The 128,752-nt window shown below is 38.9% G+C and overlaps 3 protein-coding genes across 4 annotated transcripts; 2 read left to right on the top strand and 1 right to left on the bottom strand.

The window, feature by feature from the left end:
• The first annotated feature begins 16,438 nt into the window (after positions 1 to 16,438).
• Positions 16,439 to 25,397, top strand: TMEM33 (transmembrane protein 33). Its single transcript, XM_082051112.1, has 8 exons — positions 16,439 to 16,517; positions 16,601 to 16,665; positions 17,820 to 17,914; positions 18,352 to 18,539; positions 19,490 to 19,557; positions 20,336 to 20,469; positions 22,162 to 22,245; positions 23,605 to 25,397. Exons 2-8 carry the CDS (start codon positions 16,609 to 16,611, stop codon positions 23,732 to 23,734), a joined length of 756 nt encoding a protein of 251 aa, XP_081907238.1. The 5' UTR covers positions 16,439 to 16,517; positions 16,601 to 16,608; the 3' UTR covers positions 23,735 to 25,397.
• Positions 25,398 to 34,830: 9,433 nt separating this feature from the next.
• Positions 34,831 to 70,847, top strand: SLC30A9 (solute carrier family 30 member 9). Its single transcript, XM_082052129.1, has 18 exons — positions 34,831 to 35,209; positions 37,103 to 37,279; positions 40,692 to 40,754; positions 43,413 to 43,512; positions 44,885 to 44,977; positions 45,351 to 45,433; positions 46,475 to 46,533; positions 47,333 to 47,400; positions 52,045 to 52,147; positions 55,757 to 55,812; positions 57,166 to 57,301; positions 57,706 to 57,745; positions 58,189 to 58,260; positions 58,721 to 58,828; positions 60,103 to 60,268; positions 65,613 to 65,742; positions 68,214 to 68,327; positions 69,834 to 70,847. The coding sequence occupies exons 1-18, from the start codon at positions 35,113 to 35,115 to the stop codon at positions 69,876 to 69,878; spliced, it is 1,710 nt and encodes a 569-aa protein (XP_081908255.1). The 5' UTR covers positions 34,831 to 35,112; the 3' UTR covers positions 69,879 to 70,847.
• A 541-nt stretch (positions 70,848 to 71,388) lies between these two features.
• On the bottom strand, positions 71,389 to 113,730 carry BEND4 (BEN domain containing 4). Of its 2 annotated transcripts, none has more exons than XM_082052127.1 (5): positions 113,314 to 113,730; positions 104,452 to 105,018; positions 91,615 to 91,706; positions 87,450 to 87,690; positions 71,389 to 84,214 (listed from the first exon to the last, which is right to left on the bottom strand). In XM_082052127.1, exons 1-5 carry the CDS (start codon positions 113,666 to 113,668, stop codon positions 83,997 to 83,999), a joined length of 1,473 nt encoding a protein of 490 aa, XP_081908253.1. In that variant the 5' UTR covers positions 113,669 to 113,730; the 3' UTR covers positions 71,389 to 83,996. The 2 variants fall into 2 exon arrangements, with proteins under 2 accessions (XP_081908253.1, XP_081908254.1); XM_082052128.1 differs by having other exon boundaries at positions 84,074 to 84,214; positions 87,521 to 87,690.
• Positions 113,731 to 128,752: the final 15,022 nt, after the last annotated feature.

The raw sequence follows: 128,752 nt of genomic DNA, 5'->3' as shown, positions 1-128,752 counted from the left end.
CTTAACCATCCAGGGAAGAAACAAACCCTTCTGTATTCAATCTGTGTATCAACAATAAATGGAAAAGGCAAATCATGCATACTTTTTTATTAAAATCCAGGCCTATCATACCTTTGCCACACACAGCATTTATCTCAGCCGTGTTCAGTAACATGTTCAGACAGACATTTTGAATGGAAGTATGCAAATATTTTTAATATAAGACTGAAATATCCAACCTTTCTTTAAAAATTTGCTGTATTATGTTAAGTCTGCTGCTGCCAGAACAGACTATATCGAGCTTAACAACTTTCTCTAAGGATCCTAAATCTTGGTATATAATGCAGGTTTTTTATTGCAAACAAACAACTGAAATGGCCCATTAGGACTGTTAGCCCAGAACACTGCCTTGCCAGGTTCATTGCTTACAGTCAGGACCAGTAGTATAATGCAATTACGTGGCTGCGTACTGTGCTGCATCTTAGGAAAATATATCTGATCATATGTCTGTTTTCCTCTGGTAAAAAGAGCTTGTGGACAGCTTGATGGCAGGATATGGCCGGTCTTTGTGTGCGGTGATAGCCAGACTGATGGTAAGGATTGAAGACTAAACACTGTAATTGCCTGTGATTTTAGTTGCTTTTGCGTAACATTTTGAATAATTTTTATGTCTAAGTGGCTTGTATTAGCCCATACCTATTTGATTGTTACTGTGCTCATTGACAGGGTTTTGGCCTATTTGGGAATAATTTTTGGGGAAAATATGTAGCTGGGACTGTTCCAAATAAGTAGTTCTGGCAGACTGGTAGGGGTTGTATATTTTATCCGTACACCCAGAGAACACATCCTGACCCATTTTATTTATTTATGTTGACGGTCATTTTCTCATACAGTCTTTTATAAATACCTGAAAGAAGGAGTGAGTTCTTTTTATCCTGTTTGTCTCGCACTATTAGGTAAAAAACCTTGGACCAAATAATTTCCTACCATGCAGTCAAACATCCAGGAGAAACCAAATCCATTCTGATGGAATCAGAGTTTAGAATATGAGTAAGATTTCATTTGGTTACAGCTTATGTAACAACAACAAAAAAATCTTGCCACAGAAACATCTTTAATTAGTACAGCAATTATTAAGATATCAAGAGCAATTTGGATCTTAGGCAGGAAATTTCTCTTACGCTGGGACATTTCTTTAAAAACCAACAGGAACTGAATAGAGTTGTCAGAATTTATTTCCCCGGTTAAAAGGTCCCATCGACAAAGACACTCCGAGCCTAGTGCATGATATGAGCATGGAGAAAAAGGACCAGAATACAGAGTTTGCATTACCTCTACAGTTTCTTTGTTGCAGTAAGGGGCAAGAACTATGTTTGCCCAGGGTAAGTCAGAAGGTGCCTGTGTATCAGAATCTCAGCGATAACTCACAGGTTAGTTAGTCTATACTGCTAAATCAAAAAGGACTAAGCAGTATGACCGAGTCCAAATGACCAAACAACTTGTGTTTAGACTGCTTTCTGGCTCCTTTACAGATTTGCTTTGGAGAAAACTAATGGAAGCAACCTAGAGCAGAAACAAGGAGCAAAGTAGGAGCTGGCAGTGTGGATGATCTACCACAATGGCTCAAATTCATTTTTCTGAATCTTTTTTATTAAATAGTTTAAATGAGCCAGTGTCAATCTGACTACCCTGGATTTCCAGTGCAATGGGAAATGATGGTGTAGAATTAACACATTAATCTATATCATTTATATTTATACTTTCTATCCTGGTTCCAAGTGAACATGATATCTTCAAAATGATGTTATCTCAGGACTACTAGATGACTATGTGGGATTGTAGAGAGTGGCCAAGAGTCATGACTTCCCTAAACAGGCAGGAAAAGGATCTTTACAGACAGGTCTTCGAATTAAGATTGTCATTTCATTTTGTAAGGATGTGTTTCAGCAGCCTTGTTAATGGTTATGATCCTAAGGCACAGGGGTGCTGATATTTATGCCCATCTATTTCACTTAAGTCAGTAGCACAAAAGGAGTGAAACTGAGCCTCCTCATCCATGGGTTTTTGCTGTAGTTTAAAATGTAACTCAAACTCTATTTCATCTAGAAAAATATTTTTCTTTTCTAGTTGCTTTTACTTTTAGACTGATAAACACACTGAATTGTGTGGTGATTTTGTTACCTAGACAGATACCTACAAGGAACAAGTATGAAACCACTAAACTGATTTTCACTTATGATTTTAAAACAAGATTTCACAGTAGGTCTCTAGAGGCGAGATCTAACCAAAGATTAATCTCAAGTCACCTAACTGTTTGATATTAGCCTTAGGAGTTTATTCTTCATAAAATAAAGCTCTATTTTGATACCAGATCTTAATGCCTTTACTCAAACTGATCTCAGCTGATAGCACTACTGAAAAAGCTTTTAGCAACTGACAGAAATTGAAGCACTATCTCTATTTGTGTATAACTAATACATATGGTAGACATCTTTTAAAGTATTTCTCAAACTAGATGGCTTGATACTCAATACTCAAATAGGGAAGAAAAACTATTCACACTGATCTCCAGAGCAGAATGAAATCAGATGACTAGTGACTGAACAAGCTAGGTTCATGAAAACAATCTTTGAATATTATGGGTTGAATATAAAGAATGCACAGAACAGATCAAATCCAAAATGCGATACTGTATTTCTATTCACTGGGTATCAATGTGCTCCTTTTAACAGTCTTTCAGAATCTGAGGAAGTCGTGATTAGATGGCATGAGTGTTCCATTTCCAAAAGAATAGATAAATGGCATGAAAGTCCCCTTAAGAGCTTAAGAAGAAATCCCCCCCCCCGTACTATTTCTGGTTCCTAGTAAACTTCGCTGTTCTTTGAGAAATACCATTCCTGCAAGATATCATGCAATTCTATATCTGCAAATGCCAGAAAGACTCAGATGCCAACACCACTGAAAAAGTCCTTCAATATGTTAAATACTTTTCCTAACTACCCTTCTTGTCACAAATATTATTCACTATTCATTTCTAATGACCTTTTTTGCACTCTTAGATTGGCTTCTACTTTAAACAAGAAGAATCTTAGTGTGAGGGTCTCCAATGAAATTTTATGAGATAATTATGTAATAAATGATGAACAGAACTTACCACTACTGTTTTGCCATCATCATCATTCTGTGCTTTACTGCTTTTGTTATCGCCACCTCTAAAGACCTTAAATGAGGCTATTGAGGCTTTGCTGAATGCTGCACTTGCTCAGAGGAAAAGACATTTTTTTCTTGGTGGGCTTTTGCAGTCTGAGGCCCTGGCTGAAGTAAGTGGGGTCATTTCAACCAAGTTAAGCACACCTGTGTGTTCAGTTTTCACGAACAAGTAGACACAATCCCGTTTCTGGATAATTAGATATCCGGATTGTCACGAACAAACTTACTTGAAAGGTGTGGTAGGAAGTTAATATTCCACTACACATGGAATACAAATCATCAGATCATAGTGCTCTAAATCTCCATTAAATTGAATCCCAAGAAAACTGAAGAAACAGGAAATTTAGCCAAGTTTCTTCACCCATTTACTATGTAAGAAGTCTTAAGAACTGCAGAATTCCAAAATATGTTTCAGAAATAAGTTTACTAATGATCTGCTATGTTATTGATGTCGGGCTTCCCAGCTTGTTCATTCACTGGGGTTTAGTGAGAGGAAGGCTTGCACTGTACCTGGTGTGATGTCCTTATCACAACAGAATCAATTGTGAGGTTTTCCAGCACTGACAGGGACATAATGAAAACAGATCTGTCTTCTGACCTCTTGTAGAGCAAGAGATGGCATCTTCAGAAGACATGAGAAACCACAGCTCATTCTTTTGGCATAATGTAATATATTTGATTATTAACCCTGTCTTAGCCTTTAGCTACTATTTGGCCCTCCATTCAAATTTTTATCAGTTTTGAAGTGTTTAGTCTCATCTCTGGGTTGTTCACTGAACACAAAGTACCATACTGGTAAGAGGATTAATATAAGAGGCATTTGTGTCCTTATGGTGAGCATGTATTTGATCAAGTAAAGAGGACAAAAAGATGTTTATTGTCCTACACTAAATATTTTTTTTCATGTATCAAATGCCTATTTTAGTTTATACTCTAATTAGAAGTAAAAATACTTTAGGAACAGAAATGCATTAATTTAATGGTTCACTTGGAAATTTATCATCAATCAAAAGTTACAGTTAGAAGACAGATCTACATGTTCTTATTTATATGCTTTTTTAAGTCATGCGTGTTTGAATTTTGAATGATTATTTTCCAGTTTGATTGCTAAGTGATAAATCCCCCGATAAGCACTATGCAAAGCCAAGACAAAAAAATATTTGATTGACATGAGTTTTATTCAATTGCACAAGCTGATGCACACAGGCGAAGATAATTAAATTTTACGGTTTACGCCTGAGGCATCTCTGACTTAAAACTGTTGTAAAATAGCGTGGTCATATGTAACAGTTAGAAGTGTATACTGTCACTGTAGGATAGTAAGGTCGTTAGAGTAGCAAATGTTACCAATATTAGTATTTGTTCTGGGGGACAAAAAAAAAAAGCTTCTTTTAAATAGAGGTCTTCATAAAAGCAAAGGCACTAGAAAATATTCTTGAGGAAGCGGGTTTTATGTAGGACTGTAGTTAATTTGGGCAGTCAGACTTACCAAGGTTACCATACTTTCAACCATACAATTCTGACAGCAACCTTATATTGGCCATGGACAACTACTGAAAGTTGTTACCATCTTAACTGGGTGAATAATTGGTGTCCTGACCAAAAACAGAACCTCAGAGATGCTTTTTTCCAGCCATCTTGCAAAACCGTTTCCCCTCAGAAATCGCAGAGTACTTTTTTGATTTGAGATTAGAGATTATTAAAAATAAATACAAAATATTTTAATTTCCATACATTGGAAAAAAAAAAACCTCATGATGGAAAAAAACATTTCTGCTCTGAAAAAATATATTTTTTAAAGAATTTTAATATATCAACACTATCAGCATTTTTTTTCAGGTAACAAACGAATATAGCAGCAGATCTCAGAGGATGCACTAACTCCTTTCTTAACTTTGTGGATATGCTCATAGTGTCCTTTAAACTAATACGGTAAAAACAATCATGTCTGATGCTGTTTCATGCCTCTCAATGAATGGATATAATTAACTGAAAGTCTTTAATGATGACTCACACAGAGTTTCTCCTTAACATCTCAGGAGGAAACACCTGGGTTGCCAAGGTGCATGAACTTACTAAACTCCCTTTTAGGAGTATTTAGATGTTTCAGTTTCACTGTTCTCACTGGAAGGCTGGTACATATTCTGCTTGTTTGGTTAGGAGGCTGCTTCTTGTTTCTACTCTAAATACATTAATAACAATTAATACCCATTAATTTTTGTATCAGCTTCAACTAACTAATTGCATGCCTGTCTTGTTGTTACCTAATCTAACACAGAGCAATTATCTTCTACTGTCCTCTCATAAAGCCAGCTCTTCCCCTGAAGAATACAACTCTCTATACTTCTGTGTCAGTTCCTTATTCTTGAACTTATGTCACCAGAACTGTGCAGTGTGTTCTGGATGAGGTTTCATCTGTGCCACATACAATGACAATAATATTTCCCCATTTTTTCTTATTGCCTAGAGGATCATGCTTATCCCTCACATTGCCTATCATTTTGGCAGCTCATATTTGTGCTGTGGTAGCCTGGTACCTTCAGCTCCACTGAAGTCTCTTCGAGATGATGCCTCTTTCCCCTACCAGTTTTCCTGAGACCACGTGGTTATGATTTTGCATTTAATCCTACTGAATTCAATCTTGTTTCTGTTATTCAGGCTCTTGAAGCCACTCAGATTTTTTTGCATTCTTTTTGTCTTGAAGATTCTGCCTGTCTTTGCAACACTGCAGATAATGTTATCTCCATACTAATAGCTATGCCATTATGCAATTATGAGCATAATGAACAAGAACAGTCTTGCAATTTATCTTTAAGGAGCTACATTAGTAAGTACCCATCAGTCTTCCACTTCTAATCTTTGCCATCTTTGCCAGAGCCGGTTCCTTACTTACCTGTAGTTCTTCTAATACCCTTCTCATTATCCCCCAGCAGAGCCATGCAGCATCACAGCAATTTTTTTAATTGATGAGATAGCAGAAATCTCCTACATTTAATTTTTATAGAGAAACAAGTCTATTTGACACCTGTCATAAACTTATATTGACTTCTAGCTGAACTACAATGTAATTATTTTTTAATTGTTTGTTACATTAATGAATCTCATCCATTGTGTTTATTTCCAATATATTTTCTCAAGTACATTTTAATTCAGATCATGTGAGGGTGGTGGCATCAGTAGCAACCTCCCTGTCGTTCCTCCAGCAGCCTACACTACCTAAAATTGAGGGGTTTGCCTCTTGCCATTTCCAGAGACTGGGGAAGAAATTACAGACATCCTGCTACAGCATATATAATTTTTATTTTCTTATTTCACCTTTACTTGAATTCCTCTGTATAGATGACCCCACTAACCATTTACTTAATTTATTGATTAATATTCTTACAAAATATAAAAAGTTTACATAAATATATTTTGTTTATTCTTCAATTTATTTAAAACCATTATTTTCAATAGATGGTTATCTTACAATATTTGTATTATTTCCAAAACCAAGATCGATGTAGCAGCTCAGCTTGTTGATGCAGTACTGATAAGGAAGTTTGTGATCTGTAACACTTCAGAATAGCTGCACTGTATGGTTACAAATAATCTGTATTCGTTCATCTGTATCTTAGAAATCAACATTTTTCATAATAATGGAATTCCTGAGAACATTTATTCTGTTATTAGCCTTCTCTGTTATTTATCACTCTAATTTCTATGAATCTTTAAGAGTCATTAGCCTTCAGTACTCCTTAACAACCATGCCTGCTATTCCATCTTGTATTTGTTATCCTGACAATGGTGGATGTCACACCCATCACTAGTTATTCCAGTTCCTTCATTTTTGCTGCTTAAGACCCTCACTTTTCACAGAATCATATAAATGTTGACTGGAAGGGATCCCAGGGGCCAGGTGGTCCAACCTCCCCCTTGAAGCAGGAGCATTACCAACATGACATTCAGTCACCTGTGGCTTTTTCTAGACAAGTCTTGAAAATCTCCAAGGATACAGATTCCAGTACCTCTGGGAAATATACCACTGCATGGAAATTATTCTCTCATTTTGTATTATTCATCTCTCACTTCTCAAGCACATTCCTGTCACTAAGCACAGTACCTGCTACAGCTTCTTGCACTTCAACCTTCTCCTGATTGAAGTTTCTTTATCTATTTTAATAACTCTATTTCTCTGATTTTTTTTTTCTACTTGTACTAAAATTAGTATGTGAATTACAGCTTTCCCTTTTCTTTTTTCTTTTTCTTTTTATTTTTTTTTCCTTTTTATCCATTGTGCCAGTCTGAATCCTAGAATGCTGCTTAAAACCCTTGGCATGAGTGACTCATGGTCCAACATCTTCATGTCTTTCCTATATCACCCATCATGAACTTACCTGTTGAGGACATCTTCTCATAGCTTCTGCCTCCCCAGTGGGATATCACGGGAACCATACTGAGCACTGGCTGTGTTCCTTTTCCTTTAAGCATCTTCCCAGGATATTAATCACTCACGCAGTCATCGCAGTGTGAATTTTGTCATGTCAGGTGATCTTCCAGAACTTTTTCCTCTTCCTGTCAGAATTATTTTAAACTTTACTCTGAAGGAATCACATGACAAGCTAGCCAGACTTTGTAATATACCAGGGCTTTTAATAAAGGCCCTTTACCTAATGTCATCCATGAAGATTAAAACAAAGGTACCAGACATCTTATCTTACCAAAGAACTATTGTAGTGGTCTTGGACAAACTGTAATGTAAGACAATCTTATCTATGACAAAGAAAATTTTTTTAAAATCCTCTTTTATCTTTTGATTAGGAAAATGAGATCAAGGACATTTGCATACTTTTCGGACGTGTGCATCTCATCAAAATTCATATCAAAAAGAACAATATCTCCCAAATCATATCCCCAAAAGCCCTCCTAAACCGCAGTGAATCTAACAGTGAGTATAGGCAATTTTCTACAGACATTCCCTGAATTCCCTGTGCATCTTTTCCTGTGCCACTGACTGATACATCATTGACCATTATATGCTCTGTGTTTAACTCTCCATTTTACTTGTGACCTTCTCTAGATTGCCTACAGTTTCCTCTTCCTAATGCCAGATAGCTCCCTTGAACCCTAACCTCCCTGTATTTTAATTTTCTAATAAAGTGGCTCTGTACAAGCAACCAAAATTGTCAAAGAAGAAATGTAAGACAGTTCTTTTCTGCAAAAGTCAGAACATGGAAGAATAAGTGTCCATTACTAGCCACCATGGTCAGTATATAAATCAGAAACATTATGACTGAGTGAGAAACTTACCCTTGACTTATCAGTAGAATATCTGACTACCTGGTATCCTTGAAGATTTTTACATCTCACTAAGAATGTTTTCTGGAATATGGACAGCTTGATTTCATTCGATTTCACGCCACTTCAGCACACGATTAGATCAGATTTAGATGGATGGATTTTACCTGTTACTGTCTGGAAGGACAAATTTAATTAACCTGATTGTCTTTCCATGTATTCTTTATCTTTTCTAAGTTTGAAACTCCTATTGATTATGACTAGCCACAAGAAAGAGTTGGATAAAATATGCATTTACTTTCTTTTTTGGCAATGATTATAAACGTAGATTAATCTAATTAAATTATATAGAATAAAATTAAAAAATAGAGGTATTAACTATATAAACTGGAACTCTTGGATCATTTGCCTCCTAGGTTTGGATTGGTATGCTGTGAATGAATAAACCCCAATGAATAAAAATACCCACCTCAAAAAAAAACCCCACAATAAAATGTCTGCAGAACATGTCAGTCCACTGTTTTTAAACAATTTAATATCAAATACAGAACATTACAAGTATTTCTACATATCCCTATCATGTAATTATCCAACCAGTTTTCTGTAAGTGAATTTCTGAATGGGATCTCACAAAGAATGCAGAAAGTTTTCAGAGTTTATGTACTGCAAAGTGCTTTTGAAAACTCAGCACCTGCAGTATGTGGTAAAAGATCCAAGAAGAATTTATGCAATAAATAAGACCACTGGAACATACCCTGTTTAGGAAGACGTGCTGGATTGTGTAAAAACTGTCCAAAATCAAAAGCTTCTCTTCAAAGCTTCCTCTAATTTTACTAAGGATTTATATATACACTCGTAAAACATTTACTGCCTAGGTACGCTTGTAATTATCTTGAGAGTACAGATGATACTGGCAGACATGAACAAACATCTAAAGATGCTTGTGGATGAAACTGGAGGCAGCTTTGTGGGTGCAGAGAACAAAAAATACAGCCCTCATATTTGCTGTAGTTGTGAGAAAAGTTTTGTGTGTGAATGGGGTGGGATTCCCCACATTCTGACTGGCGCACTTATGTCAAGGGAAGTCTTTGGCTTGTGCCACCTTCAGAGAAAAGCAACAAATTTCTTGGTGGTTCATTTTCATTCAGTTTACACAGCTTGCAATCCTAATTATTTCTCTGCAAACATCTGCTTATACCAAATGACTGGCAGAAGTGTAACCCCTCTCATTAATATCTCTGCTGAAAAAGACTAGACCACAGATGTAGTGTCATTAGTCTTTAGTTATTAGTGCAGTGCTGTGTCAGATGTTACTGACACCAACATTTGTGGAGTTTTTGCTCAGTTCATAGGATAGTATTACAGAAAGGGAATATTTCTTTGCACGTTTCTATGCATACGTACAGGTAACATTCCTTGCATCATGAACTGAGCTCGTCCTCGGGAAATCTCACAGCTTCGGGTTTTTTTCCCTTGTCCTCTTTTTATTCCCTCATTGTAGCCTGTGATTAGCAGGAGAAAAGGAGCCTTTTACCAACAACTCAGAACTGAGTTCAGCATTGATCAATACACCTCCAGATACTTCTTCGAGATTGCAAGAAAATGCTTATCGATCTTTCCTGCTGTGGTATTTCTAATCAGGCAGTACAGGTAGTCAAAAGTTCACATCTATAATTCACTCTGGCCCTCCATTTGTTGATATGGTCTCTTGCTGCAGAATTCTAAAATCTTCCTAACCTTCCTTGCATTTATTAAAAGAACACTTGCCCATCTTTCTCTCCATTCTTCAGTTTCTAATATTTTTCATGTCCTTACTGGGCTGGACATTGCAAATAAAATACACTGGTAAGGCTGCTCACTGATTCAATCACATGCTAAGCCTTCAATCTTTAAATATATATAGACTAATCATAGTTCTTTGTACCATCTTAAGCCTACACTTACAGCTTCTGTGTTACTCCTCTTAATAACACATGGATATATCAAAATGTTGAAAGTTACAAAACTACTGTCACAGAAAGCAACTGGAAGAAATATCCTCCTATTTTGCACATCTTCAGAAAGGTTGTGGTTTCTCTTTTTCACTGCTTTGGCAGGCACTTAGTGATTAAAAGGGTCATCCTTCCAGGAAGGGTGAGTAAATGGAAACTTCAGCTGCGAGGGAAAAGAAAGAAGAGCATGTTTGATATTGCTACAGACCATCGAGAAAAAATCACAAAGCAATCTGGTAGAGAGAGACAGAAGACTTCTGTATCTTTTTCTGAAAAATGTAACAGGCGTTGACCCGATGTCCTTCATTGTTTCTTGAGATTTGGACAGCCAGCTTGAGATAACCACAAACAAGAACCAAATTGTTCATTACAACTTTGCATAAAAACTTGTTTTAGATTTGCGTTATCCACTACTGATACAAATAATGGAGCTAGTTTGGCTATGAGAAACTGCGATCCTATCGGCCTTGGAAGAATGTTCTTTTATTTGAAATAAATGAAAACTGTATGCAGATGTCAGCAACAGTATCTTCTTTCAAATCAAGAAGGACAAAATAGATAAATCATTATCTGAACCTCAAGTGCCCCATGCTGCAAGGTGGTGAGCAGCACATAAACAACACAACATCAGCTTCTGTTAAAACAATTGAGAATTGAGGCCACTGGAGACCATACAAGATTGCATGTGTCTGATGGTGATGCTTTTAAAAAGACAATTAAAAGTTCAAATTTAAAACAACCTGTAATGCAAAATACTGGTTCTATAAAATATTTATTGTAGCTGACAATATTTATTTAATAATAACTCGTTTATAAAATATTTCCATGGTGTCTGTAATGAGGTTCTCAGTAGTTAATCTGAAACACCCTAAAAGCCTGCTTCTTTGGATATTCAAAATGGCTTCAAATTATATATGGAGTTTTTCATCTGAAAACACACAGTGACTAAGAAAGAAAGTGATAATGGGGACTCAGGAGTTGTGGATTCCATTGGGTTGGATTAGATGATCTACATGGGTTCCTTCCAACCCTAACCATTCTGTGATTTCCAGCACACCTATGCTACTGCTCGTGTGCCTACAAGAAAATTGCTAACCTTTTTGACCCAAAGTCCTCACTGAACATCTAACTAATAGTGATGTTGTGAGCATTAGTAAACTTGCAGTGTCTGGATAGTCTCAGCCAGAGCTAAGCAAATGCAAAGCATTGCTTATTTTCTTTCATATATTTCTAAAATATGCATATTGTTTTAAAGACATACTAAGGTGTTTTATTTTTTTAATCTGAGACTTCAAAGTGTGTTAGTGGAAGTAGGTGTATACATTTGTGCCCCAAAAGGTCAAAATATATCTCTTCGCAACCATAATTTTTTAAATTGAGATCTGATCCCAAGTATCGTTACTGCCAATAATTCTCTGATAGGCTTTTCAATTTGCTGGGGGGAAGTAGAGAGCTGTATTAGTTACAACTTCATATATGTCTGTGCTGATTGTGATGGGCTGCCACAGAGGAGAAATAGGACTGTATTGTTAATGAGGTAGATAAGTTCTTGGCAATTACAATTACTCTTCTAAATATCTGAAGTATTCATCACCAATGAAAGCAAACTGGTGCCAGAAGAATCCCCTTACAGCTGTTGGAAACCAGATCATTAATAAAACAGGAATAAATTTCTGCTCCTCCTCTCTGCTCAATCTGCAGTATTATAGCAGAGGAGAATCAGGCAAGGGATAAGCTGACACTAGATTTCTTAAGATATAATTTAATGTCTTCTCTCAAGTTAAAGTAAACAGTAGCATGGTCCAAATTGCTCAACAGGAGAAACCATATCAAAAAAGATGCAACAATAAATGCAGAAAAAAAGTGAAGAGGAAAGCTGGGAAAAGAAAAACAGATATAAACCAAAGGAGACTTCTTGACTTCAAAGGAACAAGTGTGATATTCCTTATTAAGTTTGCCAAAGCATGGTACTTCTTAAGCCATTAGCTTTTGGGAATAAACAGTGGTTTAACATTCTATTTACTGTGAAAGATAACTTTTTCTAAAAGAAAACATAAAATTTAATGTTATGACTGACAGACAGCAAACCAGACCTTAGAAATTAATGATTTGCTTGTGTGTGTATTCAGTCCTTCCTGAATTACAAATGCTAAGAATCACAGAATCACAGAATGTTAGGGATTGGAAGGGACCTCAAAAGATCATCTAGTCCAGTCCCCCTGCTGGAGCAGGAACACCTAGATGAGGTTACACAGGAATGTGTCCAGGTGGGTTTTGAATGTCTCCAGAAAAGGAGACTCCACAACCTCCCTGGGCAGCCTGTTCCAGTGCTCTGTCACCCTCACTGAGAAGAAGTTTCTTCTCAAATTTAAGTGGAACCTCTTGTGTTCCAGCTTGAATCCATTACGCCATGTCTTACCATTGGTTGTCACCGAGAAGAGCCTGGCTCCATCCTTGTGACACTTACGCTTTATATATTTGTAAACGTTAATAAGGTCATCCCTCAGTCTCCTCCAAGCTAAAGAGGCCCAGCTCCCTCAGCCTTTCCTCATAAGGGAGATGCTCCACTCCCTTCATCATCTTCGTTGCCCTACGCTGGACTCTCTCCAGCAGTTCCCCGTCCTTCTTGAACTGAGGGGCCCAGAACTGGACACAATATTCCAGATGTGGTCTCACCAGGGCAGAGTAGAGGGGAAGGAGAACCTCTCTTGACCTACTAACCACCCCCTTTCTAATACGCCCCAGGATGCCATTGGCCTTCCTGGCCACAAGGGCACAGTGCTGGCTCATGGTCATCCTGCTGTCCACCAGGACCCCCAGGTCCCTTTCCCCTACACTGCTCTCTAATAGGTCATTCCCCAACTTACACTGGAACATGGGGTTGTTTCTGCCCAGATGTAAGACTCTACGCTTGCCCTTGTTATATTTCATTAATTTTTTCCCTGCCCAACTCTCCAGCCTGTCCAGGTCCCGCTGGATGGCAGCACAGCCTTCTGGTGTGTCAGCCACTCCTCCCAGCTTGGTGTCATCAGCAAACTTGCTGATAGTGCACTCTATTCCCTCATACAAGTCATTGATGAATATATTGAATAGTACTGGCCCCAGTATTGACCCTTAAGGCACTCCACTAGATACAGGCCTCCAACTAGACTCCGCCCCATTGAACACGACTCTCTGGCCTCTTCCCTTCAGCCAGTTCACAGTCCACCTCACTGCCTGATCGTCCAGACTGCACTTCCTCAGTTCAGCTGTAAGGATGCTGTGGGACACTGTGTCAAATGCTTTACTGAAGTTAAGGTAGACCACATTCACCACTCTGCCATCATCTATCCACCTCGTTATGTCTTCATAAAAGGCTATGAGGTTGGTCAAGCACTACTTCCCCTTGGTGAAGCCATGCTGACTGCCCCTAATGACCCTCTTATCCTTGATATGCCTTGAGATGGCACCACGGATAACTTGTTCCATCACTTTCCCAGGGATGGAGGTGAAGTTGACTGGTCTATAGTTACCCAGGTCCTCCTTCTTGCCCTTTTTGAAGACTGGAGTGACATTTGCTTTTCTCCAGTCCTCAGGCACCCCTCCTGTTTCCCAAGACTTGGCAAAGATGATGGAGAGTGGTCCAGCAATGACCTCAGCCAGCTCCTCAGCACCCACGGGTGCATCCCATATGGACCCATGGATTTATGGTTGTCCAGATTGCTTAATTGCTCCTTAACCCAGTCCTCATCAACTAAGGCAAACTCCTCCATTGTCCTGACTTCCTTTGGGGCCTTGGAGGTATGGGGCTCCTCCGGACAGCCTCCAGCAGAGTAGACAGAGACAAAGAAGGCATTCAGTAACTCTGCCTTCTCCATATCTTCTGTCGCCAGGGCACCCACCTCATTCATCAGTGGGCCTGCATTGCCTCTGGTGTTAGTTTTATCTGCCATGTATCTGAAAAAGCTCCTTCTGTTGTCCTCGACCCCTCTCACCAGGTTTAATTCTAAAGAGCCCTTAGCTTTCCTAGTTGCCTCTCTACACCCTCTGACAGCAGCCTTATATTCTCCCCAAGTGGCCAGCCCCTCCTTCTGTGATCTGTAAACTCACCTCTTCCACTTGAGCTTACCCAGCAGTTCCATGTTTAACTACGTAGGTCTCCTGGCTAAGAAATAAATAAGCATATAGGTATAGGTATGGATTTGTAATCCTAGATCCGTTTAAGAAATACCTAATCTTGTAGACTGGTCAAAAGGTTTTTTCACTTGTGACATTTCAGTTTGGCAACATTAAACATCTGGTTGTCTTCAATGTGTTTTTCAGTTGCATCTAAAGAAATCTAGATACACCAACATTTTATTTTGTAATAAAGAAAACAATTTGGTAATAGTTAAACTAAATTTATTGTGGCAATATTCAAAGCCTTAATTTTGGTTTAGCATAATATTATGCATTTGAGAACATCCAGCAGACACACTGAGAGCCCTCATTCTCTAGTGCTGTTTATACACAGTGTTCTCCACCCATACAAAAATGGTCCCAAAACAGCAGGTAAGTCTTGTGCCTACTTTGCAGCCACTTTAGTAAGAGATGAGTGGCTGGGAAAAGAAGTGGAAAATCAGGTTCTGCATCTTCAATTTTAAAAGTGTTAATTAGCCTCAAGCCTTAGTTTACTTGTAATTGTTATGTTATTAGAATCCCTATCAGCTGACTCTCATTTTGCTCCTTCCCCATCACCATACTTCATTACACATTCTCCTGATGCCTTCCCAAGTCTCTTCCCATCAATCTTCAAGTTCAATCATCATAAACCAGAGATGAGGCTTATTGTGGATGTTGATGCTAACATCCTTGGTCACAAAAATATGTCTTTTTTGCTGCTAAAGAGTAATTGAAAGCACCTGGGAATGATTAGAAACTGGAGCAGATTGTTTGCTGTCCTGGAACTCATGCTGCCAGAAGGGGGAACCTGCTGCACATCCTTGAGAGAAACTTGGGCGTACAAACCACACGAGGCTACAGGAGCTAAAAGGCAAAGGTGTCTATCTTGAGGCCCTCAGTTTATTTTATTTTACTTTGATATCACTTCAGCCAAGTTAGACTAGATTTACAAATGTCCAGCTGAGAACAGAAACATGTTCACACAGCTATCTAGCACCAGTCATTAAAAAAAAAAAAAAAAAAAAAAAAATCACACCCCCAAAAAAAACAAACCAAAAGACCAATATTAAGACAAGGGTCAGATTAATGGAGGATAAACCTTTCCCAAAACCTTGCACATCTCATATGTGACATGTTGCAGAGTGAGCAGGAGACTTCCACTTTGTGCTATCTGGCTTGGTCCTCCTGTCAACATTGCTGGTATACCAGTACTTGATTAAAGCTCCTTTGCTTTAGCGTTAAATGATTATAGACCAAAGACTCCAGAAACTTACTTCAAAGCTTCTGCATTTTAATTTAATACTGCTTGCAGGATGTTTGGGCACATGAAGCTTCAAAAAAGCTTGCTTTTTTTTTTTTTTTTTGTTCCTCCCTTTCACATTATAGGGAACCAGTAACACCCAAAACACCACCTGAGGCACGATTATATTTAATTTTTATTTGGATCATTTTTGTGTGACACCACCATGACACTACAGCACTGGGGAACTGGAGAGCACCGTCTGAGACCTGGGACCTTACGATTCCTAAGTCTGTGTTTCGGTAAGTGGCTCTGCAAAGCCTGCCTGGCCCTCGGTGAGCAAACGCTCTCCAGACAGGTGCCCAAGTGAGCACTGGTACCGTCGCTGTCACAATACAGAACCTCTTTGTAGACCCCACATAGCCAGCTGAGGAGCAGTGGCCGGGCCCGCTGTTGATAGCAGAGCCCCGGGGGCCGGAGCGAACCTCCGCCCCACTCGTGTCCCCTGCCAGCGGCAGCCCCACGCCACCCGCGACAACGCCTTGTGACGCCGCCTGGGGCGGTCGCTTGCGTCACGTCGCCTACATTGCCCGGCAGGCCCTGCGGCCGCTGGAAGTGACGCCCGGCCGGATCCGGGGAGTGCGGCGGTGTGTGGTGCTTGGCCATTTGTGGCGCTTGCGGTGGGTCGCGGGCGGCCGGGCCGGGAGTTCGGGCTCGGGAGGCGGTCGCCCCTATCCCTGCTGAGGCGCTTCTCTCCCCGCAGGTGCAGCCATGGCAGACTCCACACAGAACGGGCCCATGCAAGGCGGGGCCGGCGGCGGAGCGGTGGTAAGCAGCGGTCTGGCCCGGCCCGGCCCGGCTCGGCCGTGCGGGGGGCAGCAGGCCGCGGCGCCGGCCCGGCTCTTGCGGGGAGAGCGGGAGCATCCTGTGCTGGCCACGATGCTTCCCCGGCAGCGCGGGCGCCCCGTGTGCTGTTCGCCCGGGCAGGGGGAAGCGGACTTTCCACTTGCTGGATGAAAACGTGTTGCTGCTGCGCCGCCGTTCTGGGAAATGCCTCAATCAGAATTAATTCTGTGCGGCAGCAACCATGTGTCTGTGGTTATATTACGTAAGTTAGGAGATGACGACATGAAGGCGCTTTCAGGTTAGGTTAATTTCTGGTCACTTTCATAAAAAGAGTCTACGAACGTGGAGGAAAAGAGCAGTGTTCAAAAGCTGGTTCAAATTTGGAAAAACATCTTGAGGTCTTTCAGGTGAAAGGGAGCTGATATTTTGTCTCTTAGGCACCTAATGTCTCAAAGCATGTGATGTTAGAGCCATTCAGGTACCGAGACTGCATCAGGTGTGAAGAGGACTGTGATTAAGGAGAGCTGCTAGATTACTGTTAAAAGTTTGGTTGTGTTGGGTTTTGTGTGTGTGTTTGTGGTTTTTTTTGTTCTTGTTATTTTGGTTTTTTGTGTTGTTGTTTTTTGCAGCCAAGAATATGTAAACCAAAATGATGCTACTTTCCTTATGATGTAGCTATGCTAAATCTCCCAGATCCCTTCTGTTTTCCTCCTTCATAAGAAATGTGATTTAGCCCTAGGTGTGTGAAGTGTATTTTAAAAGGAACCTTAAAGGAATAGATACGAAAGTCAGACCTTGCATGATGCATTTTGGAAGCTGGCTGTCTTGTGAGGTTTGTTTGTTCAGAAAAGCTGCCTCCACACAAGATCTTACTACTGTGTTTTATTGCAATGTACAAAGGAGCCTCTTGATTCTGAGACAGCCAAGCTGTTTTTGATATGGTTAGTAACATTGTATGAGTCAAGTTTTATACAGATGAAAAAGATGCTCTTTGCTTCAAGATATGATTTGATTCTGTTCGAGGTTGGAGAAAGACTTACAATTTAATATAGAACAGAAGAATGTTCATTGTATGCAAATATTAAGATATCAACATCTGTGGGGGTTGTTTTTTTTCTTTTCTTCCTCTGATATAGCAATTTCTGATGGCTAACAAGTTGGATACAGCAATGTGGATTTCCCGCTTGTTCACAGTTTACTGCTCAGCTTTATTTGTCCTGCCTCTTCTAGGGTATGTATTGTAATTTTGTAAAATAGCATTAAATATTTGCAAAGTAGATACACTCCCTTTTCAAAGAGTTGTTTTCCATGTTAGGGTAAATTTTATTATTCAGCCTACTCGGGTGATTTCTGTAAGAACAGTTTATCCATTTTAGGTTGGTTTGAAACACTTGTAGACACGTTTGGAAAATGTGTTGAACAACTGTAAAGTACTGGCAAATGTGTGGTTTTATCTGTGGTTATGGAGTCATATATTGAGTTGGTTTACCTTTGGCAGCTGCAGTAAGTCGCTGTTACAAGTTTTTGAGTTGTATTTTGATAATAGTGCTTGTGTATGATAATAGAAATACTTCAGGTGTTGTGCAATTGTGATGCAATTCTCAAGGGTGGAAGACTTCTGAGCAGGGGCTTGGTTCATATGGTAACGCCTCCTCTGATGATTTGCAGGTTGCATGAAGCAGCGAGCTTTTATCAGCGTGCCTTGCTGGCTAACGCTCTTACTAGTGCCCTCCGACTACACCAAAGGCTTCCGCACTTCCAGCTTAGCAGGGCGTTTCTGGCCCAGGCCTTGCTGGAGGACAGCTGCCACTACCTGTTGTACTCACTTATTTTTGTGAATTCCTACCCTGTTACAAGTATCCTTTGCTTTGGTCACCCTGGTGATGTTTTTAAATATCTTAAAAACTTGATTCTTCTCACCACCTGTGCCGTGGGTTGAAAAACTAGTTTAAACTAGAATATGTTTGCTATTCATAGAGAATATTCTGTGTAAAATAGGAGAGGTTTATGTTGATTGATCCATACTCAGGTTAATTACCTCTATAGTGGACTGCAGTCTCTGCGTACTTAGGCTTTCTTTACCTGAGACTTCAGTGGGTTTTATGACCAGCCTCAAGTGATACTTTGAGAAGTTGGTAGCTTTCATTTATTACCAGTACTGAGTTTATATATGACTCCTCACTGTGAGTAGGACACGTATCATGTAGAGAGATAATTATACAGTAGTAGCTTTTTGAGATAAGTTATTAAACAGATGAAGTCTGCAAAAAAAGACTTAGTCCTGTGGCTTGTCAAAGGTGATATGTAAGAACCAACTTTTCTTTTGTGCCACTTTGTATATATGCTTAGTATCCTACTCTTAAAATGTTTCTGACAGAGGCATGTCTATGTTCTTGCTCTCTCAAATCTGAATGGCTGGCAACTGCATGTTCTTTGGTAAAGAAATGCATTTTGTAGCATCTCTTAATTAAAAGTATTGTTACTACATGTATTTGATAGATCTTAGGTAGTAAACTCACACACGCCTTCCACGCAGGAAGAATGCACTCCAGCAGAAATGCACTGATGTGTAATGGTGTATGTTGTACTTTTGCGTACCTACATATGTGCGCATTTTGAAGTTAATAAAAGTGTATAGTGAAGAGGTGGAAGAAGCAAAGAGCTATAAATACAGATGTTAGACGTATACATGTTTTAATACAGCACAGATAATTTCAGCCAACCATCAAGCTGTTACTTGTGTGTTAACATCACGGAGAAATGAAGCACTTGTGCAGCCTAAAATTTTCCTTATCGCTTGCTTCAGTGAGTATTTTTCCAGTTCTGCTGTTCTCTTTGCTTCATGCTGCCACGTATACGAAGAAGGTTCTTGATGTAAGTATTACATGCTTTTTGATACAATTAATACTGCTGGTATTCTTGGGGTTTATAAACAGGTTTGAGTTGCAGCTATGGTTTCCTTTAGCTACGCTAGAGGAGTTAAAGTGACGTTGTAGTATGGAATCTCAGCTCAGGGAACATGAGAAGTCTTTTTTTAGGTTGGTGGTTTGTTTTTTTCCCCCTTCTGTTATGACTTAACCATGTTGGAGTTGACACTAGTTCTTTTTCTTCAAATGTTGTTCTTTGAAGGAAGCAAAAGCTGTGTAGCAGTTACGTTGAAACTTAAGACATGCTTTCAAGCTAAACCATAGTCTGTGAAACTGAATGTTCTGTTTCAGTAGTAAAATAATAAAATGCAGGGTGAGGCTAGCAAGGAAAATACTTGCCATTGGATTTGATGCTCAGTGAACTGCCTTGTGCAGCTTCATACAAGTCCAACCTTTGGTCTTCCTAACTGGGCTGTCTTGCTGCCATAGGTGCTTCCTCCTAGTGGGCAGCATAAGGCTCATGGCCTTCTCCGTGCTGTTGAACCAAAAAGGGTGTGGGAGGGAACTGCAGCACCTCATGATTTTAATTGAACTCTATGTAATTACGGAGTTCCAAGCTTCCAGTAGTTTTCCTTGAGATACTGATCTGCATACCTTTAAATGACTTAGTCTTAAAATACTTAAATGAGTTATAAATGATAATTGTTAGTATTTTGATTTCTTTGTGCTGGAGAAGGTAGGTGTAACTTGTATGTTTTCTCGCAATCTTTTTTTCTTCTTCAAAGGCACGGAGTTCAAATAGTTTGCCCTTTCTGAGAAATCTTTTAGAGAAACTGAATGCTAATCAACAGAATATTCTAAAATTCATTGCTTGCAATGAGATTTTCCTGATGCCAGCTACAGTTTTTATGCTCTTCAGGTAAGAATTACCATAAATATTTTCAGAATTAGAAACTTGCTATGTGGGATTACTTTCTGTAATTGAGTTCTCTGTGGGTCATAGATCTCCATTTGTATGGTTCTGGCTGACCAAGGCTTGAACTTGGAGCTACATTTATTTGAATACTAGATTTCTCAAGTTGGTGCATCATTAAATAAAAAAACCCATTAATTCTGATATAACTAAGCACCAAAAACGCTTCCCTGTCATAGCATGGGCGACATTGTTGGGTCAAATCAAAGTTTTTCAGGCCTGTAACTCGTGTTCTCCTACATTGTTCATTTAGGTTGATGTAATATAATTGAAAGTGAACTCTTATTTTTTACTATTAGATTCCATAAATTAAGATGGCATGATATTTCATTCTGCTAAAAGTGTGCAAGCAGAAGTAGGTTATGCCCTTTTTTCTATACAAGTTGTAGCACAGTGAGAACATTTGTCTTGAGTGGTCTCACAGGCAGCAGAAGGGAGGCTTCACCTTTGTGGAAGCTGACAGAATACATAATTTGTCTCTAATATGTCAGCTGAACACTTAAATGCTTCAGTCCTGAAGGATTCCATTTCACTTAAGGCCACTTACCAACTGAGAGATGGATGGATACTCTCTGTATCCAATATCTGAAACTTTGAAGTACTTAAAACTTCTCTTTAGGGTAACTTCTTTTTCTTTTTTTCCTATCTCTATGGAGACTTTAGTATGAGAAGTGTTGCTACTTTGGATACATCATGTAGTAGATCATGAAGCTTATAAAAGATCATATGCCAAATTTTAAAATTGTGTAATGGTTAAGTGCAGCGATTGTGAGAATTTGTTATTCAAACTGTCCTAGCATATTAAATGCTTGTAAATACTGTACAGATGCAAGATTTTCTCCTGTAGTTCACTTTTATTTTCACTTTATATTTTTTCTTCTGGGTAAAGATATTGCTTATGCTTGAATGTGTTCTAGTTACTGGGACTGTCATGTTAAACTTCAAATAGAGCTTTTTAATATTGTGTTATATAAAGAGGCTTCAGTCATTGAAATTACTGATGGTATTTCTGTGCTTTGCTATGTATGGTTTCTATGCTACCCTTTCACTATTTTACAGCACTTTCATGTGAAACAGCAGTTTTGTAAAGTATTAAAACCTAATTTCATTGTAACTGAAATAGTCAGATATTGGCTTGGCAGTAATGTCTCAATACATCTATAGTAGTGTCCAGCGTGTACTGGGAAGTTTTGCAAAAGATACTAGAAATGCAGCCCATATATTCAAAGTGCTACGATGAGCTGAAAGCGCTTGCTGTAACTGGACTATTTATGTCAGCCAATTTCTGTGCTTGGCCTGCAAGCTTTTCCTTAATACTGAACAGGCATCCACCACTTCTGTGATTCTTTGTCCACCACCAGAAATGAGATATATAAAAACCTTAATGTGCTGTTCTTGTATTGATTTTATATTAATTAAAAACTGCTTCATTGAACACTTCTATTCTGTAATGTAAGTTTCTGCTTTCCTAAGTGTAAGTTTGTGTACTTTTTCTTGTCACATGTAGATTATCTGAACCAATGTGATCCCAATGTAGCCTTTTTGATCCCAAGGAGTATGATTGCTTTTATTAGGAAAAGTCCTGATTTTTTTTTTCTTTTTGTTAGTATTAAGTTCTACTTCTCTATTCTCTTTCAGTGGGCAAGGTAGTCTGCTCCAGCCATTCATTTACTATAGATTTCTCACATTACGCTACTCCTCTCGGCGAAATCCATACTGTCGGTAAGCATGAAGTTGATTTTGGAAGTTAACATTAAACTGCGTAGTCTTAGGCATTCAGAAATTTTTCATTCTAAAATGAATGCATAACTTATAATACTAAATGTGCAAATGGTAATTATAGAATGTGGAATACACCTGGATGCTAAAAAAAATACCCAACTAGCTGGTTTAAGGTTACATTTATTTCATGTAACTGAACTTCTCTAAAATGTACCACCTTGAGTGGGAGGTTTCAGAACATGCCTTTGTAATTAAAACTATGCTTTGGGAGAGGAAAGTCTTTTAATTGTTCTGTGACCATTTACGAGAAAGATATTCTTATTTTAGATTCCAGGCCTGTCTGAGGCTAAGTCTATACATGAACAGGCACTTACAAACTTGTGTAATGTTGAGAGAAAAAAATACCTGTGGGTGATCTTAAGCATGTTCATTACTTCCTTTAGTTAAATTCTTAAGTCAGGTTAATTATAACTGAAATAGAGCTTTCTTGATTTTATTTGAAAGTTGGTCAAATCAATGCTATGGCTTTGAAACCATAAATATTTCTATGAGGATTTGCTCAGATTAGTGCTTTCTCAGAACTTTTCTTATTACAAGCATTGCATAGGGTAAGATTTTGTGAACTTTCCATTATGATCACTACTTGATTAGAAAATGTTTTGCTAAAGTACCAAGTAAGTGACTTTGGCTGTCATTGTATGCAAAGACAGGTCTGAGAATCATAAACTTGATTGCCTCGTATTCCTTACCATTTTGTAAGAGATCAATTGCTCCATCTTAGTACATGGATTTTTTTTTTTTTTTAACAACAAATATCTACAAAGGTGCTTTACTACTTTGGTATCTAAAATAACTTAAGTTTTGCAATATTAAAACTAGTTTATCCAAGATGTTCTGGCATTTATGTGCTTTTGAAGGAAACTGGTGTTGTGGGTTTTATTTCTCATGTCTGTCTTCTAGTTGTCGCTTCTAGAGTGCGGGGTTCTTGCATTCTGTCAAGAAGCAGTGCAAACACACAATTACCTCCCAACTCCTTACACTATTTCTGATGGAGCATTACTTTTTTTTAGTGCTTGGGGTTTGTTTGTTTGTTTTTCTTGAAGGTAGAATTCTGCTGGTTTTATATCTGTCCTTACCTTGTAAGCTGCTGAACTAAAGTTAATTAAAATGTTAATGTTTAAAGGATAAGAATTCTGAAGCTCTTGCAAGATACTGCAACGCTGAGTTGATCTAAAGAACTTGCTAGCTAGAGTTTGTGGGGGGGTGTTGAGAAAAGTAGTGAATGAAAAAGATAGATTGAGATTTTACTTCTGCTAAATGCTGTAGGATTTTAAAACTCTCTTTAAATCTGATTTTCAGGACTCTCTTCACCGAGCTGAGGATTGTTGTTGAACACTTAATAATGAAGCCCTCATGCCCTGTTTTTGTAAGAAGACTATGCCTCAGCAGCATTTCCTTTATAAGCAGATTGGCACCAACTGTTGCATAGCCAGATTTCCGGCCCCTGTGTTTTGTGAACATTATGAGCAGCTGGTACTTCTGCTGATGTTATAAAATCCTGGTTTTACACCAGTCTCACTCCAGGCTATATAAAAATGTGTATATGCTTTTCTTGGAGATAATATGAAGTTTAGCATATCAAAAGCAAGTCATGGAAACTTAAAATTACTGTGCTGTATTGGTAATTGGTGAAAAAGAGTAGCTGTGTACTATCCAAAACATGCCCGGTCATACAGAATTGATTTTTAGGAATCAAGGATTGTTTGAGGTTGATTAAAACTTTTAGAAGCCTGTGCTCAGTAGGCTTCTGTTAGTTTGATCTATAGATACTGTAGGATGTCTCCAGTGGATAGCAGCTGGTATGCATACCTATGCAATATGCTTTGGACAGTGTTCTGCTTATTAGATATATCTGTAGAGTCATTTTTTCTAAATTACTATATTCAATGCAAAAAATATGGCCCACTTTGAATTTCACAAAAGAGATTAAAATCTATCAAGCTGACATAGTTAACACCTTTTCTGAAGGAGACGCTATTTCTGTTTGCAGTACTTATAAAGAACTCTTCCAAGTTTCTACCTTGTGAAATAGTCTTCATGTTGTTGGAAGAAATATCAACACTCTGATCGCAGGAAACTCTGTGCAGTTATCTTGCCATAACAAGATGTTTTACCAAGCTGCATTGCTGACCTGTGGGCTTTTCAGACAAAACTGCAATGCTTAAACTTTTAACCATCTCTTAAGTGAACTAATCAATGTAAACTAAGTAACTTTTGCAGAATCGTTGCAAATTTGTTCTTGTTTCTACACAAATGTGAAACTGCAATAATCCAAGCATGTCAGCTTTTTAGAAAATTAATCTGTAGCTAGCTCTATATAAATTGTTCTTACAGTTTCTGAGACTCATTGTGATGGGAAATTTGCATAAGGGATTGTACCTGTTTAGGCAGCTCCTGAAACAAATGGGTGTAGGATTTTTTAGCATAAATCCATCTGACTGATCTGAAGCCAGTGTCATTCCTACAGAAATGAATATTAAATTGATTATGTATTCACCCAGCAGCTGGAAGGTAGGTAATGGAAAAAGAATATTATCTGTCTGGACACAACTGCTTTCTGTAAATTCAAGGCAAAGTATTTGCCTAGTTTTCTGTAGTTAATGTTAGTATTCTAATTGCATAAAGTAAATGGGTTTCATTGGCCTTTTGTAAATTTCTATAGCACTGTACTTAACTATTCTTCCTTGGTCGGAGAAATCTTAATGTGAAACACTTTTGAAAACAGTTTTGAAGCAAAGTATTTTCCTGTAACTATTGAGTTATCTTGTTTGTGATGTGGATATCATTCATACTTCCCAGTTGTATTAGTTTGTTAGATCACAGCCTGTATTTATAACCTTATTTTTTGCTCAACCTCTTGGTACTGATGAACTAGTTGGTAATTGAATATGATATTCTTTGACTACTTGTCTTGCTCTCTGAACATGATTAGCTATTTATAGAACACTTGCACACTGCAGAAGCAACTGCATGCAGTAATGCTCTACAGCTGCTAAAGACTTGCAATGAGATTCACTATATGTATATCCTGTAATTTGAGGATTTTATAAAAACTAAAATTTCTACTGCAATAAAAGGAGTGTTAAATGTAATTTGCTAGGCTCTTCAAGCTTATTTTCTCACTAACAGAACATACTGACGCTTGCACCTGGAAGTTGAGCAGAATGCTGTCCCGTGCGTATGTGTGCATGTTCTTATATTCCCAGTGCTGCTTCTGAATTGGGACATAAGGTTCTGTGCATTTCCCAATTATTTTATAAAGAATTTTTGCCTTCTAAAGTGCAAATATTTATGACTCTCTCCTTCAAAATTTACCCCAAGAATGAGCACTGCAACAAAGGTACCTAATCAGAGCAGAAATCTAGACCTACTTATCATCATTTCCGTTCTTCAGCACTGTTCTAGACCCTCTTTTTTGTTATGCCGTATATTTTTCTGAGTTGTGACATCAGACGCTGTTCAGCTCTTTGCACCACTGTGATTTAAAAATTCATTTTGTCATCTAAGTTTGTTCCCCATACTGAGAGTGGAAGGCAAAGAAATACTCTTGTAATTAATATAAGCAAAATAACATGTTACTTCTGAACAAATTTTTGTGGTCTAAAACTGCTGTTATGGTGCAGTCTACTGTTCCTGTAATTGTATGCTGCTATTAAATTAGAGAGGAGTCTAAATTGGATATGATGTATTGAAACTAACTGAAGGATGCTAAGTCTTGAGATCCAACTCTATGAATGGACAAAGAAGATTAAAGGAATAAATGAATGAGATTGCAGTAAGTAGAGAGTTGGAAGACAGTGCCATGAAGCAGAGCTTATGTGGATTTCTTGTTAACTCTTTCTAACTAGGAAAAGCCTTAAAGGATCAAGAGGAGGAACATCTTTCATAAATGGGATTTGATTTGGCTAGTAGTATATTCTTGGATTTGCAAGGAATTGCTTGACAAGCGAAACCTGGATTTTACTTGTGGCCTGGTAAAACTTACCTCTTTATTGTGCCAAGAAAACATGGAACAATGGCATAAGAATAACTTCCAAACAAATCTAGCAACTGACCTGCACTCTGCATCAACTATGCTTTTTACTGTAGCCTTTAGGCTGCCTAAGTGATAACGCTGTTAAGTTTACTCAATGCTGGCAAAACCACTCTGTCGTTGCGCCTGTTTCCTTCCCACAGTTTGTGACTGCTTGTATACTAATGGTACAATTAAATGCATGAAATGCTGGTTGCGTCGTGATAGGTTGAGATTTTTCTGGTGAAAAGAGCTGTACATTCATGCCACCATTCTGTGATGTGGGGGATGTAACAGAAGTCTGTGGTAGTAGAGAAATTTTGCAGCTGACCATAAAATGCCTGCCAACCTCAAACGTGAAGCAGAGGATTTTTTGTCTTGCTGAAAGGTTGTCTACCTAATATGGTTATCGCGTCTACTGGTGTAAATCACACCTGTGATTGCTTTTATCATCTTGGCTTTCATGAGCTAAAGTGCTGCTGCATAGGTTCTGTGGGTAGACCTACCCCTTCCTGTGCTCAAGCTTGCTGTGGATCCAGTGTGAGACTCTTCTATTTTCAGCTGTAGGTGAATGAAATATCAGGACACATTTGGTCTGTTGGAGTGGCTAATGCCAGCTGGGATTTCTTACATACAAAGTAGTTTACTAATGCATCCATCCTTTCTTTTATTGTCTTTTATTTAATTTTATATTTTATTGTCATTTTTGTGCTGTCAGTTTAATGTTGTGTTGGCTTCTTTGCTGGATGTTCAAGGGGAGCAATATCTGTTAATATCTTGTTACATGTTAAGGTTTGTTTTTTTTTTAAATGTAATCATGAGCCACTATTTGTTCCAACAGTTTCTGAGCTGCTAACTATATATGTGATAGTAATGTCCAAACAAACAAGATACTTGGTTGTTTTGTACAGTCTGTCCTGGAAGTCTTTATTGTTAGGCACCAGTATTGTGACATTTGCTGTACAGATCCTTCGTTAATTAAGGAAGTGCAGTTCTTGCCCATTTTACAGACAAAAATGGAAACCTGATTACAGACAGCATGGAAGACTGATTTGCCTGAGGTGATGTAAGAGCTTTGGCAGGGGAGGAAATTAAAAAAAAAAAAAAAAATAAATAAGCATCCGGGGGGAACTGTGATTTGTTTCTACACCATATAGGATCATGTGGTCCTGTTTCCAAAATGATACTATCTGCTGCTTAAACAATTTCAAAAATACTGTACCTCACGGTGCTCAAATTAAGGGTAGCAAAGACCATTGAGCTAGAACAGCACATTCTTTTAAAGCAGTGTCAAAAACTGATTCCTGTGTGCAAGAGCCTAGATATGGGCCCTGGCATTGTCATCTTTCTGGTTAAGATAAATAATGCAACAGAATAAGATTGCAAATGTTTACGTACTAGATGTTAGAAGGGTATGCTGATCTGTTGTAATTGTCTGTAATTTTTTAACTGTTGCAGTGCAAGTATTTATGGTTAAACTATACTGAAATTGGTTAGTGTATCTCTGTACTGTTACTTTTCTTATGGTATATTTTACTTAAAATCACAGGAAGAGTCAGGCCTTGCTGTTTTAAATCGCCTTCTAAGGACAGAACCTTAAGCCATCCTTTATTTCAAAAACGCATTATCAGTATGGATAATGTAATTTAATCTTAAATGTGGATTCAAAAATATCTTTTTCTAAAATGCCAACTTCACTTATTAACTTTTCTGCAGAAGCTTGCTCTGTGATAATAGCATATATTGTGCAGGTAAGGGAGTTTCATTGCTTAGTTTTGTGCCATCCAGATGGTACAAACTTCTAAAATGAATTGGAAAAATTCATCTTTTACTTGTATTCAAGGACTGAGGCACAAAATGCTAATGCAAGGGCTCAGAGGGGAAATACAGTTCTCCTGCATATTTGAGAAAATGTGAAGCCCTTTCAAGAAAATCTAATAAACATAATAATCACAGGCTGCTGACACTAAGGAAAAAGCACCTCATTCGCTCTTTCTTTTATGCAGCAATTTACTGGTCCCTACTGATTTTCAAATTGCATCACTGCAGTAAATTATCCCTGCCAGTACCTATGAAAGAAAGCACTGGGATCCATATTTGTTTAGTGCTGTGCTTAAATCAGCAAGAATGATAAATTTGTTGGTATGAAATTGGAAATACCAAGGGCTTTTCTCAGTGAACTAGCAGGTATCTCCATTTGTAATTTATCGTGACCCTTTTTCACTGTATGTGCTTTGTATGTCAAATATTTATTTCTAAACAAATTAAATTGTTTTCTGTATTGATATAGCTATGGTTTCGTTGATGTTCTTGAAATCAAATTGTATATTTTTTTCTGGATTTAAAATATTACCAATGTTGTGTTGTATAACAGCACTTGTTAAGTTCTAATCTCCAAGTTTTAGTGATGGACAGTTTTCATTGTTAAATGTTCTAGACGTGTGTTTGGTTTGTTACGTGTGTGTTGGGTATTTTGTGTGTTTGTAGCAGTGTAGGATGCAGTGAGCTACTGCAACTTCTCATTTGCTTTTTCCAGAGAAAAAGGAAGATTAAGCTGTATATCAAAGCCAAAGCAATCTGATCCCTGTCTTTAAGTCATTGGAGCCATTCTGTTTTACACATGGCACAGCTAACACTGAGTCCTGTGAAAAAATGTACCTACTTGTTCAGTTTACTGCTGTATTTTCAATGCAGGTATTAATAGAGAAAGTTGACTGTACGCTTGTATTTTGACAGGAGTCCTGTCCCTTTAACCTTAAAATAGGTTGCTTTCTATGATTACATCCTACTGCCTAAATAAGTGCCACTGCTGAACTGAAAATAAGTTGTAGCTGGTGCTTCATTACTTAACATTTATATCAGTATAATAGTAATAATTCAGTTTGTAGCTAGTATGCAAAATTGTAACCCAGTGTTAATAATGTGACCCAGTGTTACTCTCTTGTGGGCCAGGCCTAGTTCATTTGTGCTGGCACACTAAATAGCTGACTTCTGCTCAACCCCAGTGCCAACTAGGTGGGCTTTATTCTACTGCAGCGAGCTACCACCACACCGCAGTTTTGTAGAAGCAGTAGTGTGGACTGTATTCTGAGGAGCCATGAATGACTTTGCTCTTAAAAGAAAACAATGCTTAATTTCAGTTCATCTCTCTTTGTCCCAGTCTCCATGTGCCTGACCATGGTATCAGGCTTGTGAGGTGAATGAAGTGTTGTAGCGGTCCAGACTCCTGTCTGGGGTGAGGAATCTGGTTTCTTTGAGAACAAGTGCAGATCATGGTGTTTTCATTTGTGGTGTGTTTTCCTGTGTGTGTTCACTCATGCACCTTTGCTGGTGCGAAGAGCGAGAGTATGTTGGATGAAGATGGTGCATCAGTTGGTTGAGATATTTCACAGGAAAATTAAGCTGAAAATCAGAAATGATAAAGATGCAGGGCTAGGTTATCTGCAAAGGTTAAGACAATGTCAACGATGGTTTTCAAAAAGGTAGAAATGTAATAGAAGGAGATGGAAGAACAATGGGAAGAAGAACAAGAATGCACAAGAGTTCAGCTCTATGTGATAAAAAGATGTATGGTAATCCTATTGGGTGCTCTTGCATTTACAAACCCCAGTTCACCATTCATGGTTTTATGCCATCAGTATCCTCTGGATAGTACTTAAGTTTTCTAGCTGTAAATTATTTCCAACTTAGTCTCTATTAAAATACTCTTGGAATAGCATGTTCAGATGCTGACATGTTGTAGAAGAGCTGACAGCCTGATCTTGGTTCATTTAAAATGGAAAGCAGCCACAGTGCAATTATGTGTTCTTGTCTGTTGTGTTTGAAGCTCCTGTAGTGGAAATAAACACAATGGTCTATGTTGTTACTGGGCTTTTTTTTTTTTTTTGGCTACGTTTTTATATTGGCAATCTAAAAGAAGATACGTGAGGACAAACCCCCATGCATACAGGGTATGTTTGTTTCTGTGTGCAAAGACATATAAAACATGGTATTTGTAACTTAGCATTTTAACATTTTTTGAATTTCATTTTTTAATCTACAAAATCTGACCAAACTCTTTTCAGATGACAGATATTTGCGTATTGCAATCCCTTCCCAGCATACTTTCTGCTATAGCAACTTCACTTAGGTTCTTACTAAAGTACAATGAAAATTATTGTGATTCCTTTTAGTGATCAAGTTTAAATCAAAACCATTATTAGGAAGTGGTGGTGGTTTGTGGTTTGGGTTTTTTTGTGTGTTTTGGTTTTGTTTGTTTGTGGGTTTTTTGTTTGTTTGCTGCTTTTTTTTTTTTTGTGTAATGGCAGATGGAAATCTGAAGTTGACTTTCTAAATTCTCCTGTATCCACTGGTGTTTTATCTGTTGTGTAACTGTATAATACAGAGAAATATTGAAACCTTAGAAACTACAGTTGCAGCACGAGGCATTAGTTCATTGTGCATTTGTAGAGCATCCACTGGTTCTATTCACATTTTGAATTCTCACAAATTTTTTAACATCACCCTGGGGCAGAGGTAAGCAAGACATTTGGTTGCATCAATGTACGTGTGCTGTGGATCGATGGTGTGTATGTATACTTACAGCAGCAGATAAATGACAAAATGTAGTATTTTGAAGGGTTTTTTTTTTTGCTATTTGGATATATTAATGCACTTTTAATCATAAAGCCTCTTCCTGCCTTCTGCCAGCCTCCTCTCTTTTCAGAGTGTTACTCATTTGTAAGGAAAATAGTTTTTAGAAAAGAGTCTTGCAGTGCATTGATGCTTCTAATGTCCTACCTTTATACACTTGAAAAGTACTAGTCAAGTTTAGTTCATATTATTGTGTTTTGTGTTTGTTTTTTTTTTTTCTTACAAGCAAAAGAATTAAGCTGCTTTTAAGCTGATCCTTGATTTGTTCATGTAAGACAAGGAATGACAGGTGGAGTAACAGTAAACTAGACCTGGTGATGCAGAAAGCTTCCTCCAGTCCTGTGTTCCTATGCATGTCTGCATGTTACTGTAGAAATAAGAGCAGTTGTTTCAATATATTATGTACCTAATATTGTTTGTAAGAATTTTAAACTAGCTTTCTGTGTTAGGATAAAGACATGTGCTGCTAACCTTAAGAGTTCTTTTTCCTTATTCAAAGACTGGGAATTTGACTATATGATTTGATGAATTGATATGAAATTGGATTTTTCCAGGTGCTATTTTTGTTCCAAGCTACTGACCTCTAGTGTCTGGTTTGCAACTATGAAGCAAAACGTTTTAGTAATTTAATATGCTCCTCACATGTCTATTTGCTACGGGAGAGTCTTTTTCTCTTTAAATTTCTCATGAGAATAAAATGTCTTCATGATTTATTGTACTTGGGCTTTGCAAGTATCTATCTGCCTTATATATTTGAAAGGAGATCAAAAGAAAACCAGATTTATGGTTAAGGCTTCTTTAAAGAAGTAACTACTCACAAGCCCAAATGTTTGTTTGGAGTCTAAAAGACACTCTGATCTGTGAGAGCATCCCATAATAAAGGTATTAAAAAACTTATTGTCAGATCCTTGCAGTCATAAAGCATGGTAATTATATTTGCAGAATCCTGATTCCTTTTTGCTTAGGACATCACTGCTTTACAATTGAAGTTTTTCCTACATATGTGGGATTATTGGTCCAAGAACAGTAATATTTTCATATTTTTCCTACATAATCATCAAGCACGCATTCCTGGATACACACTGTATGAATATTTCCTTTTTCCCTAATTTGGTTTTAGCTAGATGTGTCTCAGTATAACTCCTACTGATTGATTGATTGTTGTTGTTGAGATAGGCAAGCAACTCTCCATTCCCCAGTGGGAGACCAAATTATATAAAAGTGTAACGCCTACTTTTAGGAAAACAGAGTACTGGGTACCTAAAAGGGGTGCCTGCAATGCCATGTTAAATCAGAGCCATACTGTGTGGTCGTAGTGTTGTGTTTTGAGATTTTGTTTGTTTTATTTGGTGGTGGTTATTTTTTTGTTTCAGTGAATGCCCTGGTTCTTCTCATTTACAATGAAAACAAACTGGAACATCTGCCCTAGGCTCGGTCCTAACAAGATTCAGTCTCTGGGATAGACAGCCTTTCTGGTGTGGGGGCTGCATTACCACTAGGTGCTCCAGTGTGTACCAAGTGCACATGGCAATGGTGGGAGACAACATGTGGTGTCTTGAGGTCTTCTGAGCACTAAATAAAGGGCCAAATGATAATTCTGCCTTCATGTCTGCTGTCAATCTCTGGCCCTCAAAGTTTATCCCATGTTTCTCCTATCTCCTGTTGTCTGCTCTTGTTGAAACCCTTTCTCTCTTCTGGGATTTCCTCCCACTGCTTTATTGTACTTTCACGCCCACCAATTCTGCAGAACTGATGTCATCTTAGTGTCCTGGAAGATGGGGCATGTGTCACCTGGGTTCCTGAGGAAAGGCTGTGGTTGCCAGCCATGCTGGGAGAGGCCTGCAGGCTGCTCCAGCAGCAGGAGCTCCTGCCCTGCCCGGCTGCTGCTGGGCTCCAGCGGGCAGTTCCAAAAACTGCAGGTGACTCTGTTGGTTTTCAGGTGAATGAACTGCATGCAAATAATTGAAAACACCCACATGCTGGAAATGAAAGATATTAACTTCTAGTGTATGTTGGTCTTTGGCCCAGTGACCGTGAAATAACTTTACAGATCTACGTGACTCAGAGTGGTGTTAGACTTGTGTAGATTAACCATTCTGTGCTTTGAGTCATTCTCCTCATGCACATGCCTGCTGTGAAATATTTTCTCTTTATCTGTTATTTTAAACATTTCACCTGAAAAACTTAAGGGCTGTTTGGGATTGCTAGACACTTCATGTATTCATTATTTTTTAAATTTTTAACTATCAGTATGTATTTGCTTTGTGTAAACACACATTTAGGATCATAAAAAGTACGAAATTAAAAGAGTCTTTCCCTTTTAAAAACCTTTCTATGCTGTATGAAAGATGCACAAGGCAGGATGTTTTGTTAATCCCGAAGAGTAATTTCAACTATATTAAGTCATTACCTCAGCTCTTGCTGCTGATCTGGGGACACTGCAAGTCTCCTCCACTGTATGAACTTGAAATCTTGAATGAACTTTAGATTCATAAATATTCAAATTGGTAATACAAAGTACATGAGGTTTTTTTTCATATAAGGAATGCTAAAATCCTTCACTGTGTATTAGCCTTCAGATATCACAGATTTCTTGCTAGGCAAGACATTGGGGAATTCCATCATGATCTACTGTTGTAGCTTGAGTAATCCAGTCAGATCCTAAAAGTCCCTCTTCTTCCCGAAGACCTGGTAAAGCAACTTAACCTTGTAAATTTTTACTGTCAAGGTAATATGCTTTATAGAACAAAGTTATAGAGTTTTTGCAAAAGCGTGTATGAGAAGATGACCCCAATAGAGAAGCCAGCCTCCTTCTTGTGAGCCAAAGATCAAGATCTTCATGCAGAGCCCTTGATTGTGAAAGTCCTGGTTGACAGCCACACCAGTAGCATCTATTAATCTGTGTATGGTATTCTAGCTTTTTAAATTTTCCTTCCTGTTTCATATTTACAACAACAAAACTAGACAAGGCAAGGTCGGTTATTCAGCTGGATAAAAGAATATAAAATAGTTTAGTAATTCCATTTGGTTTTTGATAGCAAAAGATAAACCTAAAGAAAAGTATTTTTAGAAGTAATGCGGCAGCACCTCTTCTAGAGTATAGCAGAGACTCTTGGGGAATTACAAATGTTTCAAGAATTTCTATATTATTTCAAACATCTTTATGTGGAGAAAAGAAAGTGAACTCTATTAACCTTATGTTTCTTCTTTTTTTTTACTGCTAGGCCCTTGCCAAAATAACAAGCAGCCAGCAAAACATACATCAGCTGCATGTTAGACCCAAGCTAAAATTGGTGAATTGACCTCACCTTTGCTACTTTACAACTTGTAGTGAATCTAATACTTCATTGCTGTACATCTGGTACTTAATGACACAGCATCTGTTGCAATGCTCCTGATTCACCTGGTGTGGCTGTGATCAGACTGCTGGGAAGATGGTTTACTTTAATCTGCCTGCGTTGGGCTTCCAGGAAAACTTGTATTGGTGATGTTAATCCCTAGCTGGCTGGTAAAGAATTTGTGTGCCAGCAAACCTTGTTCAAAATCTAATTGGCTATGTTAAGGACAGGCACTGTAATTATTCTCCTCGGTGAGCAAATGCTTTGTGGATTATCAGGTACATTAATTATACGAATTCCCTGCCAAGCTAACTTCTGGTGAGCTCCTGTGTTCTTCACAGTGTGCAAACAAAGACAAGGAAGCCAGAGTCATTTTGTTAGAGTCATGTGAACTGGTATCAAAGCTGTTCTGGAGAAACTTAAAAGTGCCCAAATGCTTTTTTATAAAAGAGTGTATAATGTGATGCCAGGGGGACTAATGATACTCCCGACGCGCACTTCGGCCGAGCCGGGTTTAACCGCCAGCCGCGGTCGCTGAGGCGACACCGCTCCACGCACCAGTGGCTGCTCCGCGCAAGCGCACGGGAGGCGGGGGTGAATCAGCGGCGGCCACTGCGCGTCGTGCCCGCCGGGCGGCCCCGAGGTTCCTCAGCACATCCGGGTGCCGCGGCGCCGCCCACCGCCGGGCTCCCGGCTGCCACTGCCGCCCGGGACCCGCGGGGCCGCGCCGCAGCCGCGCAGCGATTCTCCCATGCGAATCGCCGCCCCCCCACCGGCCGCTGGCGTGCGGCGGGGAGCGGCTGCGCTCCGCGTGGGGTCGCCGCCATGATGCCGGCCCTGGCCGCCCAGCGGCGGGGCTGCCGCGGCCTCTACCTCCTGTACCTGCGGTGCCAGGCGGCGCCGCTCCCCCGCAGCTGCCACGGTGAGTCTCTCAAGGCCCGGCGCGCTGCCTGGCGCCGGGGGGCTGCCGGGACCCCCCCCGGTCGAGTCTCGGAGGAAGGTGTAATCGAGCTACGTGCTCGCGTGCGGAGAAGCGAGTACCGGCGCTCGCAGGCAGCTGGCGCCGGGCGGGCTCGGGCGCCAGCAGGGGCGGGAAGGGACGGGCCGCTGCGGGCCGGGGGCCGCCGGAGAGCGCAGGCAGCCATCCGAGTATCGGCTCGGAAAACGGAGATGTTCAGATCGTAGCTGCCCGGGCAGGCGAGCCGCGTTCTGACGGTGCCTTGTCGCGGGTGTTCCCGCACGTAGGGCGGCTGCCCTGTCAGCCCAGCCCTGCGGAAAACTGATACGTCACGCCCGTGTTGAAGTTTGCCGTAATTATATAAAAAGAAGAGCAGCCTTTCAGGGTTTGTGTTGGCCTGAAGAGTGAGCCCTAGCTTTTGCTTTAGGCCACAGATCCCTTGAAATTTAAATTCTGAGTGGTTTTGTCCCCCTTCATGTTATCACTCCTTGTTGAATTGCAGCAAATACCCTATTTTGTTAATGGTTTCCTGTATATATGTGGATTAGCAGGAGAAATGCCCTCTAAACATGCTGATTAAGTTTCTTTTTCAATGGCTCCAGTATTACCAAAGCTTAGGAAACAACGCTGCTCCTGTTGTGCCATGTATTTATTGTAGTCTTTTGTGAGTCGCAATCAGTGAGTTCACTGAGCTGAGTTGACTTTTCTGGGCTTTTGTCACATTAGCAGTAACTAGTAGTAAGAGCTTATTTGACTTGTTTTTGGTGAAGTCTTTTTCTCCAAGGTTCAGATTGGTGTGTGCACACATGCAGATGCTTTTGTTCTGTAGAGGACTAAACTGGAAGGAAAGCTGTTGAGACTTCTGTGGAATAAACAGTTTTATAAAGAATTATCGTTTCGTTGAGAGGTGTATTATTCATATGTGGTTAGTCATGCCTCGTATGACTTGATTTACGTGCATTACTTAATTATTTTTATTTTATTTATGAATTTATTTTTTTACATTTATGTATTACTTTAATGAGTGCTTTCTGAAACAGCAAGTTTGCCTGTTGCATTTCTGGTTGGAAGAGTTATATACTCTCCCTGCAGAGGCGTTTGTGCTGCCTAATACAGGTTGGCCTGTACTGCATACAACTCTGCTTTTGGCTAGTCTTTTGCATACCCAAGGTGATTTCTCAATAGACTTTTTATGGATTTTATCTTCTAATTTCACTGTTGCAAGTGCTGCAAAAATTAAGATTCTTCTGTATAAAATGTTTTGTACAATGTTGTATGCTTTTCTACATAATTTCTGTAGCAAGTCGCTCTTGATGCATAATGTACACAGTTTGGTTTTTCTTAATTGGTAAGCTGTGGTTTGTACAGAGTGTACATAGAGTGAAATGGAGTGGCAACACTGGCTAATAGTTTTACAGTGGTCTGTGTTAGTTCTTTTATCAACACTTGTTTTTTAAAGATTTTGGTGCCGTATGACTAGAATGGGACTTAAAGTGTCAGCTATCTTACCAAATAGCTTTGTATTTTTCTCTCTCGTTTTTTTGTTTGTTTTTTCAAACTCCATTAGGATCATCTAGAGGTCTTTTGAAAAAACGTATACTGGATTGTATGGGAAAACCTCCTAACGTTAGAATGAACTTTAAAAGTGGATGTTTAAAGGGAGACAGTGAAAGCATGCTATGTACTCCTATTTTGTAATTCCAAACATGGGTAAAATAAGCATAGATCAGGATTTAAAAGATAAATTTCCATAGCTTATGCCGATACAGCTGGATCACCTTTCCCCCTGCCCCCCACCCTTTTCTTTTTTTTCCAAAAATGGTTGCCTAAAACATCTTTTTTTCCTCTCTCGGTTAGGATGGCAAGCTTCAACAAAAAGTGGGAGTTTGTCTTATATTCCACCATGCAATCGTCTGCCTGTGCAGTTGATGAGTCAAGTGAGAGTTTATACCTCCGATGGTCAGAAAAAAAATCTTGGATCAGAAGACACAAATGGATCAAACCCCGAAGAAACCCAGCATAAAGTTGGAACAGGTAGTTCTAAGCTAAAATAAAGAGTATTTATATACATGTATAAACTTTTGGTATTTAACAATTAACTTTTTTTTTCACAATTGTGTGATGTTACGATCACAGAATTCTTAGTATTTGTTGCTTGTGGGTATCTATATCTAAGTTTCAAATGCTTAAGCAGGGAGGAATGCTGAAATTTATTTCTTGGTCATTCCAGTAGTTAAAGGATTTAAGTTTAGGTTAATCACATTCAAAGTGGTGATGATAAAATGTGGATGTCAGAAGGGACTAGGTAACTTAAGGGATAAGCAATGGAATGTATTACTTGTCTTTTACCACTTTGCTTGCTTTAATTCTTTTTGTTGTAGTATTTCACTTTTGTTGTGTGAAATGAACTAGTGATAAAGATTGAATGAGTGTGAATACTGAGCACTGTGACTTCCCCAGGTCAAGCTATACATGACTGCTAAGGAGAGTTGAGCTGTTTCATCTGCTGGAGCTTTCAAATCTGACAGTTGTCAGAACTGCAACATTGGCATTAAACACTTGATATAATGGATATAACCTGACGCGCCTTGTTGTTCAGTTTGATTGTCAGTCTTGTGCTAGTTAGGTACTTGTGAAATTCAGAACTGTCTTGTCTCTACTCCATCGTAGCATCTTGGTTTTTTTTTTCTGCTTATTAAGTGTAGGGCTGCACAGATATGTTTGGAAGGCTACTGTGCTCAAGAGATAACAAATGCTTTTAAAAATAAAGTGCTCTGCATGCTTTTGTCTAAAACTTAGTGGTCTACTGAAGAAAATCTTCATTGTCAGATTAGCAGGTATTAATTTTTTCTTTAGTAAACTTGTAAATTCCCGAGGCTTGCAGCAATCTTTAAAAAGCAGTAACTATAGCCAGCTAAAAGTATTACTTTTCTGATGTTTGAAAGTGCAAAAGTGGATCTTCAATGTTATTCTAAGTGGAACAATCAGATATTGTTTCTGAAGTCTGTGATTGGATTTCGGAAGAGTATAACACCATTTCTGTTTCTTGGAAACTGCTGAAGGTGGTTACCAGAGGGCAAGATTCTTGCAGAAGAATGTCTGCCTGAATACAGTAGAGCCAGTTGTAGCTGTTGATGTTTTCTGCGTTCTTAATGAGCAGCTACTGGTATTAAAATGGGACATGTGAAAATAGTCCAGCACTATTGCTTTCATGATTGCCTTAAGCTGATTGTTAACTGTCATCAGGAGTGTTCCCACCTTCTCTCACCCCATCTGATGACTCCTTCTCTCATGCTGGCATTAATGATGTTTAGGCCTGTTTTGTGAAAAATTCATTGTTTCCTTTTGCAGAGCTGGGCTAGAGGTAGGATGGGTCAGTAAGCTGCTCCTGCTTGGTGTCTCTAGTGTGGCTGGAGGAGAGATGCTGCCCTCTGTGGCAATGTGGCCTTGAGTCACAGCTGAGAGCAGAACTGTGGGGCACCAGGGGACTTACCTTTTGTTGAGAGTGGGGACTGGCGTGTGTGAGTGTATATGAAACTGCAGCCTAGAGATATTGTGTGTAGATGAATAACCACTTTCAAGTTTATCTTGGAATGCTTGTTTTATGTGCATCTCATATCGGGGATGTCTTCTGGGGCCTAGTGAATAGAACATTCTTATGCATTATGGACATAATACTACTGTTTATTTAAAAAAGTGTATTTTGGTAGGATTCTGAAAAGGTAATACACTACTTGTAAAGATTCCTATAATTTTCCTGTAACTCAAATATTTAGCAAATAATGTATCTCTTTTGCACTTCTATCTCTTTATCAGTAAACCTGGGAAGTGCTTTTCCTGTTAATGTGATATTGAAAATATTAATGCATTCATCTTGAAAGTTCTGTCATATCGACCTCTGCTTGTCTGAAAAACAGTAGTTGTGAATTTAAATACACTATATGTATATATTTTTTTCTTCTCACTGATACACTGTGAATTTTGTCCAGCCAGGTAGTAAACTTTGAAAGGGTACTTGACATTGTCTCTGTGCATAGATATAAATCTTGGTATTTTTGGGCCTCCCCTGCTCCCCTGAATTCCTATAACCCAATCTTTTGTTAAATAGTTTTGGTGATATTTCTTTTAATGACATAAATGGTTGCACACAGAGTTTCTGAAAAATAACCTACTATGCATTTTTGCTAAGCAGTCCTAGCTGAAGTTTTTATCATGAATATTGATAGATTGTATGCCTGGTGTTTTAAACTAGGTAAGAAAAGAAGGAAAAGGAACAGCAAAGGGTTTTTTACTTTTGTTTTCAAGTCAAACAATAGCTGATAGGGCTGACTGTTTAGGAATGCAAATTATGTATGGTCCAGCCTTATATGTTGTGTAATAAGACTAGCTTCATAAATTTGTGTTATTCTTCCAAGAAGGTAAACTTGGATTGTTATTAGCCTTAGTCCTCTGTTGCTGTTAGGGCAATAACTAATTGCCTGATGAAAAGATAGTTAGAGAGTCCAAGCTTCAAGAATATCTGACCTTTGAGTAATTTGGGTAGCATGTTAAGCTAGGAGTGTCTCATTAATTAACACTAACCTGCTTGAAAAATCTTTTTTTTTTTTTTCTTTTTAAATTTTAATATCTCACTTTCAATAAGGTCAGTTTTAGTTTTATTAATGACTGTGTATGTGTTGCGAGTGTCCAAAGTTAGGGAGTGTAAGGGCATAAAAGAGGGGTTTTGTTGGTTTGACATGTTAGAATCGTAAGGTTTTTGTTTTGAAAGCTAAGTTGAGATCTGTGATATATGGATATAATATTTGTCTGTGTTTTCAATTACTACTTCTGATTCTGAAGTAGAAATCACACTGAAATTACTGGAATTTATTATTTTCCAAAGATTAAATTAACAATACTGTTGGCTTTTTGTTGAGTCATATCCTCAGATTTCAAAACGAGCTAAAATACTTTGTTTTCATTCTAGCTCCAGCTTGTGACACAAGCATTGTGGATTTTAGTTTACATATTCTGTGTTTTAATAAACTACCTTTTTGTAAGTGAAAAAGCTTCAGTTCCTTAAAATTGAATTACAGCTTGAAAGCTCTATGAGACTTGGTTGGTATAAACTATATAGAATTCATTATATTTATTAATATAAAATTTTGCCTAAAGCTTGCTCTAAACTGTAAGTATACTGTTAAAATATTTTTTGAAAATTCAGATTACTTTCTGAAGTACGTTGCAAGTTGGTGCTCTTATTGATCAACACTATATTAAATGTTTTATTTTGTTATTTATTCTTTTACCGTTTCTGTCTTTTCTTTTGAGAGCAAAAATGGGTTTTTATTGTCAGGATGGAAAGCAATATTAAGACGTATTATTTTGTTAAGTTAACCAGTCTCTTTACTAAAAATAAAAAGTAGGTACTGCCATATTTACAGCAAGCTGTATTTTTATTTTGCAGGACAAGATACGAGCAATGCAGGTCAAAAGCAGTCTTTCCTTAAAGAGCCAATTCAAGTAAAAGGTAAAGAAAATACCTCCTGTATTGAAACTTTAGTGCTGGTTCCTCTTCAATTGTGTAACAAGTTATGTGAATAACATTTTAAAACACACTTGTAAGTCAGCTTTGTTTAGTACCCAGTTGTTTGACTTCTGAAAAATCAAATATAGCAGTATTCCTTCAAATTACTCTCTCTTCTGTATCAGTTTTTAATTGTTTCGTTTAAGATCCATTCCTTTTCTCAGGAAAAGACCGATTTGTTTTCTTATCTGTTATCACAGTCTGTCTTCCTTGCATGTTTTTAGGCATGCCCATTCACCAACTCAGACTTCATGTGGTTAAGCTGGATACTTGATCTTCCCCTGGTCCTTGCTTTAAGTCTTCTTCTGCTCCTTCTTATTGCTGAGTTAATCTGATCAGTGTTGCTTCTAAATATATTTTGACCACATGAACTCCCTAATCTGAGTCCTGTAATGTTCCCATTTGTGCCTGCAGTGGATACATGCTTTGTATTTAGTCGCATCATTTAAAAACATAAATGGATAAAATGAAAGCATAACTTTCTTTCATGTTTTTATCATGACTTGATTTCACTTCATCTTCACACTGCTAGTTTCTATTATGTTATTGTAAGAATTATACTACTAAACACCCCTGTGCTTTTGATCACTCCTAGCCTTCTGTGCATGGAAATAACTTTATCAATAACTCCATTAAAAAAAATGTCTGGAATGAAAGTGACTATAAACTGTATAAAAATTCTGTCATGTCTTTCCCCAAATTTAAAGAAATATCAAATTGTAAAACTTGTCAGTAACAAGGTGAGACCAGTGTCTGTGTATATTTTCTGTACACTTTTGTCTACATCCTTTATGTCAGTTTCTTTGGGTCTGTTGTCAGTGTGTGCGTGCAAAGGGAATGTACAAGGTAGGAGAAATTAGACTGAAATAACTGTAAAAATAGATATATCTTTCAGTGAGAAGAGAGTTTTGCTGTTTTAGATTATAGAGGTGCAAGCAAGAATGTTTATGGTAAATATTTTGATTGGGTTTAGAAAGCGCAGTTGTCTTCAGATGCTTCTGTGACTTAAAAACTTGCTGATTCAAGTGTTACTAAGGCAATAACATTTTTAAAGAATCACTAATCATGTGCTACTTAAAAAATGTTTCATTCAGATCATCTTTTATTTGGCTTCGTCCTTCTCTTCCAAATAGCATTTTTTTCTCTACATTTATTGCCAGTTTTATACAGTTATTTGATCTAACAGTAGGACTACTGAGATATTCTGCAATGTACAATTGCTTATAGTATTTTCTTATAGTGAAATTTACTTATATTTCTGAAAGATGGATTAGTAAGTGTTAGTAAAAAATAACTTGTGGATTTATCAAAGGTTAATACCTTTTGGATATATATCTGTTTTAAATAAGAAGAAATGGGAAGCATTCTTCTTATTTTAAAATGTTCACCCTGTTCTAACCTGGGTAAATGATGGACTGTTTTTCGGAAATATCTAGTTTTTTGTCACCTTTTCTCAGGAGCATTGTGGGATGAATGTGATTACTCAAGTACTTAAAAAAATTGTTTAAGTTCAAACTGGATGACAGAAATCTGATTATTATGGTAAATATTGATATCTGTAATGTCAGTGGATTGTTGAGTGTTAAGCAATATATTTTGCCTTTTAAGCTTTCAAAACTCAGAAATAAATTTTACCAGAGTTCTACAATGTCTATTCTCAACATTTTTAAATATAGGATCTTTGTCTTGTGACTTAAGGAGAATTTTTGGGCTCACTGTAGAAATCATGTCAATCCTGTGATATGCAGGAAATTCATGTGTGTGCATAAGTCTTCTCTCCTGCAGAATGTGAGCTTTTTGTTTTCAGTTGTGTTCGTTATCGTTGTATCCTTCAGCAATCGTAACTTTTCTTCCAGTAAGTGTAACGAACGAAAGTGAGTGTATAGTGACCTACATGTGGAAATAAGGCGAAGTTAGGAACATATTGACAAGCAGGAAATAGTGGCATAAATGTAAAGTTCCATTTTTCCATTTTCTGAATAAATGTGGTATTCTTTTCCTTGCACGTGAAAATCCGATGTGATAAGAATGTCTATTCTAGACGTACAAAGCATTAGAAATAAAGAATGTGTATTTTTATTATAAATGCCCAATATTAAGTGCACTAATTTGAAAGTAATAGTTGATAAAAACAATGTGTACAGTCTGTCTCAGTTCTCTGGGTGGTCTGCAAAGGTCAAAAATCTTGTCAGCAGAAGGTGGAATTGGTTAAGTGTTGGAAACAAAGAAATGGGGCTCTGTGTTGCCATTTCAGTTTCTAAAGCAAGGGTTTCCAAATTACTGTATTTAATGCTGTCTTAGTAGCCAAACACCATCTCTGACATCAAAGTTGCAGAAGTAGCTGAAAGTGGCAGTTAAGTGTGTGGAATGTTTGAGAGACCTGAACTACAATTTAGCAAGTAACATTTTTGGAGGTAAATCATTCTACTCTTAGTCATTCCTTTCTCTTCACTGTTAAGTTTTCCGTCTCACCGACAAACACTGTTTTTCAGATCTCCATTTAGAGGTGTCATGATATGACACTAGATTGAACTAACTTTTGAAGTTTCTGCTGGGGTCTCCATGAGTGACTTAACTTGCTTATTCATTTCTGTTTTTAAGTGAAAGCAGTCCTTAAAAAAAGAGAGTATGGACCAAAATACACACAGAATAACTTCATCACTGGAGTCAGAGCAATAAATGAGTTTTGTCTTAAATCCAGGTATGATGGCTTTGAGTCGAAATTTAAATTGTTACTGTTTGTATGTACTTCAAAAATAATTGTGATTGGAGGGGGATTTTACACAGCAACTTCTAAATGCTTTTGTGGTATACGTAATCATAAGTGGCTGAAGTTAGTTCTTGTTTACTTAGTGTTACAGTGGATTAGGAACTTGTACTTAGTTTACGTGTTTCCATAGTGGCTTCCTAAAGTAATTTATTTGTACTTATATGACCATGAATCTAGTTGGGGGGAGTCTACCTCTAGAGGAGCTAGTTATTGGGGGGGAATGGCAAATAACTCGTTTCAGAATTTTGAGGTCATGATGGTTTGATGTTACCATCTCTGAAAGTTCGGTGAAAACTTCATGTTGCGTGAGGTCTGTAATTTGGAATAAAATATAATCTGGTTCATTGTAACAACTACTGTTGGTTGATTAACATTTGCTGCCTTTTACTATGTGTTGTGCCTGCCACCAGGTCTTACTGCGTATCGCTATAGTTGAGGTGTCTGTCACTTCATGCATGTTATGTGTGTGACCCATATTAAATCTAAAGGCTTTAGCACCTTTGTTTCTAACTTTTTATGCTGCCAGTGTTCTTCCCAAGTTTTTACATACAGTGTATGTCACCAGACTTGATCTTCGGTGAAGATCCGGTAGCAAATTATGCTTAGTCCTCTGCCATATTTTTATCATAACTGGTTTGTTGTGCAGAGAAATAACCAGATAAAGTTTAGCTGGATTGACCAAAAGGCAGTTTAAAAAAAAAAAAAAAAAAAAAGTCTAGATAATTGGTTGGGCTAAAAATGAAATGTTCTGTTGTATTAAAATTAAAAAAAAATCCTTGATGCTTCTCAGTGGAGATACCCTAATATGTATCTCAGCACAGGCAATTTATCTGTTCCTCCAAGCAGTTTTGGTATCTCCAACCTTGTGCAGGCTGTGTAGGTTTTGAGGTTAAATTTCTTAACTTTTCATGTTACATGACTTCTGATTTCCACTTGGAGATGTTAAGCCATGAACCCTCTTTTTTAGCACTTGTGCACATTATCAGTTACATGCAGATCCTTCATTGGTTGTTCTGTTATTCAGTGTTTCATTACTTTGTCTTCCATGTATAGTATTTAATAGTGTGAGGACATGATTTGGACTTTTGAGTGTGTGAAACACAGTGCTTTGCAATAGCATCATAGAGATCTCGTGCTTCCTATCGCTTATCTGTTCTGTTTGGCTCAAATAAACAACTTCATGGGTTTTTTTTGTACTGCAAATTAATAATATAAAAGTTGTGGAAGATCCCCCAGACATAAAAATAAAATTAGAATAATATGAACTTTCTCTTACACTAAACTGTTCGTCCACTTTCCTTAGTGATTTAGACCAGCTGAGGAAAATTAAACGACGAAGCCCCCATGATGATACTGAGACTTTCACTGTGTACCTGAGAGCGGATGTAGAGGCAAAGTAAGAACATTTTTATGAAGAAAAATATTTGGATCATTTACAATGGATTACATGAGCGAGAGACAACTTTTAACAGTCAGGTTAACAACGTGAAAGGGCATTAATGTTTTCCATATTCTATCTGAACACATTTTATATCCTCATTGTAATAATTACATGGTGTATATAAAATTGGAGAGTATATTTCATGTGTCCACTTAGTGCTTGTCCTTAGCTCCATCTTGCCCGGCTTTTTATTCTGTAAAGTAATCTGCAGGGCTTCTTATCAGAAAGAATGTGATGTTGTGCTTTTAGGAAGGGCATTTGTAATGTGATCAAACTGAAAGAAATTGCATAAGTAGAACCACTGTTAAGGTGCTTTTACTCTGTGCAGGTCTCTTGAAGTTTGGGGTAGTCCGGAGGCTCTTGCTAGAGAAAGAAAACGACGTAAAGAAGCAGAGATCAAATACAGGGAAAGTGAGTATGGAGTTCTCTAATAACTGCAAATCTATACAGCATTGTTAGAAATCTGCTAGGTGGGGTGTTATTTCATTGACAATTCAGCTTACCTTTGTGCTTCAGAAAGGGCTGAAACACCCTCAAACCATCTTTTTCTTAAAATTATTGCCATCCTTGCTGGTATTGTCAATAACAGGTGCAGTCAGATCAGTAGTTTGTAATGGATTTTGATCTGTCTGGTCAGTTAAAATCACAGGAGAGGTGATATTGCTTCAAGGTATTTACCCCCATTATGTGCCTATAAATTAGAGGTATTTTCATTTTTTTTTGAAACAGTTGTGTCACTGGAACACTGTCCTAGTATAAAGACTAGAGCTGCAGGTACCTGTTAAGGTACCTGTCAGTGTTGTCAGTAGCTTCAAAATTTTTAGGGACCAGCAGAATAATTATTGGACATAATCCAAAAACTGAGTTTAAAAAAATATTACCCAGTCATAATATCATACTGAAAAATCATGTACTTGAAGTGGTAACTCCCTTTCATTACAGACTAGCCTTGTCATCCACTGTCTGTTTTAATGTATTTAAATTAATGTGTACTGTGTATTTTATATAACTTTGTAGGGGAGAATCTAGCACTGCAGCTTCTAGATACTGTAGTATACCATTGTTTATTTTGAAGTTACTGAACATCATCAGTGGATGGAAAAATACTGATGATAAGAGACTTCTTTGAAATATCCTTTCCATTCTCCTTCGTGGTTAAGGGGCAGGAGGGGGACAGTAGGATGGCCTGGATTTGGTTCAGTGTGTTTTGAGTTTTTTTTTTTCCTTTGTGTGTCATACTTTGTTGGTATGAATGACAGTGATGTATAGGATCATAACAGATTGTATTTGGCATTTTGTATGGGTATATAACAATGTGTGTTTCTGGTTATAATAGAAGGATAGACCATGTAGCTGTTCCTAGAAGTTTGCTGCTGCATTAAAAAAACAGACTTCAGTTCCTGAAACTACTGGTTACTAGTTAGTATTCATGGAAACAAATTTGTATTGCAGATCTATTTAGAAACCAAAGGCTGTTGAGAGAATATAAGGAGTTCTTTGGAAATACTAAGGTAAGAGATGTTTTAAAGTTTTTTGCTGTAATAATGCCATGAGATATAAATTTTGAAGGAAAAAGTTATGAAACTGTTGCATAAGCTTAACTAACTGAACATTCTTGGAAGATCTATTTGTACTGTAGTATACCAGATCTATCTCTGAGTGTAATGATCTATCTCTGAATGTAATGTTATGATGCCATTTTAAAAAGATTCCTACTGTGGCAGTGTAATCTACCAGTAAGGTGGCTTTTTTTCTTTTTGTCAATTGCATTCCTATTAAGAAAATGGCAGCTGTATTTGTGGTTTAATCTATAGCTGATAAACATTTATAGTAAATATATTGATAGGAGATGAAATAGGTTTCTTAAGGAAAAAAGAGACAAAAAAACCCACCAAAAACCAAGCCCAAACCAAAACAACAAGAAACTTAACATTAACACTTGCTCTGTGTCCTACTGGCCCTTCCTCCTTGCTTAAGCAGAGCCATTGCCCAGACCCAGGTGCTTTGCCATGGTAGAATGATTTCTTAATTTTTCTGCTGCGCAGCTGCCTCCTGTCGTTATGGTTGCAGTGGCCCCTTCTGGAGGCTTTGGTTGTTTATCCTTTTTATAGCCATCCATTTGTAGAAATGTTGAGAATCAACTGCAGTTTTGGTGAGCATTCCATAGTAAATGAATAGGCTTCAAGGACGGTAGCCTGCCTTTTGCAGTACATGGCAATGCAGAGTTTTTATTTAATAATTTGTATGGTAGGTCCTTAATGAGGTTGATTTAGCTATTTTATTGTAATTATCTCTTATTTCTTTATGTAGCCACGCTCCAGTGCAGCAGCTATGTTTTTCAAGGGACCAGGGAAGGTGGTAATGGTAGCCATTTGCATGTAAGTTTAAAAAAAATAAATGTTTTGTTTATGCAAGTATAAAACAGTTTATTATCCTGGAAATGAGAACAGTCTATGTACTCAACCTAAAGTTACTTGAGTCTCTGTAACTGAAGTTAATAGATTTATTTGTTGTTGATGGAAGTGAGTTTAGGTAAATACATTCATCAATGTATAGAGACCGGGGACAGAATATATGTCTGAGCAGGGCAAATTTTTTGAAATTAGACTAAACAGTTTTTTAAAGTAAAAACTAAAATTTTGAAGGACGTGGAGAGGCAGACATTTAAAGTTGTCCATATTTCTTGCTCCTCTTGAGGGGAGGTTTTCATAAGCTTTAAACAATCTTTCATAAAACCAACAGAAAATAATTCACTTTTCTCTTTCTGCTGTTATTCATCTATTTTCTTACCTAACTGAAAAGGGGATATTTTAGGAGCTTTTTGCCTTTCACATATCTTACCAGTTTGAATGAAATGAAACAAAACTAAACTAATGATTGTGATTTAAAGCAAATAAACACAGAGACTGTCTGGCATGAAATAAATAGAAGCAGGTGAAGTTTCTCTCAGGAAATGATGACTAAAATTTACTTATCATAAAATCTGTGAATTTTTAAAAGAAATTTGATTTTATAAACGGTATTTATTTGCAAAGACACTATATAAGGCAGCAAAATAGAAATATAGGGTGTGTTTGGTTTTTTTGGCACAGGAAATGTTTTGGACAGGAGATAACTCTGAGTTTTCCTACAAAACTATATGCTTTTTACTTGGGAGAAAAACATAGTTTGACTGAAAACCTCCTCCTTTATTTACTGAGTATTCTACTAGTAACTGTTAAGGCCTTCCTAAGTTAAAAACATCTAAGAATTGCTAGTATGGATGTTTCTAATGGGGGAAAAAAAGAAAAAAAATAAAAAGGGAGGGGTGTTGTATTGGCACTTTCACCTCCTTCACTTTCTTAAAATGATCTAGAGAAAACAGCCTTGTCTTTTCTGTTTTGTAAACAGGCCATTGCAATAAACATTGCACTCTCTTCATAAATACTTTTTGGATGATTAGGCACTTTTATAGACAAATGCCTGGCAGCCTGGCTGGCAGAAGTTTATAGGGCCTGTTATATTCTCAGTGGAGCTTTTTTAGAAGTTAAAGGATCTCTTGTGGCCCTCAAATACCTGGTGACTTTTCAGAGATTTAAGTCATGGCCACCATCAGTGCTGCTTTGTTCATGGGCCTGAGCTTCTTGACATCAGCATGATTTTTAATGGCTTCTGGTTTGGGGTCAAGAAAGGCCAGTCTTCTGAACTTCTCCAGCTGGAATGATTGGTTGGCTTTTCACAAACTTCATGCTTCCCCAGTAAGGTCGAAATGTGGTTCAATAAAAGCAGAGTCTGTATGGATCCACGTGCGAGGGTATAAACCAGCTGCACTGGCTCACTCTCATGTTGTTGATGGAATTCTCTGTGTGAGGAAAAACTTTGAAGCTCTGTTACAGAAATACAGGAAGGCAGTGTTTTTTATCAAAAAAGGATTGATCTGTTATTAGCAAAACTTTCTTTGGGCTCTGGCATTGTTGAAATGATTTTGTTGTTAAGCTAATGCTTTACTTTTAAACAATCCAAAGTTTTCATGGTATATAATATTAAAAAAAAATAGCGGTGAAGGATTTTAGTAATGTTACTGCTGCCTTGGAAATAGATGTGATGGAATGTGTTTAGTTCTCAAATCTAGGGCACAAATAGATTTTTTTAATATAGATTTATAATGTATTTGAATATTTTCAGTTTGATTTATTTTTAAATTTTGGCTTCTTTTTTACTGTCTTTTCAAAAGCCTAAATATTTTATGTAGGTAGACAGGGATGGTCATGTAAATCAGACCATATCATTTTAGACCGTTCTCTTATGCTGTAAAATTGAGTATAAAAAGTGAGCAATCACGTGATGGTACAATTCTATCTATCTGTCTGTCTATCTGTCCCAATTGCCTGTAACTCCTGTTCCTCATATACATCTTGATGTTCTGAGGTGGTGATCTGTGAAACAGATTTGGAATGATAAATATGTAAATGGAAATATTAATGCCCTTTAATGTTTTCAACTTTACAGTTCAGTCAGGATAGATTTATTTGAATTTGTTTTAATTGTAATTTAAATTGTTAAGTTACGAACTTCAATTTGAATATTTGCTTTTGATCTACTTTTGCATTTGTAGATTTTTTTTTTTTTTCAAAGAGGCTTATGTTGTTCACCTATCAGTACATTTGAAAGTTACCAATTCAATTTAGACTTTACACTGAAATTGACAAGACTTCTGGCAGGAAGGAAGATGTATAACTTCTTTTTCCCCCTTGTTCTCTTGGTCTCCTCTGTGGACTTTTTAATACAGTTATAAACAGTTACGTTAAACAAAACTGCTTATTTTCTAGGTGCAGAAGAGAGGCTTATTAGAAAATGCTGTACAGTAGTAGGTTTAATAAGCAAGAGAATTGTACCTAATTAATCATGTTTGCTTTTTTATGGTGGTGTTTGTTTGTTATGTCTTGACATGATGTCCAAAACATTACAAAAGATCTTTTTCAGACTTTACCTAGCTTTGGTTTAAGTTCTCTTAAACTTGCCTACTCTTTCAGGTTCATGCGGATAGGAACGATGAAGTTAAATCAGTCAGTTTGCTTCAGTACAGCAGACAAAATACTTCATGAATTGGTGGTCACTGATGTAAAAGATAAATTTGTTTCAAAATTATTCATAGTATTTTAGCTGCCTTCTCAGAATTTGGTGGTTTTGGATTATTTTTCCTCTGCTGTTTAAAATCTTTGTAGTATTTCTTTAACAGAATTTAGGCTTTCATAGGGCTTATTATTTTGAAATGCAGTGGTGCAGTAAAAACCTGACTTTTTTTTTTTTTTTTTTTTTTTAAAACTCAAACCTGGCTTCTATCTGTTGTCTTATACTGATGTGAACATCTAGTCAGACAGGAACCACAAAATTGCCTTGGTGGCTCTGCAGACTCACAAGGGTTTTTCCAATTATTTCCCATGTGGCACCCTTCATCTTTCTGTCTCATGTCTCCAACTTACTGGGCATTATTAACAGACTGATTTTGCTGGGCTGAACATTTGAAAATCTTAGTGTGGTTTCTTTTTAGATCGCTAGGATGCCAAATCTTGCCACAAATTCAGAATTTGTAAGGATGAAATAAAATATAAGCTGAGAGCCTGTTGTGTAACCTGAACAGGCAGGGGCCATACAGCTGAATTGTACCTTCAGATAAGCTGTCAACTCCATTAATACAACACTGAGAAGAACAATACAAAAGTCAAGAGACTGTGATCCTGAATCCCACTGTAATTTATTTCATTTTCTTTCTATGATAAAGATGCGCTATAGTGTGAGTTGGAAGAACTTGTAATTAACACAGGGAGTTTAAATTATGGTTTAGTGCTACAACATCTTTCCCTTCTTCTTCTTCTTGGATTATCCACTAATTTATGTTGTGTTTTTTTTTTTTTTTTTACTTCCCACCTGTAAATTACGGTGATGCCTCACCGTCTCATTCAGGTAGTGAGACTAAATGAAAAACAGTAAAGCACATTCAGGTCCTTGGATGGAAGTTAGTCTAGAAAACAAACAGTGCTACCTCTTGCTTGAAGAAGTCGATCTACTCTCACAGAAATTCTTTAAGGATGACCTTGGAAATGAATGTTATTTAATCAACTATATAATTTGGTGTGTGGTGAGGGGCTGGACTTGTGCTTCCTCTGATTTAAATATAATTTCTTGGCATATAGTTGTTTGAAAATGCAACAACAAGATGTTAATACTTAATTCTAACGTGATTTCATGTGAATACTTAAAAAAATTGCCAATAAGCTAAACTCAAATATATTTAAAAAGATGGAGAATAATGTTATAATTTTCTAGCCTGATTTTCTTTGCAATATAATTGTAACAATTAAGCTATTGATAATGAATGTTTGAAGTGAGAATGTAGACCTGGATTTTGGTGCTAATAGTTACCCTCCACTGTACAACATAACACAATACTTAATCCAGTGAGCTCATAACCTAAAAAAGGCTTGAGAAGTCATGCTGGACAGCTTAATGGAAAAGTTCCATAGATAATTTTTACAGTGTAATCTAAGGACAGCCATGTCTGCCTGTCTATTGTCTTATGTTTGTATCCTATGGGGAATTGCTCAAGCTGACACTGAAATGGGGAACCTTGTACTCCAGTATGAGCAGGGGATGTGTAGGAGGCAGAAGATTGACAAGAGAGAAAAGGAAATCATTAAGGCTTGTGTTCTCCCACTGGTAGGCAATTATTTGCTCTGAGTAGTGAATGTGATGGTAGTTTTCAGGAAATGTAACTTACTCGGGACTGCTTAGAAGTTAATGATTTTTGAAAAATAAATTGTATATCTTTACATACCAGTTTTAGCTGGAAGAGCTTTTTAACAGTAACCATGCAGAAAATGTCTGTGCCTTATCTGCTTGTCCAGGTCTCTAATGTACTGATACTTGGTTTCACCACTTGCTGGCAGGTAATGCGTGATTATACAGCACTTGTGGTTCTGCTGAAAATATTACAGACCAAACATACTGTTGTTCTTCAGCTTATTTCTTCTCTTTGTTTTCAGAAATGGGTTGAATTTTTTCTTTAAGCTACTTGCTTGGGTTTACACGGGTTCTGCAAGTATGTTTTCAGAAGCCATACATTCTTTGGCAGACACATGTAACCAGGTGAGTATTTCTTCTGTGCTGCTTAAGGTTACACCTGTGATAATTTTTCAGGAATAAAGACAGATACTTAAAGTAGTTGTATTACACTTGAAAGTAATAATTGAGTCTACTAGTGTTCTTTAGTTTGTCTGTACTGTATAAAAAATAAACATCAGAGAAATGAAAACAGCATTCTCTTTAGTAGGACTAGAGCTCATGGCAAAATACTTAATTTTTCTTTACAAAGTTTGCTCACAGATAACATTGGTGTTGTAGAGAAGCCTAGAAATTCCAAGTTTATTGGCCACAACTCGTATTAAAAATGATGTTCAGATTCTGCCGTGGTGTGTATTTACAGTGCTTTTCCCCTTCAATACCTGTGATCACTTTTGTACTATTTTGTACAGTTTACATGCTCCCTAGAATTGATAGTGATATATTTTAGGAGGAAAAAAGTTAGTACTTAATCTGATGGCCATTTAAACAATGTTGAGGCAAAATAGTCTCAAAGGTGTTTTTTAAATAAACAATTTCATTTAGGAGAAGGTGGTTTTGTGTTTTAGTTTATTATTAAATAATTTCTGGTTTAAGTAATTCAGATTATGAAGCGTGCCCAGAGTGTGACAAGCTCTGCATGCGTGCAGTGGGAGGAAGATGTATTGTTTTCTTTGTATGTGTAGTATACACGTGCATTTTTTAGCTTCCCAGAGGCAAAAGTAAATATCACAGAGTAATGTTATTGTTATATACAGTTTTTATCAAACTGTAGGTAGTTGAAGGCCTATTTTGTTAGAAATTCACAGTGCTTTCGAAATACTGTTAAGTCCAGAGCTTTTTCTGTTTTTCCCCAGTCTGAATGCAAAGCTGTTGTTACTCTGTTGCAAATTTACTTCCCGAAACTGGTGGATTCAACTAGTGTTTTCTACAGGTTTATCTAACTGCTCTTTTCTTTTTTTTTTATATTTATGCTAGTAATTTGATGGAGGGTTTGTAAGCTACCAGTCAAATAACTGACCTAGTCTAGAAGCCTTAAATGCAGAAGGAATCTAGAAATTCACCTGTAATTAGAAATAAAATGTATTTCAAGGGTGTTTGGACTACTGTTTCACTAATATAATACTGTTGGTAATACATCTACATTAATTGGGGCAAGTGGTTTGAAATACTTCTGTTTTTCTTTTCTAAACTATTGTTTTTTCCTATAATTGTTCCATACTTCAGCTGCAATTTATTTTCCCTGTAACTATCAAGATACAAGAGCACCAAAAAAAAGGTTAAATGGGTCATAATGTTAGGCAAATACATAAAATTTAGGAAATAAGTCCCAGGACAGACTTAATTTTTTTTTTTTGTCACAATGCATAGGCACAGTGTGACCAGCCCTACCTTTAGGAAGTGTTGTCAGAAAAAAATCTCAGTAATTTGGGTTACATACTCACTCCTCTCTGCCTTGTTCCCCAGCCCTCCCAGAAAAGAATGATGTATGGTCATCTTAAAGTATTATTGAGTTCCTGTCCAGATAAAAGAGTGTTTAAAAATTTGTATTAATTCTGACAAGTCAGAATATAGATTCTTAAGTTTTTGTAGAAATGAGTTGAAAGAGAGGAGTTGTAATAATCAGAACTATACTGAGCTACTTCATAGATCGTAAGTGGGACTTGAAGCTAAGATGATGTACAAAGTATGCCTCCCGAAATACTTTTCCTGTCGGATATTGTAACAGAATGACAGACTTTGTTGCTTAGTCATCTCTTGGTAGAACAATGATGAGAATTCGAATATCTCAGTTTCTTTTCTATTCCTAGACTGCCTTAGCATCCACTCACAACACAAGTAGCCGTATACCTGGCACTTTTACTTTGAATAGGTGGCGTGGCAGACTCAGAACTGGGCATGTAATATTAGTGTGCAAGGACAAAATTAGTGTTTTTTCCTGTGTTTTTGTTTAGTGTGCTTGAGGTATACATTATGAGGCCGTGAAATCTTCCCTTCTCCTAGTGTAGAAATAATTGTTCTTGTTGCAGCTTTTGATGTAGCAAGGCTTTGGAAACAAAAATACTTAAAGATGAGTGTGACTGAAACCCTCCCGCAGATCAAGCAAGAGGAGTCCTTGAATAGCCTGTGACTCATAAAAGCCCCTTCGACTTTGACAAATACATGGAACTTTAGACCAGACTTGCATCTTAAAAATAATTCAGACATAATTTTGGCTACCTTTTTGCTTCAGTTGTTCCTAGCATGGGTCTCTGACCAGAAAGACCAAGTGGAGAATCACATTTTTGTATCCTATCCTCCTGTAAGTGGTTTTATGCAGCCTCTCAGCTGCTTCAGCTGCAAAGTGAAGGCAGGTGTGCTAGTAACTCAACTGATAATATTTACATTTATGGGGAGGCATTTCATTTGACCATGCATGTCAGTTTATAGGTGAACTAAGTTTGATAGTGATATTATCTCCTACTTACACATGCTGTTCTGGTTTAAATGTGGAAGTTAAATGGTCTGCTGGAAATGTGGGGTTTTTTGCTCAAATATTTTGAGTATGTGGTTTTGGGGAAAACACAGGAGAAATGTTGCTGCCTCGAGGTAGCTTGCTGCTGCAAAGACTGAAGTGTCTAAAGTTTAATACTTGTTACTATGCTTCAATAATTTATAGTCCTAAACCAAAACATGTGCTTTGCAAAATTGAGGTCTAGATTTATAACTTACTTTATCAATAGTTTAATACCGGCCTAATTAATTATATCTCAAATAGGCCATTTAAATAGCAAGAGATTTTTACTTCTTCCATCAAAATATTTTTTTTCTTTAGTTTGGAGAGTACAGAGGTTGTTGTGGTTTAACCCCAGGCAGCAACTAGGACCACACAGCCACTTGCTCATTCCCTCCAAGTGGGATAGAGGAGAAAATTAGAAAAAGTGAGAAAACTTATGGGTTGAGATAAAGACAGTTTAGTAAGTGAAGCAGAAGCTGCGCGTGCAAGCAAAGCAATACAAAACAGGAGATTCCTTCACTGCTTCCCATGGACAGGCAGGTGTTCAGCCTGGGCTCCATTATGCCTAAGGGTTACTTGGGAAGACAAACACTGTAACTCCAAATGCCCCCCCCCCCCCCCCCCAACTCCTCCTTCCCCCAAAATACATCCTGAGCATGACGTCGCATGGTATGGAATATCCCTTTGGCCAGTTTGGGTCAGTTGTTCTGGCTGTGACCTCTCCCAGCTTCTTACGCAGCTGGCACAGTGTGAGAAGTTGAAAAGTCCTTGACTGCTCAGCAACAACTAAAACATCACACTACTGTCAACATTCTTCGCATTCTGGATCCAAAACACAGTGCTATACTGGCTACTAGGAAGAAAATTAACTCTATCCCAGCTGCAACTAGGACAACACACTATATAATTCCCTATATATTATATATATAGGTATAATTAACAGTTTTTTGGGGGCAGTAGAGTTAAATGACAGACTTTGAGGATTATATTCTAGCTCTAATAAAGCATCATTAGCAAAGCATATGTGCACATCAGCAAATTGCATCTGCCTTTATCTTTCAAGTTCAGTTGATACAGAATGTTTCTAAATTTGTTTGTTTATTTTTTAACAAAGATTTCTTTCCTTTTGTCCTAAATAGGCTTTGCTAGCGTTGGGCATCAGTCAGTCTGCAAGGACACCTGACCCTAGTCATCCGTAAGGTTTTTGAGTAAATAGTGATTTTGGTAATTATATATAATCAGTAAGAGTAGTTCTTGTTTGTGCAACACCTTGTTCTTTTTAACCTACTGTTTTGTATCATTTCTGAAATGCATTGTTTCTGATTTTATAATAGATAAAATAAGAAAAGGGATTTCTTCCAAATTGGAGGAGTTTTAGCTTCAGCGACTAGATACATGTTATATTTAATGATTTTTCTTTTTGCAGTATGCTTTTGGATTTGTTTTAATTTAATTGACTTTATTTCTTTAAATTATTCCGGGCTCTTCTACATCTTCCAATAGATAGATTTACTTGACTTGTAAACACTTATGTCAATGACAAGATTTTTTTGAAAAAGAAAAAAATACTGTCCTCTTCTTTTTTCAACAAAGAGGTTGTCTGCAAGGCAGCTACTTCTGTCATAATTAGGTGTGTTTGACTCAAACTCCTCTTTGTTTTTATCTGAGTAAGAGGGGTATTACTGATAAGTTCTTAAAATTTCAGGAAAGTTAGAAGCTACGCTCCATGATATTTTTTTGGTGTTGACCTGCTTTACACTTCACATGTTTGGGCAAGTCATTCATAGTGTAAGCGCTAGTTCAAAATATGTCTAATTTACAGAATAAGTTAAGTTTTTCTTCATTAGGAGTGTCAGGTAATTTGAAAAAATGTTTTAATCTTAAATTTATCTATATATTTGTATCTCCTTCCCCTTTTCACTTTTTCCCCTTCTTCCTCAATATAGTCTTTTGTACTACTGATTTTCAAACGTTGCTAAAGAAGTGTACTGTTCGTAGTAGCCGTTAATAACAAGAAAAGGAATAGATGTACACTTTTAATATTGCTTTTACCTTTCTCACTGCTCTTAAAAACAGCAAGTGTTGAATGTCTGCAGTTAGCTGAACTACATAAAGGTGTCACAGGTTTTATTCCCTTAAAATTAACATTATAAAATATGTAGACTGGCTGCCTATCAGGCTAGAAATTTCTTTTAGAAGTAGCATTTCAGTAAAAAGTGACGTGAATTTCTTTTTTTACAGTGGTAAAATCCTCAGTCTCTACAAAAGAGCTAATGCAGCTATGTAAATAGCTTGTTTAGAAAAGAATTAGAAAAATATCTGTGCTTAATGCCCTTGTGTGTACTAGATATCCTTTTCCAGGTAGTTTTGGTTGGTATTTTTTTTTCCCGCTTGGATTAGGCTGAATTTAGCAGCTTTGTCTTAAATAGATGCCTGGTCATAGGATGATAATTTAAGACACATAAAAACTAACGGAAAAAACGTATAGTTATGTTTGCAGACATATAGAACCTTATTTTCCTGAATCACTTTCTTTGTTTTCATCTAGGTATGGTTTCACAAACATGCGCTATATTGCCTCCCTGATCAGTGGGGTGGGCATTTTCATGATGGGTGCAGGACTTTCTTGGTATCATGGGGTCATGGGTTTACTCCACCCTCATCCTATAGAATCTCTCCTCTGGGTAAGCTAATAGTGTTTTATATTATATCTAACACTAGCGACTTTATAGGAAGTAATGGCACAGTCTGAAATCCACTTCCTGAGTCAGTTGGAATCCCAATTAACTCAAACTTTTCTTAGTGAGAATGTGTTTTAAGAAAAAGTAATCTTAATACTATAGCTGATCTTATAGTAAATGAAGCTGTTCTTTAAACCCTGCATCTTCACACCTACCAAGAGGTCTTCTTTTCTTATTTTGCACTATATTGCATAATTCAAACATTGTTAGTTGCCTTCAGTTTAGGGACAGCTACACAGCACAGTGGGTAATGGGGTTCTGGAATGCTGCATTTGGATAGCCTGTGGTGAAGAGATCTGTACAAACACGCATCTTACATAATAATTGAGACTCTTTTTTTCCCACAGGCATACTGCATACTAGCAGGGTCGTTGGTTTCTGAAGGAGGTACGCAGTTTCAAGAAATATTTCTATTTAAGTATTTGTAATCTTTAAGAGTACAGTGTAATTACAGTAATAATTGCTTCTTGCTTACAGTAAAGTTTTGAGCTCTGTTGCAAATTACTTGTAAACAAACAAACAAAAAAGGGAACTGCTTTTCTTCTCTGTCTATATAGGAAGAAGGTGGAAAGTACCTCATTTGGAAAGTACACATAGAATGCCTTTTTGATGTTAAACTATCGGTGAATATAACTATTCCAATTTGTGTGGGAGACATGCATGTAGAAAAGAAAATAACTTTATGCTTTGTCATTATTGGAAGTATCAATAATCAGCACTTTCTTGATGATCTGTCGCTATGACATAAAGAAAAGTTCCTTTTTTTACAAAATGGAAACGATTCTTTTTGCCTCTAATAATTTTCAGCAACTATTTTGATGTTGTTTCAGCTACCCTTCTTGTTGCTATAAATGAAATTCGCAGGAGTGCTCGAGCCAAGGGTCTGTCATTTTATCAATATGGTATGTGTCATTATAGCAATAAGGTATGTGGTTATTTAAAACAGAATCTATTAACCTGTATGTGCATAATGATAGAAACCATTTTGTTTATTCTCCCTTTCTTTGCTTTACTAATATGTTTTCTAGTAACAAATACATTTTACAAATTATGTGAAAGCCTGTTGATTTAAGTAACACTGCTTAGATACTTTTACTAAACTACTTGCATTTTTCAGGATATATGCCCTTTAACATTTTCCAGGCCCTTTGGAGAGGTTTCCATAATGGGTACAGGGCTTGTTCTGTATATTTATGAATGCTTTCAGAAGTCTGTGCATATGCAAAAATTCAGTTTACACCTATATAGTTGCAGAAATTTTTCTCCTAAGTTGCTGGTGTTAGTATAGTTGAAAAGTTGTGCATAATGTAGTAAAGCTAAGCTCTCCAAAGCAATGTATTTTTTTTTTTTTTGTATGCGTAGTTGTGCAGAGTCGTGATCCTAGTACAAACGTGGTGTTACTGGAGGATGCTGCAGCAGTTCTGAGTGTGGCTGTAGCTGCTACCTGTATGGGTCTGACTTCTTTAACAGGTAAAGTTCTGCCTCAAACTGAGGTGAGCAGGATATGAATTTCCTCCTCTGCATGATACGAACACAGAGCATTTACTTTATATTGATTGACTTAAATACATCTCTACTGTTTTTCTGATATTTGTACTCTGTAAGCTTCTGAAGATTTATACTCTTCTCTGATCTGATTTCTAGTAGTTTGAGTTGAAAATATTTAAAATAAAAAGTGGTGGTTTTTTCATGTATGTTATTGGTAGGGTTAAGCTTGAAAGAGGATGTGCAGATGGGTCTGACTTCCTTTTGAGCTGTTTTGTCATACAAACTTAATGTATTTTTTACTAAAGGTATATTTATTGTAGTCAGTTACGTATTATAAATCACTTTGTGCCACAGTGGAATTACATACTAGAGTTTCCTTATTCAGTGGTGTGAGGCTCTGTGTGCACGTGGGGAGGATTTAAGGAAGCAGTTCTTCTCTTCCTTTTGATGCGTAGTGGTATTAGTTTTGTCATCAGATTACAACAGCTGCTCCTGAACAGTGTGGCAAACTTCAGTCACACAGGTAGCGTGGTCTGTGTGGCAACGGATTAAAAATCTGTCTTTGCTGAAGAGTTAAGTTTTCTGAAGAGGGAAGATGATTTATCTGTCGCTTTTTAAGCATTGGCTTTGGCTTTTCAATTGTTTAAAAAATAAATATGGTAAATTTTTTTTTGTGGCTTCTAATAAGTTAATTCTACATTTCATTTTTTATATAGAAGACAGTTTTTTATTCCATCTCTAATTTCCTTCATAAAGTTAAAAATACGTTATTGTTTCTACAAATCTGAGTATGAATGAATATGCATTTAAAGTATTGTATTCCAGAAATGGTTAATACGGGTTTTTGAGTTACTGAGAAAAGAATAGACTTTTGTACTACCTGTGTTTAGATGTATATAATTTTATATTAGTAAAGGTAAAACTGTACACCGAAACCCAAATAGCTGACAAGAGTATACTCATTTATTAGTGCTGCTGGAGACAGGAGTGGCTGAGGGAGAGGAGGGGACTTTAGGCTTTATCTTAAGATAATTTGTTTTCTTCCAGCTTCAGCTTGTTCCTTAGTATGAAAGAGTTGCCAGTGTATTAAAACTGAACCACCAACAACTCAAAAACCAAAACCCAAACCAAACCCCCAAAGTCCCACCAAAAAGCAAAACAAAAAAACCTGCAAAAATTATATCCAGTGTGAAATCTGAACTATCTGCTGTGTCATAGAAATGCTCTGTGAAACTAATTTGGCATGTCTTGTTTAGGAAATCCATATTATGACAGCGTGGGTTCTCTAGGTGTTGGAACTTTGTTAGGAACTGTGTCAGCATTTCTAATCTACACTAATACTGAAGCCCTGCTGGGACGATCCATTCAGCCTGAACAACTGCAGCGACTCACTGAGTTATTGGAAAGTGATCCTGTAGTAAGGTAAGAATCTTTACAGCTAAGAACAGGAAAAAGCAGGAAAGTAACATCTGAAAAAAATAGTTCAAGCACTTCAAATGAGAGCAATCTGGTGAGATTGATTATTTGTAGGGTAGATTCTTCTGTATTGAGATTTTAGGATCTTACTTTTTACTAACATCTGTTTCTATGCTAAAAATGGCAATAAGTGAATACTCCTACCTCTCAGACGCAAATATGTTCTAACAGTTACATAAATTACAGGAGTTGACAATGACTTAACAAGAAAGCCATCACAAACTTAAAACTATTTTCAAATGTGTGAAATGCAAGCACTTAAATGATCTTGTAATGTTGCTTTTATAGTTTATTAGCACTTAAATATTTAAATTCTCTTACTGTTAATATTCGGTGTCTGGAATTCTCTAGCAGTTGGCAGTGAAGTGGTGCAGTAGTGTTACGATGTAATAGATTCTGCATGTTAGATGCTTACAGAATGAACTCAATGCTAATTTACCTTTTTTCGGAAATCTGCAATTTGCCGTGAAATAAACTTATAGACCATTGTAACTCTGGAATCTTGTTTAAATGGTTTTTAAGGAGCTATTATTTTAACCCTATTAACCTTGATCTAGAAGCAAAACCGCTTTTATTTTCTTAATCTTTTATTCAGGAATATATTTTGGTCTAAATCAACTGGAACATTTTAAAGCTTTTTTAATTTGTAGCCATTACTGAACTCTGGAGGGGAAAAAAAAAAAAGACCATTAGCTTCTTCCATGTATACTGGTGTTAACTCAGTGCTGGATCATCTCAGTTGCAAGCAACAGGTCTGAACAACATGCCTTTCATTCCAGAAGCTAAAAAGATTCCTGTTTTGGAATAGGATTGTGTTAGAATTTTCACGTCAGTAACTGAACTCTGCTAAAATATTTGTGGTGACCCTGGATTAGTCTGAGTGTTGGGGCATATGTCAACAGTGCTGTGTTAGAGTAGGTGAGTTTACGTGGTTATTTGTACATGACTTCTGTAGTTCTTTTTCCAAAGTGCACAGGTGGCTTTTGCTTGTTCCAGGCTGGATCATAAAATTTTTCCTATCCCAGGCACCATTTTGTATTTTAGTGTTTTCTGTAGATGGCTACAACTTCTCAACAGTGCATAGTTCATCTCCTCTCAATGTAAACAGTTTTTTAAACAAAAAGTAACTTAATTTAAAAAAACAAAAAACCAAAGGATAAAAAAAGCAAAGACTTGAGAGAAACACACAGTTTCTTATTAAGGTTAGAAGCTTAAATACCTTTAGGTGCTTCTTGTAACAGTAGCTTCTGTGTGCACTGTGTCTTGAGTCATCTTCTTAGATCCATTGCATGATCTGCTTTGATTTCTTTTAGTGCCGACTTTGTTTTTCGCCAAGTTCTTCTTGTGGCAACACTGATATCCTGAGCTTCATTAACTTACATCATCTTATAAGACATATGGTCTTCATCTCAGAATTCTGATTTTTTTTTTTTCCCCCTCTCCTTTGGGAAAAGCTATTCGAATTAGTTTTTTACTCCAACCTATGGTTAGTTAGGTTTTTTGTTCTGTTTGTTTTCAGCTTTTTTCTGTGAAATGAGGAAGTCTTTTAGCATCAAGTATTTCTTAAAAAGACTAGATGTACATTTTGATCAATGTAGTTTTGGACCTGTAAGAATTTCAGCATTTTCTTGAATGTTCAAATTATCGTTTTCTGAAATGCAGTTGTGTAGTATGATGTCCTACTCTTACATTTTTCCATCTGACACCCAATCTAAAAGAAAAACCTCCCGAGTACTGGTGTGCTTCTGCAGCGGTGACTAAAATTTGTTCTTTTTATTTCAGCCTTTCAGGGTCTTCATCTATGAGACTGTACCTGAGTTCTCATGCAATCCTTTTTGCAGTTGCTGTATCCCTTAAGTCCTTCCTTGTTCTTTTAGGAAGGATTTGCAGTCTCTATTTTCAAATGTATTCTGCCAGATATGAGGGGGATGTATTAAGGAATAATTTATTTTTCATCAGAAGCTATTTTAGATCCAAACTGACCAAAGGATCCAGAGGTTCTGATTCCATCACAACCACCACAACTACTTAACTTACTATTTCAGCAGTACATTGCCTGAACATCATGTTCCACTGCTAATTATAAAGTATTCACTTTATCAGACAATGCTAGCTGCTGTGCTACTAAAATAAATAATGTCTGTGTTGATTGTTTTTTCAGCTAAATATTGATTTTTTTTATGAGGTTGTTTGACATAGACTTACATTCCCTAAAATCTTAATGACTGGAATTAATGCTTTTAATTAATTATTTTTTCCCCCACCTCTTCCACATTTTTTCCTTGGGTTGTCAGGTGAAGTTAAATTAATTGCCTCATTTGCCCTTCTTAATTTTTGACACACTGTTGTTAATATTTTTTTCTCTCTCTTTTTTTTTTTTTTTTTTTAATTATTAATTCTCATCAGTATTGCAGGATGAAAAATTAATTTGCCTTCACAGTTTTCTTAGTTCTTTTTACTCTTGAATGCAGGTTACGGACCCTGCTGAATTAGCAGTATTTTTTTTTCCTTTTAAATATCCAGTATGCTTCTCTTCTACTCATAGAGAAATGCTTTGTTGTACTAATGTGGTGTTGTGCTTTTTTAGATCAAGAGAACAATGCTTATTGCTTGTTTCTGCTTATTCTGTATCATTAGTAACAATTTTACCATTTCCATCTAGTAGCAGGCTTGTTTCCAGGTTATAATTTGTTTCTGCTATGCTTAAAAGATGTTGGTTTGTATCACAGACAATGCCTTTTTATGCTTCTGTCAGTTTTTTGGACTTCATAATTGCTTTTCTTAGGCCCATGTTTATTTATTTCCCCTTTCTTTCCCTTTTGCTTGGTAATTCCTATTTGTAGCCTTTATTTCATTTGGTCTGGAATGAGCTTTCAGTCCGAGTTTTTCTCAGCTGTAAAATTATTTTATTTTTTGCTACTAAAACGTTACATTTTCAACTCTCACACCTTTGGTGCCTAAATCTTTCTTGTGTTCAGTTTAACTGAAGTGTAGGAGATTGAGCTTTCAGAACTGTGAAATAAAATATAGGATGTGGTACAGACTGTCCTGATTCTGTTCTTATGGAATGAATTAATGGATCCCTAGTCATAAACTATTTTATTCACAGTTTCATCTTTAATTTTTTACTTCATTGTAGCAACTATTGTGTAATTGTGCTGCTGTTGTGCTGGAAAATCTGTCATTTTTGAGGGGGGTTGGGAAGGGGGCAAGTATGACAACTGATGGCTCAAAACCAGTAACTTGACATCCTCTGACAAATTTTTCTTTAATGGGAAACTTGCTCTTTTCCCTGGTTTGAATTGATGGTGTCTACTAGTTATCCAGAAGCTTCCATGAGCAAGCTTTGTAACTTAAGTTTTAGCATGCACATTTGTATTTTTGAATTGTTAGTGTTTTTTTTTTTAATTTCTGACTCACTGCCTTATCTTTCCTGTACAGATTATAAGCAGTAAGGTAGATTTTTTTTTTTTCCCCTTCACATTTACAGAATATGCATCATTCCGCTGAATTTTATCACGTTACTGCTTAATGAGAATCGCAAACGTCTCTTGTTATCCTCTTGCTTAGCTCTGATAGACACTTGATGTATCTTCAAGATTTTGAATCTCATGGTTTCAAAATCTTCTTGATAACAGTCATTGAACCACATCCATTATCTTAAATACCCTCTTGTGTGAGGAGGTCGTTTGATGCCAGTTAGGTTACTCCAGTTAATACTGTTTTGTAGCTTCCCACAGAATAACTGTGTAAATGGGATTTGAGCTAGAAATTCTCAATTGCTACCAGTAAGCTGATAGTTCTTCTAATCTGCTTGAATGTTTACTAAGATACATTTTTTGGTGTCTCTATATTTAGTTCATGTTCTGTTTCTTTTTCCATGTGCTTAATGCTACCCCTCCTCCACCCTGAGCATTACAACAAGTATTCCATAAACATTTCCTGTGACTGTCACTCTTTAAATTTTTGCCTCCTGTTCTTTGTAGGCAGTTCCCTGTAGAGGGCTGCTTCTTGAATACATGCCTTCCACTTTCTTCCTGCTCCCCCTGTGAAGTCACTTTTCATTTATAAATATTAAGATGAGAAGAAACGTTTCTAGTTGGGAAGAGTAAATTTGCTTAAAACAAAGAGCACGCTAATTTACAAGATGCTGGGAAATTGCACAACTTAGTAAAACAAACAGGAGAAATGTTTAGTACTTTCCATCAAGTGAGCTTTATTGCCAAATCTAAATTTTGTGTTAGAATTTTAAAAATTGTCAAGATTGCATTTGTCTGTTAATACAACTGAAGTCTTTGGAATATTATATAGTTGACCTCAGATACTTCTTTTTCTGTTTTGCTTTGGAAAGGAATAAATAAAGAATTTTAAAAATTTGAAACTTCTCTGAGATTTATATCCCATATTTTAGTCTTTTTTTCTGGCCTGACTTTGCTATATATATTTTAGTCCTTGAAAAAGAGGACTTTTTGTTTATTACCTGTATTCATGTCATGGAATTTGTCTAACAAACTGGAGCAAAACTGTACTATAGAACAAACAGAAGTCTTCAAATGTCCAAAATAAACGTATTGGAACATTTGTGTTCTATCATCTATTAGAAAACTTCAGATAAATACACAAGTGCAGCATTTACAAACAGCTGTATTGTGATTAGTCATGATCAATAGTTCAGTATGATCAAAAATAAATTCCAAACACAATATCCATAACTTTTCTTAAATCAGTTGTAATTTTGAATAGAAATGACTTCTTCCGGAAGTCATGCCTTTACAAATTGTAGTTGTATCTAGGAAAGGACACTTAGATAATTGTAATGTGTACTTTCAGTAATTGGCAAGAAGTTATTGTTCTTTACCTCAGAGTTGAGGGTACTGAAAGATTTTAAAATAGTTGCATTCTGTGCAGTAGCGAATAAGTTGAACTGAAAAGTTTTAACTCAAGACTAGGGAAGTTTGCATTTCTGTGTGACAATTTTTTAACACAATTAGTCTAGTTCTGAAATTTGCGATGCTTCTTGTAGTCTGTCTTTTATTTTAGTGAGCCTTTTATAGATGCAGGATAATTGTGTTGGTATAGCAGATACCTTTGAAAGTGGTAGAACTGGTTAAATCTAGATTAGTATTTAATGGCAGTGCGTGGTGACAAAATGAGGATATGTTTGTCAAAGGCAATGGCCTTTTAAAATTACACAATCATTTTACTGTGACAATATTGTTAACATCAGAAGTCAAACTAGCTAGTTGTTTGTTTTATGTTCTACATTTTCTTCAAAAATTATGTGTTTCAGAGCAATTCATGATGTTAAAGCCACAGACATGGGAATGAGCAAAGTGAGATTCAAGGCAGAAGTAGACTTTGATGGACGGGTTGTTACTCGTTCTTACCTGGAAAAACAAGACATTGAACAGCTGCTACAAGTATGTTTTTAAAAAATTATTTTGTAACTTTTAGCATTTGATTTTTACTTTCCAATTTCAAGTATGTCTGAAAACAAGATTTTCAAGTGGTGAGATACATTCCATGTCTTCATTTGGAAGAATTGCGGATTTTTTTTTTACTTTGCGTAAGTGTGTTAAATATCAATACACAGAATAATATTATGTGCTCCTGAAATGGAGCCACTTCTGGGTTGAGCACGACTTGGGTAGCGTTTTTAATTAAATTTTTTGTTAGAAAATGCAGATTTGTCAAAAAAAATTTTGATGAGAATGTAGTTTTTCTCATAATTTTTTTAAATTGAATTAACAAGGCCTGTAGTTAAAATTGGAAGCCTGTTACCTGACAATAAGCATCTGTTTTGGCAGAGCCATCCACCTTGGGTGCTGAAGATGCACTGTTAGGGTTTACAGATCCTGCCATTCAGGCTGGGCTTGAATGTGGATTGTGTGCGTCGCACGAGTGAGCATTTTGACAGCATTCAGCAATTAAACAACCTTAAATCAGTGTCTGTCTCTGATTTTAGTGTAGTTCAGAGAAGCTTTTCTTAATCCCTCTCTTCAAAATAGAAATGCAAAATTGCTTCCAGCTGGATTCCATGTGGCAAAGCTATGAAGTAAATAATAATTTATCTAAATTACAAAGAGTTTTAAGTGGGCAAAATGCTTTGGTTGCTTACCCATTTTTACCAGTCATATGCTTATACACGTTTGCTTGTCTACCTACGAGATTTCTGTCTTTGCTACTCTTTCAAAATGAAAAGTAGGTATCAGATGTGTCTGCATTCTATGTCTGTTTGTTAAACACAACTTGGAAGCTGAGTTTACATTTAAATTACTGCCGTTTTTAAAACCAGTAGTTATTGTCCCAGATTTTAAAAAGTACTGCCCTTTAATGTCAAAATAAGAATGTATGTATATTATAGATACACAGTGCACTAAGTGACCTGTTAATGTATTGGATTTCAATCTAATACATTTTTGAGAGGAAGAATACTGTCAGCTTTTTACAACTGAGGCACTGCAGCTTTGTTTGCTTTTATATTGCCGGGTCTCAGTTGCTTTGCTATTAGAGCTGTTCAGTGTGCGACTTTTCCTTTCAAAGGCTTTGATGGCTTCTGATCCTTACCCACTATTTCCTTTGGCCATTGCATGCAGTCTTCCTGGTTCTTCCAGCTGGTATTGTTGGGGAAGTTCTTCCTGATTGTTTCTAGGTTGGCAACTGTTGCTTGTACAGGTTGTGGTAGTTTCATGTAGTAAGCTGGTGTCAGCTGTGAAGCTGTTATTGCACGATAGTTGCTTTCAGGGAGACTCAGCTACCCTAAGTAAAGGGCAAACTTAGCGTTTGCCTTTTTCAAAAAACTAGCTCGTAAAATTAGCATTAATAGCAACATTTACTCTTTCTAAAGTTGTGAAATATTTGTTGAATTGCTGTCATTCAGATTAATCTTGTTTCTTTTTCTTTTTAGACTTGCCATGGTCCTAGGTTATTGTGGTTGGGCTATCTTTTGAGCTCATTCAATTATGTTATTCCTCTTCAGTTTTAGAGTAATGGGGGGAAATACTGAATTGTGTTCTAACTGTATATACAAGAATCAGCTATTTAATAATTACTGTGTCTGTTAGCAATAACCTATTTGTTATAAACATGCTGCAGCTGTATCACCTAAAATACGGTGAGATACTACAGGGCAGATGGCTGGTGGCTGACTTGGTTCTTGGTGTATGGCCTCTAGGGAAGGCTTGTGATGATGTGGTAATACCTGCTTTGGTGCTTCTGATGTCTATGGCTTTTTGGAGGGAGGAGCATAGAGTCCTGTCCTCCTTAACCTTGTTTCTTCAATTTTGTAAGCTGTGGGTCTCCAGTCTGAGCTCTTACCAACTGCCTTTGAGTTTTTTTGATATTACGGAGGAGCTGTATTTACAGCAGCAGCATTCGTAGTAATCCTTATGGGTTTTCAGATGACTTGGTAATGCGATGCCCAGAGTAAGCAGTGCAATGGAACAGCGAGAATGTATGAAAATGAGGAAAGAATACATAGGGGTACCCTGCTCTGCCTTGCCGTGAGCAGGGGATATCCCAGAAACTTCTAGAAAATGAGTGAAATTCTCTAAACTTACTTGGAAAATAAAGGAGAAAACCCATGAAAGATAGAAGGGTTTATGTCAAGTGCAGGTGTAATGGTAAGCCAGCTGTCCTATCCTTTTGTGTCTTTTAGACTAAAGAGTTGAGGCTGCTTTGAAAGGAAATGGCAAAAGCTGAGAAGTGGGTGTTCTGTGGTTTGGTTTTGTTTGGTTGGTGTTTTTTTTGTTGTTGTTGTTTGTGTGGTTTTTTTGTTTGTCTTTGTTTTTCCTCCCCTCCTCCCTCTCCTGCTTGAAATATGTCAGGACCCTCTGTAGTGTTATTCCTTTCTTTCACTCACCTCAGTCTCTTAAATTTGACTTCTTCCTAGGAAATTCAACAAGTGAAAACCCTTGAAGAATTAGAAGCCTTCATGCTTAAGCATGGTGAGAATATTATTGACACACTGGGAGCTGAAGTAGACAGACTTGAGAAGGACTTAAAGGTAAAATGTAGCTGCTTATTAGGGAGTACTTTTTCTGTGATATAATTTAAACAATATCACTGTATCTACTTTTTGGGATCTTGTTTGTAAATATGGGAGGGGGAAGAGGTTGATAATCCTAATGCAAATTTTCTTGCTATAGAATCATTAACAAAGTTCTGACCAGCAGGAAAGCCTTGCTTTGTTGTTGATCTGTTTGTTATGTATTTTGTTCAATTTTATAACACTGTAGAACAATATTTTTGTGAAATGAGACCTAATCGTGTCTTTGTTACTGTATTCTCAAAATATCAGGTTAGTTACAACTTACTGAATTCTATTTTAATTGTAAAGAAGCAAATTTCAATCTTCTATTTTAATTTATTTTTTTCTAAATCTGGTACTTAGCATTGTATTAAATATATCAGTGTGTGATGAGGACTTTGCTCTTGTTGAAGCAGTACAGTTTACTTCTTTAATAAGCCTGTAATAACTTTCCTTTTTTTTTTTTTTCCTTCTGCGATTTAAATATCCTTTGGTTGATGCGACACAGGATTGTTTCCATTTTTAATTGTATAACTGTGGCTGTTAATCTTGCCTTTGCTGGCATGAATACAGAACTATAAGTGTACTGACTGCCAGACAAATACAGTCCTGTCATGACTGCCTTTCCTATTCATGAGGAGACACTGCTCAAGACCATGTCTGTCCTTTCTTATTATATTTGATAAATATTCTAGTTTTAGTTTCTGTTTCTACAGTGATGCTGTTTAAAAATCAAAATTTATTTTTGAGTTTAATTGTACCAGCAGATCCAGTTCTTTGTGTTTTTTGAGGAGTAGGATCATGACTAATTATTTTATAAGCATGAATACCGTTTTTTGGTATAGGCAGGGATTTCAGTGATTGTGTTGCTGTTGAATATGCTTTGCTAAATATGCTAGTCAGATTTACGTGCCAGATGACTTTGAAGTCAGTGACTTTCAGTAAACATCTCATGGATTTTACAATCCGTGTAATGACGATAACCTATTTCCTGCAATATCAGAAAATGCAGATTTCTTAATAGAAACAGTATTTTGAATCTTTATAAATAGCTTCAATGGCACAGAAAAAATTATTTCAGCAATCTTATCCGTTATTCGGGAAAATATCTGTTAAACATACATATCTCAGTTTAAGGAAGTTTTATTTAAAGAGTTTTGTATAAAAACTGCTTTTTAAAAATCAAGCGAGCTACTTCATAATTTATAAAGCGTAAGAACTAATTTATCTATGGCGTTGAAAAGTATTTGTCAAACAAAAAGATGACTTAGTCTTCAAAAACTTGCTTATAGTATGGGCAGTGTTTGTTGAAGCTATTCCTGCTTTTGAAGTAGTCCCTGTGTTAAAATAGTCCCTATCTTACCAGAAAAGGGAGTTTGTTATCCAGTTGCCAACGTCATACCAAAAATGTTATTTGCATCCATGTACAAAAATGTTTGAATATTTTTAAAAAAATGTATTTTTTGTTGAATTTTATTTCAGCAACGAAATCCTGACGTTCGTCATGTGGATTTGGAGATACTATAGACTGGGCAGAAGAAATCTTCAGGTTGCTATCATTTGGGAAAGAAGTCGTGTAAAGGGCTGAAAAGCTTCTGAAATTGCAGCGACCTCAGCACTGTACCTCGCTTACATGTGCTGTGAGCTTCCTGGGCTGTTCGCACTGCTCTGTTTCTGGAAGAGCACTAGACTCGCAGACAAAAATTTCTATGGCAAAATAAGTTTTAAAAGGCTACTTGACTTAAATTCCACAGAAGAGTCTGTCAGAGTATATTTACTGCAATTCAGAACTTGAGGTCTAGTTAGGCAAATATTAGCTGCCTGTGAAAATATACAACACACTTAGTTTTTCCATTTGTGTCCCTATGCAGTGAGTTTGCACTTCTCCAGTTTCTTTCAAGATATCATTAAAGATTCTTGGGAGATATTAAGATTAGCTAGGAAGAGTTTGTTCCAGTGGAACCTGCCAATCTTAAACTAATTGTAAGATTTCAACTGTGTGATTGTTTCACAGTTTTTCTTTTCTATGAGATAAGTTCTTTCAAACAGGCACTGACCTTCTGTCAAGTACCATGATCTGGAAACCTGCTTTTTGACACCATTGCAATTACCAGCTGCACTTCAGAAAAATAAGATTTTTCTCCTCAGTGGAGTCACCTGTATGTGGTTAGCCAGAGTACATTAAGTTACTGTGAAGAAATTACTGTGTAGAGATTTCAGTGAACTTCTTCTGGTTTAAATTTTGTTCTTTATTCTCTACTTTGACACTTGTTCTTTTATTTGTAAACATCTTCAGATGTAATCTGCGAGATATTTATGGTAGCGCCTATTAAAAGTTACCTGGCACTTTTTGCTTTTTTATACTTTTAATAGACTGTCTTGTCAGAAATGGTCTTTGCTAGAAGGTGTAAGAGATGTAGTTGGAAGTTACAATAGCAAAAAATGTATTAGAACTATTTATAATTAAACAAATGAATACATTGTATTTTTAATTTATTTAACTCTAGACATTTTCTGTTATCTGAATTCTAAATCATTTTCTGTTCTTGAAGAATTGACCTTGCTTGTTTGGGAAAGTAAATCTATCAGTGGTCCTCAACAATCCTGAGATAAGTGCTTAGAGTTTATAACTTTGAAATGTGCAATTCTAGCACTGCACACAATCAGCCTCAAGCCTTTCTGCAATAGGCAGCCAAGTTGTACCAGATTCTTTGAGACCCCTTCTTTATTAGTAAAGCCAAGGGTACTGATCATGCAAGTTGAAATGTGAAATCACTGCATATAAATAACTCTGAGGGAAACCTTTTATGCACTTTAACATATTTCAGTAAAATGAGAATTCCTCATGGGTGAGAGGTGGTAGTAAGACCCTCCTAGTGACTCAGTCGCTGAGTAATGACTGACTTGCTTAAGGAAGAAATGTTGATAAGAAACACAAATCTTCAAACATCAATTTAAGATAAAATTATAAACATTGCAGCAAATAATAATTGTGGAGACCAATATGTCCAGATTTGACTAAAAGCTTTTTAAAATGTTTTGGGTTTTTTTTTTTTTTTTCATACTAAGTGTCACCAGTGAACTATGAGAATTTAAAATATTAATAGCATGCCTTCTGACAACTGCAAAGCACTTTGCATGCTGGTCACTTTCAGTAGAAAAACATTCCAGGGTTTAGTTACAGATGGGGATTTACATACACTAGTTGTGGGCAAAGTGGGCTCTTTAGTCCATAATTCCAGTTAATTGGTGGCTTCTTTATAGTGTATTATTATGTCTAATCTGAAAGAAGGCTTTATCTTTTCTCCTATTGTAGAACTAGTTAGTATATTTAAACCTGATGATTCGAAATGCAGTCTAAAGGTAACACTGTATCAAGTAAATAAGGCATATTTTAGCACGTTATAAATCATTTACCTTTCTACTCACTCTTCCATGTAAACTTCATCTCATTTCATTATGCACTCTGCTGATGTTCGTCTCATTCATGAAGAGCACTGGAATCTGATAATGCATAACCTCTTTCCTTCTTCCTAGAATATTTAAATGGATTTTGAATTTGAATAAACACGTTGGTAAAACCATTATTCTAGAAATCTTAAAAACCTGAAGAGAAGTCAAACTGAGAAAATGCTCTTACTGGGGAGGTTAGTGAAGCCAGCCAGTATGATCTGAGTGGTTTGTGTGCTGGAGTTACTGATGAATTAGTAGTGGTAGTATGCGCTTTGCAGGGCAGGAGTTTCACTGAGAGGTTAGTAAATGTCATCTCAATACTGAGGCGTTCCCAAATCTCGTTTAAGATGGGGCATGAGTTTATATTCTTACAGGGCATTTGCTCCAAGAGCTTATAAAAATGTTTTGTTATTCATCAGAGATGTAATTCCTATGAATTCTAGTCTTAATTTCCTTATCTGAGACAGAAGCATACCCATCCACAGACCTTTTGTTTGTATTCCAAGATAAAATTCAAGTCCTGGTCTCCTGGTTACATTACTGATTATAGCATCACAATATGTTAAATTTAAGAAGCCAGAACTTGAATGTTTTTGGGTACCTAACAGTTGTGTAGTTTGAGGACCCAGTTCCATTTTTGAAAACAACCTGGATGGTGATGTACCACAAGATGGTAGGCAGGCTGGTGTTGATGGTACCTTGTGAGTTTGCCTGTCTTGCAGTTGGATGAAAATGTCAATTCATTGAGCCTGTCAGGTGGGAAAGGAAAAGTAATTCTGAACTGTTACATTTTAATATATATTATACTTTGCAGATTGTTTTTAACAGTTTCGATATCTTTACTGCCTTTTTTTTTTCTTTTCTGTCTTTATGATCCAAAACTTGAGGTGATGTGGGTCCAAGTACTTAGTTTACTTTTATTTTAGTGTTTTTTGTGGAAAATGTTCAGCTAGTACACTCACACAATAGCATTCTCAGAATTAAAGAAAACTTGTGGAGGAATGTTTTGTTTTTTTTTTCTTTATCACAAATGTAATGTTTCTTTTAGATTGATTTTTAAGGAGGAGTGAGGAATTAGCTAACAATAAAGTTACATTCTAGGATTTTTTTCAATTAAGGTGTGATCTTCTAAAATTTATCTCCGTAGAATGACCTTGCAGGTTCTATTTTTTCAAATGTTGTTCAAAGTCCTGGTGTCCGCTGCTTTGTGAAAGATGCTTACGTGTTGTGCAATGTCTCATAATTCTGTAAAACCTGCAATGTTTGAAAAAATTGTCTTGGTGTTCCAACATGCCCAATGATCTTAATGTGTTTTAAGTCAAAGTTTTCTGGACATTAGTAATACCTGTTTTCCTGTATAATTTATTTTTCTAGAAAAGATAAAATTCTGAAGTGATTTTCAAATTTAAATTGTTTCAAATCTAGATTGTCTCCCTAATACACTGCGGAATTCAGACTTTGATGTGGTCCCCCTCTACTCCTCTGCTTTGTAAAGTGTTCATTAAGCTTGTTGTAGTAATAACTACTTCAGTGGCCTACGGTATTAGCAGAGACTGTTTGCTCTCTGTTCTGGTCTAGGAGTAGCAGGGACTCGGGGAACAGGAGAACATATTTTTGAAGGACAAGTTGGATCATTTATCCTCTGTGACTCCATTCAAGCTGAAGGATTTTTAGCCTCTGCTTTTCTCCTTCCTTGAATTCCTGCACAGATTTTATTATTTTTTAAATAACTTTTAGAGGAGGAAGCCATGATGAGCCTTTTTTTTTTTTAATAGCAGGGCTAGATGCTACTCTTGATCTCTGGATTTTGTACTGTACTTCTTGGTCGTGGATAGTTGACAATAGCAATTGCTGTTTTGAAAGCTACAAATCACGTTAGCCAGAACTACCAAAGTTTCTGGATTCTGGCAGATGCAGATTTTTCAGTTATATCTGAAGACTCAGTTTTTACTGAGAGATTTTTACTGGCCTCTCTTTGATAGAGAAGAGTGCAGGGAAGAGCTTTACGTGTGTTTTGTCTAGAAAATACACTGATGGCAATTCTGTGCTCTCTTTATTTGTTATCATTTTAGCTGACTTATCTTTTTTCCATAACAAAGAAAAAAATCTGCATTGTGGAAGTACCTGAGCTAATGATTGTGTGCATCCAATGCAGGCTTGCAGCAAAGGGTTTTTAGGCTTTTGTGTATTGAAACTGTGGCCATTTTTGAAAATTATCAGTTAAATAATCCATTTTCTAAAGTTGATTTATATGTGTTTCTTATGAAAGAATCCACAGAAGCATATTGTTTAAGATTTGAAAGAAGAGTATTTCATTTGATAGTCATATGTTCTGAAGGCATTTTGGCTTGATAGAACGATTGATTAATATTGACTCCTGTACAAAAAGTGAACTTCTGTGCATGCCTAAAGGCCCGCACTGCAGAAGCGAATATAAAATAAAAACGTGCTTTTTTTCTTCTAGCTTAAGTAATGTGCTGCCTGTATTCTTATTGTTAGCTCTGAGCAGAGAGTAGCACTCTCATCTCTTTTGCAGTTTACCTGCTTAATATAAATGAGAAGTTGAGGTGTACCAAAAAGATTTTTTTTGTGGAGAGGGATTGCGTAGCTTAAGTAATTTTTCCTTTCTTGTTAGTGAGACACAAATGGTTAAGATCAAAAGTAGACTATATCTTTATAGAGAAACGGGAAAAGGCTTTAAAGCATAATAGTTAGATTTTTGAAATGGATGTCCTTTGAGGAAAATAAAATGTGCCAGGTTGTATAGACTGTAGTAACTGCAGTCAATCAGGCTTTGCTGAAGCAAAAGAAAAGAAACTATAATGAAGTATGTGGTAAAAAGAAAAGAATACAAGGAAGGGAAAAAAAACTAAGGTGTTGAGCACTGGAGAACAGAAAAATATGAACAATCTATAAAAATGTGGCCGGAAATAAGAAATGATGACTGGAGAGGAAAAGAACAGTAAGAAATCGTATTTAGTTAGAATGCATAAAACGATGTAGTATGACACGCTCTTTGTAGTATTAAGAAGGTGATTCTTCCATCCCACTCACAGGAAAAACTCATCTCCTTTTTTCCTTTAATGAAAATTAGTGCCTCTGTTTAACCGTTTCCCTTTATGGTCTTCAGCTTTGCAGGTATAAACCTATTTGCCCTCTGAAAACTTAGTCTTACTGCTAAGGGTGATGGTGTAATCTCAGTCTGGAGCTTTGTTGGTGAGGTGTGGAGGGTGAGTAATTTTAATTGTGGTAATGGGAGCCAGAGTGAATTAAAGAGAAAATGATTCTTCAGCCAGAAAATGATTGAAGCACCATACTGAAGATGTTGTGGGGAGTTAAAAATGGTGCAGTTTTCTAAGGTCTATGGTATTCTTAAAATAGACTGTGATCATTGGTTAATACGTCAGTCCATATTTTTCAGGTTCCTTAAATGTCTGTGGATAAGCAAGATTTTTAGTTTAACTCCTTTGCAGAATGTGATGATTTAAGAAAACATTCAAAGTGTAATGTGAAAAGGATGTATATTTTTTAAATACCACAGACAATAAAAAATAACTTATAGTAGATAGGCAGTAAATTGTTCTATATTACACAGTGCTCTTGAGGACAATTCTTTTTCTGTGTAAATCAAACCCACCAATTAAAATAAAAGTTCTAGTTTACTTTCTAGAAGTGATACCTTAACAGTAAGCCTGATCAAAGTTTTGTGTTGCCAGCATTCCCAGTGCTGTTATGGGGAGAAGGTGTCCGTTAAAATAGTGAAATTCAGCTCCACAATCAAGGATATGTTTGATTTTTGTAACCTAAATTTAGATCATGTTTAAAGCTTTGATTTTGTGATCAGCCACTTCAAACCTTGAGACAGAAGAAAAAAAATACGCCATGTTGTAGAAATGATGTAATATAAAGGATTTTTTGTAAGTTTCTCTTAAAGATGCTGAAGAATTATGTGAGAAGCAGCATTAGGAAAACATTTTGGTTATTGCCAAAATTGTATTAAAGTTGAAAGTCAAGGGTGAGGATTTTCACTGGTGGTAGAACTTTCAAAGGGCAATCTCAAACTTGAACCATGTTTTTCCATGCAACCTTTTAATCGAATGTATTCTCTTCGCCCCATTCGGTGTATTGGCTTTTTCATTCTGTGTCTTGGTTACTTCAGATTAGTATGGGGAAGTCATTTTGATTTGTGAAGCGTAGGCATTTAAATATTTCTCTGCATATGTTCTTTCTTTCGTCCAGCCTGTAAAATGTCTGCAAGTTGTAATTATTCAGTAAAATGTTGCATAGCCAGTAAAGGTTGTGTTCTGTTAATTCAAGTGATTTTATGTATATCGTAAAGGTAAGCAATAACAATGGCTTTAGGCAGTTGATGATTTGCTACATTTCTGAATTCAAAATGCATATATCAGTGTTTTATAGATGCAAAACAAAGGTTATATCCATCTATTTGTGCTAGTTATTCAATTTGCCTTTGTCGACAGTATACTCTCTGTTAAATAGTGTGCACTCGGTACGTGAGCAACCTGCCTAGGAGAGCCAAGCTGTATTTATTAATACTCTGAACTTCCCTGACAACTGTGCCTTTCATCCTGTTCACCCCCCCAGGGCACCATTCCTTCCCCAGGACAGAGTGAGCTCTTCCTGCCTCTGTCTGCAGTTGGACGGCTGTCCTGGGCCAGATCTAAGGACGATGTGAAGAAAGGTAGTAAGAGAGATGGCTTCCTTAGTTGTGTGTAGTCAAGGGTATGGAGAATTTCTTGAGGAGGTTGAGTTTATGTATTAGACTTAGGTAAAAACTGTAACATGACAATCCCAGCAAAGCCAGGTATTGACTTGAAATTAGTCAGCTTAGGATCTATCATACTGTCTGCTTCATTAAAGTGCCTTTTTTGTCATTAATCCTGATGAAAACTGGTCATGTCTACTTCTGTTTGGGCTGAAAAAAATCTGTATGAGGTTGTCAAGAGGAAACAAAAAAGGAAGAAGCCTGCACGTTAAACTGGAGAAACTCGAAAAACTGGAGTTTTTGTCTGTATGGTGTCAGCTATGAGAAATAAGGTGGTAAAGCAATGTACTTCAGGAAAGATGAGAAGGTTGTTGTTCACCTCAGCCTTAATGATCAAGTTCAGGTTGCTAGAAGACTCAAATTCATCAGCACATGCAGGTAATGCTTCAGGTACCAGTTTTCTGCATTCAAAAATAAACTGGGTTATCCTGTGACTTGAAGATGAACCTGTCAAGAACCAGATTGTTGTCTGAATTGATGAAGATGTTTCATTTCATTGGAATTTCTCTCTTAAAAGAAACTCCCTTTTTCAAGGTATTTTCTTTCAGGAACACACTGGATATTAATGTGTGGTTCTGGGATTGTTGAAGACTGCGTGTCACAAGCTCATGTTGAGCAGCATTATTTTGGGTGGTGATACCAATACCAATTAGTAAGATGAGTCTCTCACTGGAACTGTCTTTCTGATGCTGTGGACAGGAAAGATAACCTGGGTGTTTCCTACACTTCCTTTTTATCAAGAGATTGTGTTAGAACTGCTTGCTGCTCTGCTTCTCATTCTGGATTGTCCTTTAGAAAAATAATCCCTCTTTCCATCAGTTCAATAAGTAGTTCAGTTGTTGGCTCTTTCAGATTCACATCCTTTTGCAAGAAGACTTTTCAGTTTTTCACTTAATGTTACTACAAGGCATTTCTGAAAGGTTTAATTAGACTTTCTACTGTACTATGACCCTGTTCCTAAAAGAGAACTAAATCTAATAATAACTTTTATAATGGGAAACTACTTTGAATCGTTAGCAAAACTATTTCTTTCCATTTTTCTAAAAAGACTGCCTTAGTAGTGGCAATTATATCTGTCAGATGAGTGAGAGTAAAGCGTTTTTAAGGACAAAGGGGCTTTTTAGATTTTTCCCAACATTGTTATGTAAGTTCATGTCAGTTTTTTTTTTTTCTCTTGACTCAGTTAAGTAAACTCGTAGTTTGTGGTGGCTGCTTGTGATCGGTTGTGCTTGTGCTCAGTTGTGCTTGTGCTCAGTTGTGCTTGTGCTCAGTTGTGCTTGTTTTTTTTCCCTTAACGCCATACATCTGTAGTAGAAGCTGCTTTTATACTTCAGATGTTGAAGGTTATTGAGGAAGGTTTTTGTATTCATAGGGCAAGGTCATATTCCGAGATGTGCCCAGTATGCCAGGGGACTCCATGCTGCAGCAGGGAGGATTTGTCCCTGGAGAGCTGTTCATGTATGAACTTGCTAGCAAATAACCAAGACATCACCTTTGATTTAAAAAGGCCACCCTCAAGGAGTACTCATCAGTGGTGTTGGTTTGCTGTATCAGTAAGATTTAAATGATTGACACCTGGAGCTGTATTCATGCATTCCTTCTGCTGAAGCCCTCAGGAACCATTTGTAGTCACCCATGGTGCTGATGAGCATAAGTGCCAGGTAAGGAAAGATGAGTTCTTTCTTTGCTCCTCCTTTTGAGATGTTATTTATGTGCATGTTTACAAACCAAAGCTAAACTTTGCAAGTCAGTACTCATCTTCCATTGTCATCCATGCTGAGTGAGCTTGATGATTGCAAAGCTCTGAGAAGAGGACATTGCGAAGGCAGTATCTTAAGGACTTGGATATTAGGAGAGAGCAAAATTAAAGCTGCTGTGCTAACGTAACCTCAGTCTCCTTGTGCCTGTGAGTCCTTGCATCTACTCCACAGTGCTGCAGCTGTTCAGCACCCCAGCCTCCCACAGAAGGATGCTGCTCCTTCAGTGATTGATGTTCTGGTTTATCCTCGTGATTTGATCTGTGGCCTGTTTTTGTGTACTGCATGCACTCAAACTACTCTGCGGGAAGGCTTGTTACCTTCTTCAAGGGTTTTACTATTGTGCTTCACACTATAGCTCTGGTTCTGCAGTAGCACTAATCTTCACAAAACACCCATGGAGAGGTAGAACTATCTGGGTTTTAGGTGCAATGGGCTGAAGGCTGGAACGTATCACCTCATGCTGTGTTTCTTGGGATGCTGATGTTTCAGTCTCCTGACTGTGATGGAAGCACTTCCTATTCTGACCGTCCTTCCACTGGCTGTGGTCACAGAGGTGCCTCAGCAGAGGGAAGGTAGCAGAGAAAACAGCAGTTCCTGCCTAGCTGAACTCCTGAGGGCTAGATTTTGCAACTGATCTTATCAAAATATTACAAATATTTTTATAATGTGAGCTTGCACATGGGCTTTTTTTAAGAAAATCAGTGGAAAACTAAATTACTTCATATGCATGAGATTCAATGGTTGACTTGGACCATAAAGATCCTCTTCGGGGACATCTTGGCACTTGAGAAAGGGTATGTATACTCGCAGCAGTGGGCCGTGCTTCTCTGAATGGCCCAGTGTTATGGCAGAGCAGAAGCATGGTTTAACTATTGCCCTGCCAGTATGGTTAACAGGTGGAGGAGTGGTAAAACGTGCCATTACTGAACCACACTGAATCACACCCCCCAGCTGTGCTGCCTTTTCCACGTCAGTTATTTCCCAGGTCTGGTTCTCCCTTACCCCGGCGACCCCTTCCTTACCCTTCTCCCTGACTCTCCAGCCCCAGCTGCTACCTCTCACATTTATCAGCTTTTCATAGACTCTGCTGATAGACCTTACCTCTGTGGGGATCTTTCCAAGCTTTGAAAACCCAACTGCTGCTTCTGGTTGCACACCTTTGTGCTCTCCTTCCCTGCTGATTTGCTGCCTGTCCTGCCCCATGACCCTGCCATTTCCCCTCCGCCTGTCCCCCTTCACTCCCGCCTCTGCATCTGCCCTCTGATACTTCAAGTCATTGCCCAAAGGGCTGGGAAGTTAGAACTTTACAAAGAGAAGTTAATTGTCCTTGTTTTCAGAGGGTTTAACACACTTTTTTAAACTTAGATTTTGCAGAATCACCTGAAATAATTTTGATGAGGGTTTTACTAATAAGGGTTTTCACAAAAAATACAGTCTAGAAAATACCACCCCAACCCTAGTTAGTATTGCAACATTACAGGCACCTGAAAGCGTTGTTTTATAATGGAAATATTTTGCAACTGTTTCTGATGGTGGCACCAGCCTGCGGTCAGACCTGTCTTGCTTCGCAGCCCAGCAGAAGGGGTTTGCCATGCTGGGTGTTTGTCACCCTAATTCCTCTACAAATTATTTGGAGTCAGGATTTTCTAAAGCATTTTAAGAAAACGAGACATTCAGCCATCATTGAAATTTGAATTAAAATGGGATTTAAACTTCACCACTTGAAAATCCAGGTCTTATGATTGCAGATGGGTACTTCCTCTGAACAGTCTTTCTATCTAGCCAGCACATAAATATATGTGGTTATATTTTGAGGTGAAAATGATTTATATTGTATGCATAGTTTAATTCTTCATAATCTTTCACTGTGCTTGCTGGTGCTTCATACCAAACAAGGATTTAACATAAAAGACAACACTCTAGCCTTTTATAGAAATATAGGTCTAAAATGTATAAATATATTTTTATATATATATTTATATATACATATATATATATTGAGAGCCAGATGTGACAGGTGTCACACTGACATAACGCCTATATAGAAAGAGAGAGATTAACCAGAGACCAACTTTTATTGTTCATTTTTATGCAACAGAACAAATGGAACTGGAGGTATGTAGTAATAAAACAAATATTCAAATTAGAATTAACACCTGAAATAGTAAACTGTAGGTAACAAATGTCTTTATAATTAAAAAATATTGACTGTTTAAAAAATTCTCTAAGATTTTATATTCTTTAAAAGAAATGTGTGTTGCCACATAGAAAACAATTCACACATCCTATAGAAATCGTCACAAAAACCTTACTAGTCTATATTACACTATGCACTTTTTTTTTTACAATATCTGGTAAAGGTCTATCCTTAGCTTGTACTTACTCTACACAGTACAATCATCATTAGAAAGTATTCATAGAATTAACTACACCATAACAATAAAAATATCAGGATTAATGGTTTTTTAATCACAGTTTCTCCACAAATATTTGTCATAGAAAATATAGCGAAGGCATGTTGGCACAGATGGGAGTGCGGTACTGCTACACAAAGTTTGAGAGAAGGCAGATACATAAATGACAGTAAGATTAAAGAGTATGGAAGGATAAGACAAGAATCTCTATCCTCCTGGGACTTTCTGGAGTGACATGATAGATAGCAGTTTCCTTCTGTCGCAAGCCGGCTGTCGACATCCAGAGCTGGGAAGGGATGTGCTGATTTAGAAAGCACACCGCTTAAATGCGGGTATCTCGCTCTGCGGGGGCTTACGTGCTATCCCTTATTTCAGGTCCTGTACTATTACACCTGACATCTTGTGGATATTTAGACACTTCAATGTGTATGAATGTAAAATGTCTCATGAACAAATTAATCAAAGTAAGCTGTTGTGGAAGGTTTGGGTTTTTTTTTTTTTTAAATGAAATGAATGTGTCAAGTGTCGAGTGGCCATGATGGTAATTAAAAACAAAGACAACTGAGAAAAGTTGTTGTGCTCTGTTATTTTAAAACCAAACATGAACAAAAAAAAGATGAGCTGGTGTCTGCTAATGCTTGTCTGTGACTACAATTCACATCACTGGCCAGTGCACACAAGCAACTAAGGGCAGAGTTTTGTAAAGAAAGGTCCAAACCTGCAAAGCCATTTCTAGTGCTAAAGTGGCTTTCAGGATGAAACTATACATTTGGTTATTTTGCACAATATGAGAGTAGAGGATTGTGAGTGGTTCCAGGAGGCTGGCTACATGTTTTACACTAAAAATAAAGCTAGGCTTACTAGTAAGTTCAGCAAATCTTCACGTTATTAAGTGAGAGAGGTCTGTCCAGTCCAGTAATTCTGTTCTGTGACTGTTAAAAATGAAGTATTTGTATTTTTGACCTCATACAATTAAACATTTAAAAGGAAACCATCACAATGTTTACAAAAATACAGCATGATACATATTGCTGTGGACAAATTTACAGTATAATGTCAACTCACATTCTGACATGTTTTACCAAGTAGTACTGGCAAGTGTCACCACATTAAAGACAGACCAGCAAGACTTACACCATCTGAGCAATGTAACATCTTCTATTATAGTTCTTTGTTAAAAAAAATGTGTAAGTTCAACACTGAAAAGCTACTATAGGATTATCTGTACCGTGACATTTCTATACACTGAGTTTCTTTGCCGGAGGCCACCAGGCAACATTGACTGTTCAGAGCCGGTCACCTCCTGCCTGTGGTGAGGGATGGTGTCCCAAACCCCTGGGCCTGGTGAGGTCCAGCGTGACTAAACTGCTCATTCACTTTTAGAAAATAAATGAGTTATTCTGGGTCAACTGAGTGCCTTTCAACCACCTTTTAAAAAATCACCAGAAATAAAAATAATCAAGAGGTATTGGACATTTAAGGGCCTGAAGCCTATACTGGCTGACTGAGGTCCCGTCTACTGTGGTGCACGGTGGAGCCCATGTCCCGGGACACCCTGCAGGTTGGCTGTGAGAGACCAGTCACAACCGCAAGCAAAGAGGAGGCAGATGGTGGGAAGAAACCATCGTGTAGGCAAGCCAGACTTCGGAAGACTGCCTCAGCCCTCCATCTGTCACCGGGCCGGAGCTAGTGGAGCGCTTCACCCCATGGGGACCTTCCTCATCTTTGAGAAAGGGGTTGGGTGTCTCCTGCCTGGTGCATGGGGAGAAGGTCGGGAAGGAGAGAAGGGCGAAAGGAGCAATTAGTAGCTTCTCTTGGGGTGTGTGCAAGGTGGCTAGGAAAGCTGGGGAGTATGAGTGTTCAGGAGAGTCAATGCTGATGAGGTAGCACCAAGGATGGTTAAAAGCAAAGTGAACTTTCTTTCCAAAAAACCAGTTCCCTGTACCCATCAGAGGGGCAATGTTGACTCAAGGAGAGCTGGTTCGGGCTGTGAAGGACACCAGCACCGGCCTGAGCGACCGGACAGGGGTAAGGAGATGGAAACATCCTGATGTGGAAAGGAAAGGGTTTAGTTTCTTTGGCATTGTGTGTTTCTGGAGTGCATCAAATTGGAGGGACAATGGAGTCCTAAGCCTTTAAAATTAAAGGTTTTCAGTGGACTGATTTGTTTTTTAAAGCTCGAATCGGCTTCCAGTGTTGTGTGCCATTATGAATTCTGCTGTAGCACATCGGAATTTTTCTTGCAGCTATTACTTGGGACCCTGTGTTTACTTACAACAGAAGGTTAAATTAGGTGCTTCTTACCCAGCCCCTCCCTGAATGCAACTCTGAGCATCTGACTGTTAAGACCAGCACATTGCCTCATCTATTTGAAGAAATGGATATATAACGCAAATGAAAGCAAAACCAAGAAAAGGCAATTTAAAGCCTCTAAAGCTACATAATACGGCTGCAGGATAGGAATAGACAAAGGAAAACCTTTATTCTGAAATGGCAATTTGTTTTTAGCAATCTTGTTTTAATGAAAACTGTCATGATCAACTCTAATCCCCCAGAAATCTAGATAAATATAGTGTCTATCTGATATACAAAGCAATTTTTATCTATTAGAAGTGCCTGTTATTGTTCTGGGTCTTTGAAGGATTCTGCTGTTGACGAGTGCTGCTGTTTTACCCGGGAAGCTTAATTTCCTGGCAGAGTTGGCTTAAGGAAGTCCCTGCATTTTCCATTTTGTGTGATATTTTAAGGTACCATTTATAATTATGTTATTTTCTGCTAGGAAGTGGGAGACCACTTCTTTTTTTGTTATAAGCGTGCAGACTTTTTCTTACATCTACTACTCAAGGAAAACAAATAGTACCTAGCTGTTCTGGGTCCAGACTTGCGTTTGTTATCAATAGGCAGACAAGAGAGTAGCTGCTGTTTATTTTGACATTTTTATAGTTTAAAATTACCTTTCCTCTAGAACTAGATCCAATGAGCTGCAATTTCCCTTTGAGAGTGCTATGAAGGATTTGCAAATAATAGGCACTGAGAAGTTCCACACAGCAGGTCTGGAAGTGGATTTCTTTTTGTTAGCTGGGACATGGTAGGATGAAGAAGCTGAAATGTAAGCAGTATGTGTTCAAACATGCTTTGGACTCTTAAATGACAGCAGGATAAGTATGTTTAACAAACAGTCTCTCCTAAATTAAGTGGCTGCTACTGTTGTATGAGGATCTTCTCACTGCCATCAGTCACCAGATCCATCTTGCATACCTCTATTGAAGACTTCATCCTGTGATCCTGGGTGGTCAGTCCCTTCATAATACGAATTCCCATTGTGAAGGAAAGTCCCCACGGCACGCCCTTGACGAGCATGTCCTACTGCGTCGCTGAATACCTTGTTTATTTGCTCTTCAGATGGCATCCACCAGTCCGGGTTGGAAGTGCAATGCATCCTAATGAACTCTGCAGGAAAACATGCATGGATAAAAAACAACTTGTCTTTGTGGAACTTGCTACCGCCCAGGTGTCTAAAGCTGATGGGAAACAAGAAAGGGGCATTACTGCTCTATTTAAGCAGGAATAAAGCCTTATGAGGGATGTCATGATAATGCCACTTGGACCTATTTTCTTTCTGTACAATTGTGTTTCTCCACATGCAGCGTATTTTGTTATACCTGAGCTATGTGATACATGGGACCTGGAGGTAAAGTCCCTTCTTGTGGAAATAAAAAGAACTAATTTGAAGAGGCGGTTGTGATTCAGCATGTGCAAAACATGTGGGAGTTAACATGAACCAGGATGTACTTCATTTGCAACCTGTTGTGTATTTGTACCTTAAGGTGATTACTCTCATGGATCTTTATGATCTCCCTCTGCTGGCTGCTTCAACATCTGCAGGCTGCAGTAGCCCACAGCCTGTCACTACCATTATATTTCAGTTTGGTGCTCCTTTCTGTTTGGAATATCTTTCATTTTAAGTCCTGCTCTTTCCCTCTTCCTGAATCTGACACCTATTTTTCAGAGACTAAATTTCCCTTAGTAATAGCTAAATGAGAGGAGAGGGCTAATTTGGGGAGCTTTGCAATAGTTTTCGATGCAGGAGAAAATGAATTATACTGCATGTAATTTGGCTATTTAAGTAGCTGCTGCTTCCACATAGAGCTATTTGTATGTGATGATTGCATTTTTTACATTTATTTTTTTCAGATTCTTTGACATGTAATAGGCTAAGCTTGCAGAAGGCACCTTACCAATTCTGGAGTTGTAACTGCTAGACATAGCTCAAATAGGTGTATTTGGACTTTGAAATGTCCAAATACGATTTTAAATGTGAGGGCACCTTATTACATATATTGAATACACTGTAACTCATATGGAAACTGAGCTTCTTATTTATTCTGTAACATTAGTTATTCCCTCATATGGTACTGTGTGTCCCAGGATATTTTTAAATTCTATTTTCTACTGTTGACAAGCCAACAGCACAGTAAGTGGCGTAAGGTAACTTCATTGCTGTCACCGCATCTCGAGGCAATGGAATGCAGTGCTTTTACGTGAGTGCCCGTGCCTGCAAGCTATCTCATCTGTTGGACAATGAGGACGTGATTTTTGCAAAGCTCCTCCAGCAGTGTGTCTGCAAAACTGATAGCTATCTTGGTTTTTAAATTCTTTTCCCTGGAAATCCACACAGGCAACAGTAATCCCTAGCTAGTTATGTTCACGTGAGGCTCTGCAGACTGGTGTTTTTCTCAGAGAAATGGTTACCCGCTATATAAAGGTGTAATGCTATAACTTAAGTATGCCAGGTTGTTTTAAAGCTGGTTCCAGATATCAGTCAGTTGCAGGAAGCTATTAAAAATATTTATAGATGTTTAAACTACTCTGAGTGCAGGGACAGAAGCAGTTTGTCCTCCGTGTTATGGTGAGGCGGCATAACGGGATGTGCTGAAAATTAGTCAGACACTTGTTGCCTCGGCTTGCAAATGAGTAAGCACCAGTGGCCAACTCCTGGCACTGGAGAAAGTTGTCACATTCCCACCCACGCACGGAAGGCCAAAGGGAGAGCTGTCTACTCTGCTTTCTTAACTCGTCCTTAGATACTTAATGTTTTGGTTCCCTCCTCAAGTTCCTGAAAATTAAGGAAACTGGCCTTTCTCCTTCTCGAAAGGAGTGCTCCACACATGCTCTATGTCCAGGACACCAGAAAGGAGAGTGACCATAAGCAAAAGTCCATCTACAGGTGAATTTACTGATAGTCCTGGTGGGAGGCAGGGAAAAGAAAGTGGAACATATGGGTATTATCACTCTGCTTGTGCATAAATCACTAGATGAAATTTAAAGTAGTTTAGTAAAGAGTTAATGCATTTGTATTCAGCCTTCAGTTTCCAGGAGAAGTTCTGGGACCCTGAATCTTGTTCCAGACCCCTGTGCAGCATGATGTGCAACAGACTTGCCCTTCTCTTAAGCTCTGATTGGTCTGGTAGACCATCATAGAACAGGTTATCAGGCTCCTTTGTAGTGAAAAAGAGCCTCTTTGCCTAATTTGGCTGTACGTAAAATCTGAGTTCGTTACCTGGTTACATCAGTGTACCCCAAGTCTTATTTACTTGGCCTTGTTGGGTTCTTCTGTCCTAGATGGGAAGAGGCTCTGTCTGATCCATATAACAACTTTGGACTCCACTTGGATAACTAAAGGTATTTTTATCACTGACTGACCAAAATATAGCTTTTTACACTGTACTGATTAGTAGAATGTTCTCAACCAGTCCATTCAACCAAAATTTTGTGTGTGTGCTCACGAAATACTATGAAGTTAACTATGAGTTAATTAAAGGAATTATAAGCATATGCATTTCTAAAATGCAAATGCTACTACAAACATGTTTTTAATTGGCCTTTAAAAAGTCCTGTTCTGTATGTTTCATTATAACGCTCAGTATCAGGCCTTTTGAACAATTTCAGGAAACCAAAGCATGAACTGCCATAACAGATAATTCTTCTCAGTCTGGACCTTTTCTCTGTATTGCCCAACATCCTGGCCCTCTGGCATTGTGAAATGCTTGCAAAAACTCTGCCTCCTTTTCTGCTAAACATCAAGGAAGGTTCCCTAAATTTTTCAGTCAATGGTGCATCAGTACTCAAAAAAAAAGTTAAATCCTTGACAATGCATTGGTATACAGTTTGTACGTCATTAACCAGTAGATGTTATTTGCCCTACAAAATATTCAAACCTATTCTGAAACTCAGTTAGCTTTTAACTCCAATGATGCACTGTGGCCTTGAGTGCCCTACGCTCACTACACATTAGGCTCTAAATATTCCTTTGGTTAGTTTTGCTGTGTATCAAAGAATGCCCTGTTAGTTTATTATAAAAGAGCGTTATTAGGATTGTCTGATTCTCTTTCTTTTTCAAGTGTATCAGTGTGTTGTTGTGCCCTTGTATTTGTCTCTTATTTTAAATAAGCAGTGCTATTTCTTCCCATTAAAAAATAGTGCACATATATAATACATACATATGGTTATGTATGTATAAAATAAAAAACAAAACCAACAACACAGGGGGTTTCTGGCGGCTTGTCACCTGCCTGTGAAACCCTTTCTAGTTCTGCAACTGTCAGCTAAATGCTTCTACTGAGGCAGAGCCAATGTGGTGAAATGAGATCACATATGGTGGACACTGAGCGAAAAGATGCAGTACCTCTGAGACATGTTACTTTAACTGGATCCAGAGGACGTCTTTCAGGACCTGTCTCTCCTGACTGCACTGACCTTTTCCTTTTTCCAAGGCCGCATGAGTACTTAAGCTCATCGGTTGTGAAAACAAATCTGATGAGATAGCGAAGGAGCCGTCGTCCATCTTTCTTGGAGGAATTTACAGCCTCATCCCACTGTTTACTAGTGATGTAGACGGGGTAGTTGTTCAGCAACTGCTTGCTCCCCTGAAAAAGTGAAATATTTTCATTGCTTATTTTACAAGGCAAATAAGTAAAGATGTCAGTTGCAATAAAAAATACCCTTTTTAACTAGCTGCAATACTGACAGCAAAACACATCCTGAAGTGAACACGTAATTGCTCTTACTGTGAATAAGTACTTTTAAAATTACATTTCAATTTTCTAGGAACTTGCATTTGGTGATGTACAAGGACTACTTTTTGAGAGGTGGCTATTGATAATTTCCACTTTAACAAGTAGGTTAAAAAGAATTAAGAACCAGTAACTAGCTATACTATTTAAGTATAACCTTTCTTCTTAGTCTGTTAAAATGCATAAGAAGAGTCTTTGAAGAGTGTGATCAAATGGATCACTTCATTGCAGCTGACAGTTTACTTCAGAGGTGACTCTTTTGGTCTATTTTTATAATAAATTTATTACTTCTGTAGAACACACCTGAAACTTGACAGCAGTTATGTTACTGTGAAAAATATAAAGAAAATAAATAAAGGAACTGTGAAAACTAAAAGCTTCATTATTATTAATGAATGCCATATTAACTCAAATTATAGATTTACAGAAATGCCACCATGTCAGCTGGAAAAAAATTCTGCTTTTAACCTTCATAACTTGTGTGCTTCAATATTCCAACATTGAAAGAATGCTGTGGGGCTAATTTGGGGAATTCCTGTAATCCACACACATTTATAAGCCCTCTTCAGTCAATTGTACCTAAATTGTATCTAATTCTTGTTGCCCATAAAATGCTATAGTTCAGGATTACCCAATTAACATAAAATGGTATTGCTAATACACTTGAAATAATTGAAGTACACAAAAAACCTAAACCACACCCTCCTAGAGACTCATGCACTTTTGCAGCTATACCTCTTTATTAAATCACGTAAATCTGGAGGCCCAATTAGTAAAACATTTGCATAGCCCCTAGCTTAGACAGGAGCTCACTGTTACCTAGAATAAACAAGTCTGAGGCTCAACAGAGGTGATCATCCACACACTGCACTTATGGGCAACTGTTACAAATTTCTCCTCCTTGGTTCCAGATATTTGATATCTTACAACTATTTTAAGGAATACCCTTGCCTCCTTTCCTGTATTTATTAGAGCATCCTGGCAGCCAGCTTGGGAGCATCTCTGAAGTTTTCCCTCAGGTTATTTGCTTTTAATTTTTTTGCAAGTTTGATGAATACGTGGAAGGTTGAATTTAGTGAAGACTGTGATGAGAGTCCTTGAAGAATCGGTGTGACTCAGGGTACCACCACCTCCCAGGGGGGACAGCATCACTGGGAGCTGAGCCTCTGTGACTGTCTGCTACTTGCTTGCCTTGGTGCAAACTGCTGACAAAGGCAGCTACAAGCAAATCTAAACCCCTGCAAAGGAAGCCAAAATATAGAGGAGATGGGCTTTGTCTGTCTGATGGGCCCCTCCCCTTCTCCCCAAACATCTCAACCTTCCAGTTTGTAAATCCAAGCTTGTAAACCTTAAAAGAAAGGCCCTTCACCTACAGCCCAACTCTATAATCTGAGGCTTTCTCTTTGCACTTTGCTTCTCTCCTCCTGCCGCTGCAAAAGAGCCAGGGTCAATTCACCCCCCTCTGCTCATGACACAGGAACCTGCTTTAATTTTGCCGGGTACACGCACCCCTGGGAAGCCAACAGTATGGCTGGGGAGCTCTGCTGTGGAAAGAACTTTTCTTCCATCCAGCCCAGCTCCTCGTCATCTGCCAATGTGGAAAGGGGGCTGGGGAAGGAGGAAGAACAGGGGGGCAGCATGGGAAGCTCTTTGGGGGTGTGATGCTCTTATGCTGAAGCAACTGTGACTGCTCCATCTCAGGGGGAGTGAACACTAGTATTTCCTTGCCTTGTTCGATCACAGAGGCAATACACTGGACCATCTGATCCCTACAGTGGTACTGATTTTTTTTCAGCAGCTAGCTCAGCATCCCTTATATATAATTATTTTCCTACCTGAGACTCCTGAAACCTACTTTTTTCCGTATTAAAAAACTGCAGTGAGACAAGGACTTTCCTACTGATAACAGTGCAAAGAACAAGCTGCAGCTAACGCTGTAGGCACTGCTTTGCTTTGGAGCCCTGGCAGGCAGCAGGAACACAATGCAAACCAGCAGTGTAATGTAAGGCTACAGACTTGCTCTTGTGTGTTAGGGATGGATGCTCATGTGTGGCTTTGCTAAATAGCAAGCTATCCTAAAAGTCACCTCCATATTTAAATGTTTTGCACTGATGGAAATAGGGTTCAGAAAAGCCCAACATCTAAATTTCATGAGAGCTCACATTACTGTTAACTGAGGAGACAGCAGTAAATTTTGTGTAATTTCCTCAGTCCCAATTTTATTCTACTTCTCTCTTATTTCCCCTGAAATTTAGGATATTTTTCCTTCTTCTTCTGCAAAGGCATGAGTCCGTGTTATACTACTCTGTTAACTGATTACTGGGTTCCTGCTACAGATACAATTTCATTACATTCTCTGAAAGTAAAACACTTCTGGGCAAAAGATTCTCGGTAAATATATGATGCAGTTTGGTGTGTCCAGCAGTCATTAAACTAAAACAAATAGAAAACCTTCCAAAAATTAAATAAGCCAATCGTGAAGGAATAACCAAAGTACAAATGCATTCATACTGTATTTGTACATGATTAAGCTTATGAATAAAATATTAGCATCTATGTATTTAATTGAATAAATATTCTGTCACATCATGACAAGCTATTTCATGGGGGATGTTACAGAAAAGCCTCATTTTTTACAGTGCTTGAAAATTTTAGTTAAGCAAAAGAGCATTAGAAAAAGAAAAATGAATCCTTGGAATAGATTTGAGCAATAACAGCTGATGTCATATATAAATATGAATACTGAATGGAGGAGCAAAGTGATGCACATCCTGAACTGCTGCAAAGCAACTTCAGTGAAACTACGGTAAGCTGGACTATGAGAGGCTTGCACTACGTATCATTTATGTGCAAAGGGAGGTCAGACGAGGCCTATCTTCCCTCTTCTGATTCTGTTTGCATGAATAACAGGTAGTGACATGTATACACTACATATAAAAAAATGTGTAGCAAGAGCCTCAAATACAGACAGTCTAAAATAGAAAAGTCAACAAAAATCACTTCATTTGAGGCATTTTTAAAAGCCTGGATAGAAACACACTGGAGCGTGTGTTATGCTAGAGCTGATAGAGAAACCTATACATCTATCTTACAGAGAAGGGAGGACTTATATTTCCTGCTGTTGCACTGCAGTGCTTTTAAACACAACATAATTACGAAAATCCCCAAACTCTATATCAAGTACAAAATTGTCAACACTCAACATTTTGTTTGGGATGCTTGCTGAAAACCAAGAGCACTCCAAAGACTTGCAGAAGTCTATATTTGGGTCTGTCTGCAAAATGAAGGAAACGTGTATTTTAGAGTTAACCATTGCAGGGCTGCGTGAGAGCTACACTAAGTGTACAGACATGTGTCCATACACACGACACGTTGGTGCCCCCAAGCATGGGCTGCAGCCTCTGTGCACCCACAGCCACCACGGCAGCCACCGTCAATCAGCCAGCTCTGGTTCTCACCAGGCCAGCCCTAGCCTAAAGTGCACCCATAAAAGTGAGAAAAATTCTCCAAGCAAGGCAAGTGCAGCTGGTGCTGATGGAAGGAGTTACATTCTGCTCAGTAGAATTCATCCTAGATTATACTAGTGGTGAGTCTACTCCATTTGGGGGATTACTGTACCTAAGAACAACACTTTAATAATAGGTTTTACCTTTTTCTTTTTAAATTATGTTTTTACTACTAAATATATTCTTCCAGCACCCGCTGATTTATTTGCCTACATGTTTTCAATGAATTGTCAAACATACAGAGATGTAGCTCGTCTTCACTGTATACTACCTCAGTCGGATGGTCTGTTGGCTGTGGTACCATAAGCTGGTTGTGATGCTGAAGTACAGTCTTCAAATAATCTAAAACAGTCTGGCAGGGCACTGCACAAAACAAATTGCAATTACTGTATATTAGCTATCTAGCACAAAATAGAACAACAATATTATATCAAGCAGTGTTCTTCAGGATCTGTTTTGTACATCTGTGAGATTTATTTCAAATAGGAAATACTTCTCATTTTGATTTGTGCAGTCATTTCGTTCAATAAATACACAACAGATGTTGTATTTCCTATGTTGAGATCTCTGATATTGCTTTTATTTTCTGCCCACTAGCTTTCGAAGGTTATTTTCCTAGTTTGAAATTATAATTATTACAAATACAAATTAGGTCAGCACTAATGATAATAAGAAAAAAAAATCTGTAAATATTGTAAACAGCCCAAACCATACAAAGGAGAAAACATTTCTTGGACCTAAATCATGTACTGATTAACATGTAAATATGCTCAAATGTTTTTGAAACCACAGTCTGATTAACTATACTGAACAGATTTAATGATTCATATACTTTAATTTCTTTTCCCTCCCTCCTCCCAAATTTGTTACAAAACTAGGTGTTAGGCAAATTGCTTTATTTCTCTTTCCCACAACCTCCCCCCCTTTCCATTCCCATCACTCTCATCCATTTCAGTAGTGGTATCAACGTCCTATTCCCTTCTGCTGAGGTGATAGGTTAATTAGGGATGATTCAATTACGGGTCTCTCTTAAGCAGATGCTGCCACATCCCTGATTAACTCTGGAGTATTTTTGAGATACAGTGCTTTTCTCCTGAGCCTGAAACATCATAGGAGAATTAAACAGATATTAACCCACCATTATGACTGACTTGTGCAAGACTAAATAAGCACAGTTTTTAAGGTACCTTATCACTCTCACATTTCATATGGGTTGCTTCTGTAAAATATTCAGAGGTAATATTAGCTTCAGCAAAAATTCCTGAAAAAATATTTCAGTGTTCCTTAAAAAAAAAAAAATCTTGGCATTTAGCCTTTACACCTGGAAAAATGTGGCATTTTAGGTTTTGTCTTAAGCTGGCAATCTGAAAGCAAGCACTGAAATCTCTGGGAACGTCTCACGGCAGGATTTACATATATTCTGTACTCTTTCCTGGGCAGTGACACTGTGCAATAACTATGGCCCTGCCTAGGCAGACGGTGCAAAACACCTTTACTTTGTGCAAAGCAGACCCTTTACTAAAGGCTAAGCAGTGTTACATACAGTACTCTACATACAGAAGTCATGCAAAGTGCCTCGCATGGAGAATAAAGTCCTGTGTCATTTCACTCCATGCTGACTCCTCCATAAAGACAAGCCACCTGTGTATTTACTCTTGCTCCATTTGATATATCACGCTTTGCCGCAGGAGGTTATGCACTAGGCAGAAGTTAGGATTTCAAGTGACTTGTACCTGTTTAATTTCACCAGTGACTTCACTGCTCATGGCCAGACCAGGGCAGTGTCTCGGTGATGTAGCTGCTACACAGTGACTCTGCCCAAGTACGTGAGCGTGGATACTTTTTTTCCATAGGAAAAAAACCCCCATGGATGATTTTAGAAAACATTTCAATTACGATAAAGTCAGAAGGACAGTCAAGCTTAATAGTCCCACCAACACGTTCTGTGGCCTTCCTGTAACGAGAGCTGTTCTATTTAGCATATAGCCACAATAAAAAACAAACAAGCAACCAACCAACCAACCAACCAACCAAGTTCTCACATGGAATAAAGGAGAAAAATAACCACAGGTAATGGTTTATAATAGTACATTGGATATTCATAAGAAGGTGTGGCAAAAAAGGAACTGACTTTCTCCTGTGCCCCCATTTTTATACACAGGAAAGCATATGTGGAAAAAGGAAAATATTTCTTTTTCCATGTGGATGGGCTGAAGGATAAGATTGTATTTTGAGACCCTTTTCTTACACTGTCTGTTTGCTACCTGGCATGTCCAAAATGAAGATTAAACTAGGAACTCCCATGCAGAGGTTACTCACTGATTAAGTAGGTGTCCAAGAAAGAGGATCATGAAATCTCATCCCGAGCAGCACCAGAAACCCTGTGACAAGCTCAGCAAAACCTCCCATTTGGGTGGAAGTTACTGTGTGTACCCAGCATCTCCTGTGAGATCCTGGATCCCCTGTGAGGATGGAAGGGGCTAGATAGACTATTGTGCTATGATGGGTGATTGTATTACTGCTTGAAATAAAAGATGCTCAATACTCGGACCTGGAGTACAGTTGAGTGATATCTGGGAAACTTGAGACACTTGCAAAGTATCCCTTTCCTGCTCTATATATGCTACTTTTTGTTTGGCAAGCTCACTAAGGACACGGCTGCCAAAGCATCAGTGGTACCTGGAAGCTTTAGACTTCTTTGGTCCCCATGAGCTGTCCTTAAAACTGTCTGTGAAGTTTGCACTTGCTTGTCTGGTTATCTCTAGTAACAAAAGTCCCTGGTGATGTCTTGATGGCTCTCAGCCATACTTGGTACTATTACCTGTAATTATGTGAAACAATGTGGGGTCTGAAAGGGAACAGAATATAATGCATAAAAAAATTTCTAATTTTTAGGGGCTGATCTCACAGCAGGATGGTATTTTACCCACAGTAAGTAATTTCACTGCAGGCTATATGAAAGATGTACTTACCTACGTTCCTCCAAAGGGATGAGGCACAAGCGAGAAGATACCAGGAAACCATTTAACCTGCTGTGTCCCTAGCAGATGAAGTACATCTCTACTTTAACTGTATTCTGCTAATAAAACGCTTCTCATTACTGGTGAGAAATACAAAGGTACTAAAAGCTGGCTGAAGCTTATAAATACTTCTGTCTTCACAAAAGCAGTCATGTTTCAACCACAAAATTGTATGATTTTGTTTTCCTTCTAGTTACTGGAGGATTCTGAGCACTTTTGACTTGTAAAGCCACCATACATCACACTATCTGCTGTTGGTACAAATAACTTCAGCCTTTCAAACACCAGATGCTATTTACAAAGCCAGGCTGCTTGGGCTGCCACATTAACTAAAGCCTAAAGGAAGCCACAAACTGGGTAACATGACGCTGAGAGTCAAAGCTTCAGTTTTGCTTCTCTGTCTTTCTGATGGCTCTACAAACATCCTTTCCGCTGAGAGGTAAGAGGAACTGTTACCTCCAAACCCTGCAGCAAACATAACTTTGTGAGAGCCTGCAGCTCCCTGCTGTGAGTACAAATAATCATTTGAACCTACTAGCTTATTTATTTTGTATTTCTTTGACTCTGATGTGGTCTCTGGAGAGTTACGAAGACCATAACCCCGAGAGCGGATTCTCTGTGTGCTTATGCATGTACCCACTCCCACTGATACCACCAACGGTGATCTGTGCCTACTGAAACCAACGGGAGAGATGCTCATGTAGAAACCACACTTGCTTGTCATAATTTAGTAGAAAGCCTGTGTGGAGGCAGTAATTTTCCTGCCCATTAGGAAGAAGTTTCCATGGCCTTTACTTTCTGAAAGTGCCAGTTACTCAGAAAAGACACTGGAAGTGGCAAAGTAACCTGGCCTGCAGCGAGTGAAGGAAGAGTGCGATCTTTGCAGGAGCTAAAGGCGAGAAGGAGATGCTCCAGGGAACGTGGCGTGCTGGGGAAGGCTGGCCTTGCTAAGATGCTAAGCAGTGACTAAGCAGGACACACACAAGAGGTAGCAGGTCTTTGTTGTTTATTGATCCAAGCTGTAAGACTTCGTTGTTATTCTAGGCATCTGTACGCTGTAGTAAGTGCTGCTTTGGCATAGCTTGTCACAGCTTTCTCTGCAGAGTATCCTAATTCCTAATAAACAGTTGAACGGTGTGGAGGCCACTGACTGTGCTGATGCCAAAAGCCAGGGTGTGACCCCTCAGTCTGACCTGCCACACGGTGCAGCAACTCCCCAGATTAAATCCTCTTTACATCAGCAGGTGAAACACAGTACAACTCAAGTCATCATTTCCCAGATGCAGATTTTGTTGTTACAGTATGTACTAGTTCATTCTCAGAAACATTCACCTTAATTCAAGTCTGCATTTTGTTCAGTTAGGTTTTATAAATTATCGGAAAAGAAATTGTAAAAGCCTGTCAGTGGTCAAATAATTTATCTGTCTTTTCTTTGCCAAACTCAACACTAACCTTCCTGAGATGCTGGGCTCATGCTAAAAACAGAGTCCCTACACCTACCTACACGTCTGGGCAGCCAAAGACCACACTCTGTGCTTCAGTACTCAGCCACCGCAGCCTCCAAAAGTCTTTCTCAATATCCATTTTCCAGGGGCTGAAACCCAGAACACGCCATGTTCTCTGTGCCTCAGTACATGTTAAAGCCGCACCACGTTCACTGAGTCTGTCACCTCTCATGGTCTTCCTCATGCACTGCTGCCTCTGCACCACCCGCAAGCCGTGAGCAATGACTGTATGCTTGCTTTCACCAATGAAGTATTAAAAACATAGGCTGTGAGTCCCTCCAGAAATTCATCTGCATCATGGCCTGAATATAAATGCATCCGCATTTTTTAAATAACTTTAAAAAAAAAAAGTAATGTTATGTAACACCCTGAATATCTGCAATACCCTCATCGAACCAAACTTTTCATCTCATCAAAACCATAATTTGGCAAGATGTTGCCTAGTACTAACTATTATTCTCTTTTAGTACTCTATTAATCTAGCATCAGCTGTGCAATTACTTCATCTGGGAACAGGATCAGGCCAACGAGCTGACAATCATCCAGGATACCTTATGTGTCCTTTTTAAAGAAGAAAACATATAGTATTTGTGTCTTTCAGTCTTCTGGAGCATCCCAAATATTCCAAAGCACAAAGAAAATCATAGTCAGAGCCCTCTTTGTCTACTGCTGTTTTTGTTCTAGCTCGTGAAGTGAGTTGTCCAGATCTCATGATTCTGGCAACATCACACTTCGGTAGCAGCTGCCTAATGCTTTTGGTAAGAAGCTGATGGGCTCTTAGGGATGAAAATTGGTGTGCCCAAGTAGTAGCTGCTCTCAGCGGCCTGTGCTGAGGCTCCCCTGGTGATGCCAGTCTCTAAAAGCGAGACTTCTGACTCTGCTCTTGAACCACTCTGTCTTACAACCTGAGCTGGGCTCAGCATGTCTTCAATATTTCTAAAAGGGCCAGCAATTCTGGCTCTGACTAACAAGCTCTTAGGTTGTCCGTGACATCAGGAGAAGTTGTAGAAGACAGCCGAGGTTGCAGTCCCACCTGAAGCCACTACTGAATGCACCCAGAGTTATGGTGGAAATGGAAAATATTTCTACCTAGTTACCATCATCATTGTATGGTGGTGTGACTGCAGCATTTTACTCCTCATGAAAACCAGAACAGAAATATGCAATGAGCAGTCCTCTATTATTGGCATAACCCACTATCTTCATCTGATTACGGCCTGATACTGTTATTATGACTCAATATTTGTCCTATAATTTGCCAAGGAAACCATATCTTCTCTACAGAGTGGAGTTTTCCACAGATCCTAACCTTTGCTTTTTACTCATCACCATCAACTTCCACTTTACTCCACTTGTTACGATCCTCACTGTTCCTTTGCCTTGCCTCTGAACTGGTTGTTTCTATAACCAGTGTGAAAATTTTTCTCCCAGATACTCTTTCAGGGCCTTCAACAACATGCTTTAAACATTTCCCAATTATCAGCCGCTCTTTTTTTTTTAACCTTTGGCTCTGATAATTGTTTCCAACGGTTTACAAAGTGCCAAAAACATCTCTATTATTGGTTTAGGTTGGGGTTTTACTCATTATGTATGTTACTGAGCCACTCGTACTGGTATCTGTCAAAATGAAGGCTCATTCGTTCTCCCTAAAATGCAACCTCCAGTGTAACAGACTCTGGGGCTGCTTCCGTTGTCAGAGCACAGTGTTATAAAGAGATGCCTGGGCTTGCTGTAAGTAAGGCATATCGCCAATGTAAATAAGGCATATCTCCAGCTTCTCCCAGGGCATCAGACAGCCCTTGCCAGAAGGGATACCTCACCCCTGGCTCAGCCCTGTCTCTACCCATGGTGGCCTCAGCCCCCATAGGCAGACAATAAGAAATCTGGTTATTCTGTTAATTAATGAGATTTTGTGCTCTGTAGCTGACACTGGCTAGTATTCCTCCTGGTGTTTTCCACAGCAGAAGATGAATCCCTTAACACTCAAGACTGTTTATTTCTGACTCGCCAGCGAGGAGAAGGATTGGCAAGGGTGTACATCTGCACCCACCTCACTCAGACTGGCAGCTGTTAGTTAAGACTGGCTCAGCTTTGCAATGCATCCTCCTTTGCTTGACCTTGAGCAATTCTTCACTCTGAGTTCATTGCAGGGCATTTCTAAATTGATGCTCGACTGTCAAAAAGATGTAACAAATGATAGGGAAACTGCTGACGAACTAGATGGCAGTGTGAATTTCTTGTAACATTAACAGAGATGCCTTCTCTGCCTGAGATTTGGACAAGTGTGCAGTATAACACGACTTGGATCACTTTAGCTCATATGCTCATTTATTTCAATAGTCAGCTGAAAGCCAGCAAAATCTGCATGGACAGCCTGTGAAGATAAGTTGTTAGGGTGCGGTGAGCTGGAAGAAGAGTGAGGGGTGAGGAGAGATGGTGTTAGTAATGAGGAACTGATCTTGGTGCCCGAGACTCTGCAAATTTGGATGTTCATAATTAGATGGTAAAATAAAACCAGCATGCGTTCTTAATGAGAGCAGCCAGCAGAAAGCAGAAGAATTGGCATTACATGCAGAAGGGTGTTAAAGATTGCCTAAACTGACCTCTTGCGCCTGCCAAAAGCAGGGAAGAGAGAAAAAATTATAGCAAATATCCCATTACTTTTAAAATCCCTCTCAGTTGTGTTTTCCAGGTGGAGTGGAAAACCACTTTACTTCTGTTAATCTGCATCTGAAAAACTACTGTATTTCTTTCCGTTTTCTTTTGCAAGAATATTTCTTCCAGAAATAAAGAAAGAATGTGCCACTTCCATACGGCCCTGGGATGTATGCCTCTGCCTGAACAACAAGAGATAAAACAAGGCAACTGTGCACCTCTCATTTAAGCGATGCTACCACATGCTCCTGTGGCTTTTATTTTTGTCTGCGCTCCCTAACTTTTCTTCTGCTTAATAGAAAGTAACTCTTCTTGTCCTCCCTTTCAGCCATGATGTTTTCAGGACAGGGACATCCCCTTTAAACCTCTTCACACATTCATACTGCTGATAAAACAACAGGGGAGGCCCCAGTGAGCAGGGATAGCAGTTTGTGTCACTAAAATGCTAAATACTGACCTGCAAAACACAAAGTTGAAATCAGGAAGTGCGGCTTTGCTAGGCTGAATGACCAGCCCTCCACAAAGCTCCCACCGGCTCTTTCTCCCCAAGGCAGGCAAAGAAACCTGCCTCCCCGAATTCTCATGGGTTTTTAAGCAGAAGCATGGAAAAAACCAGCTAATTAAGCCCCGGTCTGCTGCAGCTATGTGTTCCAGTAAGTTTTTGTACTCAGGCTGGTTTATCAAACTAAGCTGGCACCCCCAAGCTGCCAGCAAAGGTGTGCCACAAATTCAAAGGGGTTCTCGTGCCAAACACTGGGCGACTGCACTCGAGGCTCCCTCTTCCCGAAGTAACTTCAACACTTTGAAGCTGAACAGCAGAACAAGGCCACAGATCAGACCAAAACATCCAGAACATCAAAGAAAACCAAAGAAGTGGTTAAACGTGAACATCAAGAAAAAGGACAAAAAAGAAAGCACATGAAAAAGTGTTTGTCACAACCCTTGATGGCTGCTTTATCTACGCTGTGGCTGTGGTAGGCTCTTTGGAAATGCGATGCTCTGAAAGTATAAAGGAGACAGGATTTGTAGGGAAAAGTAATATCTTTTATTAGATCATCCGATATAGTCAGGAAAAAGAGTCGAGCCTTTGGCACACAAAACCTTCTAGAAAACTTGTCTGACTTTTTCAATTACATTGATATTAACTCTACCTGCAGATCCCACTTTGCTTTGGCTGCTTCCAGCCACCTTAAACATCTTCTGTGTAGGTTATCATCTCTCTACATTTGAGGGTTTTTTTCACCCTCATTCTTCCATCTTTCAGTGGAGTATTTTTTGCTGCCAGGCTTGTGAGGTAAGAATTACTGTACCACACACTGCTTTACCTTCCTTACTCGTACCTTTTCACTACTTTCCGGCTGGTTGGACCCAAACCACATAGCAAAGCTGGGAGCACCGGGAGGCAAACCCTCACTCAAGACTCCTGGCCTTTGCTTTAACCATCTGGAAATATTTTCTCCGTTCTAGGCTGAAAGCTGTGAGAAGATCATACTGGCAATAGCGAAGAAGAACTGCTTAATATCCTTAGATATTAGATGGTCTACACCCAGGTCTTACATGCAGTTTCACAAATAAATCTTTAATTTTACTATTGGGAATGTATCAGAGCCCTAGTAATTTTCATACAGAGGAAAGAGATTAGGAAACATTTTTCTGCTCATACAGATAGATTACTTTGCTCTGTTCTTGACAGTCTCAAAACCCTGAAAAGACAATGACAAGTTTGCCAAACTTCTTCCAGAAATTACTGAATATTTCAGTGCTTTTTAAACAAGACAAAAAAACACACTGAACAAAAATGTTTCTCTTTTTTTTTTTTCAGTTGAACTGAAAATCTTCAGTTAATGTTTTTGCCTTAAAAAAAAATTTGGGGAAAACTGCACAAATTGCAAGATGTCATACTGCTCTAAAACCAAACCACTGAAACATGAATTTTACTTCATTTATTTCATAGCTGAAACAATTAAGATTTCACACAAATTTAAGTATTGTTTCAGTCAAGTCAAATGGGTATTTTTTGAGATAAAAACACCCCAACAACCAAAGCATATGCAATATTTCACCCATGTAATTGCTGTTCTCCAGTGGTGTCTGCCAAAGAGTCATGCTAGGCTAAGGGCAAAAAGAACCTACAGGACTAAAAGGTTTTTACAGCAACAGGGCAGAGTCCTGAAAACAGAAAAAAAACTTATTTTCTCTGTTCAAAAGCTACAGGAGGATGTTTTGTGTAATATTCATTAAAAAAAAAAAAAAAAAAGAGGAAGAAAAAAAAAGTTGTTGCCTTTACATCTGCTGAGAAAACACGCTTCTTCCCGGTCGTCTCTTTGTGAACCATGCAAATGGTGCTTTGCAGAGCTTGAGGCAGAGATGTACAGTGGTAACTATTTTTAGACCTCAAACTCTCATGGATTTTAAAAGGGGCTTTTGCATATGGAAAGTAAAAAAAAAAAAAAAAAAAAGCAAAGTATTTCAGGAAAAGGATAAAGTGATTCATAGACAGTTACAGAGCAGAAGGAAGGGTTGGTGCTTTTATCTGCTGCTGACAGAGTTGCTGGTGGGAGCCCCAGAGCCCATGGGGAGGGCACGGTGCATGTCTCCCTGCACCCCGCGGGCTCCCTGACCAGCCTCAGCGAGCAGCTCCGGCCTGTCTCCCCCAGGGATGAGAGGGAAATCACCTACATCAAAAATATGTGCTCTTTCAGTAGCCTGATGGGACAGCACGGCAGCCTCCATGCTCATCTGGCTGCCATCATCACAGCTGCTAATTGCCTTGCCTGGCCTGCCAGGTGCCCAGCGCGGGACACGTGGATGAGCAAGGAAGAAAGTTTGTGCTCTGAGATGACTCTGATGTGATGGATGGTGGCAAACACCACTGAAACCCTCTGCAGAGAGCCTTCTGGCTCCCTCCTGAGGCACATGTCTTGAGTGGCAAAAAAAGCCTGCTCACAGAATGAGCATTGTGCCTGGTTACACACAGAGTTGGGTGTTTCAAGTCCCACAAAAATTTCTGCCAGCTTCTTTGGGAGCAGAAGCTCATTGGAGCAAAATCAGCACTGGAGGCAGAGACTTTGTTTAGATGTTTGATCAGCCTTTCTCAATGGTGGCTGTGGGACTGTTTGGGGAGCTCAGACCTCTGTCCTAACACGTAGCAAAATATGAGGGCACCTTCTGTGGCTCTCAACACTTCCCCAAACACATAGGTCACTTCAGACCTATTTGTACATGTCACCCAGAAGGCAGCAGATGCAGCTGCTGATGACTTTATGTTGGCTGATGAGGTCATACATCCTTGCACGTTTATTTTATGTTTGCTTCCTTTGATATACCACTAACAAGGTGTTTGATTACTCCCAAGAGGTGAAAAAGGACTGTGTTTATGTATATTTCTCTCTCTTTTAGAATGTGATGAAGGGTAACTGTGATGACCCAGGCAAATACTGGCTGCTTAGCCTCACATTAATCCTAGTAAAATACAGGCAATTGCAACAGGATTCAATTGACTAAGAGCTAAAGAACATGAATATAATTAATGCCAGTCAAAACGGTCTTATGGAAAGTGGATCTTGTCAAGACTAACCTGATTGTCATTCTTTGATGAGATTATAGGTTTGCTTGAAAAAGTTGGGTTGAAGAGATGTACTATAATAAGACTCCTGAAGGACATTTAGCTTACTACCATGAGTTATCTGATTGCAGAAGCGGCAACACATAACATCAGTAGACTAGAGCACACGCGGATTAAGAACCTGCTACAGATACCTCAACTATTTGTCACTGGGGGAATCATCATGAACAGAGGTGTTTCTAGCAAGGCTCACCAGGGACTGACAGCAGCCTCAATACCATTCAACATTTCTAACCAGGATCACAAAGTTAATTTAAAAACAACCAAAAAAATTCTGGATTATACAGAAAATTGGTGAACCAGCAACAGTGAGGAAAAACGGGCAGCCAAAGCAATCTGTATCACTTAGTAAACAAACACAGCTGAACACAAAGTACATACATGTAGAAAGAAATGCACACAGAATGAGCAGCGCAGCTGCACAACCAATGGCCAAATGACCAGGGCGACTGCAGGTGGGAACAAAGAAATTACTCACCTTCACTTAGGCATGTATTTCCAGTGCCCAAGTTTCAAAGAAATGAGTAGAGGAAAGAACTACAAAAAGGTTTCAACTCATTTGAGGAATTTTAAACAACTCTGCTTAGATGGAAAGTCAGCTTTCAATCTGTAAGTACCTTAATCTGGAAAAAAAAGCACCCAGTCCTATACAGCACTTCATTTAGTAGAGCAAAGCACAAGTCAATGACTAGAAGCTGATTTCAGATAGCCAGGCAGGGAATTCAGCACATGTTTTCACCAGTGTAATTCCACTGGAGCCAACTGTCAGAGTAAGAGGTAGAGCCACTGCTTACCAGAGTCTCCAACCCAGGACTGGAGGCCTTCCGAGATATTACTTGACCCAAATATAAATTACGCTTTAGCCAAAACTGAAAACATCACTGGGTTCAATACAGGTCATTGAATGAAAGCTGTAGGTGAGATTATAGACCCTAATGATAATTTTTGGTGTTATTCTACTGAAGCTAGGACCCAACAGGAGTCAAAGTCCACACAATTTCCTTTGTCACACAGTGTTTCTGTGTGATGTACGAACCACTACTGAATCCAGTGAGAGTGTGAGAGTTATGGAGACTCTAGATTTTGAGAGGGGTGGGGAAAGTATTGTAAACTTTGTGTTTTCTCTGCACTGCACAATGTTGGTTATGGGATTTGCTGCTACTGCCAAGGGACCAATGCACAATAGAAAACCACAATGTAATACAAATAATTCATAATACATCACTGATAGCTGGGGAAAAGAATGATGAAAACTACTGCTTGCTTTTTGCTCGGACTTTGCAACTGTGCATACATCTTTGGACAGTGGTTGGTTGCTGCCATCTTCCCTTCTGCATAGTTAGCAGCTTTGGAGTACTTTCTCTCTTGCAGCCCATGCGAAATGGCTTTCTCACTATTCAGGGATTAGTTCAGTGAACTTTGCATGGATCTACCCAAGGCATCTCAAACTTAGCTAGCAAAGGCGCAGCTCTGTAGCACTTACAGAGATTTCAGTTGTTGTTGTCTACTTATTTTCCTTTCTAAACTTCAGTTTGCTTTTAGTTGTATTATTTGGGGTCCATTTTTGCCTGTTTAAAGTTTAGAGGATAGGGGTCCAAGATACTTCATTCTCATCCAATATCAGTCTTCAAGTATGTCAGAGGAACTTAACAGTGAGAAGTCCTAAGTTTAAAGGGGCAAGAGAAGATTTTCCCAGAGGGTGTTTCAATTAGATGAGGTTTTCTGTCTGCTTTCTCTCCCCCAGTGGCAACGAGGTATTGCTGAACTGGAGAACTTGTTGCAAAACCTTTTTTCAGGTATTATTTGAAGATGAATGGGAGGAGATGTATTTATGCTTCTCACTCAACTACAAACAATCTAAGAGATACTGTTTGAGGCAGAAGCCAGATCTATTTTGGATAAAAATATGGACGTAACTTTGAATAGTTTCTTGAAGTAACCAAAAAAGGAGCCCCAAAAATGAACTAGCTTTATAAACTGCAACAACACTTAAAGAATAATACAGATAATTAAGTATAAAAGCATATGTTTGAAATTGCCATGACAAATCACCTGATATTTGGGATTACAAGTACATTTCATCCTGAACACAGCTCACTAGTATAGGACTCACAATTTGTATGGATGAGTATAAGCAGATAATTTTCCAGTGGGCACAGCTAAACGAATTTTGGATGGAGACAAATTCCAGTGTTTGATTATTAGGACTAGAACCTTAAAAGACAACTAGAGCTTAAAACAGACTCCTTTCTAAACTGTTTCTATCAGTGAGTGACAATATTATATGGCAGAGGATTATTTACCTGGAATGCTCTCCAATTTTCTACGAAGTTCTTCGTTTTCTTGTTGCAATGAAATTACCTCCTGCTCTAGCTCTTGACACCGAGGGCAGTAACCTTCTTCCTCTTCCTCCTCTTCCTCCTCTGGAAGTGTAGAAGATGACGGGTGACCATGTGATTCAGATGTTGCTGGAGATGTCCATCCACCTAAAGTGTGTACTGGAGAGGTTGAAAGTGGATCCACATCTGCCAAATGGCTAAAATCATTTACTGATGAGGTGTTCTGAGAAGGGAAGCTCCCAGAAAGCAAATAGTTCTGAAGGGAATCGGTAAAAACTCTCAGAAAGGCTGAGGTTTGTTGTTTCTTTTGCATATACTGCATCTCTATGTCTAAAATGTCTGACGTCTGACTATGGACCATTTTCCCAAGCTGACATTGCTCTTGTCTTTCACTATAATTTGGGTTTTCCTGCTTTATACACGAAATCATGGACTGAGAGTGATTGTTGTCCAGTAGTTTTCCACCACAATTTAAGAGACTTAGAACCCGGCTGCATTGTTGGGCAAAGGCATCCAGAATCATTCGACTCTCTGAAACAAAAGAAAAGATGAATCACAGAAACCTGATGCAAAAGGTTATGCCAGGCAGTAGCAGCTAGATGAATGTACACAACCCTTTACAGCAGCATGCATTTTATTTCTGAACACATTAAAAATATGGCTTCTGCTTTAATACTTCTGCAACACTGTGATTTAAAACAATCCCGACTTTGCTTCTATTTTGAGAGTGCCCTTGTGCCCTTGCTGTTAATCAGAAATGCATTGTGATGATAGTCACTGCTTACTGCCATCTTCTTTCAGAGGGATTAAGATAGGAAAATGAGGAAGAAAATACAAATTCCATCTGATTTGCTACAAGTAAAAGTTTAAGTTATTATTTCTCTGGAAGCCTGTTTCAAGCTGCTGGTGGGCTTTACCTGTACATTTTTGCAGGACTTTGCACTACAACTTCTTCCCATGCCCTGCTCCTCTCCAACAAGACTTCCAAGTGTTGTTTTTTCTCCTTTTCATCTTTACTGCACTTGCATGACATTGGACGTGGGACACTTCCTGTGACCCACCCTCAGTTTTATGGACTGTGCTTCTGTTCCTCTTGGTTCCAGGATTGTGCAAGAACAACTCAAGAGTGATAAGCGCAAAACCCTCTTCTTACACCAAGGAAAGGTATAAAATGTACAATTTGAAGCTCCTCTGGTCAGAGGGGGAATTCGGTCCTGCTGACCTCCTGAGAGTTTGTGTGTAGGCCAATATCACACAGTGGAGAGCAGTGCAGGCTTCTTCAAGTTGCTCTGGACATAATCAGGAAATTCTGCTTGGGGCTGCGCAGCACTTTCTGGCGGCAGCAGCTCAGGTCTGGAAACAGGATAAGGATGCCACCCTGCACCTAGTCAGCCTTGCCTCTAGTGACATGAGGTGTCACATCTCAGGGAGCAACAGTGGCTACAGCCTAAACCTCTATAGTAGGATGGTTCATTTCTGAGTGTCTGTGTATGTAGAGTCTATCTGCTCTAACAGTTCTCAGACCCAGATGGAAAATGACCAAGACATTTGGCTCTAATTGATGGCATGACTTGCTAGGTTCCCCCCCAAAAACAATGCCTTTCACAAATTTCCTAGCTTATTCTTGGCTGAGTTCCTCTAGGTGCCTAAAATCATGCAGCTAGCATTTTGCAGGAGAAAACGTGGAAAAAAAAAAAAAAAAAAGGTAGATTTAAGTGCTGCCAAATTTGGAGAGCTCTTCTCAGGCAGGCTTGACTTTTAGAAAGTGACAAACGCATTGACTTTCGAAAAGCCAACCTGCTACAGATGCATGAGACTAAGCACCCCAGACTTTCATTTATGTTAACTTCATCACTAGAGATGAAAGCACAGCCTCATCACACTGCTAATACGTAAAGAACAGAAACATTCAGAATGGCACTTCCCACGGTACTTCTCCATGATCCAAAAGACATACCTTCTGGTGGAAAATCTACTTCACACTGAGGTTAGTACAGCTGGCCTGAAGAATATTTGAAACAACACTAATTGGCATTTTCACCACTCTCCAGATCTCTGTAAAGAGGGCAGGGCTGAAGCAGCATACAAATGCTTTCCATCTCAAATGCAGCCCGAGGAGACCTCCCTGGCACTAACCCATGGATGTGACCTCCTGAGAACTCACCTGTATGAAGAGGGACTTGAGGCTGCTAGAACAAGCACAGGCTCAGCGCTGGGCAAGGAGGCTGCCCAGGGCCAAGCAGAGGGAGCCCGCTGGAACCTGAAGGATTGGGGTGGCCCTAAGACCCCTTAAAGCATCCTTGCAATCAGCCTCCTGTGCTAATGAGTCGTACCACACCCTTACAGATGGGCTCAGATGAACCAGGAAAGATTACTCTAACGCATCTTTGATGCAAAATACTAAGCAATGCTCTCTGCGAGTGGATGCTGGTGCCAGGTGCTCCGTAGCCTCCGTACCTGCTGTCCCTCCTTCCCTCCTACTGCACTCACCTAAGGCCAGCTGCCTTAACCTTTACAATGCAAGTACAAAATAACCCAGCACAACAGGTGCAATGTAAATCAAAAGCATGGAACCCCAGTGACATTGTAGCTTTCTAGGTTGAACTTACTGATAAACCAAAAGAAAATGAAGAAACTCAAGCATCACTAACAACATTAAGCTGTGCTTTCTTTGCCCGATTTCTTTACTTCCCACATTTTCCCTTTAAAATTATTACAGGATGATATTGATTGGAACTTTGCAATCCTACTACGGAGCAGTTTTTCATTCATTTTAATCCTATAATCCGATTCCAGACTTGAAGTCATATTTACTGTTTGTATTTTAATCATTATGGTCCCTGTTGACAAAACAGTTACTCATTCTTTGCATATCCTTGTTGCAAGGAGAGAAAATATGAATGAAACTGGAAAGGGATTAGATTAGTATAAGATATGTTAGACTAATATTATGGTTTCTCCTAAAATATAGTGAAAAGTAACCTGACATTTCAAATATCAGTTCTGAAGAATGCTGTAATACACACTAACATCAGAAAAGATAAAATTAATGATTAGTTTTGTTGTAAAACTGAATGCATTAGGCACATCCACTGTGATAATAGCTGAAATTTTATACAGAAATGACAGTATTGATTTAATCTTCAGTATCAGATCAACTACAAAGACACAATAACAGCAATTACTGTTCTTTTTCTTAACTTTAACCCATACTCAAAGATACAAAAATGAAAGTCATGACAAGGCAGGGCTATTTTGAAATGCTAGCAGAAAGATTTGCAAATGCTTTTTTTGTGGGTGCCACTGGGCAGCAATAGTGAGGGATGCTCTCAGCACACATTCTGGAAACATCCAGCTCTGTGCTGAAGGAGGTACCACTTCAATGTGACTTCTACACCAACAACAGTACACATACCCATAGTGTGAACAATCCTAAATGAGAATGATAGTTATGGTTATTTCTTGTATAGGAGAAAAAACAAATGTTGGCCATTTAGCATTTATCATATAAATTGGGATTTCAGCTTTTATGGGCTGACTGTCATTAGAAATGCAGGCACTGTGCAACATCTAGTCCCTAAGAAATGACAAAAAGTTGGTTTTATGTGAATATTATTGAATAATCACTGATCTATGATTCTTAATTGATTTACTGTAATGTGTATATTTTCTAGGAAAGGAGGATTCTATTGAAGACTCCACCGGGCTAAAACAGTGTAAACACTTTAATAAAGTCTTATTGTGATATTCCTTTTCCTTATTATGATGCTCACCAACCATGTAATTCTAATGACTCAGACCTTGCACTCTTTAGTCTTACAGAACTTTTAAGGACTTTAACTAGACTTTTGCCTGAAGGTAGACTTGCCAGATCAAGCCCACAAAGTGCTAATAGATCAGGATTAAATTGCTAAAAGTGTTAAGTATTCCTAACTAGATTATTTGAGAGTGCAAGCAACCAGAAGACACTACCATATGGCAAATCAGGTACCAGTTCCTGGATATAGCATTCATCTTTACATCTTTTCCTCATTGATGCTGAACTATGGGGCTTCTTCGCTATCCAACTGCCAGACTAAAACCAGGGTTGTCAACTTGACAACTTACACCAATGCATCAGAAAAAATATTTGGAAAGACTGGCAGGTATAACATCAGCTTTTCCTACACCTGATGATATTTTCAATACTTAAGACCAGACAGCTTTATTAATAAGGCATTGTGTTGGGTCTCAATGGCTCTGGATCCAGGTCGTGGCTCTTCAATAGTTTCCCTTGTAATCTTGCGCATAAGGTTTAAAAAGCCATCTTTATAACTACTGAGCGGGTCTGAATACCGTACATTCTCACCTGTGGGGAACGTATTCATTGCTATTTAATTTTCAGCAAGATTTGAAAGTCCAGGTTCCTTAGCAATTTCAATCATCTCACTCTTCACCTTGCAGTGTTTTCTGTCTTCTCACCTGATGATTTGTATTTCCTTATTTGTTGGATTGTAATAATATTATTATTATCTTAGATCCTGGGGCAGCAGCTCTGCACCCCTCAAATGGCTTCATCCATGCATACAGACTTTCTCATTATGCTTTTAGATATGAACACTGCTGCAAACATCTATGCCTGAGTCACAAAACTCAAGAGCATTTGGCACCCCCCCCATCCTGGCTAAGTTATGATTTCTGGGGCATTTTGCATGAAGATCACCAAGGCAGTCCAGCAGATGAAGACTACAAGTGTTTGGCCATTTCAGGACTGATCCAATAGATCTACTTCCAGATGAGGGTTCCCAGCTTCTTGTCTAAGACCAAAATTATGATCTTCACCTTCTCTGTTTGCATAAAAACCCTTTTTTTCTGTCTGGACATGATAAAGGTTGATTAACTGGTCGTGTTAAACATGCCAGGTTTTTGGCAGTGGGATAACACCTCTAAGACAGCTTTGTTCTTTCTCTGCTTTCCATCTTAAAATTTAAGGCACACTGTAAGGTTTGCATCATGATTTCCTAAGGAAACGGAGTTTCTTTGGTAGACTATGACACATGTAAATGTAGCATGTAAATATTCACAAAGACAAACATTATTTTCATCCAGGAAAATCTGAATAAACTAACAAAGAACTAATATTTTACAGGATAAAGTGGGTATCTGTTGGTGGTTTGAATGCACCCATTTGTATGGCTTACTCCACAGCAGCAGTCAGCATCACTAGAAGAGAAAGCTCATGTTGCTGTGCAGCTCCACATTTCCCATCATAAGATGGCATTTCTCATGCAGGATCTTTCCATACAAGATGGGATCTCAAGTGAGAGCTTTCCTCATCATGGTGTAGGGTGAACACCTGCTTTTCCTCCTGCACCTAACCCCTCATCCTGCAATTCTTCTGGAGATGGAAATCAGGGCTGTGTCTTCAAGAGGAATTGAGAAAGAAACCGTTCATTCTTGGAAAGAGTTCTAACCATCAGGAAAAGCTTCAAAATATGGAAGCATCCTTACTTGTAGCTGTGTTTGAGGTGTCAACTCTCAGAAACAAAGTTGGTATTCTGAATCCGAAGCAGCCAGAAATGTCATGCCTAAGGATGAAGAATCAACTGCATTAAGTGTTTAAGTTGCTAACGCAGAGTTAAACATCCCAGGAATGGTGCTTTACTTGCTTGCTCATTGTTGCTCACACAAGTGAAGAGGTATCAGCAACAGGGAGGAATCTCTGAAACTGAGCTTATGAAACAGGTATCCCTATAAAACTGACCTACAGCCCTCCACCTCTTCACTCAAGTAAATAGCTGCCAAGTGCTATGGCCAAGCTAAGTGGGAAAATCATACTAGTCATGGATGGTGACTGTCTGCTCTGTGGAGAACAACCCAGCAGACTGGCAGCTGGATACCTGCTAAGGGAAGGATCCTTCCCCCACTACAACAGCCACCACTCGGGAGGTGAACCTCTGACAACAAGGTGTTCTGGAAAGGGCCAAACCTGTGCCCCTTGCTGCTGGGGGGAACCCAGGAGATGGCTGGGCAGAGACCCTGCAGGCACTGGGCAAAGCACAGAGTGACCACGCATGGAGCACATGCAAAGCACCCCATCCCCAGAGGCAAAACCCCAGCTCTGCTTCCCCAGCAGCAGCCTGAGCAATTAAACTGGCTCACACATTTGCTAAGAGGATTTCAGGGCTCTGGATGACGTGATGGAAGTACTTCCCATACATACGCAGGGCTACAAAGTTGGTGAAGTGTTTGGAGATGAAGACCTATGAAGAGTGTCGCTTGGTTTGTTCAGCCTGGAGAAGAGGAGACTAAGACATTGCTGTCTACAGCTTCCTCACAAAGGGAGGAGGAAGGGCAGGTGCCAAACTCTTCTCCTTAGCAACCAGTGACAGAACCAGAGGGAATGTCAGGAGGATGTACCAGAGGAGGTTTAGGTTGGACATGAGGAAAAGGTTCTTCCCCCAGAGGGTGGTGGAGCACTGAACAGGCTCCCCAGGGAGGTGTCACCACCCCAAGCCTGACAGTGTTCAAGAAGAGACTGGACAACACCCTCAGACACATGGTGTGAACTGTGGGGTTGTCATACACAGGGACAGGAGGTGGACTCTATGATTCCCATGGGTCCCTTCCAATTCAGGACATTCAATGATTCTACAGCCTCAAGGCCCCAACTTGCTACCCCTCGACAGCTCCCTGCTCAGCTTAACCGTGCTACGGCTCCTCCAACACAAGGCACCTGGTATTTCTTAATCTCAAAGCTGGAATGATAGGTCCATAGCTCAGCAAAGCACCTGCACCTCAGGAACTACAACACCCCAAAGGTCTAAACTTTGACTCTATTCAAAATTCCATTTCAGCACACCATAGTAAGTTTTTGTTTTGTTTTCTCCTATTCTGTTTTGCTTCTGACTTAAAAGCCTTAGCTGAGAGAAGGGTATGTTGGGACCTATATAGGAACCTAAAGTAAAAGTAAAGCCTGGATGTGCAGGTGATGGGACAGGGACTTCACAGAACTTCAGTGCACAATGAGCAGTCCCTTAACTATGGTCGTTTGGTTGGTTTTTTTAGCACAGGACTGAATCAATGACAAACTCTGAAGCCTGCTTTAGCTCTTGGCTAGCACAATCTACAGAGGCAGGAGAAAGTCCAAACTTCTGCTCATGAAATCCCAGAGAGCTTCACTGCGAATATGGCCCCGTGTATCATCTAGGAGACAGCTGAATGTTTTCCATGGCACAATCTGCTTCTGTAAAGAAACACAGGTGTCACACTCATAAGCAGCATTTGGATTTTGGGCCACAAAAATACTGAACTACCACCACTTGGGCATTTAAAATAAGAAGTAGTTTCAAGAAAAAAGAAAAGATGACCTTCTTCCATGGATCACGGGACTATGCGTCAGAGCTGTGAATTTTCAGCCTAATCTATTCTAAACTTTTTTGGTAAAGTACTTGAATTATCTGTAACAAGACATAATAAATTCATCCAGTATACAGCTGCTTCTGAGCAAAAACAGGCATTAAAACATAGCCATATATCCTATTAACTAGCATATCTCCCTGTTTAGTAAGGAAATGTCATCACATTTGTTACAAAGGCAAACAGCAACATACCAAAACAGGATCCAATTTTTCTAAATAAATAAATCAATGATGTGTCAAAAATTAACAGATGAGTTAATATACCCAATGTTATCAAAACCAGATGGTGCTTCATAATATTCATCCTGTTCAGTCAAACCCTGAATATATTCTGGACCATCAGTATATAAAATAGGATGCTGCTATTTGTGATGGCAAACAAAAGCAATCATGCCTGCCAAGCACATACTATAACAGGCAGCATTTCAGCTCTGCTAGACAGAAAGTAATTAGAATGCTTTTAATGTCCAAAAGAATGATGCTGATAGGCTGCCACAGATGTGTAGATTTATGAATATTTATATGGTGGTTTATAGCTGACACTTTTATCAGTTGAAGAAGATAAAATATCTGCCTGACTCAAAAGCTTGACAGTCAGGTTAATAAAATCTCATTAAAGAGAATGACCTATGCAATTATATAGGATTTATTGTAATTCATTTTTGATTGTACTCTGCTTAAAGATGCAATTTCCCATTTCCTGATGCCAAATTTAGGTTGCATATCAAGATCTACGTGGTTTTTAACTCCAAGCCATCACTAGAAGAAAGATATGCTTTCAGTATCTCGGTATCTTACACCTTTAAAGAAAAAAAATAAATAAAAACATCTGATCTCCTGTTCCTCGCTGCATCTTAGGAAAACGGTGCAGGCAAGCAGCCGATCTGTTTTCTTTCTGTTAAAATCACCACCACAGCAGCCTCTCCATTACCAGCAGCTCCCCCCGGCAGCCAGCCCCAGTCTGCCGCCCTCCCCAGCCGCTACCGCGGCGGAGCGGCCGGCCCGGGCCCCCCCCGCCCCGCAGACGGCGGGGCCGCTCCCGCAGGTGCGAACCGGCCGGCGGCCAATTGCCCCGCCAAGTCCCGAGTAGCTGCCGGCACCGCCCCGACGGCAGCGGGGGCAGCAGCGATTCCCCCCCGCCGCCCCGGGGGAGATGCCGGCCGGACAGCGGCCCCACCCGTCCCCGGGAACTTTAACGGTGGCCCACCGACGGACGGACCGAGCCGCTCGCCGCGTTCCCCTCCCACCCAGCCTCGGAGCGCCCGGCACCGCCAGCCCCGATGGGGTAAACCCTGCGGGGGGCGAGCGCGCCGCCGGCCCCCCAGGATAGGAGTGTGTGTGTGTGGGGGTAGCCCACAGCCCCCATTCCGCTCCCGCCTGCTGCAAAGTGCCCCGCGAAGTTGCGCGGCGGAGGAGTTGCGGGTACCTGCGCTCAGCTCCGCGCCGCCGCCCCCCGCTGCCGCCGGGCAGGGGCCGTAGCGGCCGGAGGAGCTCGGGGCCGGCGGCGGGCGGCCCTGGGCAGCGCTGGGGGCGGCGGCGGGGCGGGCGGGCCCGTTGGGGAAGGGGCCGTGCGGCGCGTAGGGCAGCGGCTCGGCGGCGTGCGGGAAGGGCTGCCCCGCTCCGCGCCCGCGGGGCACCTCCACCATGGTGGGTCTCTCGTAGCGCTTGGCCAGCGCCGCCCGCTTCCCGGGGAAGGTCTTCAGGACGCTGTAGGGGCCCCGCTGCTTGTAAATTTTGGGGGTGCTGGGCCCCTCCTCCGCCGGCTGCATCTCCTCCTCCATCCTCCGCCGCCTCCCCCGGCGCGGCCCCGCTCCGGGGCTGTGTCTGCCGCCGCCGCGGCTCGTCTCTGTGGCACGGCGGAGCCCCGGCGCGGCGGGGCGCCGGCCTGATTGACAGGCGGCCGCGCCAATGCCTGGAGGGAGACGGGCGGCGACCGGCAAGTGTTTAGGGTAATCTCTGCTAATGGCAGCGGGGCGGGGAGGCGGGCCCTGGCGGGGCCGCTGCCACCGCCCCCGGCACTCCCCCGCGGGGGCAGGTGAGCAGCCGGGACCCGCCGCGGGGGTCGGACGGCCGCGGAGCCTCCCCCGCTTCCACCCAGCTCGGCCCGGCCCGGCCCTGCCCGGCGGGGCCGCGGGGTACCGCCCCGCCCCGCGCGGCGCGGAGCCGCCGCAAAAACTTTGTGGTCCCTCCGCCGGGCGCGGAGCCACGCCGCGCGTGCCCCGCCGGCCGCCCGGCCATCCCCTCCCAGCCCGGAGCGAGTCGAGGGCCCGCCTCCCTGGTTATTAGGGATAAAATAAATAATGCCATAAATAAAAGTATTTGGGAGTCCAGGACCTGTCAGAGTTGATTAGGGCACAGAGGACATTTTCTTTCTCATTATGCAAAAGCATTTCATGGAGAAATAAAGGAGGTTTCGCAGTAACTCATGCATGTCAGATTTCCAGGAATCCAGGAGATTAATCACATTTAACATTATTTGCAACGTCTCCTCCTCCCCTCTTCCCCCCGCCTGCTTTTTGGAAACTGCTTAAATAAGGTGACACGTGAGGCGAAGCCTCGTCCCTCTCCCGTCTGCCTGCCTCTCTCCTCCGCCTCCTGCCCAGACCCTTTCAGGGACAGTTAGGAAATAATGAAACGCTGGTGAAAGACAGGAAGAGAATGAGATGCCGTCGAGAGGCGTTTCTGAGAAATGGTGATCTGGGTGCAATGGGAGACAGCTGAAACTGAATGATATGTTGAAGAAAAATAAACGATAACAAACCGCTTGCTTGCTCTCCCCATTCTTTTCTGCGAGGCAATTTTATATTTTGCATTAACATTTCCCTTCTTCTGTCCCACTTCTCTCCTGCTTCTGCTGCTATAATTTATCAGGATTACAATAAGCCCTCTGGCTTTTGGAAGTAAAATTACAGAACACCTTAGTTATATTTAAGCAGTGGCGGTGGGAAATCATTCCTCTGTCATCACGTGGAGTTTCGGCTACTTATTGTGCTCATTGCTCTCCCATTTCAGCTTTATTTATTTAGTCAGAGTTGGGCTCGCTGGAAACGAAAAGCAGCCGTTCTCTGCTGATGTAATTAACTCCTGCGGTCTTTGGCCCCTCTTCTGCAAAAAGTCAGCTAACTTCTACAAGCAAGGTGTAGAAGGAGCTGGGTTGTTTCTGACTTTGATTTTTTTGACAAGTAGAATAAATCGATTCCTTGTAGCAGCCAAAAGCCTTTAAGTAAGGGCTAGTGTAATAGAAATCACCATTTTCTTAAGCAAAATCAATCTTAAGTCTTTTTGTTTTCTGACTGACTCTGATCATCTGTGCTTTAAAAAAAAATATTGTACTGTAACACCAAAGAGAAACTGGAAATAAGTGTGAGAGAAATTTGGCTTCTACTCAGAAATTAACTGTGTCCTCCACCTTGTCTCATCTGATTGGCCTCTGCCACAGCTGTGGCCAGCTGCTGTCTGAGGTCAGTATGGTAATAAAATTGTACAAATTTAATATTAGGCTGTTAATAGTTAGATTCAAATAAACAGCAAAAAATTGCCTGCTCCAGTGTCAACTACATTCCTAGGAGCTCACTACTCTTCAGTGTTCATGCTTGTCCCTCTGCTCCTGGTGGAGGAAACAACCCTTGCCTGCCACCAGCCTCCTACAAACAGGGAAAACCAGGATCGGATGATCGTGTCCTCCAAGCTGCCTCCTTCACTGGGGGTCCCTGCAGCTCCTCAGGCAGATGCTGGGTCTCTATGGATGCGAAGAAAGAAGCAAGTTTGAGGCTAATGGGGTCCTAAGCCACCAAAATGAAGCAGGGACCTCATCCACGAAAAAAACGGAATACATACTTTATGCACTGAGTTTCTTTCTGCTGAGGTTTATGACAGTACCCATCACTGGACCACTAAAAATGCCCCTTCAGTTGTTTTTAGGAAACCTTGGCTTTTCCTCTGCTCTGCTCTCAGTGCTCCTTCTAGGTATGTAGACCTGAAAAATGATGTGTTGTGGATTTTGTTTGTTTGTTTGGTTGGTTTTTGTTTGTTTGTTTGTTTGTTTGTTTTCTTCTTTTTTTTTTTTTTTTTTTCCCTCACTTCTGTGGCTCTTCCCCTGAGTTTCAGAGGAGGGACACTGGTGCCATGGCCCAAAGGCAGTGTGTTGTGCCAAACCTGAGGGGCTCCTGCAGCTCCGTCCTGTGGAACAAAAGTGTTTAATCCTGGTGGTCCCACCTTTGGCTTTGTGGGATGCACCTTTTTAGGGGAACACCATTTTACTCATAAGCTGTGTACAGGTATGCAGTTGCTCTTGCAGGATGACTAACGTTGTTTTGCAGTTGAGGAGTGTGGCCCTTGACTGGCAAAGAGGCAAACGGGGTGAGGTGATGGTCTCAGAGTACGTGGAGATGCTGCTGTACCTGCTACAAGTGGCTTGGGCTGCCCCCTTCCATGGCTGCTCCCTGTGGCACATCCTACAGCACCCGAGTGGCCTCACGAGTAACTGCAGGTAGTCATGAAATAACTATTAACCAAATATTTATCTCTGAATTAGAGTCCCATTTTGGTTGCACAGTGGATTCAAACAGTTAACACATAGCCCTTGCCTTGATCAAGTAAAAAAAACAACCCAAACCTTAGCTGATAGCAGCATCTCATTTCAAGAAAGCCAAACACCATTATTTTCCTTAGACTGCCACCACTTGGGATTTAACCCTGAAGAGAAGGTTGTGTCTTTCCCTACCTGTTTACTGATGCAACTTTCCACTGTTCTACTGATACTAAGAGCTGGAGATCTGTAACAGGATTATTTCAGAGCACTCTGAGCAGAAAAAGGATGGGAAGTAACTGACCCTTGGAAAAAAACCTAATCAAAACAAAGGGCACAACGAAAAATAAGAAACCCAACATTGCTGCAGTGTACACTCTGCTCCTAGAAATCACTGCAAAGGGAATATTTGTCAGTATATAGAAAAATACCCAATCTAGACACAGGCTATCAATCACTGAGCATGCCTGTGTTGAAGGTACTGTGAGGTACTCAAAGAATAAAAGTGTGATTCATCTCTATCTTCCGAGCTGGGGCTAAATCTTGCTCCACTTATTCATGGGAGCAGTGCTCCTCTGATAACTAAAGCATGCAGGATTTGGCCATGAACTGCCAGTATTGCTCTGCACATTTGGAGTGCATGATGAGAGCTAAGATTGGCAACTCTCCCCTGTAATCTAAACCACTCTGCAAGCAGGCTAGCCATAATTTGCTGCCCTAAACATTTAACCCCAGCTAGTTAATTTAAGCTTAGCTCAGTTGCTCATGTTTATGGATAAAGAAACAAAAGCGAGAGCATCAAAAGGAAAAGATGACTGTGGAATTCAATATTTCAGCAGCTGTTGATAGGTAAATGTTATTGAAGTGTGGCATTCAAAACCAAAGGCCTGCATTTATGATAATGAGCCTAACAAGGAAATGAGATTGACACAGCAATTCTCTGTTTTTGTTGTCCCCTGAGGTTAGAGATTATGCGGCGCATGGTGCTGTTTTTAGCCTCTTTGGTGATTCCAACTGTGAGAGACAACGCTGTGCATATTTGTCAAGGTTGCACTTTAATCAGGTGACTCAGAAGCTTTTTGAGAGAGAACATGAACTGCTGCTCTCACTTAAACCTTAATCCACATCCTGTGTCAGAGATCCATCAACCAAGTGATGTGGCTTTTAGTCCCTGCTTTAGCCTTACGCTTACTCAGTTCTTTGTGAAAATGCTTTGAAATAATTGAAATGTATCTATCATGGTTACATTTTATTTTGAAAATTATTGGAATGTTTCTCAGTGACATTAATTGGGTTTAAAATATTTTTGTCTTTCTAATTAGTGCAAGACTGATGAGCAGTGGAAAGGGCATTTATACACAGGCAGGCACATATTTCCATGCTACATTTGTGTCTTAATAAAATGGTGGCTAAATGGTAGCTAACTGGGTTCTTGTGCTGAGTAAACAGTGGTAAGAAAGAAAATATCCTATAACTTTAGGAGTAGGAAAAATAAAAAAATCCTGTGTTTCAAATGGAATCACATTGTGTAAAAAAAAAAAAAAAAAAAAAAAAAGGACTGGTCTCCTGAGGGCTGGAAAATGGATAAATGAATTATTTAAATATAGTTAAAGGATACACAGGAAAAAGTAATGGCTTTGACACCCAATGTAGGGAAAATTATTAATGTTTTAAAGAATCAATTGTGGACACATGGAAAAGCTTGTTTTAATTAAAGACAGCATACGTGAAACAGTTTTAAGAAGGAGAAATAGTATAGGGCACTTGTTGCTGAGAATTCTGTAGAAATATGTCATGGATAAAGCAGATGACATAACATATTCCAGGCTTTTGTCTGCCCTAAAAATGCTTCATGTCTGTATTGGAGTAATTTTGAACAGCTTCAACTCCCTGGAGCATTAGCTCTTGCCCTAGCCCTTACCCAAGCTTGGTGCTCTCATCTTGGCTTGTACCATGCAACGTAGAGTTGCTCTATAATGTTTAGTCGCTCTTTGCAACATTTCGATGCCATCTTACAGCACTTAGCCATTTGAGAGCAGCACCTCAGAAGGTCTGCTGGTGTGTGCTGAAAGGGAGAGCTGATGCTCCACGGGTTGGAGTCCAGCTGCTTTGCCAAACCTGTGCAACTCTCACCACTTCTACTTCTTGCCTTTCATGTGCTTACCAACCTCAGTTATCCAGGCTTGCAAAAAGGTGGTCCTTACAGGGCAGGAGAAGTCACACTGAGCTAGAACTCAATTAGAGCAGAAAACGTTGGTTTCCCCAAGTAGGGAAGTTATTGATGTTTTGTGTTGGAATGTTACATTTGGGCCCAGCACTTACACAGCTTAGTGACTGTTCAGAAATACCATCAAACTTTGTCAAGCAAGCTGTGTGTATCAGTTGCAGTTAAAACGCAGATGGGATGGACAGGGGAAAACAGCTGGAAGCAGAATCTTCCTTAAGCTCATCTAGATGGGGAATCTGACTGTGGTTCAAACAAAACAGGACATATGTGATCAGCCATGTGGCATCTACCAAGCAGAGTCAACTAAGCTTAATTTGAAGAAAAACATGGGCCTGACAGATGCCTGAAGATAGCAACTGTGTTGAAAGCATAGGAATGATTGTTTGGTGAAGACAGGCTTCAGGACAGATGAGATGCCTTTCCCAGCATTAAAGAGGCCCTACTAGGAACTGCAGGGTATAAAATCTTCCTTGCATTTGCCTTCATCACTCTTTCATTCTCAAGCAGCTCCTAAATCTTACATTAAATCATGACAACTTAACAGCTCATTCTTAAATTCAGAGTTCAGCCACTTCATGGAGATGAAATGAAGGACTTCTCTGCATTAATAATATCATAGAAGTAACACTGGTAATCCTGTGGGGAACCCTAAAAAGCCACCCTCGGGGGTAAAATAATTACTTAGAGTCCAGAAAAGAGGAAAGCAATGGACAAAACCTGGAGTCTTCTGAGACCTCGATTGCACACTGGCTGGTGGAGCACAAAATAGTTCAGTTGGGAGAGGTGCTAAAATCTTTGGAACGCAAATTGAGCTGAATGCCATGTTAAAATAAGTGGAAAAAAGTAGACAACAGCACATAAAGGCAAAATCGGGTGGGAGCAGGGTCAGCAGATTGCTGTGGTTTCAAGTGAGAAGAAATTCCATCACCCTATAAGTCTTTGTGCCTGGGAACATGTCCATCACAAGCTGCATTTGCTTAAGAATAAAATTAATAGGTGAAACCATGTTTGCTCAGTGGTAAATGTGCAGATGCTGAAATTCAGCTGATGCACCACTCACCTCTGGCCCTCCACACATAGATGAGTTGCACCCAGAAGACGTGATCCAGAGGTGAACTAAGAACAACACTTCAAATAAGTGATGTTCTATAAAAACATATGCTTCTACTTGTTTAAATGCAAAGGATCTGAAAAAGATGATGATATGTGTGTGGTTGTCTCAGATAATAATATGATAATATGCCAAGCATCTATCAGCTTTACTTTTGTGATTACTGTATCATGAGAATCTCTTTATGTCCTGGCCATTATTCAGCATCCTTGTTATTGTATTATTGGCTTTTTGCTATGTGACAATGGGTTTAGATTTTAAACAGGAGAGAATCTTGCCAATCAATATCAACAGAGAGGTGTGAGTTAACTTTAGCTAATGTTTTGTCCCTGAATCTCTTAATTTATAATTGAAGAAATCTTATATCATCTACCATCCTTGGAAATATTTACTGTTTGTGGTGCTGATTCTGACACCTTTAGTTAGAGTAAAGGAGATTAGAATTTAGGTAATTTACATTATTTTAATCTGGACTAACATTTAAAAAAGTATTAAAATCTTCTTCCCAGATGGTAGGAAAATGGCTCTTCAAGGAAGACAGTATTTCTTGCTCTCCCTCCACAAACATCCATTTGACCTATGTAGGTTTTAGCTTGTTAAGAAAAAAAAAGGGTTGTGGGTTTTTTGAGGGGTTTGTTTGTTTTCCTCTGTAATTCTCCAACCTCATTTAATGCTGTGGTTATTGTAATTTTCTTTTGCTGGGTTAAAAATTCTTTCTGATCAGCTATATTAATGATGGAAGAAACCACGCTTTCCAAAGAAAGGGCTTTAGCTTCCCTAATTGTTGTTTTCAGACCATATATATATGTATGACAGCGAGAGACTGTGGCTCCTGGAAAACCCAAAAACTGAGAAAGATAGCTGTTCAGGTTTGAAAAAAAAATACATCACCCGAATAAATCTGGCCAAAGCACGACCACAGACATAGCCGTTCTTTCTTTACACTGTCTTGCAGACACACACATCCAGAAAACTGGAAAATGGAAGGCCAAAATCTGACACTTGCACAGTTAAGATTTTAGATGTTCGCTTACATAGGCATCTGATTAAAAATGCAAATGAAGCTGGCTTCACTGAGATGCTGACCCGAGATCAAGCTTTCTGAAGACAGGTTGTTTCCACTTTCCTCAGAAGAAAAAAAATAAGAGTCAGGAGTTTTTATTCACCTGGCCAAAACAAAAAAAAGTGTAAGAACTATCTATAAATATTTATGAATAAATATTTAATTATATATATGCTGAACGGTTTAACTGTTGTTCAGCAAATACATAATTTGTTAATTTTGCCTGCTTCTACTGAATAATTTATACATCAGATCAGCTTTTAAAATATTCACTAGATGATCGGCTGATCAAATCCTGTTAGTTGAATATGTTATTTGATTTTTGTTTTTGCCCTTTTTAAAAATCACTTAGTCTATTGGAAGAACATTGCTGTAATTTATTAGTGGTATATTCCATCCAGTCCATAGTGACATTCTTCAAGAATAACCTCTGAAGACAGTAGATTTCTTGCTCCTGTCATATGATATTAACCTTTTGTAATCCTGACACATATTAGATGTCTTTGACCAGGGAAATAAAACCCCAAGTCCAACAGCACCCTTTTGTGTCACACACTCATGACAACGCATGTATGATGTGTTTTATTTTTCATTTGATGACTGAATATTGAATTATTTAGATTAGCTACATCAATCAATCCTATATTCTGGTTCATCCAAGTGTCTTCCCTGCAGTTTGTTCAGGAATATGTCTCTGCAAAGGATTTCTTCTAACCCCTAAGTTTGCCATGTAGCTTCAGATATCTCTGGCATACAGTGCAGAACAAGATGCAGAAAGGACAGTGCCTAATCCTTTACAAGTCAGCCTTGAAGTCAGTCATTTTATAGCCCTTTGTAGTTAGAAAAGGACTTCTTACACATACCACTTGAAAAGGGAGATTCTTAGCTTTCGATTGTACATTCTTCATACCCAGGGAGGTCTGCAGAGATCAGTAAGTAAAGCCACAGTATCATTATGTTTGGAAAATTATTTTATGTTTTTGTAGTATTATTTTACATTTTCATAATTTTTAAAGCTTCTGAGGACATACTTTTAACTTACTGAAGCTTAAATATTTGAATAAGGCTAGCTTTCTAAGGAGGAGGTTGTAAAAAGCAGCATCTATTCAATTAAAAAAAACGTTCTCAAGCTAATTCTCTGTATCACTGATCTGTAAGACTTATAGTATTTAGAGAATAAACAACAGGGCAGTGACACCCAAAAGCATGGACAGCACTATTCTGAAATGACCTGTGTAACTTTGTCACATTGCCAGTCAAGACTAGTGCCGACATCTAGTACTCAGATGTGTGTGCCACAGTCTGTGTGCTACAGCCTAATGTATTCCATATTTCAATATGCATGCATATGTAATAGGCTATATAAAATTCCATACAAAAATTGCATTAAGAAAATGTTAAAGTTGCCTAATTCAGCATTTAAAAAGTCAGGAAATAAAATTAAGGTTGTACACGCAACATTAACTCTGTTCCCTAGTGCATTTGCCTATGAAACAGTCTAATTACATGATCAAATATTATTTCTTAGATTATACAGTATAATATCTACTTTTTTTTCATCTTGCAAAGTGTGAGGTGAATTAGGCAGGACCCAGCTAGATTTCTATAGACCTCCATGTGAAAAGACTCCAAATAAATGTGTACTAGTCAGTTTGGAGAAAGGATAACTGAAAGGGATTATAACAAGGGGCTATAAAACCATGGGTAGTGTGGAAAAGGTGAGTCCAGAATGATGATTCACCGTTCCTTAAACTGTAAAAGCTGGGGGACGTTCACTCAAGCAAGTTTAAAACAAGCTTATTTTACATGCCACATGCATGAATTCACCACCATAGACTGTTGGAGATGTCTGAAGTATAATGCATCCAAAAGACATCTGAGAAATGTGTATAGTGCCAATGTCAACTATTATATGTGAATTATGGGAACGATGCCTATGCCAAGAAGTCAGTAACTTGTTGGTGACTAGGAGTTGGAATATTCTATCTGGTGTTAGTTTCTTCACTCTAGGTATCCTGAAGCAGCAACTCAGGCATGGATTCCAGAAATTCTATTTAAATAAATCATTTATTTGCAAGGTACAGCATAGAGCAACTTGAACAGGGTGCCTCCATTAGAGGGACATCAAATAAAGAACCCTTGGGCAGTTATACCCTTACAATCTGAGCTTCCCACCCCTCACATATCAGTTTGGGCCAATTGTAAAATTAAAATCTAGGGTTTCTTCCTTCTTCATTGGATCCCTTCATTTTCATCAGGCAGGCTGTTTCTTATCTCTGCAAGTAGTTGTTTGCCATTTACCAACAAGACCAGCCATCAGTCAAAGTCCTGACGTTCAGTTGTTACTTCACACCTGTAGCTGGGAAGAAAACTAAGTTCTTGGCACAGCCGAAACATTCTTGTTTCTTGTCTTCTTTAAGACACACCATTCCATTCCTTTTCTTATCTCTAGGGATGTAGCTCCTTTATCCTCTAGCTTGAACAGTCTCTGGGGTCTTTTTTGCTTAAGGAGGCAGAAAGTTCAAAAGTTCACAGCTTGCAGTCTGAGCAAACTTACTTATGCTAAGCAAATTCTATATAAGCAGTCTCTAACTAAGTTCTATAAGGAACAGTATACCAAATAACTCAATAAGCTAAGGCAGTATATTCCCTAACATTGGGAAGGAAGGGCTTGTTTAATTTTTCTTCTATTCTTTCTCCAAACAACCACTGCTATCCATGGTTTCAGAAGAGTAGCCATTACCAGTGTTTCCATACAAAGTAATGATCATGATCATGATAATGATGATAGTAATATTCTGTATTTGGGTACAGCCACAAGGAAATGAGGGGTGAGTGTGACCCCTTGGTTTAGGAAAGATGTGGCCCCTGTTTAACAGCTGAGAATACCATCTTCTCAACCACTCCTTACTGGAGGTGTTTGTGTGCACATAAATAATCCAGTGATAACAACATAAAACTCACTGTTTCACACTAAAGCAGGATCTTGCCCTAGGTCTGTACACCAGGGTGTTTAAGCACTGAGCAGAGGAAAACTGGATCCTTCTTCATATTTCCCCATTTTTTAGGCAGAAGTACCTGTGCTTCAGCGACTTCTCTCCCTGACTCAGGTACCAGAAGTGTTGGTTATGAGATTGTCGCAATCCACTGCTGACTGGCGTGGAGTGCCCTGGGTGGCCCAGCCAGTGATGGTGAGCATCCCTTGGAGCTCTGGACCAAAGGTACCCAAAGGGCCGTAGGAGATGACACACCCTCCAGGTACAGGCTCTTTCCATGTGAAGTCGGAAACTTAAGTGGGGCTGTTTTCCTGTAACAAGGAAGTGTATGTCAGAAAAAAAAAGCATGTGGAGATGACAGGCATGTGATAGACCATATTCACAATAAATTCCATTTACCTTGCATATATTATCTGCCTGCTTCACCTGCACTGTGACTGCTAATTCATTTCTACCAAGAGTCTTTTTCTTATGCTAATGAGGTTCTGTTTAAACAATTGTTGCTAAAAACTCACTGAGTTGCTAAAGAAACAGGCTTTTTTTTTTTTTTTCCCCCCCAAAATGCAGAACAGTCCTTCCTTCACTGAGAGGCCTGAAAGGACAGTGTTGTTCCACTGGCAGTTTTAAGGTCTGTTAATTTACTCTTCATTAGGTCTAGAAGTCAGTATTTTACGTAGTTAAAGATCAAGAAATACTAGTTCTGGGAATTAGATTCTAAGGAAGTCTTGACAGATAGCAAGGTATTATGTATAATTAACACCAAATAATCTACAATTACAACATTATGCATATATAAAGGTTATTTTGGGGAAGTTAATGATATTTTAGAAAATATATGAGTGATTATTTTTACTCCCTCTGAAGTCTGAGATTCTTCATGCCTTTGCAGATAGAGCAATATAAAAACAGTGTCAGTTTTCATTTTAAAAGACCTGAATTCTTAATTTTGTATTCTGTAAAATGTCTGTAACTGTCTGTAATGCTGATCTGTCTGTAACATCTTGAGATTACATCTGGGTGAGGTACCAAATAAAAAAGCTGGTCTGTCTTTATCAAGGGAGGAGTTTATTTTCTGTATGTGGGGAAAAGCAAGCTTGATGCTTACATCTTCCATGCTACAGTAGCTCATACAATAGGATTTTCAAGCAGGGAGGGGAAAAGTAAGTGTGAGAAGAATTACAATATTGTGGTAAGGAAATAAACTGAAAGTACTGACTATATGCAGATGTCCCATTACTTACCCGTATGGTAAGAAAGAGGTCGTTAGTAATTTGAGGAGTTTAATTCCCTTTTGTTCTGCCATTTAGGTAGGGCATAAAATACAAGCATTGTAGAAGAACTTGACGCTGGAGCAAATCACTGCACAACACCCCAGCACTAGGAAATGTAACTCTGCATCCCATCACACATCTTTAGTGCAGATCATAAATAACCCTTTTGTCTCTGTTTTATTTTTCAACAATATTTATTTCCCAAATTGGAGAGTAATCATTTCAGTAATGGATAGACAAGAGGCCGCCAACCTTTTTATCTCTGTGAGACCCAGCTACCAGCAGCTACTGTCCCTGGAGAGCTCAGCAGCCTTGATCTGCTCACAATCCATCCATGGTGACCTGTGTGAGTCCACTGTGGACTCTTCCCATCTTGTACAGCAGAATTTCCTTCCAAAATAAGGACCCTGGAGATGTTCAGCACTCAGGTCTGCTGACGGATGATATTCCCTCCAGGGCCAGATCTGTGGAGAGCAGCTGTCCTGGAGGATAGACATGGTTGGAAACAGCTCTCTCTCTCAAGATATGTCTCCAGTGCCTGTCCCCTACCGCATGCAACTATAGTTGTGCCTGCCCATCTGCAGGATTTGGCACTCAACTTGCAGGTGACAACATCACAACCTACACAGCACAAAGACATTTGGGCTAGGAGCAGTTACTGCAATGGTGATGTCCACAGGTGGAGCAGGAATAAAGGCAGCCTCAGAAGGAGCCCTTCATAGCTCTCTGACTTCCCAGCATGCTTTGAAAGGTCCACAAGCCTGAACAAGTGGTGTGATGGGATAAAGTAGTTTCTTTAGGAGTTGCTGGTGAAAGACAGGGTACAGGAAATATGATCAAACCTTAGCCATGCCCAAGCACAGGTATAGGAGCACTGGAACTGTGTTTTGAATCTTTTTTCTTATTGAATTTGCAGATTTTTGGGATGCTTAATCCACTTTTAGGTCAACCAGACTTGAGAAAATAAAAAATCTCACATAAAGCATGGACGGGTTTCACACCTTTTTCTTTTCAGGTGGAATCATGCTTGGCACGGGCTATGCATGAGCACCATTTGTACAGTTTATGTGTGGTTAGCTGCTGTGTTATAAATCGAGTTCTGACTTGGTACTAGTCAAATTTCCTATTTAGACCAAACCAATCCTTGTTCCAGAATGTAAAGCAACAAGTTGAACCTATGCATATTTACCTTCCAGGGAAGTTTCCCCAGGTTTCCCGTAGCAGTGACTCAGGGATGAATTCCAGAAATTCTTCTTAAATAAATCATTTATTTGCAAGGTACAGTGTAGAGCAGCTTGAGCTGGGTGCCTCCCGAAGAGAGGCCCTCAAAGAAAAACAGCATAGACAATTATACCCCCAGAATCCAAGCCTCTACCCGCTGTGCATCACTCCAGACCAACCGCAAAATTAGAGTCTGGGGTGTCCCTGTTCTTCATTGGATCTCTTCATTTTCATCAGGCAGGCCATCAATCAAAGTCTTGACCTTCAGTTGCTATTTTGCACCTGCAGCTGGAGAAAAATAAGTTCTTGGCAAATCGAAACATTCTTCTATTTTGTCTTCTGTTAGATGCAGTTCTGTTCATTTACTTATCTCCAAGGATGCAGCTCCCTTTATCTTCTAGCTTGAAGACTCTGTGGTCTTTTTTACTTAATGAAGCAGAAAGTTCAAAGGTTCACAGCTTGCAGAAGTTATGCTAAGCAGGCTTACTTATGCTAAGTGAATTCTATATAAACAGTTTCTAAACAAGTTCTATAAGAAGCAGGATACGGATACCCAACAATTCAATAAGCTAAGGCAGTCTATTCCCTAACACCTCTTCTTCCATCTCTTCCTTTTCTTTTCACATTTGCTCTCCTGTTTGTTTTTCTTTTGTTTTGTGATACTTCATTTCCTGGTTCACCCTCCAAGTAAACAATGAGGGGTAGGAAAACTCACAGGGGAAGGCAGCATCAAAGATTTTGGACTCCGACTATCAGCCTTTAACAGATCACACTGGCCATGTTAAGATTGATCTCAGCCCTGTGTCAGGTCCTACCACCAGAGATTTTTTGCTTGTAGCCTATTACAGGCAGAATAAGGAAAAACATCATCCTGTGATGTAGCTGTGCAGTTCGCAGTCTGAGCCTGCAAGTTGGTTAGTCCATGACACGGGAGCAGAAGCAGCAGTGTTCAAATGTCTGAGACCTCGCAGTCTCGCACCTGCATGAAAAAGCAACCAGAGACTGCTTCCTTTGAATATCAGGGCAAAAAAAAAGATATTTAAAGAGGCAGGAACTTATGGATTCATTTGTTCCGGTTGATAGAAGCCATTAAATGTTTGCAAAGCAGTTTTTCTCTGTAACAATACACTTAACGGGAAAAAATTAGACAAAATATATGTTTGCAAGAATGGTAACAGCAGGATTCTGTATGAGCTTTGCATTTGGCAGGGTGTTTTTTCTGCTCCTCCATAAAGGAAAGACCTCTTAATGTATAACTTCTGTGGCATTGTAAACAAATAAAAGAAGACGTAATTCTTTGCCCTTAAAATTGACTTAAGTTATGTGATGCACAGACACAGACGAGATATAACTCTGAACTACTGCATTCTTCAGGGCTGACGCAATCCTTGTAGACCAGGACTTTTAAAATCAACAGGGGGAACCTGGTTATAATAAATTAGCAGAAATTACATGGCCCAAATTCCATGTTAAATGGGTCAAATGTTAGTACTGGCTGTGAGAAAATAAAAAGAAGCCGCAGAGAGAGCATTAATAAAAGATTCACAGAAAGAACCAGCTAAAGCTGTATCCAGACTGTGACAGCAACAGTAAGGCTGTGGGACAGTTGTCAAAAATGATACTCAGTAAAGCATTAAGACTTCACGTGAGAAGACAAACATCTCAAACTCTAAGTATTAAAGCTATCCCCATCAGAACGTGCACTGACATTGACATTGATTGCCACACACTGTAATGCAAATTAAATGGCTCTGATGCCTATTCTTTCTATCTTGCATTTCTGAATTTGCCATATCAAAGAGACTCCCAGTATTCCTAGCATCGGGTCTCAACTCTATTACAACAAAGAAACTGCAGAGGACACATAATTTCAAAAGCACTATTTGATCTTGTGTAGTCAGTATATGTTGTGGTCTTATATAGCACTCACCTCTTCCAAAAAGTAAGGTTTGCCTAAGACCATATAACAAAGCTGGCAGAGCAGAATATGATTTAGGATCAACCACCTACCATATGGCACTCACTTCTCCTTCCTATGCTGCTTCTTGATCATGCTAAGGTAGTCACAGCTCTAGCAACAGAAATAAGAGGAGTTGTTTATTTTCCTCAGTGTAGTAATGATAACTCAGGCCACAGTGACAAGTAATTGAAACAACAGGGGTCTCAGAGATACTTAGAAGCAGAGATCTTAAAATATACAGAAACCGGTGTAGACAAATGGAATGTGTAACTAATAAATTGCCAGCTATCTGCAGTATAATATTACAGCCCAAATTCAGTCATTCCAGAGACTTCCACAGTGCCACTTGCTATTTTTCAGATTATAAATCTCTGTTAAGCTGAGGCTAAAATAACAGCAATAATAATAATAATAATTAGTTGTTCGCACATACATTTGCCTGAGGGGATTTCCACTTGTAAATGCCAGGCAGGTGAAGAGTAAATTTA

Source organism: Streptopelia decaocto, assembly GCF_964273445.1.
Source record: "Streptopelia decaocto genome assembly, chromosome: 4".
In the NCBI taxonomy this organism is placed as follows: Eukaryota; Metazoa; Chordata; class Aves; order Columbiformes; family Columbidae; genus Streptopelia; species Streptopelia decaocto.
The sequence above is the reverse complement of the archived record's forward strand: the minus strand, read 5'-3'. Positions and strand labels throughout refer to the sequence as shown.

Coding starts and splice junctions, on each gene's coding strand:
- TMEM33 (XM_082051112.1), top strand. CDS start 16,609: ATGGCAGACTCCACACAGAACGGGCCCATGCAAGGCGGGGCCGGCGGC. Junction 16,666..17,819: donor GGGCCGGCGGCGGAGCGGTG/GTAAGCAGCGGT, acceptor CCTCTGATATAG/CAATTTCTGATGGCTAACAA. Junction 17,915..18,351: donor TTTGTCCTGCCTCTTCTAGG/GTATGTATTGTA, acceptor GATGATTTGCAG/GTTGCATGAAGCAGCGAGCT.
- SLC30A9 (XM_082052129.1), top strand. CDS start 35,113: ATGATGCCGGCCCTGGCCGCCCAGCGGCGGGGCTGCCGCGGCCTCTAC. Junction 40,755..43,412: donor AGAGCCAATTCAAGTAAAAG/GTAAAGAAAATA, acceptor TCTGTTTTTAAG/TGAAAGCAGTCCTTAAAAAA. Junction 44,978..45,350: donor AGAGCGGATGTAGAGGCAAA/GTAAGAACATTT, acceptor TACTCTGTGCAG/GTCTCTTGAAGTTTGGGGTA.
- BEND4 (XM_082052127.1), bottom strand. CDS start 113,668: ATGGAGGAGGAGATGCAGCCGGCGGAGGAGGGGCCCAGCACCCCCAAA. Junction 105,019..113,313: donor CGGCGCGGAGCTGAGCGCAG/GTACCCGCAACT, acceptor CTTTTGTTTCAG/AGAGTCGAATGATTCTGGAT. Junction 84,215..87,449: donor TAAAGTAACATGTCTCAGAG/GTACTGCATCTT, acceptor GTTTTCCTGCAG/AGTTCATTAGGATGCATTGC.